We start from the raw sequence: 125,531 nt of genomic DNA, 5'->3' as shown, positions 1-125,531 counted from the left end.
GCGAGATACAATGCATCATTTTTTTTAACTCTATTGTAATTTATAAGATAATAAATTCATATCCTTAATGATACAGAATTTCTAAATGTATTGTTTCGGATTTTTGGGGGGAGAACCTATTTACTCTTTTGAAATAACTATAAGTCGTATTTGATTGTCTTTCACACTAGCGCTGAAGACGAAAAAAAACAACGTTTTTGACTTTGAGTGACCCCTTGCAAAAATACTGAAGCGTGCAAAACAAAGTCATAAAAGTGCTGAAATTAACTTCCACGAAGCTCACGCACGGAAACTGGCGTGCATAAAATCACGCACGTAGCACATGCATTCCACACGCGCGCGCGACGCGTTGTGAGTTTTAATGCAAGTCTGCAATGTTTTTTTCCATTAACGTTATAATTTTGACAGCTTTGAATTACGATTGTGGGGAGGGGAGACACCTTTTTGACGACACTTTTTATTGTAGTGAGTGTGTTTATTGCTATATAACCTATTTTATTTGCGAAATGGGGAAAACGTACGCTAGTATTTTGTATTTTTGAAAGGTCCTCTTGTATAGGGCTAAACTGAAGCGCATGTAAAACAAGAGTGTGTTTTTTATATCTTAATTGTAATTTAAAGGTATTTACAAACACTTATTTCCCCCCAAAATGTGACGTTTTTGTAGTCCAAAATTGGAAATAATTTGATTAATGAAATCTTCCATTCACTTTTACTTTATTTTAATTCATTGATTTTATTATGTTTTATCTGTGGGTTTAATGCATTTAAAAAAAAACATTTTATATTTTCAATGTCTTTTCTTCTATGTTTTAACTGTAATTGTGTTGTTTTTCTCTTTGCCATTTCTGTAAAGCACTTTGAATTGCCTTGTTTATGAATTGTGCTATACAAATAAACTTGCCTTGCCTTGCCATTATCTGCACCATTTTTCCTCAATAGGGTCGTGGGGGTGCTGGAGCCCATCCCAGCCATCTTTGGGCAGTGGGCAGGGGACACCCTGAACTGGTTGCAGACCGAGACAGACAACTCACTCGCTCATTCACACCTAGGGACAATTTGGACCTGGCATGCATTTTTTTTGGAATGTGGGGGAAACCGGAGTGCCCGGGGGAAACCCATGCAAGCACGGGGAGAATATGCAAACTCCACACAGGAAGGTTCGATCTCATGACCTCAGAACTGTGCCGCACACGCACTAACCACGCCGCCGTGCTGCCCATCAATGAAATAATTCGAAGTCAATTAATCTTTGAACGTGTCTTCATATGTGTTGCTTTTAAGTTTGTCGTTCTGTCATTCAAAATGATTATTTTTTTTAAATCAGGATGTGAAATTCGTCAGTTTTGGACGTACAAGGTCAAAAAATATGGAATGTGTTTTTTTATAGCTTGGAAAAAAAGAGAACATGCAAAAAAAAAAGGAAAACACATAAAATAGTAAGGTGGAAGTAGTATTGGATAGATTATTGACGTTTTTGCACCATTAATGGTTGAGTCCGTATTTTTTTACAAATACATTTAAATTGCAATTGAATAATTGAATTAATACAATGCGATAACATAGAAAACTGTACAACAGTACCTTGAGATACAATTTAAAATAGTTCCAAGAAAATGGTCGTAAGTCAATAGTTTTCCATGTGAGCGTATTCGTTTGCAGTGTTGTTAAAAACAAGGTGATAAGACATTTCGTCTTGCACAATTTTAGGCAGTCCTCGTGTAGTTTGGGCCAAATGAAAAATAAATAAATGAAGTTGCCATTTTTATAACTCAATTTTTGTCATTTTTGATCGTCTCAAAACGAAACTTAATGATATAAAAATGTAATACAAAATAAAATAGGTAAAGCGGTGGCCATTCTAAATTCAATGCAAAAAAAAAAAGCTAAGCAGAGTTGTTGTCATGGGAGAAATCTGAAACAGTTCATTTTGAATATATTCAGGTGGGGCATTTTTGAGTGCTATCACATTTGATCGAAATTTAAAAATAAAATAAAAGAAGAGTTTACGTAAAAACGAGTTAAAGGGAAAATAATGGTAATTTTGGCCCAAGTAATAAAAATAAGGTGAAGCAAAAAGGTTACTTAAAATAGATAGGAGGAATAAAATGAATGGAAAAAAATGTTCTATTATTTTTTAAAAAGTGTGATAGGATAGATAGTATTAATGATCCCCCCCAAAAACAGAAAAAAATAATGGATAAAGGAAAAACTGCTTTTATTTAGGAAATAACGTGCGCTAGGATAGTTATCGTAATCCTAATAACAATTAAAAAAAGGCGAAGGGGAAAAGATTGTAATTCTAAAAGAAAGTGTGGTAGGATAGTAAACATGTTTGAAAAAAGAATTGAGAGAAAAAAAAAGAAAAACAAAAAGTTCAAATTTAAAAAAATGTCTGATATCCAAATAAAATATTAAAGGTGGAGGGGAAAAAAGTTATTAAAAAAATGATATGTGATAGGATAGTATTCATGATCCACATAATAGAAAAAGACTCATTTAGGATGAGAAAGGAGAGTATGAAAAACTTCTTGCAAAATACTGTGATAGGATGGTAATTATGATCTACATTATGAAAGAAAAAAAGGAAAGGAAAAAATGTAGGATAGTAATCATTATCCTGAAATAATAATGGACGAGAAAGGAAAGCATAAACATCACTAATATACAAACACAGACTTATGCTTATTTTCTCATTCTTTGAAAATGATATTTGGAAATATTGTTTGAGTCGTTATAAATACAGACGCTCCCCTACTTACGAACGAGATAGGTTCCGGACGATTGTTCGTGAATTGAATTTGTTTGTAAGTTGCTTCAGTGCTATATTTTGTATGTTTACGGTTTAGATAAGTGTGTTTAAGGCTTGTGTAAGTAACCTATATCGTTTTGAAACTGAAAAATAAATATTTCATAAAATAATATGCTCTATAAATATAAATAAAGTGAAGTTTAACTTACATTTGGAAGATGGGCTTCAAGAGTTTGGCGACTTCCTCCTCCGTGGTAGAAAGTGGGTGAAAAAAAAAAAACATCCAACCATTTTGTCAACCGCATTAAGCTTTCTTATTCCACTTTTGTTTCAAAAGAAACAGCTCGCCTCTTCTTTACACCAACCGTATTGAATGAATGCACGAGATATCAAACAATAAAAATGTCAAAGTTCTTAGCGTGCTAGAGATACAGTGCAGTGTGTATGCACACAAACCAGGAAGTAAAAGCCAGATTTCTTCTTCGGGGTCGATGCTGGGTAGTGGCGGAAAGAAGCACTACAGTCATGTCCTCTACTCTGAAAAGGTGCACACAATACAAAATCTAACTTACAGCAATGTCCGGATATTTTTCGACATCCTGAAGAAAAATGTTCGTATCTACTGTTTTTTGTAAGTCGAATGGTCGTAAGGAGTGGAGCGTCTGCAGGGCCAAAGTGAGCAGGCTGAGTTTTTTTTTTAAATAATTGTTCGTAATGGCAGCAACATAAGATGGCCGCCGTTGCCATCCAGATGCCTACATGGTCTTCTTCTGTCACCGTAAATACTCATGTCAAGTGAAGTTCCATTTCTTTGTATAGCCATTGGTCACAAACAGTCTAAAAAGGCTGTACACAGCACCTATTACAATTTCCCTTGATCTAGGTTAGATGAGGGCAAGGAAAAACTCAAAAAGCTCACTCAGCATCATGAAAATTAAATTTAAAAAAAACTTGCGAATGGGCTGCACATATAAGGCAATCATCTTTCCAGGATGACCAGGCTGAACATAAGTGTTTCTGGTGGTGCATTTGTCATTTGTTAAAACCGTTTGAGTCTTTATAAATAAAGGGTAGAAATGTGATCAGGCTGTCTTTTTAACTCTTACATTGCCATAACGTATGAATATGTTTTCAGAAGCATTGTACCTGAGTGTCAACACATACATTTTTTTTTGTTTTAAAAAAATATTATATAGGTTTTGGCACAGCTTATCAGTATATATCAAGCCTCTGGGAATGATTTCAATATGATAAATACATTAGATGGCAGGAGTGGCTTTGATCTTTGTCACCACACTTAAGAAGGCCCCACTTCCTAGTTTTGCTTTCTGTATCAAGCAAATGAGAGCATGTAGGGGGGCCCTTATGAGACATTGAAGCACAGTGGTCAAAACAGCAAATATATGGATAAGTTAATAGTCTGTCATCCTTTTAGAAAGAAAAATGCTCAAAGTCCCTTCGTCATCGTCGGGGCAGATAGGGATGTTTCGTGCAACGTCATGGTGACCGACATTATGCGATCACTTCACCGGAAAATATCGGGCGAAAAAAGTTCTTGCAAAGTTCATACAATGAAATGTTAAGTGTCCTTGTGTTCATGGAAAGCATTTAGATAGTGGCAGGGTTGGGGAGAAACATAATACACGCAACAGCATTTCATAATCAAGATACAAAAAAAATTAATTGTATTCCGTTACAGTAACAGAAAAGTATTCAAATTACAAGTACATTAAGTAAAAATAAGGATAACTTTGCAGTATTACCTTTTTACTAAAATTATATTTTGTATGCATAATGCACTGATGGACGAATTGTGTATATCATTTAAATTAGTGAGAGAGAGATGAGGCTTACACACAACATGTGTAACTAGCGCAGATTGTACAAACGGGCAACTTATCCACCACCTACTTCAGGTTTTCAGGCTGCGTCTCAGGTAAAAGTCCTTTCCTTTTGGTCTTTATTTGTTTTTTCTTTAATGTAGCACTCGTTTTGTTAAACTGGCGCAAGCCTGCAGTTTTGTGAGGCTGATAACGCATTTACGTATTAGACACTGGGCAGTGCGGATGCACACTCGTGATGCGTTCAGGGACAATTAGTAAATCTTTTCGTATTTCGCACTAAATGTGAATCCTGTCAAGAAGTTTGACTTCCCTACTTCAAACAAGTAAACCTTGAACTCAGACAAACATTGAGTATTAGAGTATTAGTATTAAGAGTTTTATTATTAGAGTATTACAGTAGTATTAGAGTATTATTATATCATTATTATTAGTAGTAGTGGTATTATAAGAGTATTTTATTATTAGAGTATTAGTATTGAGTATTAGTATTAGAGTAATCCCAAAGTAATCCAGTAACATTACTTCAATATTATAGTGTTTGGATTACGTTACTGATGACATTTTTCAAAAGATAATCACTCAATTGGATTACATTTTAAAGTAACCCTCCCAACCCTGGATATTAGCGGTACAACAAATACAAAACAGAAGGTTTCTTGGGAACGAGTATTTTCAAGAAACTTAGTAATGACTACTAACATTCAACTGTTGCATAAACAACGGTAAAAGCTAGAAAAAATATTTTTTTCCGAATGAAAAATAATGGTTCAATCTATCTTTTTATATGTCCTATGTCTATATTCAGTCATACCTCTACTTATGAATTTAATTCGTTCCGGGAGTAGATTTGTAACCTGAAAAATTTGTAAGTAGAGGTGCCTTTTTCAATGTAAATTCGTTAATCCGTTCCAAGAAATGCAAAAGTATTTCTTTTTTTTAATAAATCATAAATAAGCATCAGAACATGAAACAAATATACGTTAAAATTACAATTGCACACAAAAAAAACTTAAAACGAGTGGCGCACAATGTTAAAAAAAGAATAAAGGATATAATAAAAATATTCTCTTACTCTTTAAATGGTCTCTTTGTTTACTGGTCCTCGGGAGTGTTTTTTGCGTCCTATTTCTTTAAGAACTGATCCAATGACGTCTGCATTTGCCAGCTTTTGACAATCCCTCGGAAATGTGCGAGGCAGACGTCATTAGTCAAAACTTTATCTGGGTGATGAAGTTCCACGTTCCAGTTCCCTTAATCCACAGAACAACCTCTTCATCTCATCCTTGGCAGGGGATTTTTTCTTCGAAATGACCGAGAGGCCTTTGGAAGGGGCCGTACATTTTAGCGCTTCCATCTGTGTAGATGTATTACGGCCATATATTTCGGCGACATCACAAATAGGCATCCCCTTTTCGTACCGTTTAATTATTTCCCGTTTTGTTGTCCAGAAAAATTATTTTCCGTTTCTTTTCTCCTTGCTACCTTTCCGACTGTCGTTCTTCGGGTCCATCGTTAATGTTTCGTATCGCTGGCATATAATAGAGTACAGTACTGTTTAGAGAGCAGGAATGGGACAGGAAGTGGACACAAAGAGGAAGTGGGCACCAAGAATAAGCGGTAAACACAAGAGCTCAAGCATACGAATTGGGTTGCCAGTGAAGGATTTTATACATTTGACTATAAAGGATTTTATACGATTGAACTCAAGTTACATTTATTGAGTGCAATGAAGATTTTCACCGAATAGGCTTAAGTTCAATGAGCAGTGAAAGTTCAGGGCACCCTGGTCGGGTAGGAAATATTGTTCACAGGAATGGTGGGAACGGGACGTGAGGCTGATAAGATAATCAGCGCATCCAGACGCGGATGAGCCCTGAAGACGGAGGCCGGCAGGCAATGTTTTCAGAAACGCTCTGCTGTTTTGAGTTTTCCAGACATCGCGGCGAGGTGGTGGGGCTCACGTGGGGTTTCATTGGCACGCCCATGGGTGGAGCCGGCACACCATCTTGCGGAAAGACGTGGGAGGAGAGGAGAAGCGAGAGGACTTGAAGAGAGGCTGCCCAAAGACTCGAGCGACACTAATTCGGCTATATTCGATGGAGTTCACTTCGTCAAATTGTTTATGAAATTAAATCTGCCCCCGTGTGAAAATGTCGGCTTTCTCTTGTTCATCGTTTCCATCAAGAAACGAGCGAGCGTAAATTGTTAGGTGAATGTAGGTTGTGTTTGGTTAATGGAAGAGTTAGGAAATTAAATATTAAAATGTGCCGTTTACCAAAGACCCGGGAAAAAAAATTGTACCTCAAGGTCATTTTTTTACACTCAGTTTCTTCGTAACCTGAAAAATTCGTATGTAGAGACGTTTGTAAGTAGAGGTACGACTGTAGCGACAAAACTCCATTTTCTGTAGTGGCAAAAATTGGCTGGTACCGGCATTGAATGAGATAAGGGGGAATTGTCAGTGGATGATGGCAACGCAAGATGGCCGTGCGCTCTCCTTCCATCCCTATAAACCGAAAAGTTTTGTCCGTCCCTCAACTCAATCCGAGCGATCGTTTGACTTGCGATAGGGTGAGCGCAGCCATTTCCCTCGCTCGGCACCGCCCCCTCTCTAGCACCGCCTCCAAGTGGGCGGGGTCGGCCCTCATTCGCAGCAACCGCTCCCTGATCGGCGCTAATCGCCCGTCGACGGCCTCGGCGACCACCGTCTTGTAGGCGGCCGTGTCGAGGCCCCGCCCCCTCGCCACCGCCTCGTCCAATGAGATGCGGGCGCAGGCGGCGTGCAAAACGACGAGGTTGGAGACGCCCAGTCGGATGTCGGGGTCGTACGTGACCTGGGATGTGAGGTCGGTGACGGCGCGACGGATCTTCAGCGAGATTTCCTCGGGAGAATCCGTCAAAAAGATGGCCGCCAAACGCTGAGGGTCCGACTTGGACATCTTGGAGGAGGGGTCTCGCAGGGATTTCACTTTGGGGGTGGAGCCTGAAAATGAAAACGCGCTGCTTCAGATCGACACGGAAAATTCAATAATCGACTGTTAATTCCGGACGATAGAGTGCTAAACTCAAACTCAAACGCATAACAGAAAAAGGATTTCAAGGACCGTCTTGATTCAGCATGACAAGAGTATGTGATCTATACTGTTCATCTAAGGGCAGAGGTGGGCAAACTACGGCCCGCAGGCCACACGCGGCGGGGCAGGCTTTTGAATCCGGCGCTCGGAACAAAAGTGGTCAAAATATCATGAGAATATTAAATAAAGTACTACTACTACTATTTTTTTGTGAGCAAACTTTGTACCCATTGTCCTTTTGTGTGTCTACAACAAAAATACTACAAAACAGAATATATCAAATTTAGTGCTTAAAAACCGGGACCACATATTTTAATTTCATTCCGAAAAGGAAAAATACTATCGAAATACTACAAAAATACTACTATCATGGTATATAAGTACTGCTACAAAAATATTACCCTCGAAAAACTACAAAAGTACAACTATAATAATATTAAAAACTACTAAAGTAATATGACAAGAATACTACTATGGAAATACTACAAAATAACTACAGAACAAATTATGAAATTTCGTGCTTAAAAATGAACCACATATTATTTTGCTTTCATTTTACAAAGAAAAAATACGATCGAAATTTTACAATCATATTATATGAGTACTACTACAGAAATATTACCCTAGAAGTACTACAAAAGTACAACTACAGTAATATTAAAAACTACTAAAGAAATCTGACAAAATACTACTATGTAAATACTACAAAATGACTACAAAACTAAATATGAAATTTAGCGCTTAAAAACGGACCACATTTTATTTTGCTTTCATTTTAAAAAGAAAAAATACGATCGAAATACTACAAAATACTACTGTCATAGTATATAAGTACTACTACAGAAAAATTACCCTAGAAATACAACAAAAGTACAACTACAGTAATATTAAAAACTACTAAATAAATATAACAAACATACTACTATGGAAATACCACAAAAAGTTTACAGAAATACTACTAAAAGTCTACTTTAGAAATACTACATAACTAATGCTTCAGTGATACTATATCACAAAAATAATACTAGAAATATTACCACCAAAATACTATGACAAAAATACTACAAAACAAAATACAATTTGGTGCTTAAAAACAGGGACCACATATTATTTTGCTTTCGTTCCAAAAAGGAAAAATATTATTGAAATACTACAAAAATACTACTATCATAGTATATAAGTACTACTACAGAAATATTACCCTAGAAATACTACAAAAGTACAACTACAGTAATATTAAAAACTACTAAAGAAATATGACAAAAATACTACTATGGAAATACTCCAAAATGAGCAAAAAACAAAATGTGAAATTTAGTGCTTACAACGGACCACATATTATTTTGCTTTCATTTCAAAAAGAAAAAATACCATCGAAATACTACAAAAATACTACTATCATAATACATGTATACTACTACAGAAATATTACAAGATAAATACTACAAAAGTACAACTACAGTAATATTAAAAACTACTAAAGAAACATGACAAAAATACTACTATGGAAATACTACAAAAAGTTTACAGAAATACTACTAAAATTCTAATTTAGAAATACTACATAACTAGTTCAGTAATGCTATATCACCAAAATAATACTAGAAATATTACCACAAAAATACTACTACAGAAGTATAATGACAGAAATACTATAAACAAAAATTACAACTACAATAATACCACAAAAATTATATTATGGAAATACTACAAAAGTAAAGCTAACGTAATAGTACAAAATCACTAAATAAATACTACAGACGGTTGGTTGATCCCTTAATCACTAGAATCGTAGGGGCACTATTTCCTATGGTGTGTCTTGGGCAAGAACAGCCTAGTGGCACCCATGCACAACACAAATTCTACTACGGAAATACTAGAGAACTACTACAAAAATACTGCGATGGGAATACAAAAAAAAAGAGAACAGTAATACTGCAAAATACTACACAAATAGTACAAAAATACTATTTTGGAAATTTTAAAAAAATACTATTGCCGAAATACTACAAAAATTAAAAAAAGTTTCCTTTGGGGGATGATTTTTGCGTTTTCTGTTTTTTTTTTGTTTTTTTTTTTAGTATTTCTTTGTCGTTTTTGGCCTTTTTCTAGTCAATTTTGAATATGTTATTGCACATGTTTTTGGTGTTTTTGTACAGTCTTTTTGGTCATAGTTTCAGACATGTTTTAGCAAATTTTCTTGGTAATTTTTGAGACTTCTTTGCTTTTTTTCTGGCCATTTTTAGACAAGTTATAGGACGTGTTTCTGGATGATATTTCGTCTTATTTTGATCATTTTTGTTCTTTTTCTGGTCATTTTTGGACATGTTTTTGCACGTTTTGTCTTTTTTTTGTCGTTTTTAGCCTTTTTAGACAATTTGGACACGTTTCCGCACATGTTTTTAAAGGATTTAAAGCAAGTGATGCGTAGCAAAATTGCTTCCCCGTGTAATTAAAAGAACAGAACAGGAAGACCCTAGTATTTGGGTCTTCTTTGAGTAACTTCAAACACGGGAAGCGACAGAAGATGCGCCCGCCAATCAATCATAAGCCCCGCCCCCTTCTGCAGCCTATTATCACCCTGTTAATGGCTTCTTTCATCGAAAGCACCGACGCCAAAGTTTACGACGAGCCAGTGTGGCAACGTGTCCTTCTAAAACCGGCCAATTGTGAAGCTACTTACTGAGGAGGGGGCGTGGCTGCGGGAAGATGGCGCGGCCACAATGCCGGTTGAAGATGCGGACCAGGTCCTGGGCCAGTTCCAAATGCTGGACCTGGTCTGAACCCACGGGGACGTGCGTGGACCTAAATACCAAAAGGGGGACAGCGTCTCAGCCGCATGTGATCCAGTCCACATCATGATAAAAACCCCATTAGGATTTGCATCATGAGTCTTTTGTCATCATGAAGGATGCTTTCTTTTTTTCTTCGGATGTCAATAACTGACAACAACCTTATTATCAACTAAAGGACTGTCTCAGAAAATTAGAATATTATGATAAAGTTCTTTATTTTCTGTAATGCAATTAAAAAAACAAAAATGTCATACATTCTGGATTCATTACACATCAACTGAACTATTTCAAGCCTTTTATTATTTGAATATTGCTGATTTTGACTTACAGCTGAAAAAAACTCAAAAATCCTATCTTAAAATATTAGAATACTTCCTCAGACCAAGTAAAAAAATAATTTTATAACAGCAAAACTAAATCAAACATTTGAAAATGTCCATTGATGCACTCAGTACTTGGTTGGGAATCCTTTTGCACGGATTACTGCATCAATCCGGCGTGGCATGGAGGCAATCAGCCTGTGGCATTGCTGAGGTGTTATTGATGCCCAGGATGCTTCGATAGCGGCCTTCAGCTCATTTGCATTTGTAGGTCTGGTGTCTTTCATCTTCTTCTTAACTATACCCCACAAATTCTCGATGGGGTTCAGGTCAGGGGAATTAGCAGGCCAATCAAGGACAGTGATGCCATGGTCAGTGCACCAGTTACTGGTGGTTTTGGCACTGTGGGCAGGTGCCAGATCATGCTGGAAAATGAAATCCTCATCTCCATAGAGCTTTTCAGCAGATGGAAGCATGTCGTGCTCTAAAATCTCTTGGTACACAGTTGCATTTACTCTGGACTTGATGAAACACAGTGGACCAACACCAGCAGCTGACATGGCTCCCCAAACCATTGCTGACTGTGGGAACTTCACACTGGATTTCAAGCAACTTGGATTTTGCTCCTCTCCAGCCTTTCTCCAGACTATGGCGCCTTGACTTCCAAATGAAATGCAAAACTTGCTTTCGTCTGAAAAGAGGACTTTGGACCACTCTGCAACTGTTCAGTGCTTCTTCTCCATAGCCCAAGTCAGACGCTTCTTCCGTTGTCTTGAGTTCAGAAGTGGCTTGACCATGGGAATACGGCTATTGTAGCCCATTTCCCGGACACGTCTGTGAACTGTGGCTTTTGATACCTGGACTCCAGCTTCAGCCCACTGTCTTTGAAGCTCCCCCAAATTCTGGAAGCGGCTCTTCTTCACAATTTTGTTAAGGCTGCGGTCATCTCTCTTGGTTGTGCAGCGTTTCCGGCCAGATTTTTCCCTTCCAACAGACTTTTTGTGGATATGCTTTGAAACTGCACTCTGTGAACAGCCTGCTCTTTGAGAAATTTCTTTTTGTGTCTTACCCTCCTGATGGAGGGTATCAATGATGGTCCTCTGGACAGCAGTCAGATCAGCAGTCTTCCCCATACTTGTGATTTAGTTTACTGAACCAAGCTGAGTGTTTTTAAGGCTCAGGAAACCCTCGCAAGGTGTTTCGAGTTAATTAGATGATTCAGGTGATTAGTTGAATAGCCTACTTGTATACTTTTTCATGATATTCTAATACTTTGAGATAGGATTTTTGAGTTTTCTTCAGCTGTAAGCCAAATTCAGCAATATTAAAATAATAAAAGGCTTGAAATAGTTCAGTTGATGTGTAATGAATCCAGAATGTATGACATTTTTGTTTTTTTAATTGCATTACAGAAAATAAAGAACTTTATCACAATATTCTAATTTTCTGAGACAGTCCTGTATTTAGGAATTTATTAAATGTTTTACCAAAATATGCCAATTATTTATGACCATCTATTCATTTTAAAACATTTTTTGCAAAGAATTTATACTAATACCAGAAACTGACAACATCCTTAATATTAAGTAATATAAATGAAATAACACCATTGATTATTTCATGCCACGAACTAAAAATGGCTTATATTATTAAAATACATTAATTCATTTATGATTTATATTGATCAATTACCCCCCCCCCAACCTATTTATTCCAAAGAATGTATACCAATAACTGACATTATATTTGTTAAGTATTAAAAACTATTTTTTGAATTGATTAGTATAATTTTATTAACTCATTTAAAGCAATTATTTATACCAGTTCACACCAAAGATTTTGACCAATACTAACAAATGACAACGCCTTGTATTATTAGGAATTATAGTTAATTTAATCACTTATTTGAAACTAATTAAAATGTATAGAATTAATTTCTTTGTTTGAATTGGTTCGGAACAAAAAAAATAATAGAAATCTTAAACATGTACTTTAAAGAAAAATAAATTGAATTTTTTTGTCTTATTTAGTTATCAGAAAGTTTTTTCTACGATATTAAAAAAGCAAAACATCTATGAATATTTAATAGGTATAAGAGCATTTTACAAATGCGCATATCGCCACCCAAAGGAATGGAGTGCTATTGCATCCCTTAAAAATTAAGCTATGACAAAATTTTGACTTGTGTTATAACGAATTTATTTTTAACAATCATGAAAAGCTAAAAAAAATACTTTAAAGAAGTAAAAATGAGTGGAAAATATATTCAAATTACACATATCACCCCTTCAGGCCTGGAGTTAGAGTGCACCACAACAAAAATGTCACAAATGTTAAAAGGAAAGGACAAAGTCCAAGTTCAGACTTTTGTCAAGATAAGTTTATTTTTAACAAATATGAAAAAATTAAAGAAAAATTGAAAATTAAAGAAATATTAATCCAATAAACAATATAGATTTTGAAAATGTGTGTTATATTTGTTAACACTTATCAAATGCTCAAAAAAGTACTTATATACTTATATAATTATATTTTGTTGACATTCACAGCATTGATAATATAATTAATTCATACGATATATTTATAATTATTTTTTGTTCAGATCAGGCTGATTTTTAGATTTTCGTGGAACTAAATATCATTAAAATATTGACAGAAATATGCACACAGGTATAAAGTATTGTCATTTTTTTCTCATTTCTTCCTATTGCCCCCTACAGGCCTGGAGTGAAAGTGCATCATTTACAAAAATTCAATTGTTTTAAAAATAAAGAGGAAAGTCCAAGATTCAACCTGTATTATAATAACTTTCTTTTGAACAGTTATAAAAAGGAGCAAAGAAGTACTTTTTGCATTCGCACATATCGCCTCCTACAGGCTTGGAGTGAAAATGGACCACCATAAGAAAAGATGTGCCAAATCTTAAAAGTAAAGCTCTTACTTATAAAGGAGAATATCCGCAGCCTGCAGGACGGGATAGGTATAAAGGCCCACGCTGCCTTCGTTTTTAGAGTTACTCTTCATCTGGAAACACAGAAAGATTGAATAAGTCTAGGATTGCGGAAGCTTGTTTTTTTTTGTTTCTTTATTTCTTTTTTGGCTGCAGCGCCTCTTCGGGACCGATGGAGGCGGCAGGGGGCCGGGAAATGACGGCCATTAAGAGCGCAGAAAGCAATAAAACAGAACAAAACCAGGGCGGAAGAAGCCAGAATCAAATATGATACGAAAGAAGAAGAAAAGAAGAAAAGATGGACCACTTGAAAAAAAAATAAAAACAAATCCATCACTGAATGTCACTGGATTGTTTCCTGCAACCGCAAACGAGTGCTACAAAACACAGAGAAACTCAGAGACAAGTTGCAACATTATGCTTTTCATTTGTTTTGCTGAGGATTTTGCAGAGAAAAAAAGAAACAAGGGAGAAATATACAAAAAAGGGGGGAAAGAAAGAGAGGGAAGAAAAAAAGGAAAAATGGAAAAAATAAGATAAAAGAAGAAAATAAGAAAAGGAAAAAAAATCAAGGAAAAAATGAGGATAAGAAAGAGAAGAGAAGGAAAAAGGCAGACAAGAAAAAAAGAAGAAGAAAAAGGAAAAAAGGAAAAACCAGAAAAAGATAAAGGGAAAAAAGAATAGAAAAAGGAGAAAAAAGAAAGCGAAAAAAGGGAATGAAAAGAAAAAAAGGAAAAGAACAATAGGAAAAAATAAAGTAAAGTAGGAAGAGGAAAAAGAAGAAAAAGGAAGAAAAAAGGAAAGAAAAAAGGTGCGGAAAAAGAGAATTTAGAAGAAAGCAAGAAAAAATAAGGCAAAAGGCAAAAACAAAAAAGAAAAAGAAGAAAGCAAGAAAAAAGACAAGAAAAAAAAACAGAAAAAAAGAAAAAAGAACAAAGGAAAAAATTGAAGGGAAAAAAAACAAAGAAAAAAGACCCGAGAAAAGAGATGAAAGGAGAATTAATACAGAAAAGAGACAGAACAAAAGAACAAGGAAAAATAGGAAGTAAAAATAGAGAGGGTGTAAAAGACAGAAAAGAAAAAGGAAAAGAGGAGAAAGGAGGAAAAAAAAGAAGAAAATGTAGGTACCTTCCACTGTGGCAAGTGTCGAAGGCGAGGCATGCTGGTCATGCATCCCAGAATCCAGGCCAGTTCAGCGTGCTCGGGCACCTGCCGGATTGCAAAAGTCATCACGCCTTGGCAAGCGAAAATACCAAAATGTGTGACGGAGAATTTTCAAAGCCATTTCTCCAGTACACGGTCTTAGTCTCTTTACCGGTCTTCTTGAGCGTCACGCATAGCGGGCAATAACGCTTCACATGACAGGGCCATACAAACTAATACCAACTGCCGTTAGTCACGACGGAAGAGGAAATGCAATGGCAATGTGGCGCCGTTTTCTGGCAGACGTGATTTTCTTTTTCGTTTAATGCATATTTTATCACGCGCCAGACTGCCAGGAAACATAGCAACAATTTCAAGCATTTACAAGCACTTCACCCAAAATTCAAGCAATTTTCAATCTTTGAAAACACAGGATTAAAATCAAAGCATTTTTAAGGATTTCAAGCACCTGAATGCTGTATTGATTAGCTATGGATGTTTTAATCCACTGTCATGTCTTTCCCCCCTGCATCCACCTGCTCCTCCACTGTACCAGCTCAAGTCAAGTCATTTAGAATGATATTTAATCATATGCATGTACTGTATGCTTCACTTAAGTAGTACCCCTCTATAAACCATGTTGTTGTCTGGGGTTTGGAGTTAATTAGCATTGGTCTCAAACACCCGCCATACAGCAATTTCACTTTGCAATCCTCATTTTAGAAGCGATCCATATCCTACATATCCCGGGGGTCTAATGTTAAAATCATTTCTTAAAGGAGGAGCTAGCATCTCCTCCCACATGGCCCAATTAAAGTTTATGGCGGCCTGGCTGCGCTAACATCCTCTCTCTGCGGCCAATCGGGACTTGGGTCGAGACCCAAAGAGGGTAGGGCGCTTGCAGACCGTGAGAAGAAAAAAAAAACTTCATAAAAAAAAAATATATATATATCCTACCTTGCCCTTAACAGAGTATCTGTTTCAGGATTAGTTTGCTAAGTATTTATTCCTGTTCACCCTAAAAAAATAATAAGTTTAGGTGCGAGTTATAGTAGTATTTGGCCGTATTTATGCAATGATTGGTCAAAAATACACTGGATGCAATGGGAATTGAGCCTGGGTTGCGGCAGTGAGTGTCAGATTCTATCCAGTAGAAGACACACGGAAAGGCTTTCGGTGATATCTCATTTTCACACTATTTTTATTCATGGTACCAGATACAAACGATTCAGAGAGGAGAAAACAGTAAGTCGTCCTGAAAGATATCAAAGGCAAAAAAACACAAAAAGCGAAACAACTCTTTGATGTATTTGATGATGAATCGGACTGAGTGTTGTTGGATCAATAAACGGGCTTAATCATGGCTGCAAGTTTTCATCAACATTTGTCACCTAGAATTGAAGAACAGAATTTATTTTCATGGTCTCATGTGAAATGCACAATGAAATTAATAAGCGTTTCTGGTACTGTGAATCAAAATAGTGTGGTGATCATATAAATGTAATGCTTTTTCATATGTCATCTATAACAGTGTTCTCAACTGCTGGGTTGTGACCTAAAAGCGGGACATATTTTTGGTGGGTCAAACAAAAGGTCAATTACATTCCTTAAAGGGACAGTTTATAATATTTAGTGCCTCCTAATGGTGCAAAAAAACTTGTATTCAGCATTTTATTTGAACACCATGCAAAAATACCTGAACAACCATACCAATGTTAATTTTTATAAAAAATCATAGGTCGAGAAATTTTTACTTCTTTTACAGAGTGGAGTCCCTACCTAAAGGTAAACACCATGATCGTCTGGCATCTTGCCGCTAAGCTGTACTCTGTGGCACTGGTTTTCGTCTGCATTATACAGTAGAGTGCCATCCAGTGGTCAAATACTACACACTGGGGCTTTAACAAGAGATGGTGATAATGCCTCGCTTGATCTCTTCTTTCTGTTCAGTCAATAGGCGCTGTGCCAATTGTGTTTGAGAGGGACCAAATCTCATTTCATTGTGATTTTGTTGGTTATATTTCCCTTTTCTGTCCATAATAATGGCTGCCAAGAAAGTCAGCTTTCACTGGTTTACCCCTGCCGCATCATACGGGGGTCCAAAAATGTGTGTGTGTGTTTTTTTTTTTTTGCTATTCATTTCCCTTTTATTTTCTATGTTATTGTATGTGTGTGTCTTGCTCTAACCCCTCTTGGGGGATATGACCAAGGTAGATAGATAGATAGATAAAGAAAGTCAGGGGGAAAGAAAACGTGGAAAATAGTGACAACAGCAATTGGGTCAAAGAAGGAAATGATTGCATGCGACCGCAAAGTTTGAGCTGACAAAAAAATTAAACCAAATTTTATCCCAATTATATACACGGATAAATAGGGTACCTGCGATTGCTGAAAGAGTATGGCCTTGTCCGGGTCGATGCCGACAGCTAGCAGGCTAGCTACCATGTCCAGGATGTTTTTCCTGAGGACTTTGGGGTCTTGCGATTGCGTGATAGCGTGCAGGTCCACTACACTATAAAGAACCGATGGGTACTGCTCTTGAAGCTCCGCCCACTTCTCCAGGGCCCCCAGGAAGTTGCCCAGGTGGGGGACGCCTGTGGGCTGGATGCCCGAAAACACTCGGGAAGTTACCTGCAACACATGCAAAGCTAAACGTTAGCATAAGACAAAGGAGCTATACAGTGCTAATGCTATGTAGCTAAAGCTAAGTTTTGGTTTTGCTAGTTTTTTGGGCAACTTAGCTATTGATTTTTTCGTAATGCCTCCATTGACCAACTGAGAAAAATAACCTTTAGCATTAGCCTAGAGCTATAAAATGCTAATGTTACCTAACATACAAAGATCTCAATTTTGTGATGCCGGCTCCAGTGGCCAAATAACAAAGCTCACAACAAATTCAACTAAGAAAGAAAAGCTAACTTTTATTTTTAGCCAGGAAGCTGTACAATGCTAATACTATGTAGCTAAAGCTAAGTTAGCCAAAAATGTCTGTATTTTGTAATGATGCCTCTAGTCTCCAACTAAGAAAACTATACAATATATAAAGCTATACAAGGCTAACACTACATAGCTAAAGCTAAGTTAACCAAGTAGCTCTCAATTTTGTCATGCTGACTCCTGTGGCCAAGTAAGAAAGCCAACTATAAATTCAACTAAAAGCTAACCTTTACCATTAGACAAAAAATATATAAATAGCTAATGCTTCATTGCTGAAGGTAAGTTGACCAAAAAGGTTTAGATTGTTAAAAGCTGGCCCCAGTGGCTTACTAAGAAAGCAGATGACAAATTCCACTACAAGACCTAACGTTTAGCATTAGCTACAGAGCTACAATGTCAGCATGCCAACATAGCTAGCATGTCAGTGCGCAAATGTAGCTAGCAGGTCAACGCACTGCTGTACCAAGCACATTGCACGCTAACATAGCTAGCATGTTTGTAAGCTGAGATAGCTAACATGTTGGCGCACTAATGCATCTAGTCTGTCGGCGCACCAACTAGCCTGTTAGCTCGCTGACGTACTTAGCATGTTGGCACAATGACGTAACTAGTGTATTAGGCCGCTGACATACCACAGTTGTCATGCCGGCTCCAGTGGCCAACTAAGAAAGCTAACCTTTAGCATTAGCAAGGGAGCTATAAAGCTAAGTTGTTCAAGGTCTAGATTACTGGCTCAAGGGGTGGCCAACCAAGACTACAAATTCATCTAAGAAAGCTAAACATTAGCATTAGCCCGAGAGCTAAACAGTGCTAATGCTACAAAGCCAAAGCCAAATTCCTTAAGAAGATATTGATTTTGTCATGCTGGCTCCGGGAACCAACTAAAAAGTCAGACTACAAATTCAACTAAGAAAGCTAACCCTTAGCATAAGCTACACAATGCCAATGCTACATAGCTAAGGCTAGGTTGCTACAGAAGGTCTCTATTTGGTCATTCTGGCTCCAGGAGCAAACTGAGAAAAAAACTTCACGTTTATGTTGGCTTGCAAGGTGTTGCTGGACGTTATTTGCAGGGCGTAAACACGAGCGCTAGCTAGCTAGCAAGATTCCCAGGCGTCAATTTGACACTTGTTGCCGCTTTCGCACATTTCCACTTTTTTTTTTTAGCATGTTTATAGTCGCCACTGGAACGGGAAGCATCAAACTGAATACAAAAACATGAAGTGTCAACACAGAGTTAACATTATGACTTGAATTTCTTTTAAATTTTAGGAAGATTAAATCCGATTTTTAATCATTTCCAATGACTGTTTGTTCTGCAGCATGTCTTTTTAGCTTATAAAATAATGTGAGTTTATGTTGAAATGTTATCAAAAGTGGTAAAACGCTTAAGCAGACTTTGGAATACAAGTTATTAGTTGTTTTATAATACATCTTTTTATTAAGCCAGGTAAAACAGGAGTAGTCTTTAGTTTTTAATGAAAATATTAATAAATACTATCCGTGATGTAAGCAAAAAATAGCAAGTTACAGGACCTAAACCAACATCGTATTGTATATTGCTTTTTCCGTAATTCCTTGCTCTCTGGTATCCCTGTGCATTTATGGATCGATTTAAAGTCGCAATTAATAGTTTTTTTCTTGACTTAGGGCCCGGTCACACAGCCGTTTGCGTCTGTATCGCGGGTAAAATGTTGCGATTTTTTTTTTTGCCCGTGGTTGCCCGCGATGGAAAATGCGCAAAATTGGCCAACCCGCTGTTCATCGGTGGTATGCCCGCAAAACAGACGCCGGCGACTGTTCCGCTTCCTCATCGCGTCATTTCCGCGTCATTTCCGCGTGTGGACCACGGGTATAAAAGCTGCCGAGCCGGTGTTGTGCTAAGAAATGCATCCCTGCCGAGATTTGCATCCCCTGGCTACTATAACCACTTTGACCTGGTTTTATCTCACTTTTATATCACTTTTCAGGAATGTAATAGCGGACATATAACCAAAACCACTTCGTCTTGCATTTGTTGGGAATGTAATACAACTTAAACCTTTCCGTCTTTGTATTTGTTGTGAATGTAATCGAACGGTAATGCACACGGTATATAAATCACTTTTGAGCAGGTAACATGTTTATTTTGCCCTTTTCTATTCAAATCGCTCGTATTGAAACTGTTATGCACTCTACCATAAAGCTTATTTCAGCATAATAAGCTTTATGGTAGAGTGCATAACAGTTCTCAAAAGTGATTTATATACGGTGTGCATTACCGTTCGATTACATTCACAACAAATACAAAGACAGAATGGTTTAAATTGTATACATTGAGTCCCCATTCATTTCCCTAATTTGGACCACTTTTTCCACATCTAAAAAATATGATAAATATCCATCTATTATCTGAACCGCTTATCCTCAGTAGGGCAACGGGGGTGGTGGAGCCCATCCCAGCTATCTTCAGGCAGTGGGCAGGGGAAACCCTGAACTGGTTGCCAGCCAATCACAGGGCACACAGAGACAGACAACTCACTCGCTAATTCACACCTAGGGACAATTTGGACCGGCCAATTAACCTGATACGCAAGTTTTTGGAATGTGGGAGGAAACCGGAGTGCCCGCAGGAAACTCACACAAGCACAGGTAGAACATGCAAACTCCACACAGGAGGTTCGATGTCATGACCTCAGAACTGTGCCGCACACGCGCTAACCACTGCCCCACCGTGCTGCCTATGATATATTATATATATTATATATTTTAAATAGAACGTTTACCTCCTCTCAATTGCAATAATTATAATTCCTTACTCTCTGGATTCTCTGTGCATTTCAGGATCATATGCTCAGATTAGGTGCTGTAACCGTTTTTCCCCCAATCCGGACCTTTTTCCCCATGTCTTAAAAATCAAAGTAATATATTTATTTTTTATATATAAGCTCGTCTCTCCTCATTGTAATTCCTTGTTCTCCGGATTACCTGTGCGTTTCAGGCTTAATTTTGAGTTGCAATTTCGAGTTTTTCCTCACACCAGACCCCTTTTTTTTCACCCGATATTTTTTGGGTGGCACGTCAAGAAAACCGGCATCACTTTCAATCAAATTTCCCGACCGGTCTTGACCCAAAAGCCGTCGGCGCTGAAACGCTGTCAGGAAGTTAGCGCTTATGTCATTAGCCGTAATGGTGTGGAGCCTCTCTGGGGTAGTCGGGGTCCATTTGGGGCCGGGCCGGGACCCCGAGTCTGGCTAATACGTGTTCTCACCGTCGGCTGACACGTCACTCCCCCCCTCGAGGGAAGCCATTAGCCACGCAGACATGCTAATAGCGTCATTTGAGCCAATCAAGTGTCAAAAAGAGTCAACGCCGGCCGACAAGCAGCCGGCGAGGAAGGAAGGCGGGCTGGGGGGGAGGAATAAGTAAATCAGCCGCCCGCCCGACGACAGGCCGGACAGCCAACGTTGTACGGCAATTAATTTTTATGACGGATGCCGCAACGCTAGCGCAACAGTCATAAAAGGTGATACGCTTTTAAATCACGACGGGCGGTGGAGCTCCACGCATCAGTCGCTGAAATGGATGGGATTTCTTGTGAAATATTTAAAACGTGGAATAAAATACCATATTTATGTATAACGCAACCTCGTGTATAACGTGCACAGGAATTATTTTTATTAGAAATTGGTAAAAAAAAATGTATTTCCAACTTTTCTTTGCAGTTGGATAAAACAGGAACCAAACCCGGGTCGCACGATAAGTGCACAGAATTCTAACCACTGGACCAGTGGTATGGCCAAATTCAAGAACTTTTTGAACACTCTCAAAGCCAATTTTTCAATTTCTTAGTATCTTTACCTGTCCTTTTTGGCGCAACTCGTAGGGGACGATAACGCTTTACATGACAAGGCCATACAAACTAATGCCAGCAGCTGTTAGTCACGAGGACAGAAGCAATGCAATGGCAAAGCAAAGCTACCAGATAAGGCGTCATTTTTAATCATACTGATTTCTATTTTTTTAATGTGTGGTCTATCGAGCCAGACTCCTAGGAAACATGGCAGCAATTTCTAGCATTTACAAGCAAGTCACGCAAAATTCAAGCACTTTTTAAACACTCTCAAAACCAACTTTTCAATTTCTCAGGTACCCGGCATCTGGGTCTATTTACCCGTCCTTTTTGGCACAACTCGTAGGGGACGATGATTCACATGACAAGGCCATACAAACTAATGCCAGCTGCCGTTCGACACATGGAAAGAAGAAATGCAATCGCAAAGCAAAGCTACCAGAGATGGTGTGTCGCGTCATTTTTAATCATACCGATTTATATTCTTTTAATGTGTGGTCTATCGAGCCAGACTCCTAGGAAACATGGCAGCAATTTCTAGCATTTACAAGCAATTCACGCAAAATTTAAGCACTTTTTAAACCATGAAATTACAATATTAAAATTAAGGCATTTAAGGATTTCAAACACCTGTACTAACCCTGAAAAAAGCAATACATTTTATCTCAGTTATACCACTATTTTTAGTCAAAATACCAGAGATGAGTGTTAATTTTGTTGTGTCCTTCACATGTTACAATGACAAAATATTATTGTACTATGACTAATGACAGTGTGAGATAAAACCCAATGTGGTTCAGTGGATAAAGTCCCAAAGAGTAACATTTGACCACAAGATAGCACAGAGTTGTCTTGTACAAGCGAGGGCCAGTGAAACATGACATACCGTGGTGGCAAGATGCCGGACAAACGTGGCGCCGACTGAAGTGAGGATTCCACAGTATAAAAGGAGTACAAATTTGAAGATACGCGTAATACACTATAATAAACTGAAGAGAATGAATTGACTTTAATTCAATTAGACTTTTAATCGCGAGATTCGGTCTCAATAAGAGTAACAGGACACCCTTGGGATACACCGACCCTGCTTTGTGACGCTTTCAATTTACAGTGTGGAATAGGATTTTTTTCCCACTCAATACATAAACAACATTATTTAACTCGCCCAAAAATGTGATGAACTTCATCTCTGAGATTCAAAAAGATGACAACCATGGAAATGAAGCTGGAGATCAAAAATTAATTTAAAACTTTTTTCATTCATTTTCATTGAATCATATGCACGTGTATTAGACATAAGTGGTACTTACTATGTACTATTCTGTTATTTGAATGTTTTTTTTTTTATAACTTTTTATTTCTCACACAAATTTTGACACAAACACAAAACATATACACTTGACACACCCATAAATAACAGAAGGAACAACAGGAAAAAAAAAAGAAATAAAATAAAAATTTGAATGTTTTTATCTGTGGTACAACATGTTTGGAGCTAATTAGCATCAGTTTAGAGGCAATTTACCTTTTCATTCGGGGGAGGTTTTTCAAATGACATTGTGGTGTAAGTTTTTTTTTCGGCCGCTCTTTACACTATTTACCCCACTAAAAGACATCAACAACATCATTTTACGCGCTTTCTAAGATGCCAGTCTGTAATTTGTCCACATTATATAAAACGCTGGTCCGCTATTGGTTTGTGACATGGCATCATGAAGATGCTGATATGCTACACAACCTCCCAAAATGCCTTTCTCCATCACCGTTTACTTCAGAATCTAGTGAAGACTGCAATTGTGTGTGATACCATTCTATATTCTTTGTCCTTTTTTTATTGGCTATGGGTCACAAGACTAGCAAATGGAGGTCGACGGATTATCAGGCGGGCTTATTATCGGCACAGATATTATGGAATTTGATGGAAATCGGTATCAGCATTTTTATTTATTTGACGGGCGATTTAATATATTTGAAACTGGGTTAGGCTCAGATGCAGCCAAGCCTCTCTATCCCACTTGCCAAACTTCCGTCTAAGACGCTACCCACACCATGCCTTCTGATTGGCTAAGTGACCGGGGGAAGAGCCACTGAAGCAGGAAGAATAACGATAGACCAAACAGCGTCAGTTCTGCTAACTCCTGAGTCCCGGCATGCCTTAGAATCAAGACCGCTGAAAATACTGAGATTTTAAAAATTCCGTGGTAGAAAAGCGTATGTGTGATTAAGACATAGCGTAACAAAAGTGTATTTAACTTGTTTTAGGGCAGCACGTTCAGGTGGAGACTAATATATTAGCTCTTATCATAACATTACTTCGTCAATCAAGCGTGTGTGTTTGTGATTGAGAGAGAGCGTGAAAAGCACGCCGAAGTAGAAGGCTGAGTGAATAATTTATTTACAGTAAAAAGTTTGAGTTATTAAAGTTTTTAATTTACCTTTATACGAATTGCGGCTCAGCCTAATTTTATTTTCTGCACTGTTAGTTTTTGGTTTAAGTGTAAGAGTAGTCAAGTTAGTTGTGTTGACATTCTAATTTATTATAAGATTTATTTGAATCTAGAACAAATTTTTTTGCGTTATTAAAACTTCTTTTCCCAATTTTTGTGCGTTTACAGCAAATGAATATATCAAACATCAGTTCCTCTAAATACTAACAATTCCTATCAGCCTTGAATGCCCCTTGATGCTAAAGGGGATATGCAAAAACATAACCATGGAAATGAAGCTTAACATAGTGACATGTTATTTTCGAAATACGTATTAAACTGTTAGCCTTTTGCGCTAATCAATAACCAAAAAGTAACTTGACGTTTCAGAGTAATTTTCTGCATGATTTCCTGAAATTTAAATCGATATTGCGATGTGACGTAGTGCGATTGTGTAATCGCAAGACACTGCGTTATTTTTTCAAGAAATTATACTTTCATGTTTGTCGCAGTTCAGGTTCCAACGGCGACAGACAATCACACGTGTGAGCAAAGAGCAACTGTAACAACGCTCCCCAGAAGAGGGCGCTGTTTTCTGAAGGTTAAAGCTCGTAAATATGGTTAAGTAATCACAAAAACACAAAACTAGCTCCAAAAATTCACTTTTAATTTGAAATAAAAAAAATCGCATCGAAACAGCAATACCGGTCTGAAAAATCGCAATTAAGATTTATTCCAAAATCGTGTGGCACACGTCTGAAGTTAGTTCTCCAGTTTGGTCACAACGAAGAGTAAAAGAAAAAGCAAGTGCCATTTCAGATGCGATTTTACAATGGATATGCTAGCATTCCAGGATTTGTCAGTGAAATCAAAGACCCCATCTGCCGGGTCGCTTCAAATTTGTCAATGCGGTCGGGCAAGCAAATCCTGGAGCGGGACTTGAAAGGCGCTTTTGGTAAGACCGCAAGATCTTGCGCAAGAAGTGGAAACGTTGGCTAGCTAGCTAGCTAGCTGGCACGGCCGCGCTCTCATGTATCGGATTTATCCGGCATTCTTAGGCGTCGATGTCATTTTGTTGTGGCTGATTAATTCAACATTTTCTCGCCGGCGATGCGGCGTGCGCTCTGTTGTTTCACAGAGAGGAAAACCTTGCGAGTGTTGAGTGCTAGCATACCACTTGGAACTGTTCAACGTTAGCAAGGTTTGCCCTTTGTTCGTTCATAACACAACCAATGTTTTTTTTCTTATGGAGATGTGAAATCAATTAAAAACCTAAATGTATCCTACTATGCCTAAATATATGGCATCAATGCAATTTCTTATAATATTTATGCATTCTCTAATTTATTTTTTTGTTTATTTCGTAGTTTGTGTATTTTTTCAATTATTGCGGTATTTTTTTTATCTGTATTTTGTCATTTATTTTGTAGTGTATTTTGTCATGTGTGTTGTCATTTATTTGAACCATTTTTATGTTTCAGTATTGCTTTTGTCATGAATGTTGTCATTCTTTATTTTGTTATGTTTTTGTTGTTATTTTGTCGTTTATTTTGGCATGTATATTGTCATTTATTCTAAACATTTTGTCATTTTTACATTTCAATATTTATTTTGTCATGTATTTTTTTCATGTATTTTGTCGTTGTACACTGTCATTATTTGTCGTAATTTTGTCCCAATTACAATAACCCAAACGAGAGGGGATAAAAACTTCATACAAAACTATTACACATTTATTATGGAAAGGTCTGAATTGGGAGAAAATACACTAGAAAATACACTAGAAAATACACGACAAAATAAAATAGACGGGAAAATATATGACGAAGGACACAACAAATTAGACAACAAAATACTGAAATAGATAGATGACAAAATACACTACAAAATAAATGACAAAGTACACGACAATGTACACCACAAAGTACATGACGGAGTACCAAAAAATAAATACATGACCAAATACATGACAAAATCCTAAAATAAATCAATGACAAAATACACGACAAAATAAAATAAATGGCAAAATACATCACAAAGTACACGCCAAAATACACGACAAAATACAATAAAAGATACCGAGACAAATAAATGAGAAAATACGCAACAAAATACACCAAAATACACGACAAATAGATGAATTACAAAATACACGGCAAAATAAATGACAAAGTACACGACAATGTACACAACAAAATGCGTGACAAAGTACATGACAAAGTACCACAAAATAAATAAATGACAAAGTACACGCCAAAATACTGAAATAATCACATGACGAAATAGACGCCATAATACAGAAATAGATAAATGACAAAATACACGACAAAATAAAACAAACAACAACCTACATGACGAAGTTCACGACCAAATAGACAACAAAATACACGACAAAACACTGAAATATATAAATGACAAAGTACACGAAAAAGTACACAACACAATACCAAATTAGATATATTACAAAATACACGACAAAGTACATGACAAATAGATGAATTACAAAATACACAACAAAATACATGAAAAGATACCAAAAAAAATGAGAAAATATGCGACAAAAAACACAACAAAGTACACAACAAATGGATGAATTACAAAACACGCAACAGAATACATGAAAAGATACCAAAATAAATGAGAAAATATTCAGAATTCGATATACTTCATTGTCATTCTTGTACACGTGTATACAGAACGAAAAATCGATACATCTGACCCGCACAGTTTCCTTGAATGTACAAATATAAGTAAAATGTTATATTTAGTTAGAGTATTGAAGTACTAATAATATACTAAATAATTATAGCTATGTATAGTATTATACAGTAGTGCAAAGAGTGCAAGAGGAGCAGCTAACCAGATGTGCAAAATGGGCAGTCAGGTAAACAAGTCACTACACAATAACAATAACACTGGAGTACGATAGTGCAGAGGAGAACAGATGTGCAAAGGAGTGGCGACACGAAAGCTAAAAATGTTATATGCGACAAAGTACACGACAAATAGATGAATTACAAAATACATAACAAAATACATGAAAAGATACCAAAATAAACGAGAAAATACGCGAGAAAACAACTGACGAAATGGGGCTGACAACATTAAGGAATAAAATGGTGCAAACATGGCCACAACCCAAAACAGACAAGGAACCGTCATCAGTGGAGAAAACTGTCCAGAGTTGTGCCCTCAATGATGCCTCGCCAACCCAGGGGGTTAAGGGATTCCTCAACCGTGAAATGACAAAATACCCAAATCAATAACAACATGCATGGACAACTAAAACATTGCATTGACGTCCTATCTATTATTACTTTCTTTCTTGAAGAATATGATCACGTCCATTTCTTTCTTTCTCCATCTGTCAGGATCGCTCCTTCCAATTTTCCTCGCTGCCGTTTTTTCAAGAGCGAAACAATTCCTCGGTGCCGTGTTTGCACTTGACCTCGAAAAGACGGATGGCTATTCCGGGAAAAGTTGTGCGCGCTAGCTAACGCGACCTTGGCCTCCGTCAAAGCGTGTAATGTTTTCAACATATGGCGCCCGCGCAAGAGGAAATCTTTCGTCACCTTTGAGAAAACCTAGCGCTGCTGCTGCTGTTAAAACATGAAGAGCGCGATGCTAGCCGTCGCGGATAAATTTTTAGCTTTCGTGTCTGATTGATTTGCCAAATGGGAGGAGTCAGCCCCGGAGACGCTGGCAAATTATCGGCAAACTTTAAGAACGGTCATTTTAAAGTGTGTGTAAAAAAAAAAAAAGATTCACCATAAGGATGTACTGGCCGACGCCATCTTCTGGCGGAAATCATCATTGCAGCTCCTTTTGTTGCCCGTGAAAGTACATGAAATCCTGTGACTCTTCCTTTTTCATTTTTTCGGGGGGTTTGGGTTGGCATATAGACTGTATTTGAAACATTTCTTTTATTTAACCGTTTTCACCCTAGAATAAGATTTAACTTTGAGCATACGCGTGGAATCACTCTCCTATCCCCCACATCTTCCCGCCTCTTCTCCTCTCGTCTAATGCGGTCTGTTGTCCTAACACTGTTGATAAAAATGGGATAAAAGCTGCTAGGAGCAGTGACAAATATATATATACATAGAGGCTCTTTGAACTCAGCTGGGCATAGACTTTTTACTTTAAATTTTTTTAAGCAGACCTGAAATTACGAACCCCACTTTTAACGCTAGGATTTCAAATAGCAGTGTCTGAAATAACGTCTGCCCGGACGCCCGGGGCGTGCATCTTTTAATTCGGGCGTACAACTTACGCAACATCTCTGCCCGGATGGCCGACAACTTTTTCAAGAAAGAAAAAAAAATGCGTTTTTATTGTTTCCGAATCAAAAGTTTGCTTTATTCCGATTTCGAAATCTTCGTTCAGTTTGGAAATTTCGGTTTGTTGGGCAATTTGCATACTCGGCAGCCTATCAGAAGCCAGCATCGAATAACTTCGTGCTTCCGGACTTTCCCGAACGTTATAAGGTGGGTCCGGAGCGTTATAAGGTCGTGCATTTGCATATCATTTTCCAAAATAGACGCACAGAGAACACAAGAAAAATGGAGAAGTGGTTAGGAATCAAGCTAAAACCTCAGCCCCAGAAGAAAGATTCAAAAGAAGCCAACAAAATTGACGACGCTACAAAACGTAAACATACATTTAAAGCATTTTGGAAAGAGGGGTTCACGTGGCTTGTAGCAGACGACGCAACGCAAACATTGCATGAATGAAGATGAGTAAATACAGGTACATACTGATGGCAGATGGAAAACAGCGATGTCATATACATACAATGAATGTTATATGTAGATTTATAATAAACTTAAATTCAAAGTGTTGTTCTGTTATATATTCTGATTATCAATCCTTAATATTTTGCAACAATGTTTTTTTTTTTTTTTTTTAGGATTAGTCATCCTATTGTGTTCCAAGTTGTGAAAAATGGGGCAGGCAATTTTATGGCTGGGCAGGCCACTTTTCAGAGTTGTCTGCCCTGGTGTCCGGTAACTTTTTGTCATGAGTTTCAGGCACTGGCTATAGTAAGGGAAATGCTTTAAAAAGGGGCTAAAAGAACATCCTATTCCACGTCATATCTTGAAAACACAGTAAGGCAGGGTCGCCGTATCCCGGGGGGTTTCTTTACCAGCAGTTCAATCAAATCCATCAAAATAATCACGCGGCCCGTGGAGTTTCTGTGGAAGAGCATTCCAGGTTCCTTTTGGTCTGCGGCGTGTTCTCACCTCGGACCAAAACACACAAAGTCTTGGATTTTGGTTAACAGGTTTTGGACTTAGATGGCATCTTGGATAGGGAGCGGAGAGCCGTCAAGGTGAATTAACATCGCTATTAAAAAGGGGTGGGGGCTGGTTCCAGGATGGAAAGGAAACACTGGACCTTCTGTTTGGGGATGCTCAGCGGGAGAGTCTTGCAGGAGGGGGTTTTGGAGGGATTCCTTCCGTCCTTCCATCTGCAGGTCTGTCGGCCCTTGGCAGAGATCTGAAGCCCCGGTCCACCTACAAAGACCCGATGGTGGTTCGTAACTGGGGGGCCCGAGGGGGGCCAAAGAGGGGGCTAAAAGGGGGGCCGGCGGACTTGTTGAAATTGGCCCCGGCTTCCTCGGTGTAAAATGTCCCGGCTGCCGTCGGACGTTGCGGAACAGAGTCGCCATTTATAACATTAACGACTCTGCTGGAAACCAGTCCGTGGCCATCATCACCATTCTAGATCTTTCTTATCGTTAACTTTTCCAAATAAGTGCATCTTGGACATTAAACGAACAGGAAGTTTTGACGGAAGAATCCATTTTGAGTCGTTTACAGGTGTGGTACAACTTTTTTTAAAACATTGAGGAGAAAAAAGGGCCTTTCGATATAAGATTAAGTGGATGTCTCTTGTATGGAAAAACCAAGATTAGGTTTTAGAGCCTTACTCTGAAGTTGGAATGTGAATTCAATGACATCACCTTACCCTATTTTCTCATTATGACTCGGGGACCACATGGTAGGAAAAAGACTCTCAGGGGGGACCAAACAAGTAAATGAATGGCATTAAAAGTTTGCTGGAGGGTTGTGGGTCTTTTCGGAGGCTCACAATTAAATTATGATTAAGGAATATAAGATTTGATTGTAAACAATTGTTGAAGGTTGTTTTGAACTCAATATTTTTTCTTCTCTTAGATTCAAATCTCTTGTAGTGTTTATCAACGGTGCATTTGTGAAAAAAAGTCAATTTAATCAATTGGAAAGTGAAAAATAGAAAAAAGACACTTATTTAAATGATTATTTTAGGAACTTAAAAGTTTTCTGCTTCTTTATTTTCTGTGTGAAAAATGTTGTTTACCCGAATATGTTAGAATTTATATCTGTTTTAGAAAGTTTCTTTAAACTTTTGCAAAGACAATAAGGTGATTTAATTTGAGTATTTTTTGTATTGAGTTGAACGGCACACCCGTGACTTTCATTTAAAGAAAAATAACTTCAGGGTGGGTTTTCTCAATGTTCTCTGTTAGAGTAATGGTAGCCAGAAAATACAGCTTAGGGAGCGGCTCATTTTTCTCTTGTGCTTCTCTTAGCATTGTCCCATGGGCCACATAAAACGATAAGGCAGGCGACATTTGGCCCACAGGCCATGAGTTAGACACGTGAATGAGAAATGAGATGTTTTTTCAGCCTCTCTGAAGAGCATTTGTTCCACTATACAGCAACAAAAAATGTTTTTGCAGCACAAAAAAAGTTGATAAGTTATGTTGCTAAAATGCCTGTCCGCATTGGTTGACGTCATATCAAATCCTGGTCTGCTATTGGCATCGTAAAGATACTGATATGCTATTGGCTGACCTATAACAATGTCCTTCTCTTAAATCAGATAATATTGTTCGTTTTGTAAAGACTTCACTAGTTAGTGCGATAAAATATAGTATTTTTGTCCTGTTTTTTTATTGGCTATGGGTTCCAAGGCTTGCAGTAATGCTAACAGGTAAAAATAATACCCATGGAAATGAAGTTTGCAATGAACTAGAAATACAAAGATGGCACACAAAGTTGAATAAATCAAAGACATTCTTAGGGCATGACAATCCTCGCAAGTGGTTAAATCTGCCCCCCCCCTGCATCCACCCGCTATTCCACCGTACCAGCTCAAGTCACGTCACACTAAAGCACCATTTTCTTGCTAAATGGACCCTAACCTGAAAAGTGTGACTCAGCTTTCAACGGAATACTAGCGTCCTACATTTTCCTCAAGTGCCTTGATGCCAGGAGTTTCAAAAGAAAACATCTCGCGTTTTTTTCCCAGATTTCAGCACGTGTTTTTCAGTTTCGACCCCCACCATTTGATTAAATCTGCGGCGCAACTCCGGGACAGGAGAGATTGATGAGGTCCCTGTGAGTTTCACGCTGCGGCGGGAAGAGAAACGGTGCCGTGAGGCAGGGGCACGCCGTGGGGTCCCCCGCCCTGATTAATGGGGGCCAGGGGCCCTTCAAAAAGGGCTCCAAGAATAACTTGGACAGAGGCCGCAGACTTCAAGACAGCCGGGGAGGGGTAGGAAACCTTAATCCGCCTCATTAGGAAGTCGGGCTTTAACGAGCGTTTCCACTTTACCACTAAACTTGACCGATGCGACCCATCGAGCGATGGGTCGCAGTTAGCAATTAGCCAGGGGGGGTTAGCGGGACATATGAGACCTTTAACGAGTTTATTTAGCAATGTTTGTGGACTTTTTGGACAGAGTTAGCAAATGCTAACATTAGAAAAGTAAGTTTGGCGCTGGACTGGCAATCAGGAAAAAAATCATCATTAACATAAAGCAAGGGCCAGCTAACGGGGAACTTTATAGTCTTTGGTGGACAAATGCAACTATAGTGTTAGTGCTGCTAGCGCCTATTGAATTTTCTTTAGTACATCTGAGGATTGATTTTTTTTGGAACAAGTTAGCAAATGCTAAACTGTAAAATTTCTGTAGTAGGATAACATGTGTGCGATTAAGCGATAGCGTAAAATGTGTAGTTAACTTCTGAAGCACGTCTAGATAGACTCTGATATGTTGGCACTTATAACAGTAGTTGGTCAATCAAGCTTGTGTGACTGTGATTGAGCGAGATCTTAAGAAAGCGTGTTAAAGTGGAAGGCTGTGTGATTAGCTGTTACCATAACATTAGTTTATTAATTTGGCTTTAAATCAAGAGTGCACACACTTTTCAGTTCGCGAACTCAATTGCAATTTTGATGGACTTTTTGTTTCAAGTTTAATGTAAGTCATGTTGGTTGTATTGCCATTTATATTTATTGTAAAAGAAATCATGGAGCTATTTAAGTTTCTGTGTACCTTTATATATATATATGCTGTGAAGCCTAATTTTCTTTTACGCACTGTTAGTTAGTTTTGAAAGATTAGTCATGTTAGATTTGTTGAATTTTTAATTTATTTACTATATATGTAATGTAAATGTTCTGCACTTATATAGCACTTTTCAAGTTAATGAAGACCTACCAAAGCGCTTTACAATGTGCTTCACACTTTCCCGTTTACACACTAACTAACCGATAACAGCCTCGGCCATGCAAGGCAACTACCTGCTATAGGGGGCATTAGGGATTCAGTGTCTTGCTCAAGGAGTCAGAGAATATTGTTTGTTTTGTTAAACCTTCATTAGTGCGATAAAATATAGTATTTTTGTCCTGTTTTTATTGGCTATGGGTCCAAGGCTTTCGGTGATGCTAAAAGGAACAGGCATAAAAAGAATACCCATGGAAAGGAAGCTTGCGATGACCAAGAAATACAAAGATGGCACACAAAGGTGAATAAATCAAGGAAAACTCTTAGGGCATGACAATCCTCGCAAGTGGTGAAATCTGTTTCGTTATTAATCTATCATGCCCCCCCCCCTGCATCCACCCGCTATTCCACCTTACCAGCTCAAATCAAGTCACACTAAAACACCATTTTCTTGCTAAATGGACCCTAACCTGAAAGGTGTGACTCGGTTTTCAACGGAATACTCATGTCCTCCAAGGACACGGAGAAGCCGGGAATCGAACCTGCGACCTCTTGATCCCAAGACGAGCACTCTATCTCCTGGAATAATGATTTTGAGCGCTATTAATATTTTATCTGAAATGATAGCAAATATTCTTTGTTACTTTTTACAGTATTAAACGTTTGTTATGCCAATTTTAGAGCTTTTACAGGAAATAAATATCGGTTATCTGCCTCCTCTTAATACGAATAATCCTTATTGTACTTAAAAACCCATATCAATCGACCTTAGTATAAATACGTCTTTTTCACATGACAGTGACCAAATGAAGAGTCAGCATGACGCCTCCTTGAGCTTTTTCAGTCCTGTCGGCAGGCAATTCCTCTTTCCGGGAGGTAACGCCATCAAGAAAGTTTCAAGACACGCAGCGTGGGAAAAAATATGCAGGTTTAGCAAACTCTCAGCGGGTTGCTTCCCTGAAAAATATCAGTATAAATCCATTTTATGTGGCTTTTTTGTTCCTTAAATATCGAATATAAAATACGACTTATGTATTTTTCTTTTCTTAAAACTCATATAAAGTGGAAGCGAAAAACGGGAATGCTTCATTTCCTACGCTTGGACCCAAAGTGGATTTTTTTTTCCCCGATCTGCAACGTGAGTTCGAGTAGGAATTCTCTCTCCTTTCTGACATCTGAAAACAAATCGGGCCCTTAATGAACAGACTGAACAGCCCCCAAAGCAGAGTGGGGCCGGGGGTCTTTAATGGTTTTAGCCGACCCTACTAGAAGTGAATTGGGGGCCGGTCACAGGTCACTTCCTGTTTCCCGACAGCTCCACAAATCAATTACTGCTAAAGAAACCACAGGTTATCAGAGAGAGCTCTGAAAATTATGCTGCACTTTTAAGTATGTTTTTATTATTCTACAAGAAAAAAACAAGATAAGTATCCTAAAATAAGAGACATATATCAAAAATAAGCAAATGTGTTTAATCCAGCATTGGGTAGATCGTTAGCTTGTTTTCTAATATACCGCATTTTCCTGCCTGCAAGGCAACCATAAAAACCCCAAATTGGCCAGAAATTTTAAAGTGCCCCTTAAAACACTTGTATTCTATAGCATATGAATAACCTATATTTTACGTTGACAATATTTGTATATTATTTGTTATTGAAACATCCATTCCAGCCTGGTCATCCTGGAGGGGATTACCTCAGGTGCAGTCCCCCTTCTTAAGGTTTATTTATCTTCCTCATGGTGAGGTTTTTGAGTTATTCCTTGCCCTCATGTAGGTTTTAGATCAGTGTCTGTGGTTTGCATGTATGTACTGTATATACATACATTATATATATGTGTGTGAGTGTATATATATATATATATATATATATATATATATATATATATGTATATATATGTCTACTGTGTATATATCTATCTATCTACCCTGGTCATTTCCCTCAAGAGGGATGACCGACAGCAAGACAAACACATACAAAATAAAGTAAATTTTAAAAAGGGAAAAAGTACCCGAACAAGTTAAGCACCTCGGCACCCAAGTTAGTCATGCTTTCGTCCCTCCAGATGAAACGGGACACGAGAAAGCGGCCGTGTCACTCGGGTCAGGGTGACACAACCCACTCTTCTGTTCAACAGCAGGGCCCGACAGCTTTCACTGGTTTACCCCTGCCGCATCATACGGGTGCCCTCCCCATCGCTTAGAACGCATCCAAACATCCCACTATCCTTTCACAACACCTCTCCACTCATTCCTATTTCCAATATATACACTTATAAATATGCAAAATCATCCTATCCAGCAGTTTTAAGGATTTTCTTCAAATCTCTCCATATTTTATTAAGTAACTAATCTGCCATCTGTTAGATATTTTTGCTTAATTAAGTACTGTAATGCTTTTTCTTATTTTGTCCAAGAAAGAAATAAAAATCTTGAAATAAAAACTAGAATAACCCGAATGTTCTTGTTTCTAATCATATTGTTTCTCACCAAATCAGCTTTTATTTTGAAATGATCCTTTCCTTTAAGAGGATTTAAAGCATTTTTCTAATCTAATGAAGTCACGTTTATTTAAATAGCTCTTAATCACAAGAAGTTTCAAAGGGCTGCATAGACGACAAGAACACTATCCCCTGAACTGAAACCCACCAGGGGTTAGGAAAAACTCAAAAACTTCTAGGTTGAATTTGTTTAAGAAATAGATTCCACCATATAATATTCATTCTTGTTTCAAGCATTATGTTTACATTTCATTCAAGAAACAAGGAAAAAAATATCTTCAAAATAAGACGAAAATATGAGCAACAATGGGGTAAGAATGTACGTTTGCAAAATAAAGGTCCACATTGAGACCACCTGTCTGCCTTTATTGCATCCACATTGCTCAAAGTTGTGGATGTAAACACACTTTCCCGTTTCCGTGCGAGTTACAATGTGACATAACGCATCGCTCGAGCGTGCACACTTCATAAAACATTCCCCCCGTCGAGCCGTTTTGCCGCGTTGCTTCTCGTTTGCTTTAATTCTCAACAAATGTGCAAAAGCGCTGAGGTGCCGTGTACGTCAGACGTTCGCTCCGTGTTAACGCCCTGCGGAAATAGGACTTTTTTTTTGCCTTCATTTTTCAGGATGAAGTGTGTTTTGACACCTCAAACGTGTGAGAAACATTTAAATGTAAATGGTGTGCGTTTCTATAGCGCTTTTCAAGTCAATGAAGTCCTCCCAAAGTGCTTTACAATGTGCTTCACACTTTCCCTTTTACACACTAACTAACCGATAGCAGCGTCAGCCATGCAAGGCAACTGCCGGCTATTGGGGGCATTAGGGATTCAGTGTCTTGCCCAAGGACACTTAGACATATAACACGGAGGAGCCGGGAATCAAACCTGCGACCTCTAGATCCCAAGACGAGCCCTCTACCTCATCACAGTTTGAAAAGGGAAAGTGATAGAAATTATGAAATGAATATTTTTTTAATGGAAATTTGGTTTACAGGGAATTTTAATTTGAAAGAGTACCGTATTCCTTCACTCCAAATTATTAACATTTTTCTCTACACAACTGCTATTTAAAGTCAACAAAAACACAGTGCCAGAAAACATCCAAAAATTATTCACTCGGAAAGAGGGAAATTATAACTTGAGGGGCTGTAGTAAATTCAAAATCCCAAAAGTGAGAACAACCAGGAAAAGTATGTGTGTGTCTGTGGGTGGAGTTATACTTTGGAAAAATTTACAAGACGAGATCAAACAATGACCAACTATTCACGAGTTCAAATATAAATACAAAAAAACATTACTGGCAGAATACAGGGATGAGGAAAATGGGGTATGAGTGATACTAGAGAATCGAAATACTGCGTTTACAACTATACTTAACCTTGTTGTTGTTGTTACTATTATTATATCATAACTGTTATTATTGCTATTGTTGTTATTATCATTGGTGTCGCAATGATATTTAGTGACTAGTAGCATCATAATGTTAATAGATGGGTACTACGATGATTCGTGTATAAAATATGTGACTATTGTTATTATTATAATTATTGATATCTGACCTATGTAATATGTATATCCGTGAGACTTTGTTATATTAGACACAAGAGGAGCTATCTGTAAAATGTATTTAATAGGGAAGATGATGTTAACATTATTTTTGTTGTTAAATCATTGTTTTTGTCCTGTTTTTATTTTATAATGTTCGAAATAAAGTTTTCATTTATTCATTCATTTATACCGTTACCATAATGTAGTAATATAGATGGAGTAGTGCAGTGAGTTAGTTGTGAAAATTAGTACATCAAAGTGTCACTTATTCTCTATATTTGTATAAAAAGGTCATATAGGAGCATGATTTTATTTGACATAAAGTACACCAGTACCTTCGCATAGCGTCTTTCTGTCAAGGCCAATGCACCGGTTGTGTTTTAATACTTTAATACTTACCATCAACCTCAATATTGTTTTTCCCTCATCTAAAGTTTTGTGTTTAGTCTTAGCATTAAACTAGCAAACGTTTTCAAGATATACAGTAACTGAAAATGCTTTAATTCAAACCAAGTATTAGCTTTTCTCGTGTTAGGGCAAACTAAATCCCAGTGTCAATACAAACGAGCAAGATAGGTTCCGGAAGATCGTTCGTAAGTAGAATGTGTTCGTAAGTTGCTTCAGTGCTATATTTTGTATGTTTAAGGTTTATATAAAGTAGGTTTAAGGCTTGTATCAGTAAACTGTAAAATAATCATTTAATAAAATAATATGCTTGATAAAGATCAATAAAGTTAAGTCTAACTTACTTTTGGAAGATGAGCTTCAAGAGTTAGGTGACTTCCTCCACGGTGGTAGAAAGTCACAGAAAAAAGCGATCACCCATTCTCTCAACCGCATCAAGCTTTCTTATTCCACTTTCATTTCAAAAGAAACGACTCGCCTCTTCTTTACACTTTACACCAACCATATTGAATGGATGCACGAGATATTGAAGAATCAAAATGTCAAAGTTCTTAGCACGCTGGAGATACAGTATAGAATGTTTACACACAAAATAGGAAGAATATTTCTTCTTCAGGGCGGATGCTCGGTGACCTCTCACAGCACCACCACACGCCGGTAGCGGCAGAAAGAAGCACTACAGTACGTCCTCTACTCAGAAAAAGGTGCACAATACAAAATCTTACAGCAATGTCCAAGTATTTTTCGACATCCCGAAAAAAATGTTCGTATCTGCCGTTTGTCGTACCTCGAATGTTCGTGAGTAGGGGAGTGTTTGTAAATAGCTCCAATTAATCCAAATTAGACTATTTTTTTGTAAGAATGAATAGCCTTATGGAGTCGTGTGCTGTAATTCTTTGGTTTTTGTGTGAATCTAACAAGACAATCAATCAGTACTGGTATCTGCGAGATTAAATTGTATTTTTATTTTGTATAGTTTGGATGGACGTGGAGTTGCGTTTTTTTAAACATAGAAAAGTTGGTTTTAGTGGATTATGGAGAGACTCTAAAAAGATGAACATATATATATATATTTCTTATCCTTACAGTTAAATGTGAGACTGGAGTGCCACGTCCAATTTTGTAGTCACAATTTGTTCAACCCATTTTGTAACAATAATAATAAAGGTATATTCTATACTTTTCTATATGAAAAGATAATGTACAGTAGTAACAATTTACAACAACAAGGTTTTACTGTACAGTTCAAAGAGGATCTGTGATAGTTGTGAGGGAGATACATTCCTAGATATAAAATAGAAAACCCCCCAAAAAGTATACTTATGAAAGTTAAATAGTGGGCACTTCTGCCTACTCCTTTTTTGAACACAAAACCGTTGTAGTTTATTTTTAATATTTTTTCTCTCATTTTTAATTTCTTAAAGTAGATTTTTGTTGTTGTTTTTTTATCATCTTTTAAAAATAAATTCAATACTTTAGATTTTATTTGTTTTATAAACTGCCATTTTAACATACATAACTAGACATTGCAAAAACTTCCCCTGCCCACTGCCCGATGATTGCTGGGATGGGCTCCCGCACCCCCGCGACCCTACTGAGGATAAGCGGTGCAGCTAATGAGATGAGATGAGATTAATAGCAACAAATAATCCTGACAAACAGATGTTAAGAAATGTTTAAATATTAAATACACTTTTGTTTGTACGATGACATAACTAAGTACTGGTAACTTGGATAATTAAATAATACTTATTCCAAACTTCAAGATAAACAACAACTTGGTGGTAAATTGGAATTCGGGTGAATAGTCAAGTCAAGTCAAGTCATTTTTATTTGTATAGCCCTTAATCACAAAGAGTCTCAAAGGGCTCTTCTGCAGTTCTCAAGCAGAATAAAGTTGATTATTTTAAAAAAAAAAAGGTTTACACTTTTCCCAATTCATTCTTTAAACATATACAAAATGTCGATTACATGTAATATTTTGGGGGGTTAACTTCAATTTGTTATTGTTTTCTCTCATTTCTAAAGCCCCAATGTGTAATATTCGACCACTAGATGGCGGTGTTGTCTAATGCAAACAAAAATCAGTGCCATGAGCAATGCATAGTTGCAGGATGCCAGACAAACATGGTGGTGGCCTTTGGTAGGGATTCCACTATGTAAAAGAAATACAAATTTATCAACTTATGATTATTATTTTTAAAACATTGGTATGATAGTTCAGGTATTTCTGCCTAGCATTCAAATGAATGTTATTTTACTGAAAGTTTTTTACCACTGGGAGGCAGTAAATTTACACACTGCCCCTTCAAAATGATAATCAAAAGTTACTTTTAACAGTACTGTCAATCAATGAGTCAAGATGCTCAAATTTATGCTCGCGTTTCAAAACTTGTCAATGACTTGAGAATTCAAATTGGGATGAAAGTCAAATTTAAAACAATGTATAAAATGTTATAATTGAAAACAAATGGAAAAACAAGCCGGCACCATTTAAAGCTACACGCGAAGAGTGAAAGAAAATTCATTGTCAAGAGCAGTTGAAGACAAATATAAAAGCACAAAAGGATGATTAAATCCGACCTTGTTTTCCGCCACAACTTTGTCGCAGAAAAATCTCCGAAAGGAACCGCAAACTTTGGAAAAGTCGCAGAGGGGACGCCGAGTTAGCTTAGCCACAGCCTGCATGGCCAGCGCCATGTTGACATAAGGAGTGATGACTACGGCAACTCGTGAAGGGAAAACGAGTTTGGAAGAGGGAAAGAAGATAAATTACGTTTTTATTCCGGCAGAGATTTAAGAATAAAACCAAAATTGACGAAATGGTGTCATGCAAATATAATAAAATTACTAGTGTATATAATATTAGTTTGGCAGCATGTTGACAAGGGGCAAGAAGGCAGAATAACAGTATCACAATATAAAAATAACAACACTACGGCAACTCATGAAGACCCAACTAGTGGGGAATAGAGATGCGCCATATTGGAGGGAGAGCGAGATTCAGATTCAAAATTATATTGTCAAATATATTTATTTTTTTGTGTGGAAAATAAATATTGCTAAAAGTGCAACAATAAAAAGACCAGTTTGTGTAACTAAAATATCAAGCTAGATTCGCTTTCACTCACAACGCATTGTTGACCAGAAACACAACTTCGTCACTTGGGAAGAAAATATTAGTTGGGCGCAGGGAAGACGTCATTTTTTAAAAATAGTTTTGAGTTTTGTTTGTAGTACTTTTTAGTACTTCTCGTCCCCTTCTATTTTTTTTATCTAGAACGTTTTTCTTAATTCTTAATACCTTTGAGTACTTTTTAACCAATTTTGGAATCCCCGTTCTTAATACTTTGTATTCCTTTTCGGAACTTTTTAATCTCAGCTCATCTCATCTCATTAGCTGCACCACTTATCCTCAGTAGAGTCGCGTGGGTGCTGGAGCCCATCCCAGCAATCATCGGGCAGTGGGCAGGGGACACCCTGAACTGGTTGCCAGACAATCGCAGGGCACACAGCGACAGACAACTCGCTCACTCATTCACACGGAGGGACAATCTGGACCGGCCAATCCACCTGAAATGCATGTCTTTGGAATGTGGGAGGAAACCGAAGTGCCCGGAGGAAACCCACGCAAGCACGGGGAGAACATACAAACTCCGCATAGGAAGTCCGGTAGCTGGATTTGAACCCACACAGGAGGTTCCCAAGACCTTAGAACTGTGTCGCACATGCGCTAACCACTGCGCCGCCGTGCTGCCCACTTTTTAATCTATTTCAGGATTTTTTTTGTACTTCTTAGTACTTTTCAATTTGTGTAGGTCCTTTTATTACTCTTCACTACCTTTCAATATTTTGAGTACCTTTCAATACTTTCAAGTACCTGTACACTTATGTAGTTTTTAGTATTTTTGAACATTACTTTCTTTACTCTTTAGTACATTTCTGTAATTTGTCATCCTTTTCATGCTTTTTTGGACTTCTTATTAAGTTTTAGGACTTTTAATACTTTTTAATCCATTTCAGGATTTTGTTGTACTTAGTACTTTTCACTATGTTGGAGTCCTGTTCAGTATTCTTCGTTCCCTTTTAGTACTTTTTTGTACTTTGCATAGCTTTTTCATCATTTTCACAATTTTCTAGTACTTTTCACTATGTTTGTGTACTTTCAGTATTTTTCACTTCCTTTCAGAAATGTGAGTACTTTAAGGTACTATTGAATACAGTTTTGTACTTTATATTTTTTAATTTTGAGTATTGCTTTTAGTACTTTTTAGTACCTTTTCTGTACTTTGGAATTATTTTTTCTGTATTTCTAAGCACTTTTTTATTCTTTCAGCATGTTTGAAAAAAAATTCAGAATTCTACACTGCCTTTTGGTATTTGATTATCTTTCTAGTACTTTTTGTCTTTTTTTCAGTACTTTTAAACCCTATTCCGTTTTTTTTGTTAATACTTCTTATTACCTTTCAATTGACGTCACAACAACACGACAAGGGCAACCCGTGAAGGCCAAACTAGTTCTATCATTATTTCAGGAGAGTTCGTGTAGAAAACAAAAATGTATGTGACCTCGAAATTAAGATTATCAGAATTGGAACACTGGAGAAGAAATTTGTACGAGTAGTATTTTATAACCGACCCATGTGTACTCATGAAAAGAGCCGTACATGGCTCGCGAGCCTTCGGTTACGACTCCTGTTCTAGAGACGTACCCAAAAAAACATGTGGCTATGATCGTACCAAAAGGAGCTTGTACAAAGTACTCAAAGGGGTCAATATTTTTGCAATGCCTACTTTTGAATGTTTTATTTGATGGCAAAATATAAAATGTTAAATATATTTTAATTATTTTTTCACAATTGTATCTCACACTTTGTTGATTCTTGGAAAATATTTTATATTTTTTATAGCAGTTTAAGACCTGGAATATGGCAATATGTCAAAAAGTTCTTGGAGGGGGCAATACTTTTGCAAGGCACTGTAGTTTTTTAAAGGCAATGCAAGAATTAATAAAAAATGATTGGATGTGAGGGTTCTTTGAAAAAAATGGAGTTTATGGGATAGCGTTAAGGTGGAAGCAATTATCTCAGGTGTGCCTCAAGCTAGCAGCCATGCTAATTCAACTGTCTGCATAATGATGCATTCAATTTTCCCAGGAAAGCTGAGCTTTTCCCGTGCAAGGATTATGAGGGAAAAGGGGGGCGGGGGGTGCCCCCACCTGAGTGGGAGGGAGCGCACATGTGGCACACATCTGTTTGCATTCACATTACATATTCATGAGCGTTGCCCCGAGCAACCAAGCCTTCTCCCTTTTCTTTTTTCTCTTGAAAAAAAAAGTTAAATCATTCTAAAACAAAACAAAAACAGAGCTCTGTGGTTGCATGCTAATTTTTTAGCACTCTCAGTGTGTTAGCACTTTTCAGTACTCTTCACCCACTTTAAATAATTTGAGTACTTTTAGTACTTTTTAAAACTTTTGACTACACTTTTTTTATTTTACTATTACATTTGAGTACGGTTTTTAGTACTTTTTGGTAGTCAGAGTAAAGAGTACTGATAAGTACTAAAAGCAATGTTCAAAAGTACTATGAAGTAGTGAATAGTACTCAAATTACTGGCAGGGAGTGAAAAGTACTGAAAAATATTAAAAGCAATGCTCAAAACTACGATCCATCCATCTATTATCTGCACCGCTTATCCTCAGTAGGGTCACGGGGCTGCTGGAGCCCATCCCAGTCATTTTCGGGCATTGGGGACACCCTGAACTGGTTGCCAGCAGTGTTCCCTCTAAGCTGCGCACTGCTCGCACATTCTCAGCGCACAAGAAAATCTAGCCAGCGCACAAAAAATTAGGGCTCAAAATTACTAATTAAGAAGCGACTCAAGTCAAAGTTACAGTGCATGAAGGTAAAATTACACGGGTTCCCCTGACGTTGTGTCCTAAATGCGGTATTTTGAAGTCGAGTCGAAGGAGAACGAAGTTGAGTAAAGTTAGTAGAGTTTTTCGGGGAACTGGCTTCTCCAGCTCGGCTCACTAAAAGGAACCGGCTCTTTCCGGTCCTAAACGGCTCTTCGGGTTGTTTTTGCTTCTTTAATCCCAACATGACCAAATAGTATGTAAAATTATGCACAAAATGACTTAAAGGAAGAGGGAAAAGAACAAAAAAGAAAAAAATACCAAAATGAAAAAGTAGTGAAAAGCTGAGAAAAAAAGAAACAAAAGGAAGAAAAAAAAGAAGGAACATTTTAGAAAAAAGGCCAGAAAAAAAGAAATGTAGGAAAAAAGTAAATAGAGAACAAAAAGAAAAAAGTAACAGCTCGGAAAAAACAAAACACAATGAGATTTTTTTTAAAGGAATTTTTTAAAAAGTAGAAAAAAACACGGAAAAAAGAAGAAAAAGTTTGTGTTGCATTCAAATAATTTCCAATGATATCAAGTGAATGTTGTTGCCAACATTGTACTTCCACTAAAAAATGTGATTACAGGTAAGTAGAGTTCTGTATCTTACAACCGACTAAATAAGCCCCCAAAAATGTTAATATAATGCGACAAAATATATCAGGAAATGAAAATAAATGAATATCTTGTGAAAGAATTGTAAGAACAAACGACGTTTGTAGGCCGTACAACCTTTGCAATAGTACATGAGTCAATTCATTCAAAAGAGAATGAATGAGGTTTTAATATTAAAAAAAGTTCAAAAATAAAGTAGCTTGGACGTTCACTGTAGAAGGAAAAAAATACATGCAAATATCCTGAAGTAGAAGAATAGGTTTTCTTATTCAAGTTATTAATCAATTTTCTGCATTAAATCATTGTTGGTCTCCTTTTATACTTCCTTTTTTTCTTAACTTCTTTATACAACATAATAATTCGTAATATAATGCATCAAAGCAAGTGAGCCGTTGGAGAGCCGGCTCTTTTGAATGAGTTTAGCCGAAAAAGCCGCTTCTCTAAGAGACGGACTTCCTTTCACTACACAACTACCGCATGAAATCCGATGTTTTTTTAAGACCACATGTATTTAAAATATACTCAATCAACCCCGCCTGTTGTTTTCAGATCAGAATGACTTAGGGCGTTTTAATTCAGGTTCGGCCATTGCGACTTGATGATTGTATCCAAAGAAAATTCAAAACTATTTTGTAATGTAGGGCTACTGCTCTGCTTTCGCTTTGTTCACGTGTGATCAGAATGATGCATGATGGGAAATCCCCAGGCAGAAGACGCATGCGCACAGTAGCATCAAAACGCTCGCTTCGTTTGCTACGAAAAAAACGATACAGAGATAGAGACTTCCGCGGCGAACTCGTTTGACTTGATTGATTTGCCGTTTCGTGATAGTCGGTGTATACCGGATGGTACCGAAAATTGACAAATTTGCGTTTTTCTGTACAGATTTTCTTGTACGCCGTACACGTCTTAAAATGCATAAAAAAACATACTTTGTACGGCAAAACGTACAGGTTGACAGGTATGTGGTTATCGCTGGTGGGAACTTGGGCTGCCTACCAAGGTCCACCCTTAAAATCCAGCCACAGTGATGGTCTCTCACTGTGGCTGATGTTTTGAGCTCCAGCCCTTTGTCCAACGAACCAGATCAAATTTCGCATCCTGGACGGTCTTTGGAAACTTCCATTCTCTGCTCTTCAAGGACTTCTGTAAGCTTCCGCAAAGCCAGATCATGCCACCATTTCCACGTATCCTGTCTCAGCCCTGTCTTGCAATTGGAAAGGTTATGTTGCAGGCAGGGTTGGGTAGGGTTACTTTAACTTTATTACTTTCAATTACTTTTGGATTACTCCAATACCAAAGTTCTCCTCAGAGCCATACGACTGCCTCAGATTGCTTTGCTTTGACTTGTTAGGGTGTCCTACGTGGCCCCAATGAGGAAACCCAGCCTTGCTTGAGGCATCTTCCACACATTGGACCACTTGATGATCCTGTTGATCACTGCTTCCCAGGTTTTCCATTGCCCTTGTTGCGCCTGACCGGGTGGCTGACCACCTCTTCAATCATGAATGAATGAATAAAAACTTTATTTCGAACATTAAAATAAAAACAGGACAAAAACAATGAGTCAACAACAAAATAATGTTACATAACATGCTCGAAAAGGGATAGTCAGAAGCAGATGTGTAATCATCATACCTTTCCTTTCATTTCGTGTTGCCTTTGACCAAAACCACAAGCCGGCTCTGAGTACACAGACTTACAATTACACAGATTTTTAGTTTATTGTGTATTGGATGGACATTGATAATTTGTCATGTCCAGAACGGAATCAGGACCCAAATGTGTAGCAATGAACCATAAGTTTATTGAGAGAAAGTATCAGGAGTCCAGAACAGACCAGGAAACCCCAGAGCATTCGTTTCAGTGCTTTATTTAAGGAAGCGTACAGGGCTTGCGGGAGACGTGATGGCCGTCAGACGTCAGCAGCGGAGACGGAGAGATAGCTTCGGATCAAGTGGCCAATCAGAGTGCGGAAGTCAGGCAGGTTGAGTTTACCGGGGCTGGAGAGGAGATCGAAGCGTGGGACGGAAAACAGGTCGGGTCGGAGGCAGGCAGAAACAGGTAAGCAGAGTTTTAAATAAACGGGATATCAGGAGAGTCACACAGAGTTACAGATTGTACACTCTGACGAGGAGGTCTGGGCGCAGCGTGCTTAAGAGCGAAGTTCCAGCCAATCAGAAGGCGCCCACATGATTGCTCCAGGTGATCAGAGTTAGTAATCATGACAGAAAGAGGACGGGCAGCGCCCGCGATCCGGTGTTCGCTGGACGCAGGAAGCAAGTCGCTCACGCAATTGGATCGTGATCCGAATACAGAAGGGGATCTTCCAGAGCGGGAGACGGCGGTGTCAAGGACAGAAAAACAGGTCGATAGCCGGGACAGGAGAGCAAAAATGTGGTCGGGATCCAAAACGGGTCGTAAGCCGGGACTGGTGAGCAGACGTGGTTGGAATCAAAAACAGGTCAGAGCCGGAGACAAACGGGGAGATCAGGAACAGACAGGTGGAAAAACGGGTGCAAAAACGGGACAGGCGGGAGTCAGGGTCAAAATGCTTGCCTTGTAACAACAGAGGTTTGCTGACAGACTGACAACTGAAGAGTGACAGGACTGGGCTTAAAAAGGGACAGGGAACCAATCAGGTAGCCCGCAGTGGCTGGCGCCAAATGAGCGGGCACATGTGAAGCTAGTCAGTAATCATGACATAATTTGATGATCTGATTGAATGGTTGTTTAAAAAAACAATAAATAGTAAGTTGTCAGTACTTAAGTAGTTTTTTTTCACCAAATATTTTTTTATATTTTCACATTCCCAAAAACATGCATGTCAGGTTAATTAGCCGGTCCAAATTGTCTCTAGGTGTGACTGTGTGCCCTGCGACTGGCTGGCAACCAGTTCAGGGTTTCCCCTGCCCACTGCCCGAAGATAGCTGGGATGGGCTCCAGCACCCCCTCGACCCTACTGAGGATAAGCGGTGCAGATAATGGATGGATAGATGTTAACAAGCTAGAAAATAAAGAAGAAAACTCTAGAAGTGTCAAGAACTGGAACAGGATTGGGACCCAATCGCGTGACGTTTTCACACAAGCCTTTATTTTACGGCAATTGGGGAGTCATGCACGTTAGGCAGCCGGTCTGGCGTTAAAAGACAGGAAGTCAGAGAGTTGATCAGATGGATTCCAATTGCCTGAGTTGATATCGGACAGATGGGGTCGATACCGGACAGGACGGGACAGACAAGATAGATAACAAATCAGGATATTGAAAATGAACAGGAAAAACTAGACGGGAACAAAAACTGGAGAAAATAGCAACAGGACAAAAACAGACGGAAACAAAACTGGAACCCGAAATTAAACAGGACAAAAATAAACGGGAACAATACTAGACTGGAAATATCAACAGGAAAATAGGACCGTGTCAGAACCCACGTCTCTTGGGGCAGAAGTTTGTTTGACGGGCTGACAACCGAAGCAAGAGATCGCTGAGCTTAATATAGACAGAAAGCCAATCTCTCAACGAGCCGCAGCTGGCTCCACACGGGTGGGGCCAATTGGGCACCATGGCAACCGTGACACACACGGGCGCGGCTAATTGGGCGTCATGGCAATCATGACAAGAAGACAGGAAAAATATAAGGCATTTACCTGACTGGTATAATAATCTTTTGGCCCCAAAACAGAAGCCCGGATGACTCTTGACTGTTTATTATGCCGCTTGTCCTCTTCCCACCTGTCATTATATAGTGCGGCCTTTTCCTATTTTGGGGGGCTTGGGGGGTGCCAACTGAGGGCCCAACCCCAGCTCGCTCTTGTCCAGCAGATCTGCATGACTTGACTATTGCCCTTTTTTATATTGTACTGTTATGATGCACTATCTGTTAATTTTCTCTAAGTCTGTCACGACCGGTACAAGCAGGGGACCCAAATGCGTAACGTTTCACACAATGCTTTATTATGAGATCGATACAGGAAACAGAATCAGGATACGGGTAGCTGGGACAGGAGAACGGAGCTTGGATCAGGGATCGAAACAGGAAACAGAATCAGGATACTGGAAGCCGGGACAGGAGAACGGAGCTTGGATTGCAGATCGATACAAGAAACAGAATCAGGTTACGGGTAGCCGGGACAGGAGAACGGAGCTTGGATTGGGGATCGGTACAGGAAACAGGTCAGGCAGGACACGGGTACAGGAGCTTGGATCAGGGATTAATACAAGAAACAGGTCGGGTTCAAAACGGAAGCAGAGTCAAAAGAACTTGCCTTACATGCGCTGAGGTTCATAGACGGACTGACCAGGAGTGAATGAGAGTGCTGAGTTTAAATAAGAGAGGAACCAATCAGGAAACGAGCAGGAGATGGAGCCAAACGAGCCGGCACAGGTGAGGGCAATGGGCAAATCATGTCTGATCTCGTTGGATCAATGTTTCACGTAGTTTTTATCAATGACAATAAAGACGATTCAATTTCATTCAAAACAATTTCCCTAAATCTGTATACAATAACTTAAATGAGGTCAATCAGTGGATTATAAAAGGGTTTTTGGCTACTCATCTACTCGTAACTGCAATGTTCTCTGCTGATTCAGATTGCACGCTATTTATACGGGGTCTCCCGACAATATCGTGGCTAATAATCACAAAAACTCCAACTCTTCAACTGTTTCTGTTCGACCTTCATCACCTGCACAGAAAACTCATTCACATAATATAAAAAAAAAGCAAGCGCTCCTATGTGTGCGTGTGGTTCTCAAGAGAGGGGGGGTCTGAGGGTCCTTTTTCATCACCTTGTCTGTTTGGCTGTCGTCATGTCGACAAGGTTAGCGTGAAACGATGCTAACAGCAGATCGGGACAAGGTCGAGCAAGGTTAAGCAAGGTCAAACGAGGTCACGTCTGTTTATTTCCTCCGTCGAGTCAAAACCTTTCTCGGCCACTGTCGCGAGTGAGGAGCTTTTCGAACTAAAAGAGAGCTCTGTTGTTAAAAAAAGGTCGCCCCCCCCTTCCTCCCGTGGAAAACGAATATCTCACACCCCCATCCACATCATCCTGTGTGACTATAAATAGAAACTTCATTAACTAATCGTTGGTTGGAAAAAACGCACATCTGTGGGAAAAAAAGACTGCCACCTACTGTGGCGGATGCACAGTTACAGTCCATTTTAATTTTAATTAAATGAATAAATAAATTAATAATACAAGGCTGCCACCTGGTGTGAGGGATGTGCCATTACTCTGTAATTTTATCTGAAAAAAAGACTGCCACCTAGTGTGGCGGATGTGCAATTACAGTCTATTTTCATTATGAATAAATAAATCAATAAATCAATAAAAGTCTGCCACCTAGTGTGATGGATGTGCAAATGTACTCTCATTTCATCTGAAATAAAGGGGAAAGACCACCACCTACTATGTTAAATGTGCAATTACACTGAAATTTAATGTGCGAAAAAAGACTGCCACCTTCTGTTGCAGATGTGCATTAACAGTCTGTTTTTACTCAAATAAATAAATGGCTGCCACCTGCTGTTGCAAATGTGCAATTACATTCTCATTTCATCTGATATGAAGGAAAAAAGAAGACCACCACCTATTATGTTGGATCTGCAATTACACAGTATTATTATCTGAAAAGATGCTGCCACCTACTGTGATGGATGTGCAATTACACTCTTTTTCATCTGAAATTCATAAAAGGAAAAAAGGCCTCCATCTACTATGGTGGATGTTAAATGACAACCTCGATTAAAAGTAATCGGAAAGTTATAAAAAAAGACTGCTGCCTCCTTTAATAGATGTGCAATTACACTCTTATTTGGTGTAGAAAAAATAGAAAAGACACTTTTGACGGATGTGCAATTTGACCAAAAATGCAATAAAACAAAAGCATTTTCAGTAATGCAAATCACAGTCTTCTTTATTTTTCTCATCTTACTTTTTTTAAGGCTTTACTTTTGTTTATGTATTTTTTCTTTTCTTACTTTTTTTCACGTCCCTCATTTTTCTTGTCTTACTTGTTTCGTCTTTCTTTTTCAAGACTCACTTATGTGTCTTTTTTCACCTCTCAATTTTTTAACATCTTTTTTTGCACGTCTTTTTTTCGCATCCTATTTTTTCACGTCTTACTTTTTCACGTCTTTCCTTTCAGGCCTTATTATTTGCATGTCTTTTTGTCGGATCTCAGTTTTACATTTATTACTGTTTCCTTCTTTTCTCACGTTTTTTTTCAGATCTTTCTTTTGTGCACGTCTTTCTTTTTTCACCTCTTTTTCACATCTCACTTTTTGCTCGTCTTTCTTTTTAGCACGTGTCGTTTCAGATATCACTTTTCACGTCTTACCGTTTCTTCTTTTTCAGATCCTCCTTTTTTCACCTCTCACCTTGTGCATCACCCTCCCGCACCCCCCTCCCGCTAAACACTTTGCACTTGCTTTGACATTTTTACAGCTGCCAGTTTTTCCACATTTGCAAACTTTTCACTTCATCATCTTCAGTTTATGAATCCTGCAACGCGCGCTTTGATTTAGGGATAAAGAAAAAAAAAGCTTGTGAAAGATGTACACGCTGCCGTCACGCTTTATTACGTTTTATGAGCACATTGACGGACGCGTGCGTGAGGGAGACCCGAGATTTATGGCCGCACATGGACACAAAAGCATTCAATTCCGCTTTCAAATACAATGCAAAAGGAAAAATTACAACGTTAACGACATGTATTATATCAAATAATAGAAAAAAATAGAATAATTTCACTCATTAACAACTGCGTTAAAAGTATGTTGTCATAACAAAAAATAATATTTAAAGACACATAACAATTGCAATTGGTTCTACAAAAATGCCAAATGAACTCAAAGTATACAGTTGTCAGGTGTAAATACTTAAAAAATAGGGGGGAAAACACTTATAATAGGAACATTTCTAAAATTAGGGGTTACAAATTAATTAACTACGGAGACTCAAAGTAACCAAAATGCAACCATTGAGAAAAGGAAGAAAAAAGATATCAAAAAGGAAAGGAAAAAGAAAAAAAGAAAAAAAAGCAGAGGAAAAGAAAAGAAGAAAAAATATAAAAAGAAAAGAAAATGTTGGAAAAAAAACACAAGAAAAGAAAAAGAAAAAGTAAAAAGAAGACAAAAGGAGAAGAAAGATGAAAAATGAAGACAAATAGGAACGAAAAAGAAGGAACGGAAGAGGGGGAAACAAAAGAAACAAAATAAGATTAAACAAATAACAGAAAAAGAAAAATCAAGAAAACAAGGAAAAAATGAAAAAATATATAGAGGAAAAGAAAAAAGAAAAAGATAAAAGAAAAGAGAATAGAAAAAGGGACTACGGGACAAAAAAAGAAAAAAAAAGAAAGTGTTAAGGTGTAGCATATCTCCCACCACCAGAGGGCCCCAACTGGCGTTTTGAATAGTCATCCTGAACCCTTAAAAAGGACATTTTTGATCGGAATACTGTCCGGTCATTTTCAGTTCTCCTGTCCTCTTCCTTGTGTCATTTTTAGCACCACGCCATGTTTGTTTATTTCGGGTTTCTTTGTTACTTACCTACTTGCATTTTCCAGTTCCAGGTTTTGTTTTTTTGTTTGGGTATTTTGTTAGTTCTTTTGTGCCCAATTGTTTGTTTGGTACTTCAGTTCTCATTTTGTAAATAATTACTGTCCTTGTTTTGAACACCTGCACTTCCTGCCTTCTTCACGTGGGTTCATCATCGCCACTAAAAGACAGACAAGAAAAAAGGAAAAGAAAAGAAAGGGGGGAAAGGGGAAAAAGAAGATGTAAGGGGGAAGAAAAAAGAAAATGAAATATGAAGAAAAAAGATGAGAAAAAGAGAAAGAAAAGTAAGGAAAATAGAAGACAAAATAGAAAATAACAAAACAAAGATTATTATTTGATATTTGGACAAGATATTTGTTGGAAGTACCCATAGCAGCAGGATTACATATATTATAATGATAAAATACATGTAAAATTTAAAAGACGTGATAAAGCATGAAATATACTCCGTTTTTCATTGGAAATCCTTTTCCACTGATTTTTTTTCTTTTTTTTATTGACGATGGGCTGCATGACATGTTTTTTAACGGGTGAGAAAGGATTCCCGGCCGACAAATTGCCCGTGACGATTCACGGCTGAATGGCAGCTAGCTAACGGAAAGGATGCGCTCTCGCTCATCACGTTTTGGAGACCGAAACTAATCAAGGACAGCAAAAGTCACGTGATCCACCCGGGGCATCTGGAATCCATCGGCCGGTCGGGCCGAGGCGGCCCTGGGAGGGTTTTAGGGGGGCGGTCGGGGGTTTGGGGGAACGACCCTTCGCCCGTACCGTCCAGCTGTTTATTTGGGCAGCCGCAAACGCTGTTATGAAAGCTGGATTTGCAGAATATCCTTAACAATAATCCACGGATAAGGGAGGGATTTTCTTTTTTTTTTCATTTCACACCCCGGAACGCTTCGGTCTGGCTCCGTCATCGCTTTTCCAGAAATTGAAACCAGATCGGAGGGCGGAAGTCGGCCTCTGAAGGACTGACGACTGGATCATGCTGAGGATGTTATTTTTTTTCAGAAATAAAGACTAAATTGTCCATCCATTTCGTTTCACACCTGTCCCCAGCCACTTTGTCCAGCTCTTTCGACATGATATAAAGGGTTCCCAGCCCAAAGATTCTCAAGTGTTTCTCATGTCGTCTTTGGAGTCTTCCCCAGGCGGGACATGTCTCCAAGGAGGCGTCCAGGGGCCATTCTGACCTTAGACGGAATATTGATTGTACATTGATAAAATGCTGACATTTGTCCAGCCTATCCAGAAGGATTCAAGGAATTTTCAGGTCATAGTCTATGCTGTGTGTCCTAAGTCAGCTTTGGAGTTTACTGCCAGCAGGTTCAAGTCATCATGGAGGTGTCCAGGGGCTATCCGGACCAAATGCCTGAATCCCATCAGCTGAAATGTTCTCACCGGTGTCTCTTTGGTTGCCCTGGTTAAATGCTCGAGCCAGCTCACCTTAGATGGAATTTTGATTCCACATTGATAAAATGCTGACATTTGTCCAGCTCATCTAACAGGATCTGAGAAATTCTCAGGCCAGAGTCCTTTCAATCTCTTGTGGCCCAGGACATATCCCCATGGAGGTGCCATCTGGACCAAACACCTGAGCCGCTTTAACTAAGATAAGATGTTGTCTGTTAATTGATAAACTGCTGACATTCAACGGGATCTAAGGGATTTCCAGGCCAGACTCTTTCTAGTGTCTATATTTTTCCTCGGGGTTTCTTGTGGGAAGAATATGTCTCCATAGAGGTGTCTAGGGGGCATTCGGACCAGATGGCTGAGCCCCACCAGTTGAGCTTTTTGGAGAGAACGTCGTTGGGCGAGGCCCCAAAATATAGGCAGAGAAAAGATATGGCAAAAAGAGAACTCTCTTTATTGCATTCGGGTTCAAAGTTCCAGAAGTTCAACATTGGCCTTTATAGTGTCCTCAAATAAAGTCAAAATATCTCGTGAAGGTCGCCCGTCCCGGCTCCCTCAGCATATCAGAATGTGACCTCTTGCAACAACGTCATCCCACGACCTTCACCAGTTGCCCACATACTTATCCTTAATTATTATCCACATACCATAATAAACTGTTCTCTCCATTGTGTCCTGAAATGTCTTTGAGTCTCTTCCTGGCAAGACATGTCCAAAATCAGGCACCCTGGAGGTCTCAATACAACATGCCCGAGCCCTCTTAGCTGAGAAGAAATATTGATTGTCAACTGATTAACTGCTTACACTTAGCCAGCTCATACTACAATAGTCAAGCAATTTCCATGTCCCCTCTGTCGACCTTGGAGTCTCCTGACAGCAAGAGATGTCACCAGCCATGCCTCCTCAGCTGAGACAATCTCTGGAGTTCTTCTTGGTGTGTTTTGCCAGTGGGATATGTCTCAGGGAAGGCGTCCAGGGGCCCTCAAGACCAGATGTCTAAGCCACCATTACTATTACCTATTAGTGGTAAACTGATAAACTGTTGACATATGTCCAACTCATCCGACAGGGTTCAAGGAGTTTCAAGGCCGTAGTCTCTGCTGTGTTTCCTAAATCAGCTTTGGACTTTACTGCCATGAAGGTGTCTAGGAGCTACCTGGACCAGATGCCTTAGCACCATCACCTGAAAAGTTTTCTTTAGTGTCTCCTGGATTGTCCTTAAATTCTCCTCCTGGTAAGACATATTCCAAAGGGGGCGTCGGAGGGTCCTTTGGACCAGATGCCCAATCCACCTCACTTGAGATGGATTATTAACTGTAAACTGATAAACGTCTGACTTTGGTCCAGCTCATCTGATAGGATTCAAGGGATTTCCATGCTATAGTCTCTTTATTGTGTCTCCTACTGGCGGGACATGCCACCAGGGCGTCCCAGGGACAACTGGAACAGATGCCTGAGCCACCACAGCTTAGACAAAACATTGAATGGTGACATACACAACACTTTTCTCTCAAGAAGATGAATATGTTTGAAAAGTCTTTCTTGATTTTTTTAAACAGTGTCCACAAAAAGGAGATTTGGTTGTCCCACCGTCCCCAGACAGTCAGCTTGGATCCCGATTGTGATCATGTGGTGGACAAACGATAGACCTGAGGGACACGCCGCCCAAAAAATGAAAACTATTGAGACGAGACAAATAAAAGACAAAATTACAAGCTGCTGACATGTCTCGCCAATTTCTCACTGCGCCTCATTGGACGAGGGACGAACTGACAAAAAAAAACAAAACAACAGATGGTCGACAAATCCCAACGGCTGGGCCTCATATTCTCCAAACTCCAAAAATGATCTCAGGCAGACATTTTTTCACTTCTGTGATTTGTGGCCGCTAGCCAAAAACATAGCAACGAATCTGATTGGCTACCATTTGAAGCGCGTAATCGAAGTGGTGGATACATAACGAAGTCACAACACGGAGGCCGTAGGTAGGAAAAACAACGTGAAAATGTGAAAAAAATTCTACCACCTGCGTAACCACCTAGACCACATTTTAGCAGGTCTAAATTCCAGTCCGTTTGCAGTTTGGACAATGTCATACGAGTCGCAGAAATAAAAGAAAAATCGATGCGAGAAGATCAATAGTAAGAAAAAAAATAGCTTCCACTGCCTTTGCCACAACTTAGACCAGGCTTTATGTCATGATTGCTAACTCTGGTCACCTGGAGCAATCATGTGGACGCCTTCTGATTGGCTGATGCTTCCTTCTTTAGACCTCTTCGTCAGAGGTTACGATTGTAACTGTGTGACTCTCCTGATTACCTGTTTCGCCTAGAACTCTGTTTATCTGCCTGCCTCCGACCCGACCTGCTTCCGTCCCACGCTACAAACTTCTCTCCAGCCCCGGTAAACTTGACCTGCTTGACTTCCGCACTCCGATTGGCTACTTGATCCGAAGCTATCTTCCCGGCTCCGCCGCTGACGTCTGACAGACATCACGTCTCCTGCAAGCCCTGTATGCTTCCAAAATAAAGAACTGTAATGAACGCTCTGGGGTTTCCTGGTCTGTTCTGGTCTCTTGATACTTTATCTGGTCTAATAGTCTAATTGTCCATCCATCCATCCATCCATCCATTATCCGTACCGCTTATCCTCAGTAGGGTCGCGAGGGTGCTGGAGCCCATCCCAGCTATCTTTGGGCAGTGGGCAGGGGACACCCTGAACTGCTAGGCAGCCAGTAGGTTAGCACACAGGAACAGACAACTCACTCGCTCATTCCCATCCTAGGGACAATTTGGACCAGACAATTAACCTAACATGCATGTTTTTGGAATGTGGGAGGAAACCGAAGTGCCCGGGAGAAAACCCATGCAAGCACAGGGAGAACATGCAAACTCCACACAGGAAGGTTCTATCTCATGACCTCAGAACTGTGCCCCACACGCGCTAACCACTGCGCCGCCGTGTTGCCCTAGTCTAATTGTCTTGTTACCAAATTTCCAGCAGCATCAATTACAATACTGTGTAAGTATTTGCCACCTTCCTGAATTCTATGTTTTTTTAATGCATATTTATCACTCAAAGGTTTCAGATCATCATACCAATTTTAATGTCACACAGAGACCCCCCAATGAATTTTAAAATGCACTTTTGAAAATGTCAAATCTATTTATTTATGCACAAAAATATCTGTCCCTATGTAAAGTAATTGAAAAAAATTGAGGAAAAAAAATCAGTCCGAGAAAGGTCACAAAGCCATTTTCCAGGCTGTAGGGCTCCAGGAAACCACTGTCAGAGCCATTATCTACAAATTGAGAAAACTGAGAGCAGTGAAAAACCTTCCGAGGAGTGGTTGACTAACTAATATCACTTTAAACGTGCGACGACGGCTCATCCAGGAGGTTACAGAAGAACCTTGAAAAACATCCAAGGAACTGCAGGCCTTGATGGCCTCAGTTAAGGTCAGTGTTCAGGACTCCACTATAAGAAAGACACTGGCCAAAAACCACTGCTGTCAAAGAAGAACACAAAGAGTCGTCTCATATTGGCTAAAAAGCATCTTGATTATCGTCGAGACTTTGGAGAAGCATTCTGTGGACTTGTGAGTCAAAACATTTTGGAAGGTGTGCAGCTCGTTTCATCTAGCGTAAAAATGGCACAAGACAAATGAACATGATGCCAACACTGAAGCATGGTGTTGGCAGTGTGATGATCCGGGGCTGCTTTGCTGCCTCAGGACCAGGACAACTTGCTGAGGTTCACGGAATAATGAATTCTTGTGTTTACCAGAAGATTCTGCAGGAAAACGTCCGGCCATCAGTTCCTGCCCTCAAACTCTATTGGATCATGCAGCAGAATTACGATCCGAAATACACAAGTCCATCTCTGAATGGCTTAAAAATACAAAATGAAGGTTCTCCTGAATTGTCCTTGTCATGATTGCTGATTCGGGGCACCTGCGAATGCCCCGTTGGCGCCAACAACCATTTACTCTTTTTAAAGCTCCGGCTTCCAAGAGGAAGCCGTCAGACCGTCCTGCGAACCTACGCTTTTACTAGGCAAGCACCGTAACCTCCGACAATCTCCTGCTCTGTTTTCTCCTGCCTGATTACCTGTCGCCGACCTGTTTCTGGACCCGTTTCTGCCCTGCTCTTCCGTCCCGGCCATCGACCTGTTTTGCCCTGTTTCCTGCCTGATACTTGTTGCCAACCTTTTTCCTGGACTCGATTACCGCCCTCGCTTCCCTGTCCCGGCTACCGACCAGCTTTCCTGCCACCCGCGACTGTTCCCGCTCGACACGGAAGTGCCACTTCCGCGTTCCTGCCATCAGCTACCCGTGTCCGACGATCGTCGGATCGTGGAAGCAAGCACTGCTCTCTTTTTCAATAAAACTGAGTTAAACGAACTCTATTGGGTCCTGTCTCTGTTTCTGGCTTGTGACAGTCCTTCAACTTCTGGTTCTGGAATGTCCAAGTCACAGTCCGAATTGAAATGCAATTGAGATTCTGTGTTGTGACTTTTAACTGGCAGTTCATGCAAAAAACAATAAAAAAACTTCAATATGGCAGATTTGAAAAAAAATTGCAAAGAAGAGTGGGCCAATATTCCTCCATAGGGTTGTGAAATTATCATAAACTCATGATTTCTGTTCTCGCTGCCAAAGGTGGCCCGACTCGCTATTAGGTTCACGGGGCAATTACTTTTCACGGCACTGTATGAGTAGGACAAGGGTCCAGCCAAAAATGTCCTAAGATGGGCTCCTTGGCGGGGGAATTCCTGAAAAGTTGGACAAGGGGGCTCGCCAAGTCCTTCAAGTCCTCCGAGCTGGACCTCATCTGGACATGATTTGTGCACAGTAACATTGGAAGAGGAAACCCATTCCAGATTAAAGAAGAAAGGTGGACACTTTTCTTGAGATAAGAGCTTGGATTTTGTCATTTGGCGTCCCGGCCTGCCACCTCCGCTTTTCCCCAGCGTCCCTCAGGCCGGGCCCCTGACACTTCCAATTTCCGCTCAGCGGGGCCCTCGGGGGCCCTCAGAATGAAACAGGGGAAAAGGGGGGGCAGTTGTGGTGGCAGACGCTCCTTTCTAGGCCTGCATGCCCAACTTCAAACTTCAAACTCCAAACGGAAAGTTTGGGGTTAGAACTAAACCTGAGACCTTGAGACTCTGAGTCATCTACTGCCTCATATATTTTTCATTTATATTTTACTTAATCAGATGTTTTTTGTTCAACATAGTTTTTTTTAAATTATATTTGCTTTTGCAATTAAAGCCCCGATATGTAATTGCTGGCCACTAGATGGTACTGTATCGTCTAATGCAAACGAAAAACAGTGCCACAGAGCATTATATGTAACAGTTTTTTTCCAAAATTTTAATTATATTTGATTTTATTTCTATTTAATTGATCCATTTTATTTATTTGTATTTAATAAATTGTATTTACATTTGTTTAATCATATATATTTAGTTATATCAAACGTATTTCATATATTTATACAGCAATAATTCGTTAAATTGCATCCATTTATTTTAATTGTATTTATTATTTTGTATTTTATTTCTTTTATTCATGATTGATTAATCTTCTTTTGGTGTTTCATTTATTTATCTAAATTTGCTACATTTTATATATTAATTTCTATTTTATTAAAACATGTTTTTATGTTTTATTTAAATTTATTCATTTTTACTGAACACATTTTATTTATTTATATTTTTTATTTAAATCTGTTTTATTTGATATGTTATTATTTTTTTATTTAAAAAGTAATTTATCATTTTTTATTAATATTCTATTTAATTTGTTACATATTATATTTTCAGTTTTATTTTGATATTATTTTTTAATGTTTCATTGTATTCATTTTTAATTGATCCATTTTATTTATTTGTATGTAATGTATTTAAGTATTTTAATTCTGTACATCATGTTTTTTAAATTATCTTTTTTTTTTTAATTCATCAATGTTATTTTATTTGTATCTCATCCCAATTTGTTTTGTCATTACCTTGTTAAATTATTTTCAAATTATTATTTTTTGCTTTAAAGTATTGGATCTATTTGTATATTAATCACTTTTACTTATATTTCCTTTATTTTATTTAAATTAGTTATTTTTTATACATTTATTTTCATTTTATTTAATTTTCTAATGTCCTCTAATTTTATTTTATTTTTTAAATTTGATTTATATTTATGTTGATTATATTATATTTTATTATATATTATAATCGATTTATTTTTTTAATTATTTTTGTATTTATGGACGATACAATAAAACGTTTTTGGGTGATTAAGGCGAAAAGAAAGAACGGATTATTTTTGTATCTATTTTTGAGTGAATCCTCCAAGTAGTCAAAAGAGTCCTACACAAAATATTTGATGTCATAAAAATGTCCAAAACATAAAAGATTGACACGATTAAAATCTTCCCGAAAACAAACCATAAAATCTTTTACTCGGATCGTCGTCAAAGACAAATAAAAAGCTGAAACGGGTCTTCAAAAAATAAAAGCAGATCAAGCGCCCGTGCGCCTGCCAGATCCATTGAAGTCCTTTATGACCCCTTTTATTTTGGCGATCCGTTTTTTGTGCTGACAGAAGGACAGGAAAACAAATAAAGCGGCAGATGCGCAAAATCATTACCAAAAAGAACGGCGTCTTGTTTTCATTATCACTATTTAACGGCACGTTTGTCTTCTCGTTTGGATGCTAGCGCGTGTCGCTCATCTGCGAAGAAAATCGGCCATTTTATCACTTTTTGGGTCTAAAAAAATGCAACTTTTCCACGTGGCCTTTCAGGTCTTGTGCAGGATTACCTGATTGCATGAGACCAAGCGTGAGGATCGTCGTGCACGAAGGGGAAGCGGGCGGGAACGCAGCCCGTGCCAATCCGTTGGGATGCCCGTCGCCTTTGATGAGGCTCAAAAACCGAGATCAAGACGAGGAACACTGGCTTCCTTTCTTCCTTCCGACCATAAATTTTGAAAAGTGGCGATGAGACAAAAGAAAATAATCCCATCTGTGTCCAACATTCGGCGGCCATCTTGACTGTACACGGGGGCCCAGATGTTGGACGGGACCAGAAACCCGAGAGCCTTTGTTGCGCTTGCAAGATCCAAACTTGCTCCTTAGATCTTGTCTTATTTTTTTTCTTTTTTGTCAGTAACTTCCTTTTCTTTCCTTCAAGGTGCTTGTCCTTCTCAAATTTGATGAATGGACGGAAATCTAAAACCTCAAATTAACTGGCCGAGATTCCAAAAGTCAGCTTTCTTTGGCCTTCCAAGAACGTTCCGGCTACATGCTAAACACTCCATTCACATTTTGTTCAGTTAGAGATAGATAGTGTCCCCACATATTGTGTGTTGTCTGACTTACATGTTTTGTTCAGTCATTTAGTGTTCCAACATATCATGTGTTGTGTCTTTCACATTTTGGTATGATAGTTAGTGTGTCAAAATATCCTGTGTTGTCTTCCTCTCATGTTTTATTCAGGTAATGTTTTAACATATCTAGTATTGTCTCTTGTTTTGTTCAGTTAGAGCTTGCAAGTGAACCGATATACCCTTCTTGGATTTTCTTTCTTGTCTTAGTTCAGTCAGAACCCTTTGGTGTTCCACATATCCGGTGTTGTCTCTTTTTCAGGTTTGGTTCAGGTAGTGTAACAACAAATAATGCATGGTCTTCCTTTCATGTTTTGTTAAGTTAGTGTTCCATCATATCCTGGGTTGTTTTTTCAGGTTCTGTTCAGTTATTAATTGTTCAGAGATATACCGTGCTTTCTTTTCATGTTTTCTTCAGTTAATTAGTGTTTAGAGATATACTGTGTTGTCTTTTCTTACAGTTCCAACATAATCTGTGTTGTCTTCTTCGCATGTTTTGTTCAGTTAGTTAGATCGAGTTTCAACAAATTGTTCAATGTCTTTGTTCTATATTTTCTTCAGTCAGAGTTGTTTTTTTAACGTATCCTGTGTTGTCTTATTTTCAGGCTTTGTTCAGTTAGAACTCGTTAGTTTGTCAGCCTGGTATGTCATGGTATTGTTGTCATGGCACTCTCGTTCTGTCCACATGTGGGAATGTTTCCTGCTCCATCTTACATTCATGTTTTGTTCTGCTAGGTAATTTTGGGAACATTAAGTAGTTCCAAAATTCATGTGTTAGTATGTTCACATCTACTTGATATGTTTTTTTTAATATAAAAATTGGTATTTCAACACATTCTTTGTTATTGTCTTTCATGTTTTGTTCAGTTAGAGGTCGTAAGTGTCCCAACATATACTGTGTTGTCTTTTTTGTGTTCTATTATGTTGGTGTGTTGGTGTTTGGAGGAATTTTTTGCTGTATATTTTGTGTTTTGTTCAGTTAGTTAGAGTGTGTTGTCCTCCTTTCTTTTTTTGTTCAGTTGGAGTTGGTTCTCCAACATATCCTGCGTTGTCTTGTTTTCATGATTGGTTCAGTTGTTAGGTAGTGTTTTAAAATATCCAGATTTGTCTTCCTTTCATGTTTTGATCAGTTGGATCCAGATCTATCATTGTGTGATTCAGTTCGCTGTGTCCCCTTAGTTTTGTGTTTTGTTCAATTACAATTAGTTAGTATACCAACACATTTTGTGTTGCGTTCCATGTTTTGTTCAGTTAAAGCGTGTTATCATCTTAAAATATGCGGCCTTGTCTTATTTTTCCGTTTTTCCCCATTAGAGTTGGTTTTCCAACTCTTCGGCATTGTAGTCTTTCATGTCTTGTTCAGTTAATTCGGTACCGTTTTAAAATATCCTGCATTGTATTCTGTTTATATTTTGTCATGTCCGCTGGTTGGTGTTGGAACACGTTGTTGTTGTACTATCCACATGTATGTTCTCGTGTCCTCTTTGTTTCATGTTTTGTTCCGTTAGATATATTTGGTGATTAAACTTTGTGTTTCAGGAATGCGTCGTCGAGCCGTAACGTTGATGTCTTTGAATTCTGAAGATCCTAATTAACTTCCTTGTTCTGTTTCTGTACCTTATCCAATACAGACTCATTTTCTGTGAATAAATCCTTTTCACAAATCTCTTTTTGCGTCTGCGCGTAGATCACATTTGCTTCTCCGGCCACGACCGAGAACTGACAGGAAGTCAGTCGAATCACGAGATGGCGAGAAAAAGGAGATTTCTGAGGAACATCTGATCCAGAAGCTCCAAAGAAAGCCAGAAAAAAATGTTCTCTTTGATCCGAAGCGTCAGAGGGCAGCGTCACCTCCGTTCCAACTGGTTTCCAACTCGTGCCAGCTCCAAAAAAATCAAACGGCAGCGAAGCCCGAGGGGCGAAAACGATATTCTTCAGGCTGCCCTTTCTTGTGTGTAGGTGGGGGGGCTGGTAATGTCTTGACTTCTGCTTATAAGCAAAAACAGCTTTCGTCTTTTCTTCTTCAAAATCATACCCTCAAAATTGAAAACAATGTGGAAAATGGACAATTCATATGTGTCAGCGCAACAAGAAATTTGATTCGGAAGGGTGATTAGTTTACTTTCGTGACTACATTTTTTTTTTGTGGGACATTTTTTATAGTGGTGAAAAAATATTCCAAATAGTGCAAATACTGGCAGTCTGCAGGACTATAAACTTAAAAAATCTTGAATTGTTTTAATAAATGCTCATTTGGGATAAAAGTTCTGTACCTTTTTTTTGCATGTCGTCCAAATGTGAAACAGACATGCCCCACCTCCTCTTTTTGAGCAAGTTGCCAATTTAATAAGGCCGCAAAACCTGGTCAGCCATTTTACGGGTCGCTTTAACGAGGTCCAAAACATGGCTTAAAATCCACGCCAGCGTGACCTGACCTGAAGTGAGCTGAGCAATGTTGAGAAATCAGAAGAAGAGGAACCAGGAGAGGAGAAGAAAAGAACAGATGAAGATGACAAGAAGTCGAAGAGAAAAAAGGAGACAGTGTAAGAAGAAGATGAGAAGAAGAGAAGAGGAAGAAGGTGAAGACAAGAAGATGGAGGGTAGAGAAGATGACAAGAACATGAGAAAAAAAAGAAGATGATAGGAGGGAGAAGGAAAGGATAAGGAGAAATAAGTGACCAGAAAATGACAAAAAAAGGATACAAGGTTAAAAGAAGGCAATGAAGAAGAAAAAATGAGCAGAGAAGAAGAAAATGAATAAAATAAAAAAGAGAATATAAAGAAAAGAAGATGAGAGCAAGGAAAAGAAAGGAGGTTGAGGGGGAAAAGATCACCAGAAGATGACAGAAAAGGGAGACAAAGGAAAAGAAAAGATGAAGAGAAGATCAGAAGAAGAGAAAATAACAAAATTAGAAGGAGGCAGAAGAAAGTATAACATAAAGAGGAGAAAGATGAAAGAAATAAGAAGATGAAAAGCCAAAAAGAAATGAGAAGAAAAATGAAAGAATGAGAAAGATATAGTAAAATGATGAAACAGTAGAAGAGAAGAGAAATGGATGAAGAGAAGATCTGAATAGAAGATGATAAGAAGATAAGAAAAAGAAAAATATGAGAAAATGAGAAGCACAAGGAGAAGACGAAATGAGAAGGAGAAAGGTCAAGAATAGAAGAAAATTGAGAAGATGACAAGGATAAGTAGGAAGAGAAAAAAAGATTAATAGAAAACGAGAAGAAAAAGAAGGGAGGAAAAGAGACGTGAAAGAGTTGCAGATGACCAGAAGAAATTGGAAGCTGGCAAGAAGGTGGAAAGAGAAGATGAAGAGAGAAGATTAAAAGGAGATAAGAAGCAATAAAAAGAAAGAAGAAAATAATAGGTGAGAGGTAAAAGAAGAGAAGATAAGGAATAGTAAATGATGAAAGGAGAAAAAGTAAGATGACCAGAAGATGGGAATAAACAGGATAATAGAAAAATGTGATAAGTAGAACACAAGAAGAAAGGGAGGAGAAAACGATGAGAAGAAGAGAAGCCTGGGGCGACGAGTGGCGTCAAGAGTTTTTGTAACAATTTCACGGCTGCTTTCTCGCAAACGTAGTCACTAGCTCGTAAAAGTTTTTACGAGCCCCACAAAAAACACAAACTCACATTTTCTTCGTCAGCGACATTTGAAAAACTCGATCGCACGTGAAGACAGGAAGTGTTCGAAGAAGACTTCTCGTGGCAGGACTACATTGATGCTCACTGTAGAGCACACCCATTTTGCAAATTTTTTTCCATCTCTTGGAAATTTATTTTCAAACATTTTCTCGCCATGAATCAATTTCTTAAATCAATTTACAAGCAAACAAGTTATTCATTTCCTTATTTTCTTCACGAGGCCTCCTACAACCCCCTTTAATCCAAAACGTGGACGTCTGCTGCTATCTAGCGGCTAAAGAGAGTATTGCAACTGGGTCGCAAACGCAAACGGGTCGAATTAAATAATAAACCTGAAAAATACAAAAAACAACTATTACTCAACGATTTAATAACTTGTTAAATATACAAGATTTTAAATAACACTTACAAATCATAAAAAGGAAAGTTACATTTGGTCAAATATTTCCATCCCTATGGTACATTTTTATATCGTTATAAAACGCCAATGTGTAATATAGGGTCACTAGCAGGGTTGGGTAGGGTTACTTTAACTTGATTACTTTTAATTACTTTTGGATTACTCCAATACCAAATATGCTAATAAAAGACAAAAGAAACTAAATATGAATAAAATTACTAAATTTTGTGCAGGCTTGGGAGTAACGGAATACATGGAACGGCAAAAATGACGTTGGCAAGCTGTTTGGATTTATTTTCATTTTGTTTCTGTCGCATTTTATGTTAGTTTTGCCGGAGATCAAAGAGATCAAAGCAAGGAGAGAAAGCTTACCACGTGTTGTGAGTCATAATTTTATTCACATTTAGTTTATTTTGTCTTTTATTGGCATATTTGGTATTGGAGTAATCCAAAAGTAATTGAAAGTAATCAGGTTAAAGTAACCCTACCCAAACCTGATCACTAGATGGCATTGTACTGTCAAATTCGAGCGTAAAACAGTACTCTAGAGGACAGTGTAGCAGCAAGTTGCCAGACAAACACGGCGGTGACCTTTGGTAGGGATTCCACTATGTAAAAGAAATACAATGAGAATCTGATTGTGCCGACTATGTTGTATGGTGCAGAGACATGGAGCCTGATCGCAGATTTGAGAAGGAAATTACATGTTTTTGAGATGACGTGTTGGAGAAGTGTGGTAGGAGTGACAAGATTAGATAGATTGAGAAATGAAATAGTGAGAGACAGAACTGGAGTCGTAGTGGAACTGAGCAAGCCTGTGGATAAGAAAGTACTCGGCTGGTTTGGACACTTGGAGAGGATGGATGAAGAGTGAATTTTGAAGAGGATCTACAGAAGAGAAGTCAATGGAAGGACACCAAGAGGAAGGCCGCGATTGATGTGGATGGATGGTGTTATGAGTGCACTGCAGGAAAGAGGTCTAAATATTGTAGGTAGGTAGGTAGGTAGGTAGGTAGGTAGGTAGGTAGGTAGGTAGGTAGGTAGGTAGGTAGGTAGGTAGGTAGGTAGGTAGGTAGGTAGGTAGGTAGGTAGGTAGGTAGGTAGGTAGGTAGATAGATAGATAGATAGATAGATAGATAGATAGATAGATAGATAGATAGATAGATAGATAGATAGATAGATAGATAGATAGATAGATAGATAGATAGATAGATAGATAGATAGATAGATAGATAGATAGATAGATAGATAGATAGATAGATAGATAGATAGATAGATAGATAGATAGATAGATAGATAGATAGATAGATAGATATGTAACGGGTGTAATAATAACTTTTATTTTATTGAAATTCCTGCTGAAATATGTGTATAGTTTTTGGTAAATGTCCTGCAATGCTGAGTCCAACAGTGCCATCTGCTGGTATGGGGTGGGGTTTGGTTTTGGCTTCTAACATGTGACCAGGAGGCGGGGTTTGTTGTTAGTCTTACCAGAGAGAACTACAAAGGTAAGACATATCTTTTGGTGCTCCACAAAAGAAGTTAATTTTAAACATTATAACCCCAGCTGACAAATCTCTCACCATGCATAGTAATGTGATTGATATTGTCAAGCTGTATAGGTTTATTTTCGTTTTGTTTCTGTTTTACTAAATATTAATTCCCCTTGTAGAGATCAAAGAGATCAGACCCAGCAGAAAAAGCTAATGTTGTGACTCATCCATTTGCAGGTAAATTGTACCCATTTTTATACTCATTATTGTTTTTATTCCTATTTTCTCATATACATTAAAAAAGGATGATGTTGGTTAAAATTCAGACTAAAGAAAAACATCTTGAATTCATTGTAAACTTTAAAAATCCACTATACGATCTCTTGTTAAAAGTATCTTGTTAAGATGTAAAAGTGTATTGTGATATTCTAAAATGTGTTTTATGTAAAGTGAAAGGAAAGCTCTTTGATATGCTTTGTTGTTAGTCTTACCAGAGAGAACTACAAAGAAACTGTAAGTCAGTTAGTACTTTGTTCCTTTGTTTCTTTGTTTCCTTATCCTCACTGTAAATGTGGGACTGGAGTCGTCCAATTTCGTTGTCACAGCATATCCCATGTTGTAACAATGACAATAAAGGTATATTCTATTCTATTCTATTCTATTCTATTCTATTCTATTCTATTCTAATAATAAAAACCTCATCATCCAGTCCAGCGTGAATGTGGATCTTTGGTGGGACACGTACACCGCGGTTACAGATAGATATAGATAGATAGATAGATAGATAGATAGATAGATAGATAGATAGATAGATAGATAGATAGATAGATAGATAGATAGATAGATAGATAGATAGATAGATAGATAGATAGATAGATAGATAGATAGATAGATAGATAGATAGATAGATAGATAGATAGATAGATAGATAGATAGATAATAGTTCATGTATTTTGACTAGTGTTCACATCAGAGTGTTTTTTTTTTTACTGAATGAACGTATTTTGTACCTCTTGGAGGCAAAAAAATATTACACACTGTCCTTTAAAGATTTAGGATTTGGATATTTAGGGGCGTGCAGGGCTTTTAAGTCTGGCGTCATCGCAGAAGGGTTTCGAGAAATAAAATGCAGCGCAAGGAGCCTTACTTTGAATTAAATCGTCTAAGTAGGTTAAATGCATCAAGGTAAGATCACAAAAATAAGAAAATGAAATAGGCAAGCATGAAATTTATTTAAACTCAACCTAAGGCAAGCTAAAAAAAAATCAAGGGGAGCTACATAAAAAAGAAATAAAATGAAACCCAAGCCAAACTAGAAAAAAAAGTACAATTAAACCCAGGGCAAGCTAAAAAAGACAAAATAACCCAAGGCAATCTAAAAATTAAATTAAAACAACCAATAGCAAGCTTTAAAACAAATCCAAGGCAATAAAGAAAAAACATTTTTTTGAAATCAGGGCAAGCTAGAAAAAAACAAGGCAGGCTAAAAAAATGAAATAAATAAATGAATAAATAGCAAGCTAAAATAATTCATTTAAACGCAAGGCAAGCTAAGACAGACATATAGATAGACAGTTAGAAAGATGGATAAACGAACCTAAGGCAAGCTAGAAATACATAAATAGAGTCAAGGGCATGCTAAATTAAAAATACTAATAATAATAATAACATAAACCCAAGGCGCGAAAAAAAATGCAGCGTTCTAATCTAGTCAACACGCAATCCCGCTTTCCTCCAGCAGATGTCCTCATCCGTCAGCGTTCCTCACCTTTACGCATGCGCATTGCCTCGACCGACATCCCCATTTCCCAAGTCGCGTCCGTCCGGACGGAGCGTTTCCGGTCGCTCTATTTTGAAAGGGGGCGAGCGGACGTGTCTCGTGCGCTTCTTGTCCTGTGTTTTTCTTTTAAACCGCGTCTGTTGTGCGCTAGGGATGGCGACGGCGGGCCTAGAGGCCCTGGACGGCGATTCGGGGGCAGGGGCGGCATCTTCGGAGTCGCCCTCGTCGCCGCCGACGCCGCCGCCGGCCCCCGGCAGCCGCCGCGGCTTGGAGCGCGCCCTGGAGGAGGCCGCGCGGAGCGGTGCGCTCCAGCTCGCTGCCAGGAAGCTGAAGGAGTTCCCGCGAGACGCCGCGAAAGACCGAGACCTCAGCGACACGGTGGAGGCAGGTAAGAACCCCCCAAAATAAGGGGGATCAGCGGGCCTGACAATGTTGCCCCCTTTCCTCCATCACTTCCTTCCTGTCCACCCGGTGGGTGCGCGTCACCTCACCGAGGCGCCAAATTCGGGCACGTGGATTTGATGACGTTTTTAGTCTCGACTAGTTCTAACTAAACAAAACACGAAAGTACATCGGGAACATAGTCATGTGGGGATAGAACAACTCCATGTCACAACACTAACCAGCTCTAACGGAACAAAAAACATGAAAGAAAGACAGGCGATGTTCAATCACTAACTACCTGACCAACTAAACAAAACATGAAAGGACAACACAGGTTTTATTGGAACACAAACTCATCAATCAAAACATGAAAGGTGAACACAAACATGTTGCAACACTCACTGACTAACTGAACAAAACATAAAAAAACAACACTTCGTTTTTATGTAATCCAAATAACAATAACAAAAAAAACATGAAAGAGGCATGGAAGGATACGTCGGACCACTAACTGACTAGCTAAATGGAACTTCTCAGAATTTTTGGGAATGAGAAATAACTTAACAAAACATGAAAATAGACAAACCAGGCTATACTGAAACAATAACTGATTAACTGAACAAAACTACTTGTGATTTGTTAGAACAATAAATGAACAAACAAGAAAGTAAACAACACATAATATGTTGGAACATTAACAGCTGACTAACCAGACTAAACATAAAAGGAAAGTACCGGTACTCAGGATTTGTTGGAACTCGAACCAAACAAAACATGAAAGGATACAACACAAGCTATGTTGGAACTCTAACTGACTAATTAAACAAAACATATAACAAAATTACTCACAATTTGTTCGAACACTTACTGAACTAAACAAGAAAGTTGACAATGCAGGCTATGTTGGAACACTAACTGAACAAAACATGAAAAGGGACACCACAGGTTATGTTGGAACACTAACTGACTAAACAAAACAAGGAAACCACTGTGGTTTTTTAACTGTAATTGAACTAAACAAGGAAGTAGACGATGCAGGCAATGTTGGAACACTAACTGTACAAAACATGAAAAGGGACACCACAGGTTATGTTGGAACACTAACTGACTAAATGGACAAAACAAGGAAACCACTCGTGATTTTTTTTTAACATTAACTGAACTATACATCAAAGTAGACGATGCAGGCTACAGGCTATGTTGGAAAACTAATTGAACAAAACATGAAAGGATACAATACAGGTTATGTTGGAACACTAACTGAAGAAATGAACATAACAAGGACACCATTCCTGATTTTTTTAAATACTAACTTAACTAAACAAGAAAGTAGACGATGCAGGCTATGATGGAACATGGAACAAAACTTGAAAGTATACTACTCAAGATTTGTTGGAACGTGAACTAAACAAAAAATGAAAGTAGACAACACAGGCTATGTTGGAACACAAACTAGCTGACTAACTAAGCAAAACATATAATAAAATTACTCACGATTTGTTGGAACACTTACTGAACTAAACAAGAAAGTTGACAATGCAGGCTATGTTGGAACTCGAATTGAACAAAACATGAAAGGATACAACACAGGTTATGTTGGAACACTAACTGTCTAAATGAACAAAACAAGGAAACCACTGGTGATTTTTTTGAACACTAACTGAACTAAACAAGGAATTAGACGATGCAGGCTATGTTGGAACACTAAACTTGAAAGTATACTACTCATGATTTATTGGAACACGTACTGACCGGACAAAAGATGAAAGGAGACAATACAGGAAATCCTGGAACGCTAATTGTAACTGAACAAAACACTAAAGGCACAATGAACATACTCAGGCATGGAAAGAAGAACTAGATCACGTTCAAACACCAACCAAATAAATTGAGGACGTGTTTCTAACGTCTTTTGCTGGCTGGCTTACGAGACATGTCGAGCAAGGGGTCTCAAACTTGGGCCGAGGGTGCCATTTGCGGCCTTCAGGATGATAGTTTGAGGGCCCTGCCTTAATAGGAATGTAAATGATTCGCCAGATTTTTTTTTTAGTTTTCTTAGGTACAATTATGTCATCTCCCTGAGTATTTTAAAACGAGTCACAACTAAATGATAGTTCATGTATTTTTGCTCATCATTTAAATCATGGGTGACAAACAAGCGGCCTGCTCTCTCTGTCTCTCTCTCTCTCTCTCTCTCCCTCCCTTTTTCTCTCTCTCAATCTCTCTATCTTCCTCTTTCTTTGTTCCTCTTTGTCTCTTTCTCTCCCTGTGTTTTTTTACCTTATTTTGATCTCTCTTCCTTTTTTCCCTTTCTCTCTCTTTTCTCTCTTCTTCTCCCTCTCTTTCACTCTTTTCTCTCATTCTCTCTTTCCATTGTCTTTGAATTTCTTTCTTTCTCTTTCTTTAACACTCTCTCTATTTCTCTTATATCTCTTGTTTCTCATGTTCTCTCTCTCTCTCTCTTTTTCTCTCTCTCTCTTCCTCCCCTTTTCTCTCACTCTCCATCTCTCTTTTTCACTCTTTCTGACTCTTTTTCTCTTTCTTTGTTCATCGTTGTCTCTTTCTCTCTCTGTGTCTTTTTACCTTATTTTGCTCTTTCTTCCTTTTTTCCTTTTCTCTCTTTCTCTCTCGCTTTCCCCTACTCTCTTTCTACCCTTCTCTCTTTCCTTTCTTTCTCTTTCCATTATTTTTATATTTCTTTCTTTCTCTTTCTTTTACCCTCTCTATTTCTCTTTTTATCTCTTTTGTTCTTATGTTCTCTCTCTCTTTTCTCTCTCTATCTCTTCCTCCCATTTTCTCTCACTCTCTATCTCTTTCTTTCACTCTCTGTCTCTCTTTTTCTCTTTTTTTGTTCCTCTTTGCCTCTTTCTCTCTCTGTGTCTTTTACCATCTTTTGCTCTCTCTTCCTTTTCCCTCTCTCTCTTGCTTCCCCTTTCTCTCTTTCAACCCTTCTCTCTTTCTCTCCTCTTTCCTCTCCTTCTCTCTTTCAATTTCTCTTCGGATTTCTTTCTTTCTCTTTCTTTACCCATCTCTCACTATTTCGCTTTTTATCTCTTTTGTTTCTCAGGCTCTCTCTCTCTCTCTCTCTCTCTCTCTCTCTCTCTCTCTTTTTTTTTTCTCTCTCCATTTCTCGTTTTCATAGTCCCAGACTCTCCTTTTCTCTCCCTCGCCTTCTCTTATTTCTTTCGCCATTTTTTTTTTTCTCCTCCATCTACTAGTCCGGACCCCAAAGGAATGTTTGTTTGATCGTGTGGCGCCCGAGTAAAATGAATTTGACCCCCCTCATTTAAATCAAAGTATTTATTTTACTCGGATTTTTTAACCACTAGGAGGCACTGAATAATAATAATCCATTTATTTTCATATAATTTCTTAATGGTTTTTAGGATTTTTTTGTAGGTAATTTGAAAAAAAACGATACACGAAAAGAGTGTTACGTTTTAACTGAACTTTTTGATTTGACTGAACCTCACCCAGACCCTAACTCTGGCGGTCCCCAATTGAGTTTGAGACCCTAGATTAAAGATTTTTCGCAGTCAAGCGGCCGTGCTAAGCTAGCATTAGCCTGTGAGTTTATTTTGGAGATCTGTGGGCGGGGCTTTTCTTCCAACTGGAAAACTCGGAAGCAGCCCGAGCTAACAGGAAACCGCTCCAGGATCTTTGCCGGTTTAGCAGCTGCAAGCTAACCCCAAGCTAGGGGAAACGGACGCGCCCCAGTTTATTGTTTGACGGTAAAAAGAGACCCCCCCGGAGAAACTACGCAAGTTCTAGATAAAATGGCGAGTAACGTCTCGTGCTTCAACGAATAAAAGTACTTTACTTTAGAAATTCTTTTTTACAAATAACTTTTTAACTGTCAAATGATAATTTTCAAAAATAATCTTGCCGCTATATTACACTATTGATTGGGTATACAGTGTTCATTTTACCTGTGAAAAGTGATGGGTCCCGGGGACTCGCGTGCTCAAAAATCTATGGGTCCCAAAAGAGATCTATGGCTCCCCAAAATTTTGTGTTATCGAGGTTGAAATTGTAAATTGGAGACAAATATATCATATAAAGTTATATATTACTTTAGTTTTAATCATCACAGTTTATTGGTAATACAAATCAGTTATCACTTCTAGATTTTTCAGTTCACAACAATATTGTACATTACACAAAATAATATTGCTGAAATAACTATATAAATATATATTTTCATTTAGATTTAATCATCACAGTTAATTGGTAATACAAAGCAGTTATATCTTCAGATTTTTCAGTTCATGTACTCTTCGTGGTTTGCTGTCCCGCCACAGTTGTAATGTCTTCTCAAGGTCCAATCCATTATCATCCTCCTCATAGCGTCACCAGGAATATAATTTAGTCCATTTTGGCAGAAAAGTCCTTTTCTTGCTAGGAGTATTCTTTTGTTTATTATGTTTCGTCGAATCGTTCGCCTCAACACACGTGTTTTCCTTGCCTCCGCGATGTTCCGAAGAATTTCTCCACCGTTTTTTCGTGCCGGAATTATTGCCGTTGTTATCCCTTTCTGCATTATGTTTCGACTTATTACTGACACTGAAGAAATGACCAATTTTGTGTCGATTTTCACCCAATACTAATGGTCTTGCTCGACATGAATGAGGTTTATTATAAAAAAAAGTAGAAAAATTTAGTAGCTTGGACGTTCACTGTCGAAGGAATAAATACATGCTAATATAATTAAGTAGAATAATACATTTTCTTATTCAAATTATTAATTCATTTTCTTCATGAAATTATTTTTGGTAATATACTAATTAAAGGGATAACCACAAACCTGTCTTTTTTCATTTTCTCCTTTTATATTTTTCTTAACTTCTCTATACAACACATTAATTCGTAACATAATGCATCAAAGCAAGTGAGCCGTTTGAGAGTCGGCTCACTTTAATGAGTTGAGCCGAAAAAGCCGGTTCTCTAAAAAGAGACAAACTTTCACTACGCAACTCGTTTGATTGATTTGCCGTTTCGTGATAGTCGATGTATTCCGGATAGTACCCATAATTGACATCTCGAATCAACGATCTCGAATCAACGAGATCTTGTTTGCCGAGATCGACGTGCGGACGAAAACTCGAACCGCGAGATCAAAACAACAATGGCGGATCTGCCTGACGAAAATTTGGAGTGTGGTAAATCTTTGTAAAAAAAAAAAAAAGTAATCGGGCAATAATGACAATTTTGTGTCAAAAAAGTTGATCCCGGCGACGCACGATGATTCGAGACGATGCGTCCCCAGCAAAAGAGACAGTGTATTGAATGGGCTGCGTCGTTGGCGATGGAGATGACTTTGCGGGTGAGGCAGGTGGTGCAGATAACTAGCAGGCAAGTGATACTCCATTTATCCTTTTAGCTTTTCATAGAATGCATTGAAGGGCCTTCTTGTTGTAGACCGTGCAGCAATGAAGCTGGAAAGGATGCTTTTGACGATTCTATGATAAAATGTGGTCAGGATAAGTGGTGGAGCCCTTGCTCGCTTGAGTTTGCGCAGGAAGTAGAGGCGCTGTTGTACTTTTTTGGTCAATGATTCGGTGTTGGTGGTCCAGGAGGTCTTCAATGATAAGCACCCCCAGGAATTTGGTGCTGTTCACTCTTTCTACTGGCGAGCCATGTTTATTTGTATAGCCCTTAATTACAAGGAGTCTCCAATGGATACAGCAGCGTCGTCGATGCTCACTGGGGGGGCGGCAGGTTTGGCCTCTTTTGAAAATGAGACAAATTGGAAAGGTGTCAGGAAACGAACCAGGAAGCAGAAAGTCGGAACTCATTTGCGATCTTTCACTTTGATTGAGAAATAAAAGTTGTCCAACACATAAACGGACCAAAGACAAAACAAAACAGGTTCAAAGGTAATCAAATTGACAAACTAGGCATTACACGGATCAAACAGGCATGAACAGGTCTTCAACATCGCAAAGCAATGGTCTGGCAACGGGCAGTCCCAAAAGGAGCGTTTAAGTACTCCACAAGCAATCAGTTCAATGCGTCTCAGCCGGTGTCAAGGGGCAGGGCTAGCTGGATGCCATGACAACCGTGCAGGACATGACAAAAGGTCTACAGGCCCAGGGTAAAAAAAAAAACGACTCTAAAAATTTTGGCCACCCCTGCTGTACTGTAATTGCACAAATGTATTGTCTTTGATTCCTCAAAGAAATTGAGAAACACTTTGAAATGGTAAGCCGTTAAAAAAAGACCCCCACATAAAGCAGTACCGACAGTCACAGTCAATTAAGGGCCATGTAGTCCTTTTTCTATTTTGGGCACTTAAGCATCTTGTTTTATGCCATAAAACCAAACAAAAGCACGAGTGCGGTTTTGTTGGAGGCCTCTCTCCCTTTTTAAAACGCGGCAAATCCTTTTGAATAAATAAAGTGGGGCAGTGGAGCCCCCTCTCCAAAATGTAGGCCAAAAATCACCCCCACACCCACAGACTGCGCGGCTGCTGAAATCGTAATGCGGCGTGAAACTCACAGCGGCGGACTGAAATCGGCGTTAGCACATCAATGAACACGCGTGTGCACACGCCAATATTTAAAGTTTATTTTGTGCATCAGTTCAAATTTGGATTGTTTTATGTGCAGTTTGCCTCTGGGGCAAAATGGCTTCCAAATAATGTCAACATTTCAATTCATAAAGACAAAATAAATTCTTCTTTTATGTTTATTTAAAGATGGGGTGCGTAATTTGAGGGGTCCTTAAAAGTTATTCTTTACTGAGTACAGTGGTACCTCTACCTACGAATTTAATTCGTTCTGGGAGTCGATTTGTAACGTGAAACATTTGTAAGTAGGGACGCCTTTTAAATGTAAATGCACTAATCTGTTCCAAGCCCCACAAAAGTATGATTTTTTTTGCAATAAAGAGTATCATAACATGAAACAAATACATAGTAAAATTTGATTATCGCACAATAAACCGAATGCACAGAATGTAAAAAAACAAAGAATAAAGGAATTAATGAAAATATGTATTTACTTTTTAACTGGCCTTTTTGTTTTCAGGTCCTTACTAGTGTTTTTTTTTAAACCTGGTGTTTATTGAAAACTGATCCAATGACGTCTGCTTTTCACAATCAGTCTGAAATGTGCGAGGCTGACGTCATCAAAATGACAATAGGCCGGGCGGTCGACACTTTTTTCCGGGTGATTCCTTTCCACAGATTCTAAAATTTTGCAAAAATGTATTTAATTTGCGCTGATGGAATAACGGCTGCTCGTGTCTGAACTCCTGCACGTTGGTGTGTGTTTTCATACCTTTCTGTTATCTCTTGCTTTTTTTCAATGGCCAGAAAAAGTCTCCTCTTCTTTTCTGCTTGTCCACTTTTCTGCATGTCTATTATGGGGTCCATTGTGAATAATAGCTCTTCGTAGCGGTCACAAACAGTAGTTTGTTTACAGAGTGGGAAGGCGACACGGAGAGCATGCTGGAATTCACGCATACGCACCAGTTGCCAGTTTGAACTCTGGGAGCGGTGAATTGTAGAGCGTACTGTACTGTATTTTTTACAATATTTTGGCCATATTTTCTCGTTCAGGTAATTTGTAACCTGAAACTTTTGTATGTAGAGACATTTGTAAGTAGAGGTACCACTGCACATTTTATCAATGCCCAACAGAGTTCAAAAAGCTTTTACGTATATTTTTTCAACTGCACCTATCTGCTTTTTTCTTACTTTCACCCGCTGTGTTCTGGAAGGAAATCATTCTTCTCCACCCCATCCTTCCCAAGGAAGTTGGGAAGGATGGGGTGGAGAAGAATGATTTCACACTTGTGCTGGCGATATTCTTTCATTCTAGGATGAAAGTGGTGAAATTAAAATTAAAATTAAAATGTCTGTTTAAAATACGGTCCAAATGCCAACACAAACCCCCAAAAAAGATGAAAAAGCAAGAGTTTATTTGAGCACATCTAAGAATTTCACATACTTGAACATGCAACAAAAGGAGCTGCAATGATGGTTTCAGCCAGGAGATGGCAGCAGCCAGTACAATATTATGAAGTTACCTTTGAAGGTGGGGTGTGTGGTTTGAAGTGCCGTTAAAAGTTGAAAGTAGAATATTTTCTCTATTCAGCATGTGTTAACAATGCCCAACTGAGTTCAAAGAGCCTTTTTCCATTTTTTCTTCCATCGCACCTACTTGCTTATTGCTTACTTTTAGTAACCCACAACACATTGGGAAGCAGTAAAGGGGGTAGGGGTATGTAAGAGTGATTTCATGCTTGTGGTTTTCTAATAGAGTAGCATGAAAATGGTGAAAGCAAGAAAAGGCCTGTTTCAACTACATTCCTAACACCAACCTTAACGCCAAAAAAGATGAAAAAGGAGAGCTTATTTGAACTACGTCTAAGAAATGCACATACTTGCACTTGCACACAAGGAGCTTGGCAGAAGCCGCATTCATGATTTAAGCCTTAGCTCATTCGAACTCAGGGGTCACTAATTTTTGCTCATAGGGATCCCACTTTGATATGCATCTTAAAAAGAATATCATGTCCTTACTAGGGGTGGGACGATATACCTTGGTCACGATTCGATTGTATCCCGATACTAAGGTGGCGATTCGATTTATATCACGATTCTCGATAATATATATAAATTGAGAATTACGATCTCATATTCTTTCCCAAAAGAACAGGCAACAAGCAAAAAACGGCGACCTAATATATTATTTTGATTTTCATTTGAAAATTACAAAACACTAACAAAATAATACAAAAAATACTACCACAGAAATACTATAACTGACAAACTACAAAAATAATACATAAATACTAAATAAATACAATAAAAGTACTAATATAGAAATACTACAAAAATACTGCTGAAACACTAAAACAATACAACTATGGCAATACTTCAAAAATACTTCTACAGAAATACCACCAAAACTACTACCACCACAATTCTATAATACAAAAATGTAACAACTGAAATATTAAAAACAGAAATACTGCTAAATAAAGCTACAGCGATATTACAAAAATACTAAAGAAATACTTAAAAAATACTGCTATGTAAATACTATAAAAATACAAAAACAATACTAAACAATGTACCGGATATGATGTCAGAAAAATCGATTCTGGGGAGAAACGTCGATTTTGACAATCTCTAAAAATAAAACCCTGCTATATACATCACTCGATTTTTATTTTTTTTTGTCCCATCCCTGGTTATTACTGTGTTATTACTATGTTATTACTGCTATTACCTGGCTGTAATTAGGGTTACTATAAGCTCAGTAAACCACTGAAACATCTGCCTTGCCTGGGTGAAGTTTAGCTTAGCGACGTTAGCACAGTAGCGCTACACGCATGCACACACACTCAGACGCACAAGGAAAATCAGCGACCCCCCCATCAGCGACCCCCCCACTGACCCACATATTTCGCAGCCATGAGCAAATCCGAGCGTGTCATTGTGGACACGTCTGGTTGCTTCCATGGTTCTCTTTGATGCTATTCGTTTCACAATGGCCGCCGTCTTTTTAGCGCCTCACCCTGGCTTTTGTCAACATACTGATCGTGCCTAAAAAATGAGAACAAATACAAAATGAGCGCCACTGATGTCCCTCTCGTTCTTTTGTCCTACTTCCAAATCAGGACGGACGGTCAAAAAGACTTTGTTCATATGAAATATCAAAACCGAGGACTCTTTAAGTTACCCTTGGTTGACAGTTGTGTACACTAGCGTGTTTACGTAAATACAGTAAAACTCGGATAAGTCGGACTCGCATAAGTCGGATTCTCGGATAAGTCGGACAAATTGCGTGGAACGTTTGTTCTCTAGGCTTTTCTGTAGTATTACACCTCCCATAAGTCGGATTTTATAAGTCGGATCCTCGCCTAAGTCGGATGGATTTTTCCGTACAATTGACCCTTTTTAATGGTTTTCGCCTCTGATAAGTCGGATCGGTATCAGGTCGCCTAGGACATCTCCCAAATGCTCTAAATTTCAGCCTCCAGTGGCAGTAAGCGATGGAATTTTCCGGGAAGATTTTCACTCCTCACAGATTTTCCGGGAAGATTTTCACCCCTCCCAGATTTTCCGGGAAGATTTCTTGATGTGACGTGGCGTTCCGTGATTGGCAGAGGCTATTCATCAAACTCCTCCTCAGTGTTGAATGATAGCACTCTCAATCACAGCACGCGGTCATAGAACAAAGCCTCGTAATCATAATCCCATTGTTTCTTATTACAGTAGTGCTAGCATTCAAATTGAATTTGTGTGAATTTCTTTGGACTTCCTTGCGGTCTGTGCGGTCTACGGTGTGGCGATGGCCTCAAGTTCTAAAACCAAAGGCAGGAGTCTCAAGACTAGAACGTATGAAGAAAAGCTCGCTATCATTGAATTCCAAGAAAAGAATCAGCACATGAAGCAAAAAGACATCGCGGCGAAGTTTGGAATGAGCCCTCAAACTTTGAGCGACATTCTGAAAAGCAAGTATGCACTTTTCTAAGAGTTAAATTTCTTCTTAGTTCGAAATTTTGCGACCTCGGATAAGTCGGATCCTCGGATAAGTCGGATGAAAATGACCGGTCCATCTGGATCCGACTTATCCGAGGTTTACTGTAGTAGCCAGAAAATTAATCCTTTAAAACTGCCTTCCTTCCAGATTCCAAAAAGAAGGCATCAAATTAAGACCTTATACAAGATCATCAAAGACACCCATTCAAATGTCCTCACTCTCTTGCCACTTTGATGTCAGCACAAGCTGACACAAACACTAAGATTTAAAGACCATTGGCACGTTTTTACGCTCTTTAAGAAATCGTGCCGGAAAACTTCACAGACCCCAGCCATGATTCAAAGACCTCACAAGGATTTCTTAAAAAAAATAGCTTTTGATGTCGTGTTTATTTTCAGCCCTTAATGGACACGTTTATGATGAAAGCTGCCTTAGTTATCGGCCATAATAACTCTTAATGACCCCACACATCCATTTTCTGCACCGTTTATCCTCAGTAGGGTCGCGGGGTGCTGGAGCCCAGGAAATCAACGCCGCCTTAGTTTTTTCCACTTTTCAACTTTTGTTCAAGACATCAAAGACCCCAGCAAGGAAAGCACCAGAGACCAAGTCAGGTTATGTTTATTTGTATCGCCCTTAATCTCAAGGAGTCTTAAAGTGCTGTACAGACTACTATTACACCGTCCCCTGATCTAAAACCTTCATGAGGGAAAAGAAAAACAAAAACCTCAGCATGAGGACAATAAAGGAGCAGCACATTCTGATTAGATTGCTGTAAAAATTATATATGTTCTGTATTAAATAACCAAGAAAATATTTAAAAAAAAAAAACAGCTTTATGTTTTGGGTGCACTCTTTTTTGAGCGATCACATTTATGACCAATGCTACCTTAAAGAACTTTCCTTGAAAACATCAACGATCCCGATAGAAAATGTTCAAAGATCTCTTGCATTTATGGATGCCTTTTGTCTTTTTTAAGCTCTTGAGGGATTCTTATGAACAATCCTGCCTTATTTTTGTCACTTAGAAACTTTCCTGTAAACATCAAAAACCCCAGCAATTGTTTTTAAAGCTCTCTTTTAAGCCCACAATGGACATATTCATGACCAATGCCCATAGTTTTTCCACTTAAGAACTCTTCCTGAAAACATCAAACACCCTAGCAAGGAAATCATCACATACCCAAGAAAATTGTTTTTGCTCTCCTTTTTTAACCCCCTGCTGAACACCTTAATGATAATAATTAATAATTATATTAAGTGCTGCCTTAGTTTTGCCACGAAAGAACTCTTCCTGAAAACATCAAAGACCCCAGCAAGGGAATAATTAAAGACCCTCAGCTTAATGTTTTGGATGCCTTTTTTTCTGAGCCATCAATGGATTCATTTATGACCATGTAGCCTTAGTTTTACTTCATAAACACTTTTCCTGAAAATATCAAAGACATCTAAATCAGGGTTGCATGATTAACTAAAATCGAACAGATATGGCAATGTCACATAGTGCGATAGTGTAACCGCAAAACACAGTTTTAAGGGTTTATAGTTCCCGTTATTTGAGTGAAAGAGTGTTTAACCAACAAGAATGGTCACATTTTGGGGTTCACCAGCGCTGGCCAATCAGAAGCAGGTTTTAATGGCACCAGCCAATAAAGGCAAGGCAAAGTTTGCAAGACGTGTTTGCACGACATTAAGAGGCTGGTGTAAGCGCTCAGTCGAACAGCCAAGCGTACAAATGGTCACCAAAACCAACGCGACAGCTCGTAACTTTAGCGGCTCGTTAAGTTTTAAAGGAATTGATCAATTAAATCGGACTCTGAAGAAAGTCAAAAGTGAGCAAAGAAAAGCTGATCACCAGAGAGTGCTCTGTGGATTGTTATCGCATCCGGGAATTGACTAAGGCGGCGCCGGAGGGGAAAGCAAACGGCTACGCTAGCAACTCTTAAGCCACCACTGCCAAACGTGGATAGTCAGCAAGGCCAAATCCATTACCTATGTAAGGGACGATTTGGAGCTACCACTCATAGAAAAATCTCTATTTGTGACTTGTATTTTAATCATCACAAATCAATATTTTCCATTCCTATGCCAAATCAATATGGAGTACAAGTGACATTGAGTGCAGGCGTGAACAAAAACAACACACAACACAACGTCTGTGTCATGATTGCCGATTGAGCGCAGCTGCTACGGCTTAATTGGCGCCAACAGCCCGGACATCTGATTGGCTGTTTCTGTTTTTAAACCCCCGGCTTCCAAGAGCCGTCAGATCGATATGCGAACTGTTGCCACCAGCTCAGTAACCCTTTTCGTCCAACTCTGTCCATGCCCTGCTTTTTTCTGCCTGGTCTTTGTTGCCAACCTATTTCCCGACCTGACTTCGCCACGTTCTGCCTGCCTGTTACCTGACCTGTTTTGCCCCGTTACCTGCCTACCTCCTGCTACCGACCTCGTTTTTGAACTCGACACCGCCTTTGCTTTCCATTCCTGGCCAACGACTTGCAATTGCCGCCTATCCTCCTCGCCAGACACGGAAGTGCCACTTCCGCATCGCCCGCTTGTCTTGTCCGTCAGCCATCGGATTGTGGAAGCTCTCCCTCTTTATTGATAAAAACTGAGAAAACGAGCACTATTGGGTCCTGTGTCCGTTTCTGGTCTGTGACAGTCTGATGAACATGCGTTTTCATCCAAAACCCCTTGAAATCTTCAACCTGGAATGTATTTGAATTCCAGTAGTTAGGAAATAAAATATTTAAGCCCTGTATAGTCAGTCCATCAAAGATACACAAGCAGCTCCATTTGTGCTTTGTGGCACTGGGCTATGTTTAGAAATTGGACTGAGAGCAAAAATGCAGTTGTCGGCCCACGCGCACTCTAACCGCTGCTGCTGACACACACTTTTACCGACGCTCGTGTCGTTAGCGTAGCGTCCTACTCCATTTTGCACTTTCGGATCACGGTTGTCACAGGACAACGTTGTGTCTTTGATGTTGACGACATCGCTTGGTGCTCATGTGCTGCACCTACTAAAAATAAGGCCCGAGGCGTTAGCGTGTGTGAGAGAGTTCTTTTGTGTTTGTGTTATGAAAGTGAGTGTACCTGTGTGAATTGTTAGTGAATATGTCTTTGATATGTGTGCGTACCCGTGTTTTAGACTTTTTGGGGTCATTTTCATGATTTTTATCATCACTGTGATGACCATTTTTCCGTATAAGGACATGTTTGTCCTTATGTATGTAGACCCCTTTTTTAGTATTTATTAGCTCTTTTACCTTAAATCTCTGAATAAAACACAAAATAAGAAAGACAAGCGACACAATTTTTTTTCTCATGAGGAGATCATGAGGAGCTTCACAGTCAAAGCCTGATTCACATCTAATCAGAACTGCAACAGCTCTATTCTATTGCAGAGAGTTGAGTCACAGGGTCGATGAAGGACGGAGGGAGTTTAACATAGCCAGAGGACACAATAAAACATCAAACAGAATCGTAAAACATCAAACAGAACAGTGAAAAATAAACATGACGATGCAGCAGCTTATCTTCTCAGGCGAATGGTTGAGTGGTTCACAAGGTGATAACTCATCTCATCTCATCAGCCGTACCGCTTATCCTCATTAGGGTCGCGGGGGGGCTGGAGCCCATCCCAGCCATCTCCGGGCAGTGGGCAGGGGACACCCTGAACTGGTTGCCAGCCAATCGCAGGGCACACAGGGACAGACAACTCATTCGCTCATTCACACCTAGGGACAATTTGGACCGGCCAATTCACCTGAAATGCATGTTTTTGGGACGTGGGAGGAAACCGGAGTGCCCGGAGGAAACCCACGCAAGCACGGGGAGAACATACAAACTCCGCACAGGAAGTCTGGAGCTGGATTTGAACCCACGACAGGTTCTCATGACATGAACTGTGCCGCACAAGCGCTAACCACTGCGCCGCCGTGCTGCCCGTGATAACTCTTTGAAGTAAAGAAAACATTTGACTCAACTGTTGGAACCCTATATAAGGAAGACAATTCTAATTCTAATACTGTAGTAAATGAATAATAAATGAATTTACAATGATCTTGGTTTTAGATTTGAGTAAGACTTTGTTTGGGTTAGATCGAGGCAATGCTTCTTAATTCATACATTTGACAGCGAGTGCTAAGCCACGCCCACCATAGTTAGGGTATCCAAATAACACAAGCGGAGCAAATAGGGTGGCCAAAACAATAACAGTGAGCGAGTCGAGTCAATATTCCTGATAGAATAGCCGTATCATTTCTTCCGGAATTATGCAAATATATCTCAAAAGTCAGTAGAAAAGGGGTCTCAATTATTATATGCAAAGTTATATTCATGGCATCAAGGTGTCCAAAGACGCTAACTTTGTAAGGGTGGATGCAAAATATTGGCCATCTATGCTGGAGTCCTCAGCCCCGTACCAACTAGACATTGAAATGGATTGAGATTTGTTAGCTCTGACGGTCAGGTATGGGTTGATAAGTTAACAGAAAACACGTTTCCGTTTTAATTTGAAGGAAAATCATATAAAGATTCTGATATAGATGACAAAATATTTACCTATATACAGTATCAGTAATTTGAAATCTAAATTGCTTTTCCCTTCCCAACAGATTGTTAGGCTCTACACTAAATTCTTAGAAATCTTCTGAAGTAGCTCCACTACACACATTTAAAGTCAGATATTAAAACATCGAAATCCTCCTGTGCAAAGCACCGGTCTCATCCACTCTGTTGGTGACAATGTCATTGTCTAGACATAGGAATTTCCTTTTCAGTGTATATCAGAATGAAAGCCTCACAAGGTTCTTGAGACAGTGAGTTTCTTAGCCTAGTTTTCACACATTTTAAAGCAGCGAAGGTTGTATGTGTGCAGAGCTGAGTACAGGAAAGGCTCAACAGGAACTTCTATGCCAGCCCAATGACATGGTAGGCATCTGTGAGGAGGTTATATTGTCAGAGGACCTTTCTTTTTTCTAGCATTTTTCCCTTTTTTTCTTATTTTTTCCTGCTTTTCCTTACTTTTTCACATTTTCCTTGTATTCTTTTGATTCTTCTAGCCTTTTACTTATTTTTCTTCCTTTTATTATCGTTTCTTTTTGGGTCTCTCTTTTTGCCTTTATTCATTTTTTCTTCTGTTGTTTCTTTTTTCATTGTTATCTTTATCATTTTTTAGCTTTGCTTGTCCCATATAAGTAATGTTGTGGAATATTTACATAATATTTTTAATATATGGATAAAAGCAACAAAAACAACCCGAAGAGGCTTTTGGGAGCTGCAAGAGCTGGCTCTTTTCAGTAAGCTGAGCTTAGAGAGCCGCTTCTCGAAAATTGTACGTAATTACCATCACTACGATCTTATTTGAGTGAGAGGAGCTAGCTATCAGATAAAGGCAGTTAACTTCTAAATTATGCAAAAACACAACACACAGACGAGTGCAAAAATGTATGCTAACAGTCCTACTTTTACCATTATTTTTTTCCCTTTTCCTGGCTTTTTCGACTCCACGTAGCACCTTTCTGCCTTCTACTGTAACTGACTCATATCTTTCGCGCAGTTTAGTGTCGATTTTACGGCTACAGAAAAGAAGAACCGACTTCAAATTTGGGAGGGGAGAATTGTTTGTGATCCAAAGATGGCATCCACGGGCTGTCGTCTACCTAACGTTCTGATTGCATGAAAACCAGCCCTGTCAGATGAATGACTTATTTTCTGTCACACCCCCTCGGAAGAAGAAATCCTCTCGTGTCATCCCTAGTCATTGAACCCACATAAGATGGTTAAACAGCACTTGGTATTTAAGAAGTCAGGTATGGAACTGCCATCAGTGGCATGTTGTTGTTGCACTTTAGCCGGATTCTGTTATTCCAGGGAGGAGTCTTGCTGCTTTCCTCAGGATGCAGCTGCCTCTCAAACAAATTGTGCAGTGTTTCCACCCAGCTCATGAGTTCAAGTGCGGATTTGCCGTTTTCAATGCTCAAAAAAGTGTAGGTGTAAAGAGAGATGTTCAGGGGTCTAAAGGAGCTTCATCCAGACAAAAGTAGCACTTTGCACCATCAATGTTGAGAGTGATCCAGAAAACAAACTACATGGCAGCAGACAGGAGAACCTGACAAAAGGTCACCAAGACAGCCAAGAAAACAGTGGGCTCTTTCTGCCTATTCTGGAGGACATTGCCATTGGACAACATTATTGTGGACTCCTCATTCACCCTTTCCAGCCACCACCTCTTTGTCCTTTGGCCTTCCCACAGATGCTACAGGTCCCTTAAAGGGACAGTGTAGCATAAAGAAAGGCTGGAAAACCCCCCCATCTTATTCCACACTGTAACATGAAAATGTCATAAGGTGGGGTTGCTGTATTCTGGGGGCAACTGTAGTGGATCCCTCTTTAAATCCAGCACCAATGCTGTCTTCATTCTTAAAAGACGTTGTGTAATATCTGACCACTAGATATCGCTGTGTTGTGCAGTGCAACCAAAAACGAATGCTAAAAAGAATACAAACATTTAGTCACATTTCAGTCTGCATGAGTTTCCCCAAGTTAAATGAACTGTTGTGGAAATTAATGCAGTTTTTTATTTTGCTTTTTTTTAAGGAAGCTTGTCACTTTTCAGTCTACATAAGTTTCCCTGGGTTAAATAAACTGTAGTGGAAATTCATTTGATTGTTATTTTGTTTTTTTTAAACACTACAAGGGATTCAATCTTAGTGAAGGGAAAACAAAATAGAGGAAAAAACAACCCTCAGTAATTGATTCTAATCAAATCTTATATCCTTTAATCATAATTTAAGAGAGAGCCTCCGAAAAGACCCTCAGCCCTCCAGCTAAGGCACACTTTTTATGCCATTCATCTACTAGTCTGGCCCTGTGAGAAGGTTTTTTTACGACACTAGCTGAAATGAGTTTAAGACCCCTATTGGAAACAATGTACACTTTGTTATTACCAACGACATTAAAAATTAATATATTCAACTCTTTTCAATTATTTACTAATAGAAGATAGGATAGGGCTGCTTGGATTGGTTGATGTTCAAATTGCCACCAGATGGCGTTAGAGACCACACAAAAGCAGATCACACCAAAGCAGATGTTTATTATTTATTTTGTTGGCGTTTATTGGGGTGCATTGACACCAAACCTTGCTAAAGACACTCGGGGAGGTCTTAACTACAACTGTGTACATTTTTACCTCATCTTGTTAAGCTGTTTGCGAGCCTATAAGTCACATACAAACACACAGATACAAATCTGGATTTATACTGTAGTTTAGATAAACCTTTTGGGAGCTCACAGCTAAATGTTTTGATTGAATCGTATTTTTTTTTTGTTCTTTGTGGTTCAGACCTGTCCAGGAACCGCTTATCGGAAGTGCCGTCGGAAGTGTGCCACCTGGTGGCCTTGGAGAGCCTCAACTTGTACCACAACTGCATCCGCAGCATCCCGGACGCCGTCATCGGCCTACACTCGCTCACTTCGCTCAACCTCAGGTCGGTCCGGGACCAGAACCGATTAGGGGCGTCTGTTCCCTGGACCAGGTTTTAGATTTCGTCTGTTTTGTTCTGCATCAGCCGCAACCAGCTGAGCGCGCTACCTGCCTGCATTTGCACGCTACCGCTCCGCGTCCTCAACGCGAGCAACAACAAACTGGTTAGCCTGCCCGAGAACCTCGGACACCTGCGGCGCCTGATGGAGCTGGTGAGCCGTGGCCACACCCACATCACAACCGAGCCGTAATACCGCGATATGAACTTTGTTTCCCCCTGCAGGACATCAGCTGTAACGAACTCACCACCCTGCCGCGACACATCGGACGATTACGGGCGCTACGGGAACTCAACGTACGGCGGAATCTGCTCTGCGTCCTTCCTGAAGGTTGGTCCTCCCTTACGACCACGATGCTAACAGATAGCATGCTAGCCAATTTCTTTAGGGAATACAGCATTAGGCGAGACACTCCTCAGGTTTTGGTGGAGCCAAATGACAACTAGCAGAATGCCAACAGGCTAATCGAGCTAGACAGAGCATGCTGACCATGTTAACAGATGGCAGGCTAATAAATTCGCTGCTAACAACACAGCAATGGACAAGATATTCCTCGGGCTCCAGTGCACATGTGTCAATCATGCGGCCCGCGGGCATAATCGGGCACGTTGAGGGTTTTAATCTGTCCCGCGAGACATTGCCTAAATAAGAATGAGAAAAAAATTAGCCGCAGTTTTAAATACGTCTACTTAATGTCGCAAAGCAACTGGGGCTGTATTTCTCTTGCTCCCTCGTCTTCGCTCCCTTTTTTTTCACTCTCTTTTCTTTCGCTCTCATTGCTCTTTTTTCCTCTTTGTCACGCTCTTTCTCTCTTTCTTTTGATCACTTTCTCTCTGTCTTTTTCACTCTTCTTTTCTCTCTTGCTTTTCTCTTTCTTTCTCATGTTCTATCTCTCCTTCTCTCCCCTTATTCTTTTGCTCTCCTTTTTCTCTTTCTCACGCTCGCCTTTTCTCTGTCTCCTTTTATCTCTCCTTTTCCCTTATTATTTTTCTTTCTCCTTTTGTCTCTATGTCTCACTTTCTTTCCCTCTTTATTTCTTTTTGTCTTTATTTTTCCATCTTTCTTTCTCTCTTTTTGATTTATTTACATTTCTCTCTCTTTCCCCTTTATCCCGCTATTGTGCTTGATTGTGTTCTCTCCATTTTTCTTTTGCTCCCTTTTTCTCTCCCTCTCTCTTTCTTCCTTGATCTCTCTGTTTTTATCTCGCTTTCCTTCTTAATTTCTCTTTAAAATACTAGTTTGGCCCCTGCTCTAGAAGACAAGAGCTAAAGCTGACTGACAGGTTGCAAAATGCTAACCCTTGTTTAGCCGCCCTTTACCAGCCTGTGGTTGAGCGCCTCGGCCTGACGCGGTGAGTCGATAACGGTATGCTAATGCTAAGCTGACTATGCTGACGGATGGTATACTAACAAATGGCAATCGAAAACACGGCTTTATACGAGATACTCATCAGGCTTAAGTGGAGAGAAGCTAAAGAAGACTGGCAACTAGAAAAGTGCTAATCAAGCTAGATAAGGCACAATGACTATGCTAAGAGATGGCAGGCTAACAGATCGCTATCGAAAAGGTCTGGAATGCTAACGTGTTAAAATTGAACTTTTCAAAATAGGATTTCATCAAATGCTATCATGCTAACAGTTAGTGTGCTAACATATGCTCAGGTTTGACATTTTTGCAATTCCATTGATGATATTTGGACTGCTAACATGCTAAAATTGATTGTTAGCAACTTTTTCTAATGGCATATAATTCAAACTTAAGATGCTAACAGGTAGTGTGCTCACAATGCGGTAGTTGCTATGCTCCCAAATAGCAGCCTGTTTACGAAAAACACTAAGGGGTATTCCTCTTGAATTTGGCAGTTTCGCAATTCAAATGAACATTTCTGGAATGCTAATGTATTAAAATTTAACATTAGCATTTTTTGTATTGGGATTTAATCAAATGCAAACTGACAGTGTGAAAACATGCTCAGGTTTGATATTTTTTCAATTCAATTGTTTGTTTTCTGGACTGCTAACATGCCAATATTAAATGTTAGCCATTTTTCCAATAGTATATAATCAAATGCAATGATGCTAATGGACAGCGTGCTAATATATGATCGAGATGTTGTACCGAAAAACTCCTTTTTTTCTGACTATTAAAGTTTGCATTTCTGACTGGACGTAGAGATTTCTGTAATTTAGCCTAGCAACAGGAGGCTAACGTTGCACTATTGGTTTAGACCTGGCCGAGCTCCCGCTGGTCAAGTTGGACTTTTCTAGCAACAAAGTGTCCACCATCCCGCTGTGCTACCGGAAAATGTCCCAATTGGAATCGCTTCGTCTGGAAAACAATCCACTACAAAGCCCCCCGGCGCAGGTAGGGTAAACTGCAGTTAGCGCCCCTGCCCACCTCTGTGCTTCACTTTTACCGTCTTTTCCCATTTTTTTTCAGATCTGCCTGAAAGGCAAAGTGCATATTTTCAAGTACCTCAACATGGAAGCATGTCGGAGCGACAAGATAGGCGACGCCCTCTACTTGCCTGTGGTCGAGCGCCTCGGCCTGATGCGGTGAGTCGATAACACTATGCTAACGCTAAGCTAACGAGTTCCAGGAGGCAGAGAATACAATCCATTGCTTATTATCTTGAAGCCAAAAATAGGACCTTAGCCTGACCTACAAAAAATGAGCACTTGATTTGTATAATGGCAGATTGGGAAAAAAGAATCTGGGCCCGGAGACAGCAAGAGGACATAGCAAAAGAAAAAAGAGAGTGAGAAGGAGAAAAAGAGCAAGCTAGAGGAAAGATAGTGAGGGCAGGAGAAGGTGCTTACAAAGAGAGCGTGTGGAGAAAGGAAGTGGATAGAAAGTTTAGAGAAAGGGTGAAGAAGAAATAGCACAAGATAGGGGAGACAGGATAGAAACCAATCGAAGGAGAAAAAGAGGGAGGAACGGGCAGAGAGAGAAGCAAAATAGGAGAAAGAAAGACAATAGAGGAGAAAGAGAGAGAGAGAGAGAGATGAAGAGAATGAGGAACGAAAAAGAGAGTGAACAAAGGGAGCGAGAGAATGGGTAAGTAAGAATAAAAAGAGCAAGATAAGGAGAGATTGCTGAAAAGAATGAGAGAGAAAGAGAAGGAAAGAATGCAAGCAAGATAAGAAAGACAGAATGATCATCCGGGGAGAGGAGAGAGGAATGAAGAAAAATAGAGAAACAAGGAAAGACGAATAGAGAACAAGAGGAGAGAGGTGGGACATAAGGAGAGAGATTAAGAGAATAAGAAAGTAGAGGGAACAAGGAGAAAGATGATAGAAAAAGGAGAGGATGAAGAAAATGAGAGAAAGGACAAAAGAGATGGAAAGAGAAAAACAGAGCACAACAAAGAGAGAACAAGCAAGACAAGACCGAGAGCAATATGTGGACAGAGAAAGAGAAAATGTGAAGAAAATTAGAGAGACAGAGAAGGAGAGAGAAAGAGAGCACGAGGAGAGACAGCAAGTAAGAAAAAAGAGAGCAAAATGATAGAAAGAGAGGGAGGAGGGATGAAGAGAATGAAAGAAGCAACGGTGAGAGAAAGAAATGCAAAGAGAAAGCGAGCAATGGGAGAGAAAAAGCAAGATGGAGAGAAGAGGATGGTAAATAGAGAGAGTAGAGAGATGGAGAGAATGAGGGAGAAATAAAGAGAAAGAACAGAAGGAGAGAGAGAGAAAGCCAGCAATAACAAAGAATGATAAAGGAGAGAGAGATGAAGAGAATGAGAGGGAAAGAGAAAGAGCATTAGAGAAGGAGAGCTAGAAGAGGGAGAGAGAGAGAGAGAAGATAAGAGAAAGAGCGCCAGGAGAGAAAGAGAGTGAGCATGAAGAGAGAAAGAGAAGAAAAAAAAGAGAAGGAGAGAAAGAATGAGGAGTTGTGTGCCTTTTCTCCAGCGGCGACGAGACGGACGCGTCTAGAAAGCAAGACAGCGACTCAGGCGTGGGCAGCGACATCGGCGACAAGAGGCTGTCGGCCAATGAGGTGCGTCCGTCTTTTTCAAAATGGCGGCCATAAATTCGGCGTCTAAGCACTCTTTTTTTTGCGGGTCAGCCGTCGGACGAAGACAGCTTGAGTCTCAACTTGCCCATGAGCAACATCACCGAGGAGGACGCCATCGCCAAGGACGACTCCAGCGAGCACATCAGCTCTCTCACCGGTACAAAAGCAGATGCCGTCTAGGGGACCAGTACCTTACATATTTACAGGCTTGTAGCTTACATTTGTATGTATTGTTGTCTATTGTTAAACACTTGGATTTTTTATTTTTCAACCTTTAGAATAGTCTGTTGCTGATGGCGCCAAACTTAGAATTAAAAATGTGTTTTGAAATTAAATCACATTCGTTGATTTAAATGATAATGGGGCAGCACGGGGGAGCAGTGGTTAGCACGTGTGCGGCACAGTTCTGACGTCATGAGATCATACCTCCTGTGTGGAGTTTGCGTGTTCTCCCCGTGCCTGGGTGGGTTTCTTCCGGGCACTTCGGTTTCCTCCCACATTTCAAAGACATGCATGTCAGGTTAACCGACCGGTTGACATTGTCCCTAGGTGTGAATGAGTGAGTGAGTTGTCTGTCTCTATGTGCCCTGCGACTGGCTAGCAACCAGTTCAGGGTGTCCCCTGCCCACTGCCTGAAGATAGCTGGGATGGGCTCCAGCATCCCCGCGACCCTACTGAGGATAAGCGGTCCAGTTAATGGATGGACGGATGGAAGTAATAATGGACCGAGTCATCGGTTATTAAAATGATCGTTAGTTGCAGCCTTAATGCCACTCTTCCAATATTGACTGCGCAGACGCCGGCTCGGAGGCACCCAGGCTCAGCGAGGAGAGCCCCGCCCAAACGCCCAGGGAAGGACCGACCTGCCTAGATGGCCAGGTGAGTCTGCAACACTTCAACTTATTCCGTGAGACACTTTTCTGTTTTTGAGGCCTTGCTGACGTGATGTGCTATTGTTTGTTCAGGACGAGCCACTCAGAATCGACGAGGACGAGGATTGGACAGCGGAGCGCAGGTAGGGAAATTGCTATTGTATATTACACTCTTTCCATACCATAGGAAGATGATGGGGGGCCACCAGAGTCTCATAAACTTGTATTATTACAAAATTCCTTCATAAAAGACCCCAATGGGCAAACTTGCCTCGAGATAACGTCATTATCGACAACTTTAACAAAATAACAACACACAACACATAATCGCAGTTGAATTAATGAATGTAAATCTGAACACTTGGACCCACGCTGCACCTTCATGGACGTTGAAGCCCCCCTGCATGTGTGAGTGCTGCACTGAGCGGCTGGCTAGTTGCGCGCCAACATCGAGAGTCCCGAATGTAGCGGTTTCCCACAAGTTGTAGCTCCAGGTCATCTGTTTCACGGTTAAGGGATCTGGCATTGCTGACTCCACAGGGTTAGCTTGTGAGGGTTGCTATGCAGCTTAGCTGTAGTAGAGAGCAGCTTCTCTCCGATGCCACCTACTGGACTGTCTCAGAAAATTAGAATATTGTGATAAAGTTATTTATTTTCTGTAATGCAATTAAAAAAACAAAAATGTCATACATTCTGGATTCATTACACATCAACTGAACTATTTCAAGCCTTTTATTATTTTAATATTGCTGAATTTGGCTTACAGCTTAAGAAAACTCAAAATATTAGAATATCATGAAAAAGTATACAAGTAGGCTATTCAACTAATCACCTGAATCATCTAATTAACTCGAAACACCTTGCGAGGGTTTCCTGAGCCTTAAAAACACTCAGCTTGGTTCAGTAAACTAAATCACTGCTGATCTGACTGCTGTCCAGAGGACCATCATTGATACCCTCCATCAGGAGGGTAAGACACAAAAAGAAATTTCTCAAAGAGAAGGCTGTTCACAGAGTGCAGTTTCAAAGCATATCCACAAAAAGTCTGTTGGAAGGGAAAAATGTGGCCGGAAACGCTGCACAACCAAGAGAGATGACCGCAGCCTTAACAAAATTGTGAAGAAGAGCCGCTTCCAGAATTTGAGGGCGCTTCAAAGACAGTGGGCTGAAGCTGGAGTCCAGGTATCAAAAGCCACAGTTCACAGACGTGTCCGGGAAATGGGCTACAATAGCCGTATTCCCATGGTCAAGCCACTTCTGAACTCAAGACAACGGAAGAAGCGTCTGACTTAGGCTATGGAGAAGAAGCACTGGACAGTTGCAGAGGGGTCCAAAGTCCTCTTTTCAGACGAAAGCAAGTTTTGAATTTCATTTGGAAGTCAAGGCGCCAGAGTCTGGAGAAAGGCTGGAGAGGAGCAAAATCTAAGTTGCTTGAAATCCAGTGTGAAGTTCCCACAGTCAGCAATGGTTTGGGGAGCCATGTCAGCTGCTGGTGTTGGTCCACTGTGTTTCATCAAGTCCAGAGTAAATCCAACTGTGTACCAAGAGATTTTAGAGCACTACATGCTTCCATCTGCTGAAAAGCTCTATGGAAATGAGGATTTCATTTTCCAGCATGATCTGGCACCTGCCCACATTGCCAAAACCACCAGTAACTGGTGCACTGACCATGGCATCACTGTCCTTGATTGGCCTGCTAATTCCCCTGACCTGAACCCCATCGAGAATTTGTGGGGTATAGTTAAGAAGAAGATGAAAGACACCAGACCTACAAATGCAAATGAGCTGAAGGCCGCTACTGGTAGGTCGCTGGTTCGCGCCTCGGCCGAGTCATACCTAATTGGTAAAATGGCGGCGCCCTCTGTTGGCTGCGGCTGCATCGGCTTGCTACAACGGGTCAGGTGTATCGACATTTCGTTCTGTGTACATTGTTACAAAGAATGACAATACAAAGGAAATTATTATTATTATTATTATTATCGAAGCATCCTGGGCATCAATAACACCTCAGCAATGCCACAGGCTGATTGCCTCCATGCCACGCCGGATTGATGCAGTAATCCGTGCAAAAGGATTCCCAACCAAGTACTGAGTGCATCAATGGACATTTTCAAATGTTTGATTTAGTTTTGCTGTGATAAAATTATTTTTTTTACTTGGTCTGAGGAAGTATTCTAATATTTTGAGATAGGATTTTTGAGTTTTTTTCAGCTGTAAGCCAAAATCAGCAATATTCAAATAATAAAAGGCTTGAAATAGTTCAGTTGATGTGTAATGAATCCAGAATGTATGACATTTTTGTTTTTTTAATTGCATTACAGAAAATAAAGAACTTTATCACAATATTCTAATTTTCTGAGACAGTCCAGTAAGTCGTTTCTCGAACCCACTAACAATTCACGGAGCACCCATGGTGATCACTATTTCTTTGCGCTCTCCTGACTTTCCTTCGGAGTCCAATTTAATTGATGAATTTCTTGTCAATGTAAGAAGCTGCTAAAATCTGTTGCTATGCTGCAGTTTGTTTTGGAAGGTAGCCACTCTAGCGTCTGCCTGCTGTTTGACTGAGAGCATATAGCAGCCTATCACAGTTGCGCATACAGTCACACCCATCCAACACAGAGCACTCTACCTAATCTACCCCCCCTGTCTGCTTTCTATTAGAAACACAATGCACATTACGTTTTATATCAATGACAACAAAGAATAGAATAGAATAGAGAATAGAAAGACAATTTAATTCAAAATCCGCAAAGGAGTGAACCAGCAATAACCGAAGCAGTAGTGAGGGGTCTCTGTACAGTTATCACTTTCTGTATCACGGTTTACTTTTCGAAGTTTTGATAGTTCCTGGATTTTGAATAATATTGAATCGTCTGTATTGACATTGATATCAAAGTATCATGCATTGTGTTCTGCAGAGGAAACCACACAGCAAATGCTATCACTGGGAAAGGTGGCGGAGAGTTGTGTGTGTGTGTGTGTGTGTGTGTGTTATTGTGATAGGCTAGTGTATTCTGTCAGTCAAACAGCCGGGCGGACACACAAGTGGCCACCAAAACAAAATGCAAAGCACAGCAACAGCTATTATTTAGCGGATCTCCGATTCTAGAATGCAGCTAGCCCGCTTCTCTACATCGCTTGCTTACACTGGAAGCAGAAGCCCTCTAATATTGTTATACTATTGTATAGTGACGATAAAAACATTCATTCAGCTTCAATTCTGTGTTTTGATTTGTAGTTCAATATGTGTTCTTTTTTACTATGCTACAGATATCTAAACTGATATTCAAACGCAACCCCTACAAAAACAAGGGATTAATGTATATATATGCATGCGAAGTTGATCAAAATAATGTTTATCTTTCTATAAATAATCACAAACACCACGGTTTCTGTTTGTCAGTCAGCCCCACCCCCCGTAATAATTTGAACATTGTCATTGGTTGTTGCGCTGTTTTTTTCCCGCCTACACTGCACTGTAATGAGACTGCTGGGTAAAATGTGACATTGACTAGCGTCGTGTTTTCCCAGAGTTACAAATTTTTCAACCCTTGGCAACCAGAAAAAAAGCTTTTGAAGAAGCTAGTCAAGGTGCACATTTTCACCGAATTTTGTGGGAAACACTGTGTAGCCCATCGACTCTTATTAAAAATTAAGGATGATGCTGATATGCTATTGGCTGAACTCCCTCCTGCAATGCCTTTCTTTTTTTTTTTTCGTTCAGTTGAGAATCTTGTGTGCTTTGTAAAGAGAGACGATAATGTATTTTTTGGACTGTGTTTATTGGCTATGGGTTCCAAGGCTCACAGGGATTACCAAAAATTAGCATTTACTTTCCTGGCTGAGAATCCAATAATGTTAAGATGATAAACTAAAATGAAGCCATCTGTGCATATCTAACACCCAGTGTTCTCGTTTGCCCGCATCCCTGCGTCCTAGACGCATCATTTTTGCTGGGGACGCATAGTCTCAAATCAACGTTTTTGACACAAAATTGTCATTATTACCCGATTAATTTTTTTTAAACAAAGATTTACCGCACTCCAAACTTTTGGTCAGGCAGATCGCGCAATTGTTGTTTTGGTCTCGCGATTCGAGTTTTCGTCTGCACGCCGATCTTGGCAAACGAGATCTCGTTGCTTCGAGATGACGTCATCGAGGGAAGGTGAAAATCAACACAAAATTGGTCATTTCTTCAGTGTCAGTAATAAGTCGAAACATAATGCAGAAAGTGATAATAACGGCAATAATTCCGGCTTGAAAAAACTGCGGAGAAATTATTCGGAAGATCGCGGAGGCAAGGAAAACACGTGTGTTGAAGTGAACGATTCGACAAAAGAACATAAACAAAAGAATACTCCTAGCAAGAAAAGGACTTTTCTGCCAAAATGGACTAAATTATATTCCCGGTGACGCTATGAGGAGGATGATAATGGATTGGATCTTCAGAAGGCAATACAACTGTGGCGGGACAGCAAACCACAAAGAATATATGAACTGAAAAATCAGAAGTGATAACTGCTTTGTATTACCAATTAACTGTGATGATTAAAACTGAATGAAAATATGGATTTATATTATATATTTGTCGCCGATTTTCAATTTCAACCCCGATAACACTAAATTTTGGGGACCCATAGATCTCTGTTGGGACCCATAGATTTTTGAGCATGCGAGTCCCCGGGACCCATCACTTTTCACAGGTAAAATGAACACTGAACACCTGCTGTCAGAATCTGTGGTTTGCGGTCATAAATGAATAAATGAACAACAGACTGACTGTTGGACTGACTGATTTTAACAAATGTTTGTCAATCGTCACTGTTGTGTTAAAAAGACGCATTTCCTTAATTAACATGAATTTGGCAGATATAGTTGCTCAATCTTTGGGAGAGGAATTACCAAAAGGAGAAACAAAATGAATCAGAGATCTTTTTTGCACATGGCAGTGAAAAATTGGTTATAATTCTCTAAAAAATACACGTGCAGCTCACATTGTAAGTGGAATGTAGTGTTTCAACCGAGCAACAACACCATCTACTGTTGTACTCGAAAGAGGCGAGAAAAGGCAAGCCCACTCTTGTCTCTCGTTTCTTCTCTCAAGCTAATTCCGTTGTGGGTGTGTGCATTTAGGGTCAACTTGGAGCAAGGGCACTTGTGCGGCGTGCGTTTGTATCCCGTGGACACCGCCTTCAAGTAAGTCTGCCCGCTTGACTCCAAAAACAAGCACAAGGTGGAGACATTGCGTCAAGCTCAGCTCAGTTTTAAGGTGGAAGATCAAGATGAGGAGTTAAGTCAAGTCATGTTTATTTGTATACCCCTTAATCAAAAGGTGTCTCAAAGGGCTGCAGAATAGAAGGGAGAAAAAGCAAGAGAGAACTAAAGAATCACAGAACGGGTGGAAGAGAGAAAAAAGATGGGAAGAGAATTGGAAAGATAGGACAAAAGGAAGAGAGAAGGAAGAAAGCAAGGGAGAAAGATCAAAGGAAGACAGAAAGGAACCTCATTTTCTTTTTTTTCTTCATTTATTTTAGCTGAAAAGTGAAAAATATTATTTTCCCCAAAATACATTTATATATTTAGTTGTATCTTTTTGACCGAAATGTCTTTCCTCTGCAGTGGGCAGGACAATGAAGACGATATCACCATACCAAAGGTATACACACACCGAACTACAATTATGAACGCATATAGTAAAATATATCTATGAGGGTTTCCCACACCATTGAAAGTCAATGGGGGGGCGTCAGGGTCTTATTTGTTGCACCAGAGTTTCATATTTGTGTTCTTAAAATTTATAATAGTATTTTTATATGTATATGTATAATATATGCGTGTGTGTGTGAAGTTAACAAAATATATATATATATAACTCCTTATATAAAACATTGCATTCACCATGTTGTTCTTGCACGCTTTTTTTTCCTCTCACTCGCTTTCGGTTAATAGGTTAATGTGCGTGTTTTCGTTGCTGCGCTAATTAGTTAACTGAGCAGAAGGGTGGGCGGCAGAAGCACAAAGAGAAAAGAGAGGGTGAAAAAGAAGGAAAGGAAATGAAATGGAAAAAAAGGAGTCAAAGCAAGAAAATGATCCCAATTTTGACTCATTTTAATGATATTAATGGCTCCAAAGCAGAGTGCATCGTCAATCACTGACAGAAGAACCCGAAACAGTCCCTCAAAGCTCCTTCCTAAATACCAGTATTCAGTAAAGATTAACAATAAATGTAAATGTTCTGTATTTATATAGCGCTTTTCAAGTTTTTATAACACTTAATGTTTTGAATTCTTATTTTGTTGTATGGTTTATTTTTCAGGGATTCTGTGTTGCTTGGCTTCAAAGTTGTGTCATATCAAAAAGTTTCAATTATTGAAATGTTCACTGTAGAGTGAAAACAAATCAAAAGGTAGCATGATACACTGTTTTTTATAAATTCTTATTGTGCAGAAACCTGGGGCAAAAAGTTGACTACAGCCCTTTTTTATCCTCCAAAAACGTGCAACACACCATGGCCACCATCTCTCCATTTATATGCAAGTTGAGCTTGTGTTTTCTCTTTTTCTTTTTTTGTTGCCGTAGCAACTAGACCAGTCTCAAGGCAGACTTCCGGTGATGACCAATGCCCCGTTTGGACTGAAACCTCGTTCAGGTGAGTACAGACTTAAAGGCTAACGGCTAGCGTCACACGTAAAGTCCAAAGCTCGCTTAACTTGAGCTTTGTCGCCTGTTTTGAAAGATTTTCAAGTAGTACATCCGGGCTAGAAACGCTAATCACAAGCTTTGGCTAACTCTAGACTGCCGCTAATATGCTAACCACTTAGCATCATAAAGAAAATTATGTTTAGCCTTTTATTTGCTTAGCATGTGGCTGACTGTTAACATGAAGCTCTGTTGACTGATTTTAAACATTGTCTTCATGTTTCTTATCTGAGAAAACGTTGCTATTGCTAGCTTTAGTTGTCAGCTCCAGACTGCTACTAATAAGCTAACCACTTAGCATCTTAAATCTGAGCAAATGATGCTCCATTTTGTTTGCATAGCACGTGGTTAACTGCTAACGCGGAGCTTTGTTGACTTTTATAAAACATAGACGTCAAGTTTTACATCCAGGCTAACGGTGCTAATTTCTAGCTTTACTTGAGAGCCACAAACTGCCACCAATATGCTAACAACTTAGAATACTCAAGCTAAACAAATTATGCCTCCTTTTTTTGGATTAGCATGTCGTTAACTGCTACCACGAATCTTTTTTGACTGCTTTTAAACATTGTTGTCAACTTTCACATCCGAGCTAAAGGTGCTAATTGCTAGCTTCAGTTGACAGTTCCAGACTGCAGCTATTAGCTAACCACTTAGCATCATAAAGCGAGTTATGCTTTGCCTTTTCTTTGTTTAGCGTGTTGCTAAATGCCAACATGAAGCTTTGTTGACGGTTTTCAAACATTGCCGTCCAGGTATAATTCCAAGGTAACAGTGCTGATTACTAGTTTTAGTTGATAGCTCCAGACTGCCGTTAGTATGCTAACCACTTAACATCATAAAGCAAGTTATGATTCAGCTTTTATTTTCTAAGCATGTGGCTAACCGCTAACAGGATGCTTAGATGACTTTTTCAAAACATTTTCGGCAAGTTGTATGATTGGGCTTACGGTTCTAATCGCTAGCTTTAGTTTACAGCTCCAGACTTCCGCTAAAATGCTAACCACTTAGCATCTTAAAGCTAAGCAAGTTACGCTTCCTTTTGTTTGCTTAGCACGTGGCTAACTGCTAACATGTTGCTAACATTTGTTATGTTGTTTTTCTGTTGGTCTATGTTGCCACTTCCCATTTTGACATCCGTTGCCCATGATTTTTGCCACGGCCCATTTCTTTTCTGAACGTTACGATTCGCCGCATGACGTTTTGGCCCCGCATGCCCCGCCCATTTCTCTGATTGTAGCCCCGCCCTCGTTGCCCTGCTCGCCTCCTCCTACCCCTACCCGTTTCTCGCAGGCTCCGCCCCTTTTTGATGGTTTTCGTCGTAGCCGTTGCAACGGAGGTAAGGTTTGGGCCCTGGTGATTGAAACAAATAAAGGGACAGAATGTATTTTTTAAGCCTTCTAGTGGTATGAATAAATGTGCCCTTTTATATACTTGTAGATGGCGGAATATGTAGTTATTTGTCTTTTTTTACTCTTTTTTACTTTTGTCTCTTTTTCTTGTGTTTTCTTTACCATTACTCTTTTTCTTATTTTTTTCATTTGTTTCCTTCTTTTCTTGCTTATTATTCTAGTTTTTCCTTGCTTTTTTTCATATTTTTTTCTTTTCTATTCTTTTAGTCTATTTATTTCCTTTTCTTTTTAATCTTCTTTTTCTCAATTTTTCTTTTTTTGCCCTTTTTACTTCCTTACCTTTCTTTTCCGTTTGTTCCTTGACTTCTTCCTTCTTCCTTTCCTTGTCTATACTTTCTTTTTTCTTGTTTTTCTTCCTTGTTTCTTTTTCTTTAACTTTTCTGTTCGGTTTTTTTTCCGTTTTCTAATTTATTCTTCTTTTTCTCTTTCTTTCTCAATTTTTCTTTGTTTCCCTTTTATCTTTCTTTCCCCCTTTTCCCTTTTATTTTTTCGCTCTGAGTCTCTGTAGTTTTTCATCTTCCTTTTGTTTGTAGCACTTGTTTTTAGTAAAACTATGCACAACAGCAACATATGATGGTCAAAAAAATACACATTGTCCCTTAAAAAGGATGAACATTAAGGAAGGAGCTAGTTTCTTACCTTGTGAAGAGTCCGGCCTAGCAACACATATCGCAGCAAGTTAAACAGATTGCTTGTTGGTGGGATCAAAGACTAAAACTGCAAAAATAAAAATGGGGTCAGGCTTTTATTTTGTAAAGAAAACCATTAGAGGGCACATTTTGAGTGACACCAACAAAACGACGTGCTCATTCGCTTTCCTGAGCAGGTCCCCCAGTATGGTCCTGTGAACCTAGGTGCATGCAATTGGACCGACCCCCCCCCAAAAAAGGGGCTCCTCACCTTTTTTTGTGTGTGAAAACAAGTTCTTGTGCTGCGTTCAGTGTTCCTGCGTCACAAGAGCGCCGAGTGCGTGGATCCGCAATTCACCATGCGGAGGAAGATGGAGCAGCTGAAAGAGGAAATGGAACTCATGGATCACCTGCGACAGGTGAGCGTCTGGCCCTGCCCACTCCTAGACATGCCTACAATGTGCCTGCCCACATTTTAAATTTCAACACCTGACAGCTGGACACAGCATAGAACAGCTCCACTACAATACACACTATATTGTGTGCATCGTTGGGTAGGGTTACTTTAACTGGATTACTTTCAATTACTTTTGGATTACTCCAATACCAAATATGCTAATAAAAGACAAAAGAAACTAAATATGAATAACATTATGACTCACAACACATGGTAAGCTTTCTCGCCTGGCTTTGATCTCCAGCAAAATTAACATAAAATGCGACAGAAACAAAATGAAAATAAATCCAAACAGCTTGCCAACATCATTTTTGCCGTTCCATGTATTCCGTTACTCCCCAAGCCTGCACAAAATGTAGTAATTTTTTCATATTAGTTTCTTTTGTCTTTTATTAGCATATTTGGTATTGGAGTAATCGAAAAGTAATTAAAAGTAATCCAGTTAAAGTAACCCTACCCAACCCTGATTTTGTGTGTGTAGATATATATACTGGACTGTCTCAGAAAATTAGAATATTGTGATAAAGTTCTTTATTTTCTGTAATGCAATTAAAAAAACAAAAATGTCATACATTCTGGATTCATTACACATCGACTGAACTATTTCAAGGCTTTTATTATTTGAATATTGCTGATTTTGGCTTACAGCTGAAAAAAACTCAAAAATCCTATTTCAAAATATTAGAATACTTCCTCAGACCAAGTAAAAAAATAATTTTATAACAGCAAAACTAAATCAAACATTTGAAAATGTCCATTGATGCACTCAGTACTTGGTTGGGAATCCTTTTGCACGGATTACTGCATCAATCCGGCGTGGCATGGAGGCAATCAGCCTGTGGCATTGCTGAGGTGTTATTGATGCCCAGGATGCTTCGATAGCGGCCTTCAGCTCATTTGCATTTGTAGGTCTGGTGTCTTTCATCTTCTTCTTAACTATACCCCACAAATTCTCGATGGGGTTCAGGTCAGGGGAATTAGCAAGCCAATCAAGGACAGTGATGCCATGGTCAGTGCACCATTTTCTGGTGGTTTTGGCACTGTGGGCAGGTGCCAGATCATGCTGGAAAATGAAATCCTCATCTCCATAGAGCTTTTCAGCAGATGGAAGCATGTCGTGCTCTAAAATCTCTTGGTACACAGTTGCATTTACTCTGGACTTGATGAAACACAGTGGACCAACACCAGCAGCTGACATGGCTCCCCAAACCATTGCTGACTGTGGGAACTTCACACTGGATTTCAAGCAACTTGGATTTTGCTCTTCTCCAGCCTTTCTCCAGACTCTGGCGCCTTGACTTCCAAATGAAATGCAAAACTTGCTTTCGTCTGAAAAGAGGACTTTGGACCACACTGCAACTGTCCAGTGCTTCTTCTCCATAGCCCAAGTCAGACGCTTCTTCCGTTGTCTTGAGTTCAGAAGTGGCTTGACCATGGGAATACGGCTATTGTAGCCCATTTCCCGGACACATCTGTGAACTGTGGCTTTTGATACCTGGACTCCAGCTTCAGCCCACTGTCTTTGAAGCTCCCTCAAATTCTGGAAGCGGCTCTTCTTCACAATTTTGTTAAGGCTGCGGTCATCTCTCTTGGTTGTGCAGCGTTTCCGGCCACATTTTTCCCTTCCAACAGACTTTTTGTGGATATGTTTTGAAACTGCACTCTGTGAACAGCCTGCTCTTTGAGAAATTTCTTTTTGTGTCTTACCCTCCTGATGGAGGGTATCAATGATGGTCCTCTGGACAGCAGTCAGATCAGCAGTGATTTAGTTTACTGAACCAAGCTGAGTGTTTTTAAGGCTCAGGAAACCCTCGCAAGGTGTTTCGAGTTAATTAGATGATTCAGGTGATTAGTTGAATAGCCTACTTGTATACTTTTTCATGATATTCTAATATTTTGGGATGGGATTTTTGAGTTTTCTTAAGCTGTAAGCCAAATTCAGCAATATTAAAATAATAAAAGGCTTGAAATAGTTCAGTTGATGTGTAATGAATCCAGAATGTATGACATTTTTGTTTTTTTAATTGCATTACAGAAAATAAAGAACTTTATCACAATATTCTAATTTTCTGAGACAGTCCAGTATATATATATATATATATATATATATATATATATAGTATATATGCTCCTGCCCGACTGCAAGCTTTCGCTGTATATATTGTATTTGGGTATTTTTGTTGTTGTTGTAAGTTTCATTCTGATTTTTTTAAATATATATATATTTTTTAATCCAATCAACCTTATTTACCATATTTTCTACACCAGAAGGCGCACCCCCAAAAGAAGTATTTCAAATACAGTATAAGGTGCATGGAACTAAAACATTCAAATTAAAATTATTCATTTCACAGAGCATAAATTAACCTTGCAATGTCTGGTTTTACCACAAAAATGAAATTTAGCAACAAACAATGAACACGTTAAACATATTAAGACATTTGAAAAACAGTGTTTCTCAAAGGCAGAACAGTTTCTGTACGCAGAAATCTTTGGCCAATTTGCATTTTTTAGGTGTCCCTCATAGTCTGTAAAATGTGATTTTTTTCCCGAATTAATTTTATTTACCACTGGAAGGAGCTAAGATACCCACAGTGCCTTTAAATAAGCCCGTTTCCAAGATCTCCAAGGTTTGTTTTCCGGCAGAGCATCGAGAGCCGCTTAAGGGTAGTCCTGCCTGAAGATCTGGGTACCTCATTGATGGACGGCGTGGTCCTATGCCATTTGGCCAATCACGTGCGACCGCGCTCCGTGGCGAGCATACACGTGCCCTCGCCCGCCGTGGTACGTCACGCACAAATTTGGGTTTGATTTTATACCTGTGCCCTAATTTGCGATATCTCATTTTTAGCCCAAACTCAGCATGGCCAAATGTCGACGAAACGTGGAAAACTTCCTGGACGCCTGTCGCAAAATGGGCGTGCCCGAGGTAAGAAGTTTGCTCCTCCCCCTCTTTGGGGACTCTGCCTCCTCTTCCTGCTTTTTGGCTGCCGTCTTTTTGGGTTTTTCGACTGCTACTTGCTAGCTTGCTTTAAACGCCGCCTTGAAAAGCTCGCTGTGCTAACATGCTTCTAGGAAACAAGTTTGGGTTAACAAGGCTACAAGATAGCCGTGCTAAGATGCTAGCAGGAAATCAGCTCAGGTGATCATTGGCAGCAAGCTAGCCGTGCTAACTTGCTACTAGCAAACTAGCTTTGTTGATCAATTGCTGGCTACCACCTAGCCATCCAAAAACACTACCAGTAAATCAGATTGGGTGACAAGCGAACCTTGTCAACACACTGATTATTTACTAGCCACAAGCTAGCCATGTTAACACACTTCTAGCAAACAAGTTTGGGTTAACCCTGGCCACAATCCAGCCATGCTCATATACTTCTAGCGAACAAGCTCAGGTGATTGCTGGCCACAAGCTAGCCGTCCTAGCACGCTACCGTCGAATCAGCGAGGGTGATCTCTGGGGCAAGCTAGCTGTGCTAACACACTTTGAGGAAACAAGCTTGAGTTAAAGACTCAAACTAGCCGTCTTAACACGCTACCAGCGGACAAGCTTGGGTAATCACTGGCTCCAACCAAGCAATGTTAACATTCCTCGAGCAAAGCAACTTTGGAAAATGAGGGCCACAAGATAGCCGTGCTAAACACGTTACCAGCTGACCACCTTGAGTTAACGCTGGCAAAAGAGCTAGCCATGCAAAATCGCTTCTAGCAACCCAAGTTGGGTTAAGGCTGGTCATAAGCTAGCCGCCGTGCTAACTTGCTTTGGTCAAACCAGCTTGGGTTTAACACTAACATAAGATAGTCATGTTACCACGCTTCGAGTAAACCAGCGTGGGTTGATAGATGCTGGCCACAAGCTAGCCGTGTTAACATGATCAGTTCTTCAGTTGTGCCACTAGGTGGCTGCCGCCATAAAAAGTTCGCTGTGCTAACAAGCTTCTAGCAAACAGCTCGGGTGATCGCTCGCCACAAGCTAGCCATGTTGACACTCTACCAGCGAATCAGATCGGATCATTGGCAGCCACAAGCAAGCCATATTGTCACGCTTTGAGTTAACCAGCTTGCGTCAACAGTGACCACATGCTAGCCATGTTAACACAATTACCTGGTCCATATTTCAGCGAGCTGGCTGCTGCCTGGCTCACGCGAATAAGACTAGCTTGTCAGTTAGCCCACTACCTGGCTGCAGCCTGCCTCATGCTAACACAACTAGCTTGCGTGTTGTCCTGCTAGCCGGCTTCAGTCTACTTCATGCAAACACAACTAGCTCGTCTGTTATCCTGCTAGCTGGCTGCAGCCTACCTCGGGCTAAGACAACTAGCTTGCCTGTTGTCCCGCCTAGTGGCTGCTGTCTGGATCATGCCAACATACTTCTTGTGAGTTGTTATTGAAGAACACACTCAGGTTTTACTCAAAGTCATAGTTAAAGACAAAATCGCTGTTATCAAAAAGCTTAAAAAATAGAAAACTTGACAACTAAAGAAGTACTTAGAATGGCCTTCCGTGGGCGCTGCAGAGACACTGAACCAAGCCCAGAACTTCTCCCTAACTGACATGCTAACACATTGCTAGCTTCTGTGCTAAGCCGTTACTAGTTTTACTAACTTTGGTAGCTTGCTTCTGCCTGATGACCGCCGCATCCACCTGTATGGCTTCCTGGCTGGTTGCCATGGTTGCGCTTCTCTCTGTTGCCACGGTTACCGACTCTTTCCTGACTCCTTACCTTTTCCTTCTTTTTCTGCTTTCCGCCTGGATTTTCTTTCTTTGTTGTTGTCTTTTTTTCTCTCTTCCCCTGTTTCCTTCCATTTCTCCATCCTCCTCTTGGGGGCGTCAGCGTGCTCTCTGCTCCCCGTACGATGTCTTGCAGCGCCGCCTACCGCCTCTGTGCACAACAGTCAAGATGCTGTTGGGCGGGAAGGGGCAGGAGGCGGTCCCAAAAATTAACCCCACCCCTTCTCCGGCACTGGACTCGCTCTGTGTGAGCACTCAGACTCCGCCCCTGACCTGGCAATGCTGGGATCTGATTGGCTGCTGCCTGGTTCACATCTTTTGCCTCCTGCTGCTGTTCGCTGTCTATGTGTGGAGCAAGCCAACGTAACCAAGCTCCGCCCCTTAAAGAGAACGCCAGATTTTGCCAAGAGAATAATCAAAAGAATTGTAAAAGAAATCTCAAAAACATTATAAAAATAGCTAATTGAGGTTCAACCGTATCAGGAGGCATAGATTGTCGAAACCAGCCCTACTTGGAACCTGAACAAGTAGAAGAGCCCAACGTGGCCCTCAAATGAAGCAGAGTTCACCCGCAAATTCTAAAACAATTCAATTTTCACAAGAAAATACTTCAGGAAATGTGAAAGAAGCCCACTTGAAAGACATTTTTTTTGTTTTTAGCTACGCTTTTAACAGTTATGTTCTATGAAAAACACAAAACACGACCTTGTACTGTATAGTAATTTATCTCTTAGCATCAGCCTTATTGAGTGAATAGTTTTGGAATATGAAAAGACAGAATTAGAAAGACAATACAGTAGTTGTTTTTTTAACTCCAGTTTTACTAGCAGTGTTTTACAAAATCACAGGAGCCTTATATAGGCATAGGAATATTAGCATTAGCAACTTTAAGGGTTCATCATTTGATTGCTAATTTTGAGTCGCAAAATGCTGATTTTCCCCCTAAAATTTGAAAAGGATTCAAAATATACCACTTGAGATACTTTCCTGTTTATAGCTCCAGTTTTATCAGCCATTTCCTTTAAAAAACACAGCTAATGCAGCCTCATATGGACATACAGTAGGCAGATTAGCATTTGGCATTGTTGAGTGTTGACCCTTAAGTTGCTATCGTAGAGTCACAAAATGCTAATTTTCCAATGAAAATTTGCAAACAATTTCAACAAAACATGAAAATCTTTTGATAATGTAAAAGCCCATCAATTGAAAAGATTTTTAGCTCTGGTTTTATCATCGGTGTTCCATGAAAAGCACAGCAGCCTTTTATAGGCACGGGCAGATTAGCATTAGCATTGTCGAGTATTATCCCTTTAACTGCTAATATTTGAGCCTCAAAATGCCTTGAACATTTAAAAACGATTCATCTTCTATATGACAATATTTTTGAAATTTGAAAATACCCATTATAAAAGATTATGATTTGTCTTTTTCGCTGTGTTTTTTACCAGCAATGCCCTGTGAGAAGCACAGCTCTGCGGCCTTACATGCAAATAGGAAGATTAGCATTTAGTATTGTTGAGTGTTCACCCTGTAATTGCTCATTTTTGAGGCAGCAAAAGGCCAACTTTTCCCCTGAAAGAACGGAATTTCGGAGATTTAAGTTTTGATTTTTAAGCTTAGATTTTATGAGCAGTGTTCTATGAAAAGCACAACTAATGCACCCTTATTGGGGCAAATTAGCCTTTAGCATCAGCATTTTCAAGGGTTGCTCATTTTGAGCCGCAATATGCTGATTTTTCATTTAACATTTGAAAAGGATTTAATAGATATCAAATAAGATACTGTCTTGTTTTTAGTTTTAGTTCTATCAGTGGAGTACTAGAAAAAAGCACAGCTAATGCAGCCGTATACGGGCAAAGGCAGATTAGCATTAGCACCGTTGAGTGTTGACCCTTTATTGCTAATTTTGAGGCGGCAAAATGACAATTTTTCTCTGAAAAATTGAAAAATATTGCATTGAAACAGTTGTGTTTTTAGCTCTTGTTTTATCATAAAAAGCACGGTATTTGTGGGTTGGTTTTTAATATTGAGCTGCAAGATGCCATTTTTGCACACTCCTTAGAATTACAACTTCGAATATAACAAAAGTGCCGATTTTGTTGAGGTAGTCATTAGCACAATCTATGACTTAAGAATGTTAAGTGGTCCCAAACACAACACCACCGTTTGTTCCGTGACTTTTTTTGCTATAAGATTGGGTTGGATTAGTTTTATGCTGAGCTTACTAGCTAGCGTGTGAAACGATCCCTTCCCAAAGAAGCCATAAGAAAAATGCTCAGATTTGTGCTTAGCGTATCCTAGAAAACTTGAACACTTGTCAGCAGAGTTTTAAACGTTTGGCTTTGCTCTTTATGAAAATGAGAGTTTGTATGTTATGTTCACTTTAAGGATGTTAAAGTGCACTAATAGATGCATTTGTGTGTTGTTATTTTTTGACTACTCGCACATTCCACACTCTCCTAAGTGTGTAAAATTGTACGAAAACCACGCCAAAAAATAAATAAATCAAAATATGGATACACCAAATTTTCGACCCCACAGAAATTCACCCAAAAATAAGCTAGAGTGATATTTTTCGAAAAGAAAACAAGAAAAACTGATGTTGTGTTGCTGTCACCTCTAAGGTGATGCGAGCCATGCAAAGCTGGCTTTCACTTGGGGGCACTACATCGGTGCTTATTTATATTTGTTCTCACTAAAAGATGGAGGTCAACTAAACATTTTCACAAAAGTTGGCGTGTCACTCTGATTCCAAGTTTTTGTTCGCCGCTAGCTAGACTTTAGCTATTGTTTACATGCTGGAGAAAAGGACGCGGAGAGAATGGGGGGAGTGATTTCATTGTGTAGGGCAACTCAAAATGGACACTATTTTTCTTCCCTTTTTGGGTTTTGGGGCTACCCTTAGTAGAAAAATAATGTGTGCTCCCTATCGGTGAGCCTCATGTGACGTAAAATAAATGCAAAATTCTCAAACTACTACTAAGTATTTTAAAAAATGCATGTTTTTATCATAGTTAATGCAAGCCTGCTTATTTTCTAAACCAATTATGTTTTTTTTACCACTACAAAGCGCTAAATAATAAACACTGTCCTTTTAAAGCATATGTGTAAAAGTCAAATGGACAAAGGCGAATCAAAATGTTGATGAAAAGCTGAGGGCCGGACTGATTTAATGATGAAATCTTTGCGCTTCCGTTATCGCTGGTTCACTCTTTCACGGGGAAATAAGATCGGAATGCCTTCCGCACAACCGAAAAACGTTTTGAGAGCCAAGTTTCAAGCCAATTGGCCAGCACCCCTTGACTTGAAATCTCCATTATGGATTGGCCAATTCATATCAGAGCGTTTTTCTGACTGTACTGTGACTGTACACCTGCTCTGTGTTATTCTACATCTCGCTAAAAAGTTTTTGTCCCGCTCGTTTCGTACTTCCGCCTAAATGATGCATCTCTCTCTCTCTCTTTCCCACTTGCTCGCTCTCAGTCAGCAAGACTTTTAATCAAGGTGCGCCCCAAAAAAATATAATTTAAAATACGTACCGGGTTTGAATCTGTTCTCTCTGTCACAGTCAGCAAGTTCCTTTAATGTAGGCGTGCTCAAAAAAAAAATCGACTGATTTAAAATATGTTGTGGGTTTCAAATTGCTATCTATCTCTCTTCCTCTACTTGTTGGACTTTCCTTTTACGGGGGGTTCTGGTCCCCATTTACAGCGAAAACTGCTCTATAAACAACCATAAACAACACTGGAGAGGTATCATATAGTGAAAAAATACTCAAAGATTCTTTGTGTATGGTACAACAATGTCTCAAAATCATCTAAGTGAAAACTTTCTTCCGGATGTGGCCCGCGGGCCTTATCTTTGACATATGTGCTTCAAAGGTAAGGTCCAAATGATTTCAGTGTCAATGATCCCATTCAGGTGGGATGGAAACAGGGTTAACTTTCCACGGTAAGTACAATTCTGACGAGAAAACTTGAAGCCTGCTGAGAATCTGCAAAACTTTTAAACCAAACGAGATCTGTCCCTTTTTTGAAGCTAGGATGACCTTTCTTTTGATGCTCTTGCAGGACAAGCTATGCCTACCGCAGCACATCCTGGAGGAGAAAGGTGTTTTCAAGGTCGGCGCCATGGTCCGGGCCCTGCTGGACCGCACGTGACGCTGCCCACAAAGACCAGGACCGAAGTCCTCCCTTACGCGAAACACGGGAGCAGATTCTAACTTTGCCGGATCATCGTGTGAGACCGAGACTGAAGAGAGCCTGCCAAATCACCTCTTACGGATTCTCCAGAAGGTTTTCAAAGAAAATCAGGCAGGATGCTGTGGAATCGTACCACATACTTGTCCCGCTTGGCCACTTTTTACAATTTAAAGTAATATTTCTGCTATAGTCAATGGGAGGTACCCAAAAAAGTTGTTCTAATTCCATTTAATATTACCATTTGCCTCAAAGGGGCTGCAACAAACATGTGACTTTGAAAATACAGTAATGTCGAAATATAAGGACATTTTAAGCAGCAACAATATCATTGGCTAAATTTCCATGCATAATCTGACTGGGAAGGGAATATTTCTTGGCAGTATTCCGATGATGTAAACACGCATTTGAACACAATTGGGTCAAACTGCAAGGTCAGGTTAGTCCTTTCAATTTCTGACTATGCATGCATGTATATGCATTGGAGTCATCCTTGTTTTACTCATCCAGGTCTGATGCCGCAAAGCACTATGGTATTTGTAGTACAGAGAACAACCATATACGTAGACTCCGGCTTACTCGCAAAAAAAGCCTCACGTGTATTGGTTGATGTCTTCCAAATATTTCACTTTTATTTTAGAATGAAATAGAATAGAATTGTCTTTATGCTCATCTATATATACACGGTAAAACATTGTATGCAAGGAGATTAGACACAGCACTCCAGGGTAAACATGTAATAAAGACTTAAACAAGATAAGACTGTCATAATAAATAGGCAAAGAATACTTACAATAAAGAGCTTAGAAAAATAGTTATAATAATAGTGAAAAAATGAAAAAAAAGTGCATCTGTCACGACCAGAACGGAATTAGGACCCAGATGCGTAACTTTAACCACAAGTTTATAGAGATAAAGAGGAAAGGCAGCGCCCACGATCCGGTGCTCGCTGGACGCTGGAAGCAAGCCGCTCACAGAATTGGAATGTGTTCCGAATGCAGAAGTGCATCTTCCAGAGCGGGAGATTGTGGTGTCGAGGACGGAAAATACAGGTCGATAGCCGGGACAGGAGAGCGAAAATGTGGTCGGGATCAAAAACAGGTCGTAAGCCGGGACGGGAGAGCAAATCGTAGTCGGGGTCAAAAAACAGGTCGTAGCCGGAGAGAAACGGGGAAATCAGGAACGGACGGGTGCAAAAAGCGGGACCGACGGGAGTCAGGGTCAAAGTGCTTGCCGTGTAGAAACAGAGGTTTGCAGACGGACTTACAACAGGCGAGAGAAAGGACAGAGCTTAAGTAGGACGGGGAACCAATCAGGAAGCCTGCAGCGGCTGGCGCCAAACGAGCGGGCACAGGTGAAACCAATCAGTCATCATGACAGCATCGTAATAATAGTGCAATGAAAAGTAGTGCAACAATAATAATATATATTCTCACAGTCTTGTCCGTTTTTGCCCCCCTGTAGCATATATCCCACAGTTGTATCCATCCAAATACAGTACAGTGTCAGTCTTTGATTTTGGCTAGCTGCATACAAGCACAACTTATAAACAGACAAGACCCAGAAATTAAGTTAAATTTTGGCGCAAACAAGCTTGCTAGTTGGTTAAATTTGGCGAGTTACATGAATGAAATCGTTCTTTATTTCATGTCTAAAGAGAAATTTGCAATATACATCTATTTACAGGGAGCAGGGCAGATGAGTGGTTAGCGCTTCAGCCCCACAGTTCAGAGGTCCCAAGTTCAAATCCAGCTGTTAGTCTTCCTGTGCGGAGTTTGCATGTACTCCTCGTGACTGTGAGGGTTTTCTCCCACATTCCAAAAACATGCATGTCAGGTTAATTGGCTGGTCCAAATTGTCCCTAGGTGTAAATAAGCGGGTGAGTTGTCTCTGTGTGCCTGGCTGGTAACCAGTCCAGTGTGTCCCCTGCCCACTGCCTGAAGATGGCTGGGATGGGCTCCAGTACCCCCGCCACCCTACTGAGGGTAAGAGTTGCCGAAAAAATGGATCCATTCACATCATGACGTTGCTCTCGCTTAGCCCTCATAATCTGAATACCAATATATGGGGTTATTCTTTTATCTAAAGGCATGTAAATAAGCAATAAATTGCAATCGATTGGTGTGAAGCCGGTCAACATATAGTGGATGTCCCAATTGTATCCATCCATATATACAGCCTTCTGTTTTGGCTAGCCACGTACAAGCACAACTCGTACTCAGACGATGGAGCTCACTTTTGCAGCAAACAAACACGATGCTTTCTTGAATTTGGGGGGGTAACATGAATGAAATGATTCTTTTATTTCACATCAAGGCTTCAATGCAGAAACAACAAATATTTACATCATGGCATCGCGTCACCATTGTAATCGGATTACTTTGAAACGCCATGTTTACAGGATTACTCATTTGTCACCAGGCATGGAAATAATTCTGATTTGTCTATAAATGCAATATTCCCCTTCCCATCAGATTAAAGTCATTGACATAAAAAATAGAAATACAACACATTTCCAAACATTCCTTTCATTTGAACAATTTTTGTACCAAAAAAGTATATTTGTATCCAGGTGACTTTGTATACATCAAAGATGATGAACTATTTTTGGCAAAAATATTTTGCTAGGGTGTTGTGCATTTGTTTTGCAATGATATTTATAGGGAGTTTTGGGGGTGGGCTTACAGACCCTTCTTTTGCAAAAATATATATATTGTGTCTTTTATTTTGGCTGTTTTTGATTCCAAGATTCTCATTGTTTCAAAATATAAAGTGACCAAAAGGTAACTCAAAGTCACAACAAATTCCTTGTGTTTAAAAATGTGAATAGACACATTTATTTACTTTAAAAATGATGATTTGCAATGTCTGTGCCATACTTGTGTCAAACTGCAAGAGGTTGCCATATTTATTATTGTTGACTGTATGAAACAAAAATATTTGGGGCAGGCTTCTTGTTTTATTTTGTGTTTCAAACTATATTTAATGGGTGCATTTTTTTTAATACAGATTATTTAATCATTTAAACCCCGGCGTGGATTATACATTGACCCCAAGTATGATTTATTTTGAAAAAACACACCATTGTTTTAAATAATAAGCAAAAATAATTGTACTGCTACATAAATAGTGTATTTCTAAAAAAACTCATAAGAGTAGAAAAGTGTTTTGTTTTTTTTTGTTTTTTTGCATGGCTTAAAAAGTTGACATGTATCCGCCATCTTGCTACTACGGAAGCCGGAAAGACAATTTAGCAAAGTTAGCTTATCCCAGTGGTGTTTTTAGCACCTTTTTAACAGTTACTTATGGATTTAAGCTGGTTGAACTTGTAGCTGAGTCCGATTTGGGCATCTTGTCATCTTCTACTTTGCTTTTAGGAGTCTTTTTTTCCTCCTCGTTAGCCACTTTGGTGCTAGCTTGTTGCTAGTAGCTAATATAAACTGCTACATGTAAATGAAGATAAAAGTCTTTTGGGCGTGAATAATGTAAATATTGTTGAATTTGGTGATTTAAGGTTTACTCACCCGCCATTTTTTGGTTACTTGTCGTTTTTAGTAGCTTTGTAGCTAGCGCTCGCTAGCCACAAGTGTTAGCCATTCAGATGCTAACTTATCACTAGCGACTCCATGTAAATGAAGATAAAAGTATTTGGGCGTCAAGAAAGTAAACTTTGTTGGGTTACTAGATTCAAGGCTTGTTTCCAAAGTCTGTAGTTTTATTGCCTTTTGTTGCCACTTGAATCCAGCTCAGCTTCACTCAATTTGGTAGATTTTTTTTTTTTTTTTCAAATTTATCTAAATACCTCGAATTCACTTTATCGTACTTTGACAATCGTCCTAACATACTGTATCTTGCCAAAACTGTTTTATTCAAACATAGAAGAAAACGTTTGGATTAATTTATAAAATTTTCGAATTGGTATCCTTCCGGTTTCCGTAGTACGAATCCAATCCTTCCACGCTGTTCCGTACTATAGCGACCTCAAGTGGTGAATTATTAGACAAGCACTTTAAACTAAAAGCACATAAAATTATTTTTAGCAATAAGACCATTATACAAGATTTATATACATATGTTAAAGGGACAGTGTGTATTATTTAGCGCCTCTTAGAGTTAAAAACGCTTAAAACAATATCGATTAGAATCATAAGCAAAACTACATAAACTATTGTATATATGTTGCATATTTTTTAAAAATCGTTGGATAAATTAGTTTTGTTTTTTTTTAACAAAAATGATCACCGTTAGGGGCCCGACATTTGTCAGCCATCTTTTTGAGGGGAACTCTACAAAACAACAAAATTCTGTCGTTTTCATCTTTTTTCTCTTATGCCTCTTTCTAATTGATTTTCTTCTGTTTTCTTTAATTTTTCTTCTTTTGTCCTTTTGTTTTGTTTTTAATTCTTTTAGCACTTGCTCTTTTCTTAATTTTTGCTTTTCCCACTAATCTAGTCTTTTTCTCTTTCATTTTCTATTTTTTTCCTTCTTTTTGATATTCCTTTCTTTTTTCAGTTTTTCCTGTCTTTCATTTTATATTGTTTCCTTTTCCTCCTTTATTCAAAGGAGCGGAAAAAAATATGATTAAAAAAAGGGTGAACTTTTGTCACTTTGAATCCCCGTAATTTGTATTCTTCCTCGGGCTTTTTGGCCCTCGTTTTTGGTTGATCAACATAGTTCAGCGACATCTATTGATCAAATATTACACACTGCCCCTTTAAGAAAAAAATCACCTCGTTTGCATCTTCTTGTGTGAGCGGGGGAACAACCAAAGCCACGCCTTCCATTTTTAAATGACAAAATTCCATCTCCAAATTTGCCTAAAATTCCTTTTTTAGCATATAGAATTGTGATATTTCATCAGCACTTTAACTTGTGGAGGACGTTTTTAGTTATTATTTTTCGTTCTATTGAAAAAAATACCGTGTAAAAATCATTATTTTTGTTGAGAATCCCAACAGGGAGCCATTTTGGACCATTTTGTTGAGCGTCTGGGCATGAAAATTCACTTCAACGCTACTGAGCTTCGTGTACATGCAAAGAAATAAAACAAAAATGAAGAAAAAAGTCTGTAAATTGATTTTAATTCCGTTATAGTGACTTGCGTCGTTGTCATGGCAACTCCAGCATCACAAACTGCTAAGCAGCTCGAAAACCACATCTTGACAATGAAGGAGCAGGACTTTGGTTTTACTCCGTTTTAAGCTAACATGGGACCGGCGCTCGTCTCAGGCGTTGAGGAACTTGGCGTGATGCTTGATGTGCTCTTCCATGAAGGAGTAGATGAAGAAGTAGCTGTGGTCGTAACCCTGCCGGAAGAAAAAAAAAACACTTAACAGTGAGCGCCCCCTGCAGGTGGGGAGGACGTCAAATGCTGTCATAATGATTAAGCGTCTGAACGTTTGGCGTCCTTATTAATGTCAGATTTAATTGTCTGATGCCACATCATTTAAAATACAAAAAACACATTTATTTTGTATCTTATTATTTAAGAAAAGTATTATATATAATAGTTTTTTTAAATGTTTTTATACTTTTGCACATTTTTACCTTTTATTTGTTTGACTTGCACTGAGAAAGAAGCCCTTCGCTTTAATGACAACAAAGGCCATTTATTCAAATTACAGTAGACCCCCAGGATATAATGACCCCTCTATGACATTTTCGCTGAACTATCTCCCACAATTCCCTTCCCTCGTTCAGTTCAGAATCATTGCAGCTTAGTGCGATACAAAACTGTATTTTTGTACTGTTTTTATTCTCTGTGTCTAAAGATGAAGTGATGCTAAAGGTAGAAGCAAAAACAGAGCTAGCAAACCCTCAGAATCCGCCGTAGTTTACAACACCAGTTTATAGTACATAAAGAAATACACAAGATGGCAAAAAAAAAGTGATGTTAAATTTATGCATAAACTTTCAAATTGTACACAGATTGGTTATTACAAATATAGAACAGTTGTATTTATATTATTTTTTTACATTAAAGTTATTAAAGGGACAGTGTTTTCATTTGACTACTAGTGCATTCGAAAACGAGCACTAAAAGGCAAAAAATAAAAGTTTTTTTGGGTACCCGTAGCAGCAAGATTTCCTACTTCATGTCAACTCCCTTTAAGTGAGGCTCGTGTTTTGTCAAATAATTACATTTTTTGGCGTTTTGTTCAATAAAAACATCTAAAAAATTCAAAATTTCTCGACCTACAAGTATTTTGAAAAATGCATGTTTACGATAGTGTAGTACTGATCATTCAAATCAATAGTTTCTTTAATGAAGGGAGTTTTTTACCACTAGAAGACACTAAACAAGACACACTGTCTCTTTAGTGATTGCTACTTTGTTGTTTGCAGTTATTGTTTAAGTGATGAGACATTGTGTAAGAATCACTCTCAACCTAAAATTGTGCTCTATCAAAATAAAAGACGAGAAATACAAATTAAAAAAAAAATGTTTCTATACAAAGACCAAATACTCTACTACTAAGAAACAGCTTCAAAGAAAAAAAAATCCTAAATCCGAAAATTCTCTTTCTTCATTCTTAAATGATTCTCAATGTTTGTAAGCTCTGAAAACATGATAACCATGGATACTAAGCTTGTGATGATCAAGAAATATGAAGAAGGCACATGGGAGTTGCATGACTATGACCAATCAAAAAATAAGGGGGTAATTAAAGCAAAGTCATCTTATACGGGCGTGACAACTCTGGCAAGTGGAAGTTTTTAAATTAGTTTTGATCCCTCCCCAAGTGCATCCACCCGCTACTCCAAGGTAGCGGCTAAATTCACGTCACACCAAATGCAAAATCATTTCATTTTTCCTTTAGATTTATGTTATATAATACACGTATTTTAACACATTACTACTTACAATTTACGATTTTGTTATTTGAATGTTTTTATTTTTGCTAGCATTAGCTAATTAGCATAGGTTTTTATTTCCTGATGATGCAATTTCACTCTGTGATCCCCACCCCAGAACAGATTCAAGTGGTATTCTAGGGGTCTACTGTTCATATTTTTTTACATTAAGTGATTTTGGGGGGTTTTCTCATTTGTCATCAGGTACATACGGGCTGCAGTCGGAAAACGACGGGTATCTTTTTTTGTGAGCAGGCGGCGATCAGGTTGTCGGGAAGCAGCTGGCTGGCGGACAAGAACTGGTCTTCGCGGCCCTGGTCCAGCAGGATGTCCAGTTGGGGGCCCGAGTAGGCCGAGGCCAGGACCGTGGCGTCGTAGGCCTTGGGGGAGGTCGCCCGTTAGTTCGCGTCTTCGGTTTGTGTGGAAAATGTGGTAGGGTTTTAGGGTTAAGGTTTTACCTCCCAGGAGCTGCGGTCGGGTCCCAGGTAGGCACCGAAGGCCTTCTGGCCCCACGGGCACTGCATGGGGTTGCAGATGGGGGCAAATGCCGACACGGTCTGCCATGAAAGAACAAGGTTTCAACAAGGGTTTGTTTAATTAAAAAAAACATTTTAGGGAGGAAGACAGCTAGAAAAGAGATAAAAAGAGAGGAAGGCAGCGAGAGAAAGAGAGAGAAAAGAACATATATAGAAAAAGTAAGAAAGAGAGAGAAAGAGCGTGAGAAAGGGAGGAACGCAAATAGAGAGAAAGGGCAAAAAATTGAAAGCCAGAGAGGCAGCAAGAGAAAAAAAGAAAAACAAGAAGAGAGAGAGAGAGAGAACAAGAAATATAGAACAAGTAAGAAAGAGAGAAACAGCAAAACATGAAAGGAAGAGAAAGAAAGAGCAAAAGAATGAGAGAGAAATGTAGAGAAAGAGAGGGAGAGACAGAAAGACAGACAGTGAGAAGGAGAAAGAGAAAGACTGGGACAAAAAGAGAAACATCAGGTGAAAGGAAGAGAAAAAGAGCAAGAGAAGGAGAAAGAACTGTAGAGTGAGGGAGAGAAAGAGAGAGACAGACAGACAGAAAGAGACAGAAACCACAGACAAAAGGAAGAGAAAGAAAGAGCAAAAGAATGACAGAGCAAAATGTATAGAACAGATACAAAGATGGAGAGACAAAGACAGAGGGACAAAGACAGAAACAGGTGAAAGTATGAGAGAAAGAGCAAAAGATGGGGGGGGAAGAGAGAGAGAGAGAGAGAGAGACAGTAACAACAGGTGAAAGGAAGAGAAAGAAATAGTTAACCCCAAAAACAATTTTGGCAGGTTACCAGAGACCATTGTGGCCCTTACCTTGTACTTTCCAGGGTTCTTGAAAGCGCATACGAGGGCCCCGTGGCCCCCCATCGAGTGGCCACTGATGGACATGCGCTCGGGATCAGTAGGGAAGTTGCCGTTTATCAGTTTGGGCAGCTGGGGGCGGAGCCACAAAACAAAACAACACAAAAAGGAAGCCATTTACGACAATAAACTACAAAATTGGGTTACTTCCCCTGCTTGAGAAAAAGGAATCGAAATTTTTCAACTCATGACTTATTAGAAAAATTAACATTGGTGTGATAGTTCAGGTATCTTTGCCTAATATTCAAATCAATAATGTTTTTAACTGAACGAAAGACTTTTGTACCACGAGGAGAAAATGAATAATATGCACTGTCTCTTTAAAAAAATTAAATTAAATTAAATTTAAAAATTTAATTTTGAATGAATAATAAATCAAAAGAAATATACTGATTTAAAAAATATATTTAAAAAAATGTAATCCAGAAAATAAAAAGAAATATATCATAATAAAAAAATCAAGCAACAAAAATCAAAAAAATTAATATTTTTGGTCCCAACCTCTTGTGTGACATAAGAGTACATTCTGTAGTTTTTCTTCCAGGGTTCTTGCGTGGCGTCCACGTAGAATCCGGCCCCGGTGCCCAAGTCCCAGCTGTCGTCCTCGCCCTCCACGCCGCAGCCGCCTACACAAAACGACGCCGTCAAACGATTGGTCGAGGCAGGGAAAGGGGGCGGGGAAAGGGGCGCGGTCACATACGAGGGCTGGTATCGGGCGCCACCACGATGATGCCGTGCTCGGCCGCCGCCAGTTGGCTGCCCGCCTTCGTGATGAAATTCTGCTCTGTGCACGTCAGTCCTAAAACACCCCCCCCAAAGAATGCCATTAAAGGGACAGTGTGTATTTTTGGGGTCGTTCATTAAAAGAAAAACTGTCTAAACTAAGAACGTACATTTCTCAAGTGTACATCAAACCTGGGCCTAAGTTCCTAAAAATATGTGCAAAATATTGGAAAAAATTGCACTTGCTCTCCAAACCGCAAAAGCGGGGTCTGCGAGCCAAAATGTTGAAAGAGACATAATAGTTTGAAAAAAAAAGAAAATACGCCTGGAGCAATAAAACCGGAAAAAAATACATCAAGGTGTATTTGAAAAAGATTGCAATTTCTCTCCAAACCACTAGAAAGAGCTCAGCACTTGGAGAATAGGCTTTTTTCAAATCTATTTAGAGATGAAGAACAACAAAATAGATACAGATGAGAGGATTAGCATTTTAGCTCATTACATGTATATAAAGGAAAAACTTTAAAAAGGCAGTAACTCTCCAAACCACTAGAAGGAGCTGCTGTTTTTTGACCCAAAAATATAAATAGATAATAAAAAGTCTCCAACCAGAGAGCCAGTAGAGGACAGGACACTTTTGCGTCTCTGCTTTGGGCGGGAGAAAGACGGCAAACTTCATCTTGCACTTGAGCTCCGTGCTGCGAAAAAAAAACCAATTTAGAACAAACTAAGGAAAGCCACGCCCTTAATCACCAAGCCCCGCCTTCACCTGTCGTGCTCAAAGACCTTCTGGAAGCCTCCTGCAACCTTATTGGATGAAACCTGAGTGAGCGCCATCTGCTGGAGGTCAAGAAAAATCACAGCAAAAACTGAGCTTCGGTCACATTCCATTTGTCACGCGCTGTTCCTTTAAGATTTTTCTTGGCAATCACGGTTGAGAAAATGGTTGGATCGCTTTTTTTTCATTTACTTTTTACCACGGAGGAGGAAGTCGACTAACTCTTGAAGCCCATCTTCGACAAGTAAGTTCAACTTAACTTTATCTCTATGGAGCATTTGATTTTATTTGATAAAATGTTTATTTTTTTAGTACAAAACAATACAGGTTACTTATATAAACCTTAAACTTACAAAATATAGCGCTGAAGCAACTTACGAGCAAATTCAACTTATGAACAATTGTCCGGAACCTATGTTGTTCATAAGTAGGGCAGCGTCTCTATATATTATTATTTTTTATTTTGGCAGGCTTTGGAAATTATTCCCCCCCGCCCCCCACCGCACCCCCCACACACACACTGATTTCACGGAAGAAGGTGTGGATTTTTTTTTTAATTCATGAAGTATAAAATTTCACCAAAATAATAGATTTTCTGAATTTTTTTTAACTTCAAAACAAGACATTTTAAAAAAAAACATTTAAAAAGTAAAGCTGCACTTGACCAGAGTCTCAGGTTTTAAGAGTTTGATTTATTTAATTATTTACACTGCAGTGTTAAACGCACTTTATATTGTTGAATGGTAAATGGTATATTGTTGAACGGTTCACTTTTGCTGTGTGAAAATACTTGAAGTACAGTAGCATATGTCTACTTCTGTAGTTGTCGGACTAGAGATTGTGATTTATTCAGTCGAGAAAAACTCACTTTTTATTGTTTTACAATCGGATTCTGTTGTGAACAAAATACTTGAAGTACAGTAGCATATGTCTACTTGACCAATCGTCTCAGGTTGTTAGAGTTAGATTTAATTTATTAAACTCGCTTTATATTATTCACTGCTGAATGTTGTTTCACTTTATTGTTTACAATTACTTTTTGTTGCACTTCAAGTTCAGAATAAATCTGTTGGTGGTGAGGTGCAATAAATATGACAAGAATCCATAACACATCTTCCTGTCTGTTCTATTCAACGGACTCAAATGCTGCTCGGAAAATTTCAAACTACTTGTAAATAGTTACTTTCTCTTGTAAATAGTTAGTTTTGGAGTAATTTGGTTACTAACTCGGTTACTTTATAGAAGAAGTAGTGAGTAATTATAATTCATTTTGAAAAGTAACGCGCCCAATACTGATCAAACACAATGCGACTTTTATTTTGATAGGGTTGGGAAAGTGACAGCTTGCAAGGAACAATCACGCCCCCCTTTTTCTCTGCCTCCTCTCCAACCGTTATAATCTAATTGATTCTAAAAAAATCGAAGCGTTTGCAATCGATTATCGATCTTCAAACTCAAAATAAAAGCATGTTATAAAACGGAAGCACTTGAACATGCATTCAACTTGTTTTCCTTCTGCACGTTTCAAAGTCCAAATGGGGACACGCGGAATGTCACGCACGCTGCAAATTTTGTTCGCAAACTCTTGTAAATGCAAAAAACAGGACGCCAAATTACCGCAAAAGCTTTACACGAAGCGTTATTGTCTAAGAGTCAGCCCAAGTCGGTGCAAAAGCATCCGAACCGGAACAGAACTTGGCCAAACATTTGCAAAGCGAGCTAGGCTGGGACTTTTATAGAAAAACCTTTTACAAAATAAAGATCACTCGGTTCTGTACACCAAACCATAGGGTCCACTGCAAGCAGCCGTGACGTACCTTGAGAAAATTCTGGATCTTAAAGGTCCAAATGTACCCAATGTTGAGCTTCGGGAAGCTAAAACTGAGACTTCTCCACAACAGGCAAGCTAACCGAAAACTGATGTGTCGTTCGCGAACGAAAGAGCTCCAGGAGCCGGCTCTTGGGAGTGGAAGAAAGGGAGCCGGTTCCCCTCCAATCAAGACTTAGTTCCCATTTTCTCTTAATAGCCAATTTGAATTGTATTCAGGGATTTGATGCTGTTGGATTTAAATTCGTTATTTAAATTGACAAGAAACGGCCCAAAAAAAATGAACATGATAAAACAAAATACGAAAAGAAGCCAGGAAAAACGACCAAAACAGCATAAAACTGACCCAAAAATAACAGAATAAAATCGACCAAATAATAAGCAAAAATGGACTACGAAAGAACTCAAATATGACGAGAATCGACCCCCCAAAAATGTTCAAAAACCGAACAAAATATGACCAGAATAATGACCAAAACATAAAAAAAAAACGGCCCAGAAATGAACAACAACAAACTAAACTACATTGTTCAAAAATATGAACAAAAATTGACCAAGAAACAGTCAAAATACGTCAAAAAATAAATAATAAAAACCAACTCCCACGTTCAAAAAAATAAACACAAACAAAAATGAAAAAAATATATAAAGAAATGAACTGAAAATGACAAACAACTTTAAAAAAAAGAACAAAAAACGTCCCAAAGAACTAACAATTTTCCAAAAAACAAAAAAAAAATGAACAGGAAATAACCAAAATATGACAAGAAAACGGTAAACGCTGACCCAAAAAACTACCAAAAACGCACAAACTGACCCAAAAAAACAAATATTGAACAAAAATTGATGTGGAAACAACTCAAAAATGACAAAAAAAAACAACCCAAAAAACTCAACAAATATATCCCAAAAGCTAAAAACAAAACAAATCAAAAACGATCCAAATTTGACATGGAAATGACTAAAATACAAGAAACCAGTAATAGATGACCAAAAAAATACCAAAAACGCACAAACCGACCAAAAAATACAAACTAAAATTGACCAAATATTGAACAAAAATTGACATGGAAACAACTCAAATATGACAAAAAAACAACCCAAAAAACCCAATCAAAAATAACCCAAAAGCTAACAAAAATTGCCCTAAAAACATACAAAAATGACCTGCAATAACCACAACATAAAAAGGAACAACCCAAAAAAGAACAGACAAAAATGAACAAAAATGAACGAAAAACGATCCAAATTTGATGTGGAAACGACCAAAATATGACAAGAACTATATGTATGTACATACCGGAGTGGGAGGTGGCTAAAGCTGGGAACACACTCACATGCTTGACTCTTTTCATGGAGATTAATATACAGGAGGGGATTCCCAGCCTCCTCGCTCAACCCAACTGATATGTCTGTTGTTGGCAGTCATTAGGTGAGCAAACCACAGGTGCCAAACAGGGAGGCAACCGGTACCAATATTTGTAAGTATTAAATATGACTCTGCCGAGGCTTCGAACCTGAGACCTCCTAGCCTTGGGGTGGGTACCTTACCCTCCAAACCATCAAGCTGGATGTATGAACCTTTTTCCCTAAAAACGAACAGGAAATTACCAGGAAATGGCCAAAACAAAAAAGAAACGACCAAAAATTAAAATAATAATAATAATAATAATAATAACAATAATAAAAGATTGACCAGGAAACGACCAAAATATGACAAGAAATGATCAAAAAATTAAAATATAAATTAAAAAAAAAACGAACATTTTTTTTTCCTAAAAAAATGAGAAAAAAAAATAAAAAACAAACAATTATTTTCCGAAAAATGATAAAAAAATGAAGAAAAAAGGAAAAAAACTAACAAGAAGTGATAAAATAAAATAAAAATAAAAAAATTACACCCCCAAAAAATAAAATGTAAAAAAAAACTGTTGTTTAAATGTGTTGAGTAACTTGAGTATAAAAAAATGTTACAATTGTTTTTCATTTTATCTCCTAATCTGTAAATAATCTTTTTGATGTTTCCTGTTTTTTTAGGGTTGTTGTGTTTCTCAAATTTTACTTCTTATTTCCACGCTTTCTTCTATCTTATTTCTTTTTTCTTTTTTCCTTCTTCTGTTTTGCTTTTTGACTATTTTCTTCTTTTCTCTTTTCATTTTACCTCTTTTCTTTTCTTGCTTTCTTTTTTTATTTCGTGACTCATGTAACGTTACATCAAAACTGGCGATCTATGGATTAGGCAAGAAACGCTGCTTGGGGGGCGAAGAACCAGCTCTTTTTAGTGTGGTTAGCCAAAAAAGCCACTTCTCAAAAAAAGAAACGGAATTCCCATCACCGAACTTGACTGAACGACCTCATGACGTCAGCTGCAAAGCCCCGCCTTCACCTTCCATTTTGGCCGTACTAATTTTAAACCACCAGCAGAGATCAGCAAAACTCAAACACAGAACCGGAAACCCAGTTCAAGTTTTATTTGTTTGTTTTGTTGTTGTTTTGTTGTTAAACAAAATAAGCACAGGGTTTGTATTTGGGATTTAAAGCAGACAAAATAAATATACTTTCAAAGTAGCGTCAAAGTAGAATCCACTGTTGTAGTATTTTGGTGATGCATGGCAAAGAAATGCTGGCTGGAGACAAAAGAAGGCTTGTTTGACTCAGCTCAAGTGAGTTGGAAGCAGATTTTATTCCTAGTTACCGTAATAAACACACTATTGAGTTTAGAATTAAGGTTTTCACTCGTATTTGGGAATGAAAACAAGTGTTGGGATGGACTTTCAAAGTAGGGTTTCAATCTAAAGGATTTTATACATTTAACTATAAAGGATTTTATGTGATTGACTCAGTTTAATGCAATGAAGATTTTCACTGAGTGGGCTTTAGTTCAATGTACAAGGTCAGGGCAGGCTGTTCGAAACGCATATTTTGTCTAGGGAATTTTGATTACAGGACTCGTGGATTTGCTGACGCAAGACGGCAGACGATGTTGTTTTGGGAAGCCAGACGTAAAGGCGCTGTGTTGTGAGAAAGTTGGGTGCAAAACAACTGCTTGGCACGCCCATGGAAGGAGCCGAGACGCCATCTTGCAGGGAGACGTGGGCCAAAAAGAGAAAGCTAAAGGACTTCAGAAGAAGGCTTCCCACAGACTCCAACGTCACTACTTCAGCCGTCTCCTGTTTTACACTTGGTTTTGATGTTAGGAATAAATCCGCCTCCGTGTGAAATGTCGGCTTTCCGGGTCATTTTTTCTCTCAAGAAACGAGCGCGCATGATATTTGGGTGAATGTAGGTTGTGTTTGGTTAATGGAGTCAGATAACTAATTCGAACAATTTGGTAAACGGTACATTTTGATAATGAATTCCCAACAAATCTAAGGTTTGGAATGGCTCTTTGAGTGTAAAAAGTCAGGGCATCAAATTAGGGTCCTGGCAATTGGTTTGATATCAGGATTTCAATCTAGGGTTTCCAAGAAACAATTTCTTTAAAATTAGGGTTTCAATCTTGGGTTTGGGATGGCTTTCCAGGTTGAGACTAAAGAAGTTAGGGTATTAGTTTAGAGTTTTCAGACAAGTAGAGTTTTAAGAACAAGTGGAGGTGTGAAGCCAAGTTTATATGAGGTTTCAAAAGCAGAGTGTGATAACACCAGTTTAGGGTTTTAAAATCACGATAAAAGTCCAATCAGAACGGTCGTCACAGAGATACAGGGCCTGTTGCCCGGGCAACTGTTGCCGCCATACCAACCAAACGGATGATGTGCAAACACTGAATTGATGGAACGTTTTATGAAAACACAAGAATTTCCTGGCACTTAAGCTCTGCCAATTTTTTTCTCTTTTGCACAAGAAAGCTTTCATTGAATTGTACTTTCGAGTTTCTTTTGAAAAGACATATAATCTTCCAAGACAGCTTTAAACTGTAGTTTAGGCCGGAAACCCTAAACTGAATTGAAACCCTGACTAAAAGCAAACCACAGCTGCTTCACTCTTTAATGCATTGTGATGTATGTCTAAATCTGGTTGGATGCAATATGCTGGCTGGAGATGAAAGAAGGCTTTGTTGACTCAGCTCAAGTGAGCATGAGGGAGATTAAATTTCTGTTGTCTCTCTGAATAAATATACATACAGACACATTTATATTAGTATAAGTTTATATATATTTTTAAATGGATTACCGTTACTTTATCTAATTTGTTTTGAAACTTTCACAATTACAGCAAAATAATATATTAGGTCCCTGTTTTAGTCACTTAATATGATATTTTGTTTTCTAGTATTTCTGTAGTATTACTGTAGTTATTTTATTGCAGTATTTCTGTTATATTTTTATAGTATATCTGAAATAGCATGTTTGTTGTCGCATTTCTGTCGCATTTCTTTCAGAATTAAAGCAAAATATTCTGAGTGGTCCCTGTTTTAAGTACTTTATTTTGTTTTGAATATTTATGTGGTTGTATTTTTTTTAGTATTTCTGTAATATATTTATTGTATTACTGTAGTTGTATTTTTGTCGTATCTTCTTAGTGGAATGTTTCTTGTATTTCTGTAGTAGTATTTCTGTCGTAGTATTTTTGTATCATAGTCTTGCTATAGTAGTGTTTTCGTAGTATTGCTCTTTTTCAGAATTAAAGCAAAATTATATATTAGGTCCCTGTATTAAGCACTTATTTTTATATTTTGTTTTGTGGTATATCTGTAGTAGTACATGTGTAGTAGTATTTCTGTATTATTACTGTAGTTGTATTTTAAAGTATTTTTTGAGGTAGTTTTTTGTTGTATTTCTGTTGCATTTTTTTTTCAGAATATAGGCAAAATTATAAATGTGGTCCCTGTCAGTACTTAATTTAATATTTTGTTTTGCAGCATTATTGTAATTGTGCTTTTGTCATATTTCTATTGTAGGATTTTGGTGGTTTTTATGTAGTATGATTTTGGTGTTTTTCTTTAGTAGTAATTATGGAGTATTTTTTAGTATTACAGTAGTTTATTTCTCTTGTTGGATTTGGGCAGTATTTCTGTAGTATAATTTTGTTCTATTTCTTTAGTACTTTGTCCTATTATTGTAGTTGAATTTTGTACTTTTTCTGTAGTAGTATTTCTGTATTATGATTGCCAAAGTAGATTTTTTTGGCGTATGTCTTTATTATTTTGTAGTATCACTGTAGCTGTATTTTCGTAGTATTTATATAATATTATTCCTGCAGTAGTATTTTTTTCTTTTTAGAATGAAAGCAAAATAATATATTTTGTAGTTTTGTAAATATTTTGTAGAATTTCTGTAGTTGTACTTTT

General features: G+C 38.9%; 3 protein-coding genes across 7 annotated transcripts; 1 reads left to right on the top strand and 2 right to left on the bottom strand.

The window, feature by feature from the left end:
* Window positions 1-6,891: 6,891 nt before the first annotated feature.
* Window positions 6,892-39,746, bottom strand: wars2 (tryptophanyl tRNA synthetase 2, mitochondrial). The gene is made up of 6 exons (XM_088352828.1): window positions 39,606-39,746; window positions 17,258-17,509; window positions 14,864-14,944; window positions 13,727-13,809; window positions 10,354-10,475; window positions 6,892-7,579 (listed from the first exon to the last, which is right to left on the bottom strand). The coding sequence occupies exons 1-6, from the start codon at window positions 39,720-39,722 to the stop codon at window positions 7,131-7,133; spliced, it is 1,104 nt and encodes a 367-aa protein (XP_088208954.1). The 5' UTR covers window positions 39,723-39,746; the 3' UTR covers window positions 6,892-7,130.
* Window positions 39,747-67,246: 27,500 nt separating this feature from the next.
* Window positions 67,247-109,870, top strand: lrch1 (leucine-rich repeats and calponin homology (CH) domain containing 1). 4 transcript variants are annotated; one of them, XM_088352627.1, is made up of 18 exons: window positions 67,247-67,613; window positions 85,460-85,604; window positions 85,686-85,812; window positions 85,884-85,989; window positions 87,887-88,023; window positions 88,099-88,214; window positions 89,571-89,658; window positions 89,728-89,833; window positions 90,473-90,555; window positions 90,642-90,691; window positions 95,685-95,747; window positions 96,171-96,207; window positions 97,131-97,200; window positions 98,491-98,589; window positions 99,604-99,710; window positions 102,395-102,532; window positions 102,600-102,677; window positions 104,583-105,001. In XM_088352627.1, exons 1-18 carry the CDS (start codon window positions 67,379-67,381, stop codon window positions 104,844-104,846), a joined length of 2,049 nt encoding a protein of 682 aa, XP_088208753.1. In that variant the 5' UTR covers window positions 67,247-67,378; the 3' UTR covers window positions 104,847-105,001. The 4 variants fall into 4 exon arrangements, with proteins under 4 accessions (XP_088208753.1, XP_088208755.1, XP_088208754.1 ...); XM_088352629.1 differs by lacking the exon at window positions 104,583-105,001 and adding an exon at window positions 108,550-109,870 and having other exon boundaries at window positions 67,248-67,613; XM_088352628.1 differs by lacking the exon at window positions 98,491-98,589 and having other exon boundaries at window positions 67,248-67,613.
* A 3,872-nt stretch (window positions 109,871-113,742) lies between these two features.
* Window positions 113,743-120,399, bottom strand: esd (esterase D/formylglutathione hydrolase). 2 transcript variants are annotated; one of them, XM_088353053.1, is made up of 9 exons: window positions 120,234-120,399; window positions 118,408-118,475; window positions 118,248-118,336; window positions 117,616-117,714; window positions 117,417-117,541; window positions 116,868-116,987; window positions 115,992-116,090; window positions 115,746-115,913; window positions 113,743-113,984 (listed from the first exon to the last, which is right to left on the bottom strand). In XM_088353053.1, exons 2-9 carry the CDS (start codon window positions 118,473-118,475, stop codon window positions 113,904-113,906), a joined length of 849 nt encoding a protein of 282 aa, XP_088209179.1. In that variant the 5' UTR covers window positions 120,234-120,399; the 3' UTR covers window positions 113,743-113,903. The 2 variants fall into 2 exon arrangements, with proteins under 2 accessions (XP_088209179.1, XP_088209180.1); XM_088353054.1 differs by having other exon boundaries at window positions 118,408-118,478; window positions 120,234-120,392.
* Between the last annotated feature and the right edge of the window lie 5,132 nt (window positions 120,400-125,531).

The sequence above is a fragment of the Urocampus carinirostris genome, chromosome 14, assembly GCF_059441175.1.
Source record: "Urocampus carinirostris isolate Australia breed hairy pipefish chromosome 14, RoL_Ucar_1.0, whole genome shotgun sequence".
NCBI classification, from domain to species: Eukaryota; Metazoa; Chordata; class Actinopteri; order Syngnathiformes; family Syngnathidae; genus Urocampus; species Urocampus carinirostris.
This window is presented reverse-complemented; position numbering and strand designations above follow the sequence as displayed.

Coding starts and splice junctions, on each gene's coding strand:
- wars2 (XM_088352828.1), bottom strand. CDS start 39,722: ATGGCGCTGGCCATGCAGGCTGTGGCTAAGCTAACTCGGCGTCCCCTC. Junction 13,810..14,863: donor GACACTTGCCACAGTGGAAG/GTACCTACATTT, acceptor CTGTGTTTCCAG/ATGAAGAGTAACTCTAAAAA. Junction 7,580..10,353: donor GCAGCCACGCCCCCTCCTCA/GTAAGTAGCTTC, acceptor TTTCATTTTCAG/GCTCCACCCCCAAAGTGAAA.
- lrch1 (XM_088352627.1), top strand. CDS start 67,379: ATGGCGACGGCGGGCCTAGAGGCCCTGGACGGCGATTCGGGGGCAGGG. Junction 89,834..90,472: donor GCACATCAGCTCTCTCACCG/GTACAAAAGCAG, acceptor TTGACTGCGCAG/ACGCCGGCTCGGAGGCACCC. Junction 90,692..95,684: donor GATTGGACAGCGGAGCGCAG/GTAGGGAAATTG, acceptor GTGTGCATTTAG/GGTCAACTTGGAGCAAGGGC.
- esd (XM_088353053.1), bottom strand. CDS start 118,475: ATGGCGCTCACTCAGGTTTCATCCAATAAGGTTGCAGGAGGCTTCCAG. Junction 117,542..117,615: donor GGCGCCCGATACCAGCCCTC/GTATGTGACCGC, acceptor CGTTTTGTGTAG/GCGGCTGCGGCGTGGAGGGC. Junction 116,988..117,416: donor ACTCTTATGTCACACAAGAG/GTTGGGACCAAA, acceptor CTCCGCCCCCAG/CTGCCCAAACTGATAAACGG.